We start from the raw sequence: 142,748 nt of genomic DNA, 5'->3' as shown, positions 1-142,748 counted from the left end.
ATATAATTTCCAACTGAGGGGAAAGGTCCCCAAAAACCACAACAAGGAAATTCCATCTTCTAGACTGTTTGTCTACCCTGTTCTCTCTCCTTCTTTCCCTTTATGTAAATAGATCATATACTTCTAGATAAATATATATGTGCATAACAGACTACACTGTATACACTTAGAGACACATTCTTTTCTCAGAACCCTTGAGACTACACAAGGCAAAGGACACTGCGGACTTCCTCAGCAATCAGTACTTGTTTCCTAGAAAAAGAACATTCTCTTATACAAATATAGTCCAAATTTGTTTAATGGTCCAATGACAACCATTTGAAATGCAGACGTTCTTCCAGACCCAGAGTTCCACATTGCTTTTAGTCTTATAATCTCGCCAGTCTTTTTAAATCTGGAACAACTCTGTTGCCTTTTGTTTATTTTGTTTTGGGGGCCATACCAGGGGCTACTCCTGGCTCTGTGCTCAGAAATCGCTTCTGGCTTGGGGAGGGGGGACCATATGGGATGCTGGGAATAGAACCAAGGTCTGTCCTGGGTCAGCCATGTACAAGGCAAATGCCCTACCGCTGTGCTATTGCTCTGATTCCTCTGCTGCTTTTTATTCCTTTTTGACTTTAGTATGTCTCAAGAGCAGGGCAACTATTTGCGGCCACTTTACCAGCTTTCCTAATGCTTCCTGAGAAGCTGATACCAGCAGTACCTATTGGGGCAGAAAGGCCCTAGGCTGATGCCCCACTTCTCATGCTCTGCAGTGGAAGACACATGTGCATGTTTTAGTGGGTCACACTAACTTGGGTAGTTGTATAAGGCTGTTCTTGCCAGCTTTTCCCACTGAAGACATTCTCCACCTGGCAATTCATAAGTCCTTTTGCTTGTTCAAAGAGGTACCAACTTTCTGTTTCTCGAATTCCACTCACACATTTTCACCTGCAAAGGTAACTTTCTTACTACCTCTGGCCTTTTATTGTTACTCATTGGCATTCTACTCAAGGCAGTTATCCCTTTTCTCTCACTTATTTACACGATTGTTTTTGATAGTGTGATGAATTTATTTTTGTAAAAACAAGGGAAACAGACCTTGGGATATGGGGCATCTCTAATTTTTAATAAAGATATGCCAAGAAGGTTTTGCCTTAAGAAAGTTGAATATAGGTAGAAACTGAGCCTAAGTGTAGAACTCTTTTTTTTTTTTTTTTTTTTTTTGGTTTTTGGGCCACACACGGCGATGCTCAGGGGTTACTCCTGGCTGTCTGCTCAGAAATAGCTCCTGGCAGGCACGGGGGACCATATGGGACACCGGGATTCGAACCAACCACCTTTGGTCCTGGATCGGCTGCTTGCAAGGCAAACACCGCTGTGCTATCTCACCAGGCCCCTAAGTGTAGAACTCTAATATAAGTACTTTGTACAGTTAAAATGATTGAGATGATCCCATGTTTTTAAAATCAATTCCATCCTTTATATAAAATACACACTTGCAAGGCTCTGAATGCATTAATTGTGTTACAATTTTGTTGTTGTTCTTCAAGAAAATTATGGGTTATTTCACGACCACATGAGAATAACACCATCCCACTAAGAAGAATGGAAAATTTGAGAGCTGAAGAGATAGTTCAACAGACACATGCTTATAGAAGGCTCAAATTCTATCCAGTACTTAAGACACCCTGAGCATAGCTGAGCACAGCTAGGAGTGACCCCAGAGCACAGAGCCAGGAGTAGCCCCACTTCCCCTTTCCCAGCCTTGAAGAAAATTAATGAATAACAAATAATTGGAGAATTCCAGTGAAAGGGCAGAAAAACTAGCGGGCAAAGTTCCCTGCTAAGGTACAACCTGAAATCAATTCTACAGCACAGACAAAGTCTCCCTGGCTCCAACCTGGCTTGTCAAAGAGACACATATATGGATGTCTGAGTGCTCATGAAGGCAGCACAGATGACTATGGGAGTGATGGACCTACCTGTAACCTGATCACAGAATACAACATTATATACAGCTACTATCTCTGAGGGCAACTGGGACATGGCCAGTGGAGGGAAGAGACTGCAGGAATAACATTTACCTTGTCCTTAGGGATGGATGAAGGCAATAGGAACCAAACCCTGAATAAAAAGAAAAATAGAACTGAGTTCTGGTGTTTCAGGCCAGCATTAGCTAGCCTTGCTGCATGCCCTGCCTGATTCATCCAGGGACCAGCACAGATATTGAGTCACAGTTCCAGAAGCAGAGACAGGAGAGAGAGACTGTGAGGGGAACTGTTGACATGACTGGAATACAGGAGCAGTCACAGAAGCCAAGAGCATGGCATTCTTGCCTCTAGGCTGCTGTTCCTCCCACTAACACACTGATCAACTAGTCACCTGACATCTGTTTTCCTCCTCACCAGGCCCCACCTTCCCATAACCAGCATCAAAACTAAAGAACATTCCAATGCAAAAGCTGTAGTCACCTGCAGGCCAGCAAAACACAAATCAAGCTAGGAAAATTTTGCAAGTAACCATTACATAAATAAGATGGAAACAAAATCTCCAGAGGTCAAACTTAAAGAATTAGAGGCAAGGGCTAGAGACATAGTCAGCAGGTAAGACATGCCTTGCATGTGGCTAGTCTGGGTTCAATCCCTGGCTCCAACCCCAGCATCCCATATGGTTCCTGGATCACCACGAGGTTTGATTCCTGAGTGCAGAGCCAGGAGTAGCCCTGAGCATTGCCTGGTAAAGTCCAAAAGCCCAAAGAAAACACAATAAAGGCAGTAATAAAGAACAGAGAAGAGCCAACCTAACAAATATTTTTTTCTTTTCTTTATCTTTCTTTTTTTTTCTTTTTTCTTTCTCTTTTGTAATTTTTGAGCCATACCCAGTTGCATTCATGACTTACCCCTTTCTGCACTCAGGGATCACTTTTTTTTTTTTTTTTTTGGTTTTTGGGCCACACCCTGTGACGCTCAGGGGTTACTCCTGGCTATGTGCTCAGAAGTTGCTCCTGGCTTCTTGGGGGACCATATGGGACGCCGGGGGATCGAACCGCGGTCTGTCCTAGGCTAGTGCAGGCAAGGCAGGCACCTTACCTCCAGCACCACCGCCCGGCCCCAGGGTTCACTTTTGAAGATATGGATTGCAGTGGTTGAAACCAGGTCAGTCAGGTAAAAGGCAAACATCCTACCTGCTGTACTAGCTTTCTGATCCCATCAAATCTTTTTTGTTTGTTTGTTTTGGGTCACACCCAGCAGCACTCCGGGGTTACTCTTGGCCCTGCACTCAGAAATCACTCCTGGCAAACATGGAGGACCATCTGGGGTGCTGAGATTTGAATCACCATATGTCCTGGATCGCCTGCATGCAAGGCAAATAATGTCCTACCAGTGTGCTCTCTTTCTGGCCCCCAACAAATCTTAATGAATTTAGGAAGTTAACTGAACACAGAGATGAAAGCACAAGATATTGCCAACATTCTTCGAACAGAGGTGCTGGGTATGAACTGCACATTGGAGGAGATGCAAGCTCCCATGAAAAGCAAGGAGAGAAATACTGATTCAATGAAAGAGGCGAAATAAGACTTAGCAAATATTAAGTCTATAAAAAAAATATCAGAACCCATTAGGAAGGAAAACATCAGAGGTAAGAGGAAGAAGGTGAAGAGAAATACTAGAGTCATGTTACAGTGGGTAAGGCATTTGCCTTGCATGCAGCCAACCCAGGTTCAATCCCGGGTATCACATATGGTCTCTGGAGCCCTGTCAGAAGTGATCCCTGAGCACTGAACCAGGAGTACATCCTTATCACCACCAGGTGTGGCTCAAAAACAAGCAAACAAGGAAGGTGAAGAGAGAAAAGGAGATGAGATCAGAGTTCAAGAAGTAATAACTAAGAACTTCCAAAATTTAGGAAAGAATGAACTATAGATATTCAAGAAATTGAGAGGATTTATGCAGCATTATTGAGGAGAGGAGACATGTGGCCATGCTCAGGGATGATTTCTAGCATTGCACTCAATATCATTATTGGTGGGCTTAGGGGACTAAAGTGGGATGTGAAGACTGGAACCACTGTTGGCTGCCTACAAGACAAGAACCCTGGGCCTGGAGAGATAGCACAGCGGCGTTTGCTTTGCAAGCAGCCGATCCAGGACCAAAGGTGGTTGGTTAGAATCCCGGTGTCCCATATGGTCCCCCGTGCCTGCCAGGAGCTATTTCTGAGCAGACAGCCAGGAGTAACCCCTGAGCACCGCCAGGTGTGGCCCAAAAACAAACAAACAAACAAAAGACAAGAACCCTACCTGCTATACTATTGCTCCAACCACCAACTCTAATTTTTGAATCCAAGGCAACCTAGATCAGATATATTCTTATTGAATTATAAGAAAGTCAATGATAGGGCCCAGAGAGATAGCACAGTGGCGTTTGCCTTGCAAGCAGCCGATCCAGGACCAAAGGTGGTTGGTTCAAATCCCGGTGTCCCATATGGTCCCCCGTGCCTGCCCGGAGCAATTTCTTTTTTTTTTTTTTTTTTTTTAATTTTTATTTTGATCATAATGGTTTACATAGTGTTGACAATAATATTTTAGGTACATATTTACATAAAATCAGGGGGGATTCCCATCACCAAATTGTCCTCCCTACACCTCCATTTCTGTCCTACCTCCCATTTCCTCTTCCCTCATCCCAGGTCGGCTTGAATATGTGGTCCCCTCTTTATCTAACCCACAACTTAGTAGTCTTGCACCTGTTTGGTCTTGATGCCTCCCTTAGTTCCCCCTCTAACTGGAGGCAGGACTAGCTAGTTCAAGTTGCGTGGTTTTGTTTGAAAAAGAGAAAAGTAATAAACTGGGGTAAGGATCTAATACCCCGAAACTGGGCGGAATCCTTCTAGAGGCTCTCATCATCGTTTTGAGAGATGGAGAAAAAGAAGGTGAAACACTCCACCAGTACCAAAAGAAGTGTCAAATATCTAGTGAGGGCTTGAGCTGTATCGATAAGCACCACAAAAAAAAAAAAACAGGCAAACAAACAAACAACAAAAAGCAAAACAAGCAAAAACAAACAAACAAAAAAAACACACCATGGTCTTGAAATGAGAAACATGGCATAGCACATAACGAAAGAAAAGAAAGGAAGAGAAAATATAAGTATGGTTGGGGACAGTTTCAATAATCACTCCCAAACAGAGAAATCGACCAAAATAGATAGGTGAATAAAAATAATAACAACAATAATAAATGGAGGTAAAAAATATATAGATAATAACCAAGGTTTTGTGCTTTTTGTATTTTTATTTTTTCCCTCCTGCCCTGGCACAGTAAATATTGGGGTCATTCGAAAAGGAATTCACTTGGCCTAAGAGATATGGGGTTTCTCCGTCCTTGGAGCATACTGTCATGGGATCAACACTAGACTTTGCTCAGGAGCCTTTACTCTCCCGGTGGTGGTTTTTTTTTTTTTTTTTTTTTTTTTGGTGTGTGGAAGACTTCTGTTCTGTGTTTAGAGGTCTCAGTATCTGCACAGCTCCTGAGGTGGGACTTATGATGAAGTCAGTCTTTGTGGTTCTAGAGGTTCTGTTACCTCCGTATCATTTTAAACCATCTTCTGTGGTTGGTGATCTTGGTCTTTGCCCTGATCCTAGGGTGGCACCTAGGATAGCATCTTTCTTTGTGCTTCCAAAAGCCCTGTTCCGTTACAATTTTCTCTGCCGGACCTTTGGGACTGGGGATCCTGGTTATTGTGCAGGTCATAGTTCAAACCCTAAACTAGGGCTTTTTTTTTTTTTTTTGGTCCCAAGATGTATACCGTCTGGTCGTAGTTCTAGCAGCCAGTCAACTATAAATCACGATCTTGGCTTTTGGACCTACCAAAGGGTGCCGAGACTTCTGGTTGTGTCTTGTCGTTAGCTGGTAAGGTAGGTTAATCTGCTCTGAGGTCAGGATGTTCAGATTTTCCTCATTGTCAGGAAATCATGTTAGAGTTGGCCCTTGTTGTTGACCCCGCAGTATTAAGGCAGTCCCGGCTGGGATTTGTTTCTTGCCACTGTTGTGAGGAACTGTGCCGTTTCTATGTCTGGGATCCAGGGTTCAAGGCTGGATGAATGGTATCTGATCACCTGAGGTCTAAGTTGATTCCACATGACATATTTTCAAGGTAGGAGATATCCCTGTTTTGTAAACAACTATGAGTTCCCATCTCTAGTAGACAAGAGCTCTTTTTTTTTATATGTAAGATTTCCCCTTTATTTGGTGTGCCTTTGCAGGGGGAAGTGGTGCTACATTATAATGTCTGTGTATTTGTGGGTGGACAGAGGGGATAACAGAAACAGGTCACATACCCAAAAGCGAGGAAAAGAAAAAAAAAAAAGGAAATAAAAATGTATGCGCTCACAAATGTATATGTAGGACAAACATTTAAAAAATAAATTAATTAATTAAAAAAAATAAAAAAATTAAAAAAAAATTTAAGGTGAGTTAGTGAGGTTTTTTAAGGGACCAAAGTGGTGCAAAAGACTACCTTACATTTGGGGGAGAGTAGGTAAAGAGGTGGTGTATTACCAGTCTTATGCCTATGTTGGAGGTACAGTTTTTCCCATTGTCTTTTGGGTGTTTCCTGTGGTGTGTGGGTTCCCAGGCATCTTCCTATCCCACCCCCTGACCTTCTTCAGATTGGTAAAAATTTGTGGCAGGGAGGTCTTGGAAGAGTTCTTGCGTTGGGGATACTTTTGGACCTAGATCCGGTTTCAAGAAACAGTCCACGTTAGGGGGAGTTGGTAGGGAAGGCCGCACAGCATGAGTCCGCAGGGAGTTGGCTGTCTTTTCTTGCAGGAGACGAGGTGTGGGTTTGACTGGGTGTCCCCTCGCCTGGGTGCTGGGTACTGTTTCGTTGGGTAGGAGGTCGGCCTTGATGCCTAATAGATTAAGGATTGAGGGTGAAGAGTTTTAATATGGTGGGAGATCTGGATGGAATTGAGGGGTGAAGGGATAGTTGGATTTCCAGAGGGGAGACAGGGGAAGGTATATGGGAGGGGTATGCAGTGAGAGGAAAGAGAAAATACCTTAGAAAGAAAAGGAGAAGAGAAAGGGGAAAAAGTAAAGAGAGGAATAGAATTAAAAAAAAAAAAAAGTAGTGAGAAGTGAGGGGAGAATAGCAAGGGAATGCTGGTTAGGTTGAATGTGTTCGAAGAATAGAGCCTGTAGTTTAAGTCTGTACATCACAGGCACTGCTTCGGTGGTCTGACTGGTCACTTGCTTCAATTCCTAAAAGAAGGAATAACCTAGAGATAAAGTATATGTTAGAGAGTTTTCTCGTGGCCCTCTCGTAGTGCATGCTATGTATGGTATCTCGTGTGGTATCCCGAGTTGCCATCTTAGTTTGTCCGCCCTTTGTATCCAAGGGCGCCTGTGGACAGAAAAGCTGAGAGGTTATTTAAAATATAGTAAGATAAAGGCATTAAAACATAGTGCTATGGTATGCTGCCATTGCAGTCGTGATTTCCCTTGGTGTTCTATACTTGTGTTCCTGTATATGAACTCTAAGGGATTATTGTGGGCCTTTGTTTTGGAAGTCTGATTACTTACCTGTTCTCTTAATGCTGTTGTTTCTGTTGTTGCTGCTTTCTTTGTGGTATAATGTGTTGTCAAGTGTTTGTGTTGCTCCTTTTTCATGAATTTTGGACACTGCTCCCACGTATATGTTGAGTATTACAGTGTTCGAAGTTTCTACCCTGTTAAACCCTGTTATTTGATTGTTAGGTATTAGTTGTGTTTAAACTATATGTTCTAGGTGTTTCAGAATAGTGCCACCATTCTGTGTTTATCTTTTGTCTTCTGACTTACTTCGTTTAACATAACATGATCTAAGTCCATCCATGTTGCTGCAAAGTCTGTGATTGTATCGTTTCTGACTGCCATGTAATATTCCATTGTGTATATGTACCACATCTTAATGATCCATTCATCTGTTGTTGGACATCGAGGTTGGTTCCACGATTTGGCTATTATACTGAGTGCTGCAATAAATAGTGGGGTGCATACGTATTTTGGAATGAATGCCCTTCCATCTTGGGGGTATATGCCTAGGAGAGCAATTGCTGGGTCAAATGGCAGCTCAATTCTGAGTTCTTTGAGCACTCTCCAGACTTTTCTCCATAGATGTTGGACTAGGGGGCATTCCCACCAGCAGTGAATGAGAGTTCCTTTCATACCGCATCCCCGCCAACAAAGGTTGTTTCCATTATTTTTGATGTGAGCCATCCTCACTGGTGTAAGGTGGTATCTCATTGTTGTCTTGATTTGGATCTCCCTGATGATGAGTGAAGGTGAGCATGTTTTCATGTTTGTTGGCCATCCTTCTGTCTTCCTCAGAGAAGTGTCTATTCATTTCATCTCCCCATTTTTTATGGCTTTATTTGGTTTTGAGGGTCTCAGCTTTCTGAGTGCTTTGTATGTTCTAGATATCAGGCCTTTATCTGATATGTCGAGTGAAAAGATTTTTTCCCATTCTGTTAGCTGTCTTCTTGCGTTAAGTAGGGTTTGTTTTGCCATGCAGAAGCTTTTTAGTTTGATGTAGTCCCATTTGTTTATATTACATGCTAAAGTTCTTGCCATTGGTGCTCCATTCTCAAAGACCTTTTTGATATATAGGTCTTCGAGTGTTCTGCCTATTTTATTCTCGATAAACTTTATAGATTCGGGTCTGATTTCAAGGTCTTTGATCCATTTTGAGTTGACTTTTGTATAAGGGGTGAGATATGGGTTGATTTTCACTTTCTTACATGTGGTTTTCCAGTTGTACCAACACCATTTGTTGAATAGGCTTTCTTTGTTCCATTTCAGATTCTTGCCTCTTTTATCAAATATTAGTTGGCTGTATATCTGGGGGTTTATGTCAGGGAATTCTGTTCTGACCCACTGGTCTGAGGTCCTGTCTCTGTTCCAGTACCATGCTGTTTTAATTACTATGGCTTTATAGTATAGTTTCAAGTTAGGTAAGGAGATGCCTCCCAGCTTCTTGTTTTTCAATATGTGTTTGGCTATCCTGGGTCTTTTGTGGTTCCAGATGAATTTTGTGATTGATTGTTCTATTTCTTTAAAGAATTGTGTCTGGATTTGGATAGGGATTGCATTAAATCTATATAAAAGTTTGGGTAAGATAGTCATTTTGACTATGTTAATTCTACCTATCCATGAGCATGGGATGTTCTTCCATTTCTTTAGATCGTCTTCAATTTCTTTCTGAAGTGTTTTGAAGTTTTCCTGGTATAGGTCTTTCACTTCTCTTGTAAGGTTGATTCCTAGATACTTGATATTTTTTGATACTATCTTGAATGGAATTGTATTTTTAATCTCTCTCTCCTCAACTTCATTGTTTGTATATAGAAACGCTACTGTCTTTTGTGTATTTACTTTGTATCCAGCCACTTTGCTGTATTGGTTGATTGTTTCTAGGAGTTTTACTGTGGACTCTTTAGGGTTTTTGATGTAGATCATCATATCGTCGGCAAATAGAGATAGCTTGTGTTCCTCTTTCCCTACTTGAATTCCTTTGATTCCCTTCTCTTGTCGGATTGCTATTGCTAGGACTTCTAAAGTTATATTGAATAAGAGTGGAGAGAGTGGACAGCCTTGTCTAGTTCCTGACCTTAGTGGGAATGCTTCTAGTTTCTCGCCGTTAAGTATAATGTTGGCTATAGGCTTTTCATATATAGCTGTAACTATCTTGAGGAAGGTTCCTTCTAATCCTATTTTGCTGAGTGTCTTTAGCATGAAAGGATGTTGGATTTTGTCAAACGCCTTCTCTGCGTCAATTGATATGATCATGTGGTTTTGGTCTTTCATGTTGTTGATGTGATGTATCATATTGATTGATTTGCGTATGTTGAACCAACCTTGCATTCCTGGTATGAATCCCACTTGGTCGTGATGAATGATCTTTTTGATGAAGTGTTGGATTCGGTTTGCTAAGATTTTGTTGAGAATTTTTGCATCTATGTTCATTAGTGAGATTGGTCTGTAGTTTTCTTTCTTAGTGGTGTCTTTGCCTTCTTTGGGAATGAGTGTGATATTAGCCTCATAAAAGGAGTTGGGGAGGATTCCTGTTTTTTCTATGGTTTGGAAAAGCCTATGGAAAAGTGGTAGTAAGTCTTCTTGAAATGTTTGATAGAATTCACCTGTAAATCCATCTGGGCCTGGGCTTTTGTTCTTAGGGAGTTTTTTAATTACATCTTCAATTTCCTCTGAGGTGATTGGACTGTTTAGACTTTCTAGATCTTCCTTTTCCAGCTTTGGAAGAGGGTGTTTGTCCAAGAATCTGTCGATTTCTACTGGGTTCTCTAGCCTAGTTGAGTATAGTTGTTCATAATATGATCTCATGATATGTTGTATTTCATGGGGTTCTGTTGTAATCTCACCCCTTTCATTTGTGATCCTACTGATTTGGGTGTTTTCCCTCTTTTTTTTGGTGAGTTTTGCCAATGGTTTGTCTATCTTGTTTATTTTTTCGAAAAACCAACTCCTGGTCTCATTGATTTTTTGTATTGTTTTCTTAGTTTCGATGTTGTTTATTTCTGCTCTGGTTTTTATTATTTCTTGCCTTCTGGTTGTGGTTGGATTTCTCTGTTGCTGTTGCTTCAATTCTTTGAGGTGATCTTTTAAACAGTTGGTTTTGTTATTTTCCTGTTTCTTGACATAGGCCTGTATTGCTATGAGTTTCCCCCTAATTACTGCTTTTGCTGTGTCCCATAAATTTTGACATGTTGTCTCTTCATTGTCATTTGTCTCAAGGAATCTTTTTATTTCTTCCTTGAGTTGTTCTTTGATCCAGGTGTTGTTGAGCAGCATGTTATTTAATCTCCAGGTATTAGTTTTTCTCCATTGCTTCTTCTTGATATCAATTTTAACCTCTGTTGCATAGTGATCTGAAAGGGTACTTCTAATGATCCTTACCTTTGTGGTCTTATATAGGTTGGCTTTGTATCCCAAGACATGGTCTATTCTGGAGAAGGTTCCATGTGGGCTTGAGAAGAATGTGTATTCTGCTTTCTGGGGATGGAGGGCTCTATATAAGTCTATCAGCCCTAAATCTTCTAATTTTTCATTTAGAGCTCTTATTTCTTTGCTATTTTTCTGTTTGGTGGATCTGTCCAGTGGTGATAGTGGAGTATTCAGGTCCCCTACTATTATCACATTTCCCTTCATGTGTTTCTCCAGGTTTGCCAGTAGTTGCCTCACATATTTTGCTGACTCTAGATTAGGTGCGTATATATTGACCAGGGTTAGTGTTTCTTGATCTAATGTTCCCCTGATCAGTAAGTAGTGACCCTCTTTGTCTCTGATCACTTTCTTGAGGTTGAATACAATTTGATCTGATATAAGAATTGCTGTCCCTGCTCTTTTTTGTTTTCCATTGGCCTGGATGATTACTTTCCATCCTTTTATTCTAAGCCTGTGCTTATCCTGTAACTGTAGGTGTGTTTCTTGTAGACAGCAGAAGTCCGGTTTATTTTTCCTAACCCAGTTCTCTACTATGTGTCTTTTGATTGGAGAGTTTAGTCCGTTTACATTTAGGGAAATTATTGATAGAGAGGACTGTTGTGCAGTTGTATTGTGTGGGGTGGTTGTTGTTACAATCGGGGGTTTGGATTGTGTAATTCGTCTCTGAGTAAATCGCTTAGTATCGGCTTAGTTTGCACAAATAGTTCAAGTTCGTTCATATTTGAGAATGTTTTTAGTCTGCCCTCCCATATGAATGATAGTTTTGCTGGGTATTGGACCCTGGGTTGGAAATTTCTTTCATTCAGTCATTTAAATATGTCATTCCACTGTCTTCTTGCTTGAATTATTTCAAATGGGAGATCTGGTTTGATTCTTATGTCTTTTCCTTTGTACTTGAGGTTTTTTTTCTCCCTTATTGCTTTCAGGAGTTCCTCTTTCTCTTTGTTTTTTGCCATTTGGATTATTATGTGTCTTGGTGTGGGTTTATTAGGGTCTATTTTATTAGGGACTCTCTTGACTTCCTGGATTTGTCCTGAATTGTCTTTCCAGAGGGTGGGAAAGTTCTCTGTTATTATCTCCCTGACTACCTGTTCTTCCCCCTTCCCTATTTCCTCCCCTTCTGGTATACCTACAATTCTTAGATTGTTTCTTTTGTCTTTATTCATTAGATATTGGACTTTTCCTTCCAGTGCTTTGCCTTTTATTTCTTTGTTGGTTTCTTGATCATTTTTTGATTGCAGTTTTCCTTCGAGTTCTTCGATGTGCTTCTCCAACTCTGTGTTTCTGCTTGTAAGGCTTGTTACTTTGTCTTTTAAATCCTTCACTTCTTTTTGTATGGAATCTCTCATGTTCTTTGACATTTCTTCTTTAATTTGGCTGATTCTTTCATCCATGGCTTTCTTATACTCGGTTGCTAGGGTTTCTTTCATCTGTTTTAGTAATTCTTGCATTTCCTTCCTCATGACCGCTTTTAGGTCTTCTTCCCATGGATCTGTGCGTTTTGGTGGACTTGGAAATTTAATAGGGTTTGTCATGTTGTCTCCAGATATTAGGGATTTCCTTGATTTACGCATAATTCTTTGTATTTAATGGTGTGTTTTGGAGTGCTGTGGCTTCTAATTTCGGCCTGCTTTGGTCCCCTTCCTGAAGGTGATTCTAGAGGATGCTGTTGGGTGGGCTTGTTGAACCTGGCTCTTTCTCCTCCCCTTTGCTACCTAGAGTTCGGCCCTCCTGCAGTGGGTATTATTGCTTTTCTACTCCTTATTTCTGTCGGCGGTGCAGTTCCACTCCTGGCCACACTGGTTGCTGGCGCTATTGAGCCTAGCTCCCAATCCCCCCTCCTTTCTCTGGGAGTCAATGGAGCTCTGCCCCCTCCAAGTTTCCCTTGAAGGAGTTCCCTCAGTCCGACCCTTCAGGCTCTGCCCTCGCCCTTGGGGAGTCCCTGGTCCACTCCAGGGTCCAGGGGGGTGGACTGCTCTAGGTCACCTGCGAGTCCAGAAGGGTGGCCCTATCTCCCCCCATCTATTTGGGTTGCTCAAGTTGCCGTTCCAGGTGCCCACCTGGGGGAAGGGACTTGCCCAAATCACTCTCGCAGGCGCTCGTGGTCCCTGGGATGTGCTGGGCTAGGCTCCCACGTGAGGCAGCAGGGACTCACCCAGGCCTCCCAGGCTGGCGTCTGGGGTCTCCGGGGGATGTGGCGGGCTAGGCGCCCGTGTAAAGGAGCAGGGACCCACGCAGGCCTCCCGGGCCGGCGTCTGGGGTCTCCGGGGGATGTGCCCAGCTAGGCTCCCGCGTGAGGCAGGAGGGACTCACCCAGGCCTCCCGGGCCGGCGTCTGGGGTCTCCGGGGGATGTGGCGGGCTAGGCGCCCGTGTGAGAGGGCAAGGACCCGCGCAGGCCTCTCGGGCCGGCGTCTGGGGTCTCCACGGGATGTGGCGGGCTAGGCGCCCGTGTGAAAGGGCAAGGACTCGCGCAGGCCTCCCGGGCCGGCGTCTGGAGTCTCCGCGGGATGTGGCGGGCTAGGCGCCCTTGTAAAGGAGCAGGGACCCGCGCAGGCCTCTTGGGCCGGCGTCTGGGGTCTCCGCGGGATGTGGCGGGCTAGGCGCCCGTGTAAAGGACAGGGACCCGCGCAGGCCTTTCGGGCCGGCGTCTGGGGTCTCCGGGGGATGTGCCCAGCTAGGCTCCCGCGTGAGGCAGGAGGGACTCACCCAGGCCTCCCGGGCCGGCGTCTGGGGTCTCCGGGGGATGTGGCGGGCTAGGCGCCCGTGTAAAGGAGCAGGGACCCGGGCCGGCGTCTGGGGTCTCCGCTGCCCGGAGCAATTTCTGAGCAGACAGCCAGGAGTAATGCCTGAGCACCGCCGGGTGTGGTTCCCCCCCCCCTAAAAAAAGGAAAGTCAATGATAAAAAAATATGGAAGGCAAGCAGGAAAAAGAAAAAAATTCTCATTAGATATTTCAGTGGAAGCCCTGCAGACAAGAGGCTAAAAAAAATGCCAGGCTCAGGGGCCAGGGAGGTAGAATACTCAGTAGGAGGGTGTTTGCCTTGCATGTGGCCAACTCAGGAGGGAGCCGGTTCGATTCCCCGCATCCCATATGAACCCCAGCCTTCCAGGGGCGATTTCTGAGCATATAGCGAGGAGTAGTCCCTGAGCATTACTGGGTGTGGCCCAAAAATAAAAACAAAACAAAACAAAAAAGGAGAAACAGGGGCTCACAAAATCTTGAATGAGATAAAAGTAGTATTTAGAAGAGAAATCAAAGCAAGAGCGAGGAGGAGGATAGCTGTAAAAAGCAAGTAGTAGTGACATAAGAAAATAACCAAAAAATAAAGAGAGGGGGAATAAAAGGATAGAGTATTTTATTACTATTCTTAAAAAAGTAAAAAGACATAAAGAGAAACTTCATGGTAGGCACCAAACAAAAATCTAGAGACACTTAGAAGAAGAAAACAAATAAATGGGATGAGAATTATCAGGGTAAAAATAAACATGAAAAGATAAAGAGAGGGGGTGGGGAGATAACACAGTGGGTAGGATGCCCTCCTCGCACAGGGACAACCCCGATTTCTATCCCCAGAAACCCATACGGTCCTCAGAGCACTCCCAGAAATGATCCCTGAGTTCAGAGCCAGGAGAAAGCTCTGAGCAACACTGGGTATGCCTCCTCCCCAAAAAACAAAAACAAAAGTCAAAAAGAAAATGGGAGAAAAAGAAACACAAAACAACCAAGAAATGAAAGATCAAACTGCAGCGAGTCCCATATATCAATGATCACACACAATATTAATAATTTTATTTATTTATTTATTTATTAGTTAGTTTGTTTGTTTTTGGGCCACACACAGTGATGCTCAGGAGTTACCTCTGGCTATGCACTCAGAAATAGCTCCTGGCTTGGGGAACCGTATGAGACACCGGGGATCAAACCGAAGTCTGTCCTGGATCAGCTGCGTGCAAGGCAAATGCCCTACGACTGCGCTATCGCTCCAGCCCCATAGTTTTATTTTTTTAACTTTTTTATTGATTGATTGATTGGTTTTCGGGCCACACCCAGCAGTGCTCAGGGATCACTCCTGGCTCTTCACTCAGAAATCAGAAACATGGTAAGCTGGAGGAATGCCGGGAACTGAACCAGGTCCCTCCCGGGTTGGCTGAATGCAAGACAAATGCTCTACTGCTGTGCTATCTCTCTAGCCCAATATGAATAGTTTTAACTCGCTGATCAAGACTCTGAATGGCTGGATAGACATGAAGCCCAGGATGTATCTAGGCTTGGCGTACCAGAGCTTTAAGTCAGATGTTCAGCAAACTCTGAGGGAAAGGCTGAAGCGTGTTGTTTCCAGGCAACAAAGCAGAGAACGGGGCAACACTGGCTATTCTCATTACTGGAAAAATAGACCGGCCACTGAAAATGATAAGAATACCCTAAGGTGGATATCAAGATTGCTCGGAGGTCAAATCAGCAAGAGGATATAATAGTCATCAGGATATATGTGCCCAACATGTGGTGCCAAAATAGAAAAAGCAATTATTGGGGAGGAGAGACAGTATGGCAGGTAAGACTTTTGCCTTGCCCATGGCTGATCTGGGTCTGATATCATGTTTGGCCCTCTGAGCGATGTCCAAGAGTGATTCTTTTGCAGCCTTTACATCCTGAACATCTCCAGGTATATCCTCAAAACAAAAACAAATAAAGTATTAATGGACCCCAAGGGCTGGAATGATAGCACAGCAGTAGGGCATTTGCCTTGCATGCAGCTGACCTGGGATGGACCTCGGTTTGACCTTTGGATCCCGTATGGTCCCCCAAGCCTGCCAGGCATTTGCCTTGTCTGAGGCTGACCTGGGATGGACCTCAGTTCGACCTCCAGATCCTATATGCTCCCCTGAGCCAGGAGTAACCCCTGAGCGCCGTTGAGTGTGGTCCACAACTCATAAATAAGTAGATAAATAAAGGACCCCAAAAGATATATGAACTTGTAGCACATCTCCACATACCACTAAGAGCAACAGATATATCATCCATACAGAAAATTACCTAAAATCATGTCAATAAGTGAAGCAATCAAAGAGATGAGCATGTGCATACACACACACACCCCACTGCCACTCAAATATTTTTTGGGGGGTCAGATCCGGGAGTGCTCAGGGGTTATGTCTGACTCTATGCTCAGAAATCACTCCTGGGAGGCTCGGGGGACCATATGGGATGCCGGGATTCGAACCACCGTCCTTCTGCATGCAAGGCAAACACACTACCTCCATGCTATCTCTCCGGCCCATGGATATGCATTTTCTTAGTGCACATGGAATTTTCTCAAGGATAGATCCTAGGTTGGAATACAAAAGAACTCAATAAACACACAAACACTGAAATGAGATCCAGCATCTTTCACTACCACAATGGTAAGAAACTAGAACTCAACAATAACATTAAAAAAAAAAAAACTGGGGAAAAAAACAAAACCCAAGCATGTGAAGACTAAACAACATGCTTGTGGATAACACTTGGATCCACAAAGAAACTAGAAAAAAATAAAAAATTATCTGGAGAAAAACTGAAAACAGACTTCAGTTGTCAGACCTTATCAGATGCAACATAAACAGGATAAAGGGGGAAATTTCATTGCCTACTAGCCCAAATCAATAAACAAGAAAAAAACTCAAACAATCTAACAATATACTTGAAGAGGAACAGAACTGAAAGTTAGCAGAGGGAAATGGAAATGAAAATTGTAGCAGAAGGCTGAGGAGATTGTAAGTACATTGGGTTAAGGTGCTTGCATGGCATCCTACCAACTCGAGTTTAACCCTTGGCACTACATATGGTCCCCCAAATGCCATCAAGAGTGATCCCTGAGCACAGTGCCAGGAAAAAGTTCAGACCACCAAGCCAAAAGTTAATTAACTAAATGTGTAAGTTAAAAAAAATCATAGCATGTACTAATGTACTAGAAACCAAGATGATACAAAAGATAAATGAAACAAAGAGCGGGTTCTTGAAAAGGATGAATAAAGTTTATAAGCCCCTTGCTAGATTCAACAAAAGAAAAAAATAAAGAAAGGGGCAAGAGTGTAGGGCATTTGCTTTGCATGAAGCCAACCTGGGATGGACCCAGTCCAATCTCTGGCATCCCATATGGTCCCCCGAGCCTGGCAGGAGTGGCTTCTGAGTGCAGAGCCAGGAGTAAACCTTGAGCACCTCTGGGTGTGGCCCCAAAACAAAGAAAAGCAAAAGAAAAAAAGGAAGAATAAAAATGCTGATTTAAAACATCAGAAATGTGGGGCCAGAGATAGCACAGCGGTAGGACATTTGCCTTGCACACAGCTGATCCAGGACAGATGGTGGTTCAAATTCCGGCATCCCACATCATCCCTAGCGCCTACCAGGAGTGATTTCTGAGTGCAGAGCCAGGAGTGATCTCTGTGCTGCTGGGTGTGACCCAAAAAGCCAAAAAAAAAAAAATCAGAAATGAAAGAGGTGAAGTGATAAGATAGAAATAAATACAAACTATATATTATAGGACACTGTATATGCTACATGCAGCACATATAGTATCCTAGGAGAAATAGGCACATTTTTTTAGAATCCTACAAGCCTTGAAGACAGACTCAGGAAGAAGCAGAAAGCTCAAAGAGACAAATGACAAGTTCAGAAATAGAAACAGAAACCCAAAGTGTCCCAAAGAATAAAAACCTTGGACCAGACTGCTCAGCAAAGAATACAGGGCCCAGAAATAAACGCACACACATAGAGACATCTAATCTATGAACAAGTTCATATAATGGAGAAAATATGAAAGTGGATCACTCTATAACATGGCTAAAAAAAAAAGGCAGCTCCTAGTGGATTAAAGACACAGAAGAAAGTAGGATATCTATTCCTGACAGCAATGTCAAAGTTAGATGTACTGGAGATGCAGACCCCAACAGCAAGGGAAAATAAAAAAGCAACATTAAACAAATGGGTTTGCATCCAAAACAAAAAAAATCTATACACAGCTAGAAAGATAGTGCAGTGGGTAGGGTGCATGCCTTGCCCACAGCCAGTCCTGGTTTAATTCTCAGCACTGGGTCTGGTCCCATAGCACCTGGGGGCCGGAGCCATAGTGCAGCGGTAGGGCATTTGTCTTGCAGGTGGTTGATCCAAGATGGACCTCGGTTAGATCCCCTGTGTCCCATATGGTCCCCCAAGCGAGGAGTGATTTCTGAGCGCATAGCCAGGAGTAACCCCTGAGCATCATTGGGTGTGGCCTCAAAAAACAAAAAACAAAACAACAACAACAACAACAAAAGGAGAGACCCTGAGCACTTCTGAGCACGCACCAAAGCTACCTCCCCTCCAAAAGAAAGTTTTTGCCCGGCAAAAGAAACAATCATTAAAAGAAAAAAAATAAATCAGCTGAGACATTTGGAAAAGGTAATTTGCACATCAAACATTTGACAAAGGGTTAATGTTCAAAATAGAGTACTCATATTACCCTACCACTAAAAAAGCAATGGCCCAATTTAAAAAAAATGGGCAAGTGCCATGAATAGATGCTTCTCCACAGAAGATACACAGATGGCCACAGACACATGGAAAAATGCTCCACCGCACTTATCCTTGGGGACATGCAAATCAGAACCATAGTGAGGTGCCAACTACTGCTGTTCTTGAGAAGGGCCTGTGACAAGGATGCAAGGGAGCTGGGGGAGGCACTCCGTGGCACATTGTCTGTGTGGCATGCACAGTGGTGTAGCCTCCATGGAAAAATGGCACAGAGGGACCGGAGTGATGGTACAGCTGAAAGGACTCTCGTCTTGCACTCTGCCAATCTGGGTACAATCTCCTTCAGCCAATATGGTCCCTTGAACTTTGCCTGGAGTAATTCCTGAGCTCAGCATCCTGAGCACTGCTGGATGTGGTCCCTAAACAAATCAAAACAAAATCCCTTACCTAGTGAAAACTAATCTCCAGCCCGTGCGTATCCCCAGGACAGAGAGCACTGCGCTGGAGATACCCACAAAATCCACAACAGTTCTCTCCATGGAAGTCAAATGCTAGATCTAACTGAGTGCTGGAAATGGGATGAGGCTGCAATGCACATGCCTGATGTAACATTACATTGAGTGAAAAAATCAAACTGCACATTGGGGCAAAATCCAGGAATCGAGATGAAATGAGAGAAGAAATTAATGAACCTGTGAGAGCCAGTTATGGGGCTTTCATTCAATGAATATGAATGATAAAAGAGAAGATAATGGGGCCTGAGTCATAGTATAATGGGCAAGGCACTTGCCTTGATGCAGCTAACCCAGGCTCAGTCCCCAGCATCCCACACGGTCCTCGGCATTACCAAAGTGATCCCTGAGCAGAGCCACCAGGAGTGGCCCCCCCAAACTATAAATCAAAAGCAAGGAACTGGGGGCTGGAGTGGTGGCACAAGCGGTAGGGTGTTTGCTTTGCACATGCTAACCTAGGACGGACCGTGGTTCAATTCCCTGGCGTCCCATGTGGTCCCCCAAGCCAGGAGCGATTTCTGAGCGCATAGTCTGAGCGTCACCGGGTGTGAGCCCCCCCCCCCAAAAAAAAAACACTAAACCAAAAGCAAGGAACTGATGAGAAAGAACAGCACTAGGTCCTCTGCTCAGGGACACTCAGGGGGCTACAGAGGGGAAGGTAGGAGGACTGGGGTGATGAGCAGGGAGCCATTTTGGTGATGGGAATGAGAGATAATCACACACAGAAGAATGAAAACCTAATTTCAGCTAACTACTCCCCCATCAGAAATTTCCTAACATTATAAGCCAGTGAAAAAAATAAATCAATGATAACATTAAGATAAATTTAAAATGATCAAAGTACTCAAGCCAGTATAGAAGAAAATAAACAACAAACATATTAAACTATTGAATGGGCAAACTGAGTCAAGCTATGTGGCTGACCCCAACTCTCTTTCAAAATCCAGAGTCCGGATTTAGCATGAGGTTCATAGGACAGTGTCCCTTAAGGCCACTCAAGAAAGCCAGGGTTCCTGGGACATGCAGCATGAGAGAGGCCAGTTGGAAGTTCTACGAGGCCCATCTGAACCCCGATGAGAGCTTGGAGATTTGGCTTATCTGCTCTCCCCCTTCCAGGCTATTGCACAAGATGAGTGAGCCGGGATTGGACAGGATTCTCATGACACAGTTCACAGTCTATTTTCATTCTGGCAGCCGGTCACCTTTCTTCTAGGAAATGGAAACAAAAACAAACCTGTTGCTGATATTTTGTTGTCCCGAGCAGGCACAGGCAAGGCCAGTGAGAGTCCCCAGGGTGATGGGAGCTGGGCAGGTGCAGCCCCCCTCCCCGTTCAAGGTCATTTTTAGCAACACTCCCAGCACTGATATTTTTCTGGGGACCTGTCACTCTTCCTGTCACCCTGCCACCAAGATGACCTGCCCTTTCCCTCGGTTATTTGAGCCCTGGGTTTTTCCTAGGCAGGAACTGACTGTGACATCACCGTCTCGTGATGCCTCAGGGTGACCTTGTTCTTCACTCATCTCTCTTGTCTCTCAGAGTTAAACTGAGAAAACATTTGCAGAAAACCCTGGGGAGGGCGGTGGTTGTGTGTATGCAATGGGGATTTTTGTGAAGAGATAAAGTCCCCCCTCCTCATTGGTCCACACCATCTGCTTTCCCAGTTTCTTGTCATGATGAGCTCTGGAGAGAGCCCCAAATCTAGTGAGCCTCAATCTAAAAAAAGTCAGAGAAAAAGCAATATCCATGAGAGGCCCAAGAGATTTGATTTTTTTTCCATGTACACTCAGTAAAGCAGGAATTCCTCCTGAACGGTGACTTTGATCCATGTTGTAAGTTCAGATCCACAGGGCTGGAGTGATAGCACAGCAGTAAGGCATTTGACTTGCATGCGGCCCATCCAGGATGGACCTTGGTTCGATCCTCGATGTCCTATATGGTCCCCTGAGCCAGGAGTGATTTCTGAGCGCAGAGCCAGGAGTAACCCCTGAGCGTCACAGGGTGTGGCCCCCAAAGCAAAATAAATAAATAAATAAATAAATAAATTCAGATCCATGTTTATAAGCAGACATTTCATACAAACAAAGGTCTGAAAAGACAATGAGGAGGAGAGAAGATATGTGAGGTGTGAAACACTATTGCCACAAATAAAAACAGATACTGTGCTCTGGCCACTTGCAGAGTCCAGCACGGATCCTTCTTGGAAGCCACTGAGCTCTCAGACCATTTGCAAGGAGGTAGGTGCTATTGCTGTTGATGGACAAAGAGACCGAGGACCAGAAGCTATTTTTCTGCTAGTCAGGAGAGATGCTGGCATCTGACCACGGGCTGTGAAATCCCAAATCTGTGATTTCTGTTCTTTTCCTACTGCACATAATTTTGCTGTTTTTGATAATGTAACCAGGAGCTTTTCACAAAAAATCCTCTTCCAATCTTTTCTTCCCTTTCATCCCTTCCTCTCTCCCTTCCTTTCTCCTCCCTTCCTTCTCAAGAAGGAAGTGAAGGGGTTTTCATTTTTCATCATTAACACTGTAATCCCAGCACGATCCCCAAAACACGTATTTAAACTGACAACATCTGGAGACATGAGGTGCCTACAAGGTAAAGGAGCTGCTCTCAAGACCAAGACAGAATCCAACCTAAAGTCGACAGGCAAATCTCACTCAAACCCCATCTGGCTCCATGCACAGTGCAAATGGCTGGCCAAGGTGACCTCGTTGGGAAGGTGGCTGGGTTGACCATCTTGTTTCACCCAGAGGGATGTGGGCACCGTGAAAGGGCACTTTACCTCCAGTTTGCTCCCTGGAGGGGAACGAGATAACATGTTGTTTTCTTTCCTTCTTTGCTCCTAGCAAGCAACATAGATGGTCGGGTTGGAACCCTACGAACCATTTGGATTAAAGGAAATACATCACACAGACTTTGGGGCCAACATGAGTAGATTGTGATTGCCAAGGATTTGATTTGAAAAAGCAAGGAGCACAGCTCCACCCGGTGTTCAGAAGGGAGATGCGCACGTGTGGGGAAGAGTGGGCAGTGGGGGAAGTTGTGATGGTGGGTTGCAGAGGCCCTAGGAATAAAGGATCTGAACCCAGAAAGCATAAGATATTTTGTCATAGATGACAGATCTGAGAGTTCAAGGTGCACTGAGAACGAGAGAGCTTCTCTGCAGGTAATGCCAACACCAGTGAGGGCCAGAGGGTCGCTGGCCCTTAGAAGGAGGAACTTTTCGTGCCCAAACCATGACCTCCCCATGAGACCACCATTGTTAGGAACCATCTCCTTACTCCTTTTCTTTTTTTAAGCTTTATTTATTTATTGATTCATTGATTTATGGATTGGTTTCTGGGCCACACCCTCTGCCTAGGCTCCAGTGACCAGGCTTTGCTAAACCACATAGGATTGCTTCCTCTTGCTTTCCAGGCACCTGTCTACCTGCCTGAGCTCCTCTCATGAACATCCCTCCTCTCCTCCACTCTGCATCTGGTGACAACTGGCACCAGGCACTCAGCATTGAGATGTGGGGCCATTATTTTTATTTTACTGAGTTTATTGGATTACCATGTATACAATAAAACCCCATGGTTTGTGAGATCACCCACACACCTTATTTCTACCCCCAGGCAGATGGGTCTAAAGAAGTAGGGTAGCATAGAAAGATTTAATAAACCAAGCCAGTCAGGAGCCAGTGTGCGCCTCAAGGTCTCTCTGAGCCAAAGACCAGAACTGCCTCTTTCTTTATTAAAATCAATATCCATACAACAGGAGAGGGAAGGTCCAGAGTAATCTAGGTGGGTTTTGATGTATCAAAAGAGATTTATAGGGGCTGGAGAGATAGCACAGCAGTGGGACATATGCCTTGCAGGCGGCCAACCCAGGAGGGACCTGGTTCGATGCCTGGCATCCCATATAGGCCCCCAGCCTGACAGGAGTGATTTTGGAGTGCAGAGCCAGAGTGTGCTCTGAGCACCGCTGGGTGTGGCCCAAAATCCAATCAATCAATCGTTTAAAAAAATAAAAGATTTATAGGAAAGAGGAAGACAGGGGAATGCCTTTGTTTTGGTTTGATAGCTGGGTGTCATCTTACAACCAGGAGTGACAAAAATCACAAACCTGTTCATAACTGAATTTTCAGCACACAACACCTGAGCACCCATCCCTTGACCAGTGTCCATTTCCCTCCACCAATGCCCCCAATTACCCTCCCATACCCCAGCCTGCCTCTATAGACACACTTTACCTTTTTTCTTTCTAGGCACTTTGGTTTGTAATACTGTGAGTGAGAGGGTAGCATGCACTTTACGTTCTTTTTGCACCCAGTTCTCTTCCAAAGTAACCATACACACCCCCATCATTGGCACAGTAGTCCCTTCCTATTCCCACTTTCCTCAATGTCATCAGTTCCTGCTAAGTACCAGTTGTCCTGTTCTTCATTTTTATTGTTTTTGGTCATAGTCATTCCCCCCAACATGAGTGAGATTATTTTGTGTCTGTTCTGCTCCCCAGGATCATTTTGTTTTGTTTTGTTATTTGGTTTTTAGGTCATACCCAGCGGCACTTAGGGGTTACTCCTGGCTCTGAGCTTAGAAATCGCTCCTGGCAGGCTTGGGGGACCATATGGGATGCTGGGGATCAAACCCGGGGTCCTTCCCAAGTCGTCGCATACAAGGCAAATGCCCTACCGCTGTGTTATCGCTCCGGCCTGCATGGGGTCATTGTGAAGACAGAGGAAGGACCTCAGTAAATAGTACTGGTCTCTCCACAGTTGCATCCACATCTGTCTGTAATGTCAGGAACATTCCAGGTGTTGTTCTAGATTTCTGCTGTAGATACTTTTTTTTCTTTCTGATTTTGGGCCACACCCTGTAACACTCAGGGGATACTCCTGGCTATGCGCTCAGAAATCACTCCTGGCTGGGGGACCATATAGGACACCAGGGGATTGAACCTCGGTTCGTCCTGGGTCAGCCGTGTGCAAGGCTAGTTCCCTACCACTTTGCCACCGCTCCGGCCCCTGGTGTAGACACTTTTTGTCCTTACCACGGACTTAAGGCCCCCAACTTATTTACCAGCCCAGATTTGGAACCAGGTTTTTGAGTCGGCCACATTTCAGTTGTTCGGCTTTCCAAGCCACCAAGGATACTCGGGGGACCCATCAATACTCAGCCCACACAGCATAAATGGCTGGGAGGAGTGCCAAGGGAAAAAAAATACCTCTGCAGTAATCGATATCAGAAATGAAAATGGGCAAATTGCTTCCGTAGCCAACAAACTCCCAGAAGCAGCCAAGAAAATAAGCATTGACATGTTCCAGGTATTAACGTTGAGCAATTGATCTAAAAAGAACGTAAGCTTCTTGGCCTTGTCTCGTGCATTTCTGGGTGCTAGTTTCCCTATGAAAGGATAATGAGTAACCACAGTTGGCATCTCCTGCCATTCTCGAGCTGGTAATGGGGCAAGATGACAAGGAAGGGAAAAATACCAGCAAGTAGGATGCGAGGGTGGGGAGGGAAGTGAGGCACAAAGTCCACCTCTGAAGGCCTTGTTGGAGTTGAATAAAAAAAAAATATGCCTGTCACGTGTGTGCGGTGGTACATGCACACACATGTTGGGTTATTATTCAGGTCACGAGGAAGAAAATGCAGCCACCAGCAATTGCCTCGTCGGCACCTGGCACTTAGGCTAAGCGAAATAACCTCTCGGAGAAAGACAAGTTCTGCACGGGGTCACATAGTTGGAGTCTGAGAGTCAATTTTTAGAAATGGAGAATGGAAAAGTGGTTGCTAGGGGCTGGCGTGGCAGAAATGGGAAGAAGTTGGGTGAATGGGAGTCCAAAAGCGTACCATTCTGGATGATGGTCTGGGTTGGGAGTGAGAATATTGAGTAAGTAGGGCACTTGCCTTGCATGCAGCAGATCCGGGTACCCATATGGTACCCCTGAGCTCTGTCAGGAGTAATTCCTGAGTGCAGAGCCAGGAGTGAACTCCTGAGCATTGCTAGGCATATCTTCAAAAGAAGAAAAAACAACATGAAGGAAGGTCTGAGGATCTAACATCCAGCACAGGACTTTAATTAACCAGCCTGCATCACACAAATGGACTGAGGTGTTGTTGTTTTTTTTTTGGGGGGGGGTGTCTTTGGATCACATCCAGAGGTGCTCAGGGGTTCCTTCTGGCTCTGCGCTCAGAAATCGCTCCTGGCAGGCTTTGGGAACCCTATGGGATGCTGGGATTCAAACCACTGTCTGCCCTGGATTGGCTGCGTGCAAGGCAAACACCTACCATTGTGCTATCTCTCTGGCCCCAGGATGGGCTGAGTTAATGTCAATGTTCACCTCCTCCCAAGACATAGGAATGTAGGTAGCAGTTGTGTTAAGCGGAGGATGGGGAGGGGGAGTCTTTCATGGCACATACATGTATTAAATCACTGGGACAGATAAACTTGAGTCCTGCAGCTTTGTCACACATGCTCCAATAAAGACATGGGGGGCTGGAGAGATAGCACAGAGGTAGGGCATTTGCCTTGCATACAGGACAGTGGTTCGAATCCCAGCATCCCATATGGTCCCCCAGAGCCTGCCAGGAGTGATTTCTGAGCATAGAGCCTGGAGTAACCCCTGAGCGCTGCCGGGTGTGTCCCGAAAACCAAAAAAAAAAAAAAAAAAAAAAAAGACATTTGGGAGGAGGAAAAAAAATACTGTCATCGAGTTGTGGCTGGTTTGGTTATCTAGTCACTAATCATTTATGAAGACAAACCTTTGAACAGGACTCTGCTCAAGCAGCAAGAATAAAGCCTCTGTTCATCAGAAGTAGCAGGTCTGGCAGGGTTTCGTGTTTGGTTTGCTGAGCCACACCTGGCTGGCAGTGCCCGGAGCCATTTATTCCCAGCCAGGTCCTGGTGGCAATAGGCAATGTGAGAGCTTAGCTCAAACCTGGAGCTTCGGTCTGCAAAACATGTTCTCTAGTGATCGGAGCCCTCTCCTTGGCTCCACAGTGACCTTCCCCACATCCTGCCTTCTTCAGAGCTTTGAGAACCCCAAACTTCCTTTCAGGATAATGGTACAGCTCCCCTACTCAGAAGCTCCGAGAGAAATCCAATTGCTTTCAGGCAAGGCTAAGTCCATCCATTCACATTCTCATTACGGGGCTCCAGACTAATTAAGGGCCGAAAAGATGCCTCATGGACATCTCCACTCTAATGTGTGCTCCAGAAAATCCGCTACTAATCGCAGAATCCCAAAGGGTCTATTTTCTGAATCATTAAGGGATAACATAGAACATACCGGCAGTCCTGGGCCCAACCACACCTCCCTCTGGTTGTTTGTAGACAATTTCATGCACACCACTTAGCTCAGGCGGGAGGATATGTTTGCACTTAGTTCCAGAATGGCAATGGGCTCATGAGGCCATGACTAGCCATGGACTGGCCCATGAGTCCAAGGCAAAGGACTCCTGATGCCTGCAGGTTGGGGACTTCCAAGCTGGGATCTGTCCCAGGGGAGGATGAGGCTTTATGCTTGAAACGCTTGGTTCTGCAGAGCCGAGCAATGGAAACATCAATCAGGCCTCTTCACAGGCTCATCTTCTCTATTTTTTTCTTTAATTTTTTTTTCTGGTACTAAAAATATTTTTTATTTTGGTCCCCTGAGCACTGCTAGGAGTGATTCCTGAGTGTAGTCAGGAGTAACCTCTGAGCACTGCTCACTAGGTGTGGCCCCCAAACAAAAAGGCTGTGAGCAATCAAGTGGGGTATGTAATGTATGTATGCATGAGACCAGTTTGCCTTAGTGTGCAAAAAACCTCTCGTTTGGGGCCGGAGAGATAGCATGGAGATACGGCATTTGTCTTGCATGCAGAAGGATGGTGGTTCAAATCCCCGCATCCCATGATTTCCCCTAGCCTGCCAGGAGTGATTTCTGAGCGTAGAGCCAGGAGGAACCCTTGAGCACTGCCAGGTATGACTCAAAAACCAAAACCAAAATCCCAAATCCTCTAGTTTAAACTGACTGCAGAAATTTATTTGTTTGTTTGTTTTGGGGGGGTCACACCGGGCAGTGCTCAGGATGTCGGGATTTGAACCACCGTCCTTCTGCATGAAAGGCAAACGCCTTACCTCCATGCTATCTCTCCGGCTTCCAGAAATTTATTTTTTATCATTTTAGTTCTTCATGTTTGGGCTACTTCTGGAAGTTGGGGCTTACTCCTGCCTCAGGAATCATTCCTGGTGGGGCTCAGGGGATTGTATGGCATGCTGGGGAGTTGAACTCAGATTGGCTGCAAACAAGGTAAGTGCCCAACCCGCTGTACTATTGCTCTGGCCTCAGAGCGTCAGAGATTACTTGAAAGGTGTGAAAGTTATCCTTGTCACTATATTCATCAAATATGGATTCTTAAGTTATGAATTCTTAAGTTACCAGGTTCCCACACAGGCACAATTCAGCATATACATTAGAATATATCGTTTTGGTCCATCTTTCTTTTCTTTTCTTTTTTTTTTTTTTTTTTGGTTTTTGGGTCACACCTGGCGGTGTTCAGGGGTTCCTCCTGGCTGTCTGCTCAGAAATATCTCCTGGCAGGCACGGGGGACCATATGGGATACCGGGATTCGAACCAACCACCTTTGGTCCTGGATCGGCTGCTTGCAAGGCAAATGCCACTGTGCTATCTCTCCGGGCCCGGTCCATCTTTCTTTTGCAGAAAAATCTCTTTTAGGAGAGCCACTAAAATAGAGATTCAGGTCTGGCAACTGCTCCAGAGGCTGGACTTCCAAGAAAATGAAGTGTCCACTGGGCCTCTGACAACAGAAACTACCAGTCACTAGCTCCACTGACCACGAACCAGCCAGCTGGAGTGTCACAAGAGGGAGAATCAATGGCCTTGAGGTGGTAGGCTGTGGCAGTACATATGAATGGCTCCTTCTGGACCCAGTCCCCAACCTTCTGAGGAGGTAACTTGAGCTTCTCTAGGCCTTCCTAAAAATCTCACCAGAAACGCATGAATTGTGACCCTACATTCACCTTGCTTTGTTTCCTTCTCACCTTCCTCCAGCCTTATTTTCCCAGAGGATCTTTGTATAAGAGGATCATTCGGCCGGAGAGATAGCATGGAGGTAAGGTGTTTGCCTTTCATGCAGGAGGTCATCGGTTCTAATCCTGGTGTCCCATATGGTCCCCCGTGCCTGCCAGGAGCAATTTCTGAGCCTGGAGCCAGGAATAACCCCTGAGCACTGCTGGGTGTGACCCAAAAACCACACACACACACACACACACACACACAAAGAGGATCATTCAATGTTGCTGGGTTTTGTGTGTGTGAAGGTAACCAATTTTGGGGGGGATGGGCCCGGAGAGATAGCACAGCGGTGTTTGCCTTGCAAGCAGCTGATCCAGGACCAAAGGTGGTTGGTTCAAATCCCGGTGTCCCATATGGTCCCCCGTGCCTGCCAGGAGCTATTTCTGAGCAGACAGCCAGGAGTAACCCCTGAGCACCACTGGGTGTGACCCAAAAAGCTGAAAAAAAAAAAATTTGGGGGGGGGGGGTTAGGTCACACCTGGCCGCGCTCAGGGTTTCCTCCTCGTTCTATGCTCAGAAATCACTCCTGGCAGGCTTGGGGGATCATGTGGGATGCCGGGATTCGAACCACCGTCATTCTGCATGCGAGGCAAATGCCCTACCCCTCTGCTATCTCTCTGGCCACGAAGGAAACTGATTTTAAGATTCAGTCTTTAGAAAAGCTACGTGTAGTGGATTGGTTCTAGGAGAAAAAGGAAAAAAGATGGAAAGACTGGAGTTGTATAATAGTCAAATAGTGCTGGAAAGAGATAGAGCATGTGGTAGAGACAGACCAGATGGATACACAAGCCCTGCCAGAGGTGGACATTAAGAGCTGTTGACTTGGGTTGGAGAGACAGCAGTGGTAGGGCGTTTGCCTCGTATGCAGAAGGTGGTTCAAATCCTGGCATCCCATATGGTCCCCTGAGCCTGCCAGGGGTGATTTCTGAGCGTAGAGCCAGGAATAGCCCCTGAGCGCTGTCGGGTGTGACCCCCACCGAACAAAAGAGCTGTTGTCTAGGACTAGAGTGACAAGACAGTGGGTACGGCATTTGCCTTGCACACAACTGGATGGGTTCTATCATTGGCACCCCATATGGTCTCAAGCACTGCCAGGAGTGATCCCTGAATGCGGGGCCAGGAGTAACACTGAGCATCACCAGATATGAGCCCCCCTCCCCCAAAAAACAAAATAAAGCAAAACATCCCCCACCAACAGAGCTGTATACTAGGGCCAGGCAGTCCAAGGGTGAAGGTGTTTGCCTTGCATGCAGCCAATCAATCCTAGTTTGATATCCAGCGCTGCATATGGGCCTTGACTACCACCATCTTTAGCCCAATGGCCCTCTCCCCGTGAAAAGCAAAGCTGTCTGTAGTGACCCACCCTGCAAGCTGACACATGAGGGAGTCCAGCAGGCATGTGACAGGCACCACAGCTCATCTTGAAAGGCTACGGTGGAGGTGAGAGATGTCCTGGTCTCAAGAACCTATGTTGCTTTGGTCAGGGTCACATGGATCAACTCATAATATTTGGGTTGTGTATTAGCAGATAGGCAAGGGTGAACCGAAGGCCCCAACTCCAGCTCCCACCAACACACCGGGCCCTTTTCTCCAACCCAGTAGTTGCTGTAAATAGGTGACCTCCTGGGAGTCCCAGAACTTAAGGGAGAAGAGCAGGGGCAGAAGTCAAGGGAATTCTCTCCTGCCCGCGCAGGTAAGACGAAACCTCAGTTTGCCCACACTTGTTTTTTCCTTCCGCATTACGTTGCAGGGCCAGGTATGCTCAACAATGGAAAGAAATCCTTTTATGTAATGCCTCCCCGCTGGCCCTTCTGGCCCAGGCTTTTCTGCAAGTATTAGCATCTCCTGACAGAATGGATTCATAAACAGGCATTCAGCATATTTACACAGAAGCCCAGCACATATCAGATTTCCTGTTTTTGAAGTCCAAACAAATATATTCAAGATCATCACACATGCAGAGATGTGATCCAAGTATGGAAACACAGGTCTGCCTGGGGCGCTTCGATGGAACTGGTTGACAGCTAGCTGACAGTGACTGCTTTCTTCTTCATATCCCAGCGTGACTGACCCCCAAGGTTCCCACTTACCCGACAGGCACTAGTATGCTGTTCTGCACCCCTCCAGCCTCATACATGTGTTCTTTCGTCAGCACGATTATCCTGTCTTTTAAACTGCCGCCCAGAAGATTGGAAGTAAGATCCACGAAACAGTTGTTCTCAGGACTGGAGCTATATAGCACAGCAGATAGGACATTGTCTTGCATGCAGCTGACCGGGGACCAACCCAAGTTTGATCCCCAGCATCTCATATGGTTCTGAGCCTGCCTGGAATGATTTCTGAATACAGAGCCAAGAGTAACCCGAGGGCCCGGAGAGATAGCACAGCGGTGTTTGCCCTACAAGCAGCCGATCCAGGACCAAAGGTGGTTGGTTTGAATCCCGGTGTCCATATGGTCCCCCATGCCTGCCAGGAGCTATTTCTGAGCAGACAGCCAGGAGTCACCCCTGAGCACCGCCGGGTGTGGCCCAAAAACAAAACAAAACAAAACAAAAAAAAAAAGAATAACCCCTGAGTACTATCAGGTGTGGCCCCAAAACAAAATAAAATAAACACAACCTCCCCTCCCCCAAAATACCCTAGTTCCGAACTCAAAACTGATGTTTTCAATGTTAGGTGCATTACAACCATAAATAAAAAGGGAAATACAAGATGTGTGCTTACTTTAAAAAATTCACGAGACAGGAGACCAGTTTTTGTTTGTTTTTTTTTTTTGTAAAAAGGGAACATCTTTAATTTAAGAAAAAGAAATAAAAAATGAAAAAGGAACTGGAGCATATCAACTCCTGAAAACAGAATTTCTCATCTTGGTGAGCACAATCATTGCTAGGGCTTGGAGAAAAATTAAAATGCCATTTAGCTTAAGAATTTAAAGGACAGAAGCAGCCGTGGCCATTTCTTCATATGAAAATTCACACCATTTTCTCTTTTGCATATCTTCTACATCTATGGAGGCAACCAACCGTACAGGGAACACACAGTCTCAGCCAACTCTCAACGGAGGAGCCACGAGAACCACACCATCTCCCCGGACAAAGAGCATCGGGATATTCCGTTTCGTTGACTAGAAGGGAGAAAACACACACATAAATAGAACACCTTTAGATTCGTATGTAGTATTCCTTGTATGAAAGAAACCTAAAAGTATATAACAAACATGAGTTCCTTGTAACTCTAGTGGACTGAAAGCCCCATCACTTACTGCTGTCATAGAAAGAACTGATCTAGGAACTGTTTTCCTGGGTATCAAGGATGAGTACAGAGCCTACAGCTATTCATTAGAATCAATTTTCTAGGCCGAAGAGATAGCAAGCGATAGGGTGTTCGCCTTGCATGCGGCTGATCCGGGAGGGACCTGCTTCGATTCCTAGCACCCATATGGTCCCCCAAACTGCTAGGGGTGATTTCAGAGTGCAGAGCCAGGAGTAACCCCTGAACACCAATGGGTGTGGCCCAACCAACCAACCAATAAATAAAAGTTAAAAATAAAAAAAGAATCATTTTTTTCCTTTTCCAGGTCCTCACCTTGACTAGGCTCTGTGCCTCTGTGTAAGCAGAGCCCCAGGGCTGTGTCTGAACACTTCCTGTGTCAGGAAGGCCTGAAATGATCTAAGTCCATGACTGCCCCTCAGGGTGGCCCCTACCCCAATGGACACCAGGGGGAAAACACAAGCTAGAAGCAACATCTGACTGGAACCTGGAGAAAGCTACCACGCTGACCTGTGTGAAAGAATTTCCATCTAATGCGGAACTGGAGGGTGTGAAGCAGTAAATCGCACATACATATGCACCCTTAAAGCAAACAAACCAGGAGCCGGATTTCCTGCAAATTCCCAATTTACAGAAAACTGAAACTTATCCCCCCACCAACAGACTCTTGCCAAAACATCCTTGAGCCCAACCGAGTGTGCGTGGACTTGTCAAAAGGGCAGAAATAGGCAAAGCAAAAGTAATGACTTATCCACACAGTAGCTGGTAGTTTATTATATACACCCACCAAAGGAACGCTTTGCAAACCCAAAGCAAGGGTGTGTTATTACAAAACAGCTTATAGAAGGAGAAAACAGTGGTTGTTTATTCTTAGAGAGATTAGTTGCAGTGTTGGAATTTTTGTGGACTGCAGTACGGTGATCACAGGTTGCTTTCTACCATCTCTTGAGAGGCCCTGTCTAGTCAGGGTTCCAGAGAAACAAACCAGAGGAGTATACTGTATTGGAGAGCACTGGGTTCCTGCCATGTAGTTCAGGTGCTTTTGTCCACTCCAGCACATGTTCTGGGTTCCCTGTTTGGACTGCAACACTCTAGGTAAGTCAAATCTCCTCTCTCCCGAAGCCCTTAGCCCACCTGAATCCTTAAGGAAACTTGCTACAGTTTCTATGTTCAAGATGAGGAATAAGTCTCTGCTATTTGCAAAGAAACTCATTCTTTTATTTTTGGTTTTGGGGTTGCAACCGATTGGCGTTCAGGGGTTACTCCTGGCAGGCTTGGGAGACTATATATGGGATGCCAGGGATTGAACCCAGGTAGGCCACATGCAGGACAAACACCTTACCCACTGTGCTATCGTTCCAGCCCTTCCAGGGAGTTCTTGATAATACCAGAGGATTGAATGAATTTTAAGCCTGCCTATTTACACCCAGCACATGACACACTGCAGAACTGTTATGTGGGTGAGGCATCCTACAAGCCACGACGACAGAGGGGCAAGGGACAGACACTGAATTTTAGTGAAGCTCCTGCATGTGAAGGACAAGGACAGCCAACCAAACCAAATCCATAGGCACTGGGAAGACTTCAGAAAAAGCAGGTGTCAGGAATTTTCACGTTCATTTGGTTTCTTTAGCAGGGCAGTCTAAGCTCAGGCAAGAGTAAGCTGGTTCCCAGGCAGAAATTATAAGAATTCACAGGGTTAGGAAAGCCCAGTGTTTATTATGGCACCAAACTGCTGACAAGACAGTAGGGAAGAAATGCTGGAGAAACACACCAGAAAGATTAGATTAAAAGCCACATTTGGCTGGCCCCTTCCCAGCCAAAATTTTAGAAACTGGCCTCGAGGTAGGTGGGATTGACTGAAGTGAAGAAGGTGAGTTAATGCCCAAGGCAGCGGAAGAGACGACTGGTCCAAATTAATGAATTCCTAAGAAAAACAAATGTGTGTAGCTAAAGAAGCCTCAGCTGAGCTACCAGCTCCGTGGAGGATTGAAATCTTCTAAACAATTAGAAGCAATTAGAAGGCCCTAATTTCAGCAGTCCCCTTTAGAGTCGTGAGATGTAGCAAACACAGGTCAAATTTGAATTCCAGATAATGACAATGTTCTAGCATGACCTCAAACACTGCATGGGGTATGTCTGATCTAGGGTCAGCCATGCAATCCATGTTTTTTTTGGGCCACACCTGAGCTGCGGTGCTCAGGGGTTACTCCTGGCTATCTGCTCAGAAATAGCTCCTGGCAGGCATGGGGGACCATCTGGGATGCCGGGATTCGAACCAACCACCTTAGGTTTTGGGTCAGCTGCTTGCAAGGCAAACACCGCTGTGCTATCTCTCCGGCCCCTCTCAATCATTTTTCTAAAAGGGAGTTTCTGTGGACACAAGCTCCCTTGCACTCAGCTTCAGTAGAGGCTGAGAGAAAGTCCTGTTCCTTCACTGAAGTGAGGGATCACTGAAGTGGTGATCCCTGTAAAAGAGTCACCCGTACAGAGTGCCGGGTCCTTTGAGCACCTCGGCTGAGCATTGGGTCTGTAGGCTCCTCAGCCTGAAGGTGTTCTGGGAGTGACACTTTTGTTGTTTATCACAGCAATCAGGTGACAGAAAAAAAAAAATCGCACTGAGCCAGAGTCCACAGCTTTGCAGGCCAACACAGGAATTTCTCAGTGGGAGAGCTCGCAGAATGCCAAGGTCTTTTCTCTAGTGAAAGCTAACTCAGCTCCGGGCCCCCATCACATTCACTCACCAGAGCCCCATCCATTGGCCCCCAGTATTATACACAAGCACCAGGGCACCCTTTGCATTCTATCTAATATCATACCCACTCACCGGGACCCCATCTTCTATTCTACCAGCCCAGTGTCAAACCCACTCACTAGGGCCCCAGCTGAGAGCACTTGGCCCTCTGGCCCTCCTTCACTTCATGAAAAGCTCCCAGTTCCCCTCCCGGGGCCATTTGCACCAGAAATCATTATCCAGTGAAACAGCTGCCACTCCACCTTATCAGGTATCCAGGGAAAGGACTAAGTTTACCCTGGAGATTTTTTCCCTGGAGATAGAATTTTTTTTTAAACCATCAGCTTACAAGCACCCAGGACTATCTGAAGGCCAGAGCAGACTGCAATGGACTCTGTCACCTGTTATGGGAATCCCTTCTCTTCTTTCCTCTGTACACCCCAAACTGCTATCTATCTTACAGGCTCCCTAGAAACTGGCTATGCTGCTATCACCCTAAAAATCTGAGTTCAAGGGACATGTTCAGGCCTGGTTCCCGAGCACTTCCTGCCTTTCTCTCCCACTCACTGGCATGAGCAGAGAAAGATGTAGAGCCACCCAAGAGCAGGCTTGGGCTCTGCAGGGCTGTGTCTACAGATGAGCAGGCATGAGAAATGCCATCCGCCCTCCAAGAAATACTTTTCAGAATCTCTCACTCCCACTTGGCCTGTCCTGTCTCCAAATATGAAGAATGTTCTTGTACATGATGTTCTTAGAGGGAAATGAGATAGAATCACAGACAGATGGGAGGAAACAACTAATACCAGGCCCTTTGGAAAGATTTCCTACAGATAGTACAGGAGTAAGGCACTTGCTTTGTATATGGCCAACTTGGGTTCATTCGGTCTTTGTTGAGAACTATATTGGTCCCCCCAGCCCTGCCAGGACTGATCCCTGAACATGGCTGGGTTTGGTCCAATAACAAACAAAATCCCTCAAGACTGTCATGGAGACACCCACCGCCTGACAAATGTTGCTTACCCTGGTACCTCCAAGTTTTACAAGGTCCCGATCATCCTCTGTACAATGCCTCTCAGACTGTCCCCTTCTCTCTCCATGACTCTTTTCTCATGTTCTTTACTTTTTTTTCTTTTTGATTTCTGAGCAACATCCTGACGTGCTCAGGGCTTACTGTGCTCAGAAATCACTTCTGGTAGGTTGAGGGGACCATATGGCCAAGGATCAAATCCCAGGTCAGCAGATCATGTGCCCTACCTGTTGTGCTATAGCTCTGGCCCACCATTTTCTGATTTTCTAACTCAATTTCCTAGCAGCCCAAAAGAAGTCCTTAGCCCCAACTAGAGTGAGATGGTGTTGGGGATTAGTGACCCACCTCTCAGGTCCAAACACCTGGAATAAACCGCAAGCAGTCAGACCCCAGATCCGACTTCAGGGAAAACATCTTTAGAAACAGATTTGGTGGCAAGTCACTCCTGTTAACATGATCTTACTGACATGAGCTAGTCTGTCTGTCTGTTAAGGGTGGACTTTCAGTTCTTCAACATATGAGTGTTGTCTCTCCTACCTCCCCACCCCTCTTCATAGATCAAACTGTAACTATGTAGTGGACCAGGCTACAAATCATTTCCCCAGAGAAGGGCTCACGGCAATACTATCTTCAAGACAGAATTTCTTGAGCAATACCGCCCCCTAGAGGGCACTGAAATAATCGGGGGTAGGTGGGAACCTTGCTTGCAAATAAGGAGCTATGTTAGCTGAAGATTTCCAGGGGAGCAATGAGTGATGCCTTGATACTTTTTATAGAAAGGGCAGGTCAATCTGGGAACCTATGTTGTAAAAATTTTGCCTCATGCTTCAAATTCAAGGTACCTGGAATTTTTCTGTGTACTAGGAACTTTTCCAAATGAAAATTTAAAAGCCCTTAATCATAGGAGCCTTGATTCTATGACATTCTCTTAAAATCAGTCTACCACCAACTTTCTAGAAGACTGCTACATGATCCTACTAACTTTTAAGCTTCCACTACCTACCAATTCTGTTATCAACTGCTCTGAGTCCACCAGTGCCGATAAAGAATTCCTAAGAAACCCAATTAAACCAGGGATTGAAATTCCTTCCATATTTCTTCCTCACTGTACTAGACTTCCTCAGCTAGAAAATAGCAATAATACTAATGACACTATTATTGGAGGTTGAGTTTTGTTATTGTTGTCCTGTTTTGGGGCCACACTGGAAATACTTCAGGCTTATTACTCCTGCCTCTGTACTCAGGACTTATTTCTGGAGGTGCTCAGGGGACCATATGCAATATTGGGGACCAAACCAGGGTAAGCCTCATGCAGGACAAGCACCCTACTTGTTGACTTATCACTCCAGGTCCTGAAGGCTGACTGATAGAAAATCATGCTAGTCGCTGGAGCCTCGTAGCTAGCAGGTATTTGGTTCCTTTTCTTCCTGGGTAAGTAATTTTCTCCTAACATTATTTCTTTTTCTTTTATCCTAGGACAAACTATTCCCTCTAAGATGAAATTTACAGTTATGTTCTACTAAAAAGATAATTTAGTGTAGGCTTCAGGATGTTTTGAACAGTATCTAAGAGCTTCTTCTCTTTATTCAACTAAGAGAGCCAACCGATCGACTTACACACCACATATATGATCTGTGATATATGTTAGTTACATAGATCTATGATTTATGTAATAAGTCATATTATATTATGAAAGCTAGGAAAACGCATATTCTCAAATAAATAAAAAGGCTAAATATTAACAGCCCAACAAAACCATCTAGCAAGTTATACAGCAGAAGCTGAAACTGGGCAGTAACAAATTCTTAGAATGTGATGAGTTTTTGTGTTGTATTTTGGACACACTCAGTGGTGCTCAGGAGTTAACTCTTCGTTCTGCATTCACCGATCATTCCTGACAAAGGTGGGAGAACTGTATGGGGGTACTAGGGATCAAATCCCAGTTAGTCACGGGTGAGGTAAGCACCCTGCTCGCTGAACTATCTATCCAACCCCAGAATGTTACAATTGTTTATCCATGCTTATTTTCAAACTAACAATATTCACCTTCCCTGCCCCATATTCTAACACCCCAAGCGCTTATAGATAATAAAGCACCATAGAAAATAGATTATTCTCATAGCTTCTGCCATCAACTAATTCATAAGATGAAAAGGAACAGACAGGGCCAGAGAGATAGTACAGTGGAGAGGGCATTTAATTTGCATGCAGCCATTCTACAATGAGTCTTCCAGGAGTGATTACTGAGCATAAAACAAAAAGCAAGCCCTGAGCACTGCTGGGTATAAAAGGGAGCAAAACAAACAAAATACCCCAGAAAACCCCAAAACCTTATGACCACAGGCAACAGCAGAGCAGGTAGGGTTTTTGCCTTGCACACAGCTAACCCAGGTTCTATCCCCAGCATCCTACATAGTCCCCCAAGTCTGCCAATAATTTCTGAGTGCAGTGACAGAAGTAACCCCTGACCCCACCAGGTGTGCCCCCAAAACAAAAACCAAAAAAGCAAGAAAGAAAATGAGCAAACGAATAAGGAAATGACTAGAGAAGAGTCAGGGTACAGCAGAAGCACAAAGGCAATGGCTCATACACAAATGCTTGTTATGTGCTGTAACTAACCTGAGACGTGCATTCCTTCCTTTTTCTTTTTGGGTCACAATCAACAGTGCTCTGGGCTTACTCCTATGCTCAGGAATCACTTCTGCCAGGGCTCAGGGAACCATATGGGAGGCTGGGGATTGAACCCAGTTCGGCCATGTACAAGGCAAGTTCCCTACCCACTGTATTATCTCTCCAGGTTCCTTGCAGGCTTTTGACATACCCTCTGAATAAGCTCCCATGGCTGTATGAAGCAGATCCACTCTCCTTCTTTCATAGACAAGCAAATGTAGTTGCTGACAGGTTAGGCAATGTGCTGAACTACATACTGGCAAACAAGGGAATCAAGACAGATTCTGGCAGCTCGGACCCCTGAGCCCACAATTCAAACCCAGATGCTCAAGAAGGGTGTGACTAGCTTCTCAAGGCTTCAGACTCTTGAATGAGATCACTGGGGATACTAATGGAAATGATTAAAAAAAAAAAAAAAAACACAAAATAGGGGTTGGAGTAATAGTACGACAGATAGGGCATTTTCTTGTACACACCAGAACTGAATTTCAATCCTCTGTCTAAGCCTGCCAGGATTTTTTACTTCTGAGCCAGTGTAGAGCCAGTAGTAACCTGAGCACTGTTGGGTGTACCCCACCCAAATAAAACAAACAATAAACAACAACAACAACAAAATGAACAAAAAAGCTGAGTGATTATTCTGAAGAACCAGCACTTGATATTACAAAGTCTTACATACATTAAAAAAAAACATCTGAATTGCAAGAAATACTAGTGAGTTTTCAACTAACAAGATTTGGCACTGCATTAACAAACCATTACTTGGGGCCGGAGCGACAGAACAGTGACTAGGGCATTTGCCTTGCGTGTGGCCAACCTGGGTTTGATCCCTGGACAGACAGACAGACAGACAGACAGACAGACAGACAGACACAAAACCACCACTTATTGAGTTTGGCATCAAAGGAGGTTTTTCACACACAAAAATACTCCTTTTTCCAACTATCTATCTCCTCTCTGTGAGGCATATTTTCTTCAAAAATATCTTCAAAAACTAATTAGATGCCCTCAATAAATGCAAATATTGAAGCAAGGATAACTCTAAATTTCTTGTTTTAGAAAACAGAAAGGTATAATTTATAAAAATATACTGACGCCGGAGCCATAGCACAGCGGTAGGGCATTTGCCTTGCACATGGCTGACCTAGGATGGACCTCAGGTTGGATACCTGGCATCCCATATGGCCCCCCAAAGCCAGGGGCAATTTCTGAGCACACAGCCAGGAAGGAGTAGCCCCTGAGCGTCACTGGGTGTGGCCCAAAAAACAAAAACAAAAAAATAATTTAAAATATATAAACACTGATGTTTTTATTATTAAAAAATTTTAAGATTCTATTAAATATTAAAAGATTAAATTCACATAAAGAGAACACTAGAACCACAGAAAGAATTCAGCAGGTGGGGTGCTTGTCTTGCATGAGGCTGATCTGGATTTAATCCCTGGCATCCCATATGGTCCCCCAAGCCTGTCAGGAGTAATTCCTGAGTGTAGAGCCAGGACTGATCCCTGAACACTCCTAGCTATGACCCACTCCGCTGCCCAACAAAAAGAAAAAGAACATAGGGTCAAAGGGATAGGACAGGGGCTATTGTGCTTGCTTTTCATGCTACTGACCCGTTTGATCCCTACATCTTTTTTTTTTTTTTTTTTTTTTTTTTGGTTTTTGGGCCACACCCGTTTGATGCTCAGGGGTTACTCCTGGCTATGTGCTCAGAAATTGCCCCTGGCTTGGGGGGACCATATGGGACGCCGGGGGATCAAACCGCGGTCCGTTCCTTGGTAGCGCTTACAAGGCAGACACCTTATCTCCAGCGCCACCTTCCCGGCCCTGATCCCTACATCTTATATAGTGCCCCAAACATAGCCAAAAGTGATCCCTGGCCAAAGAGTGAGAAGTCCTGAGCACCACCAAAATCAAAGCAAAAAAGAAAAGAGCCTGGTCCAAATTTGCCCAAAGTGCCTAGTCTTTGTGTTACTCTCTACTGAGTCCAGAATAATTATCAAATAAGAAGAGTGCCATGATAAAAACTTTACTGGTTTTCCATTAATAAGCATTAAGCTGATGATGGATGCTGAGAAGGGATGTAATGACTTACTTTATAGATCTCTTCATACGTTTCTTCATCAATTTCTATAGTGGTCACAGTTTCTTCCACATCTCCCAAAATCATATTCAAATGCTGATCATATGCCTGAAGGAGGATGGTGAGGGACCAAGATATTTAATAATCAAATGTAGAAAGCAATAAAACAAGCCCTGTAATAAGCAAAAATGGCTCTGTTATAAAATATATTATTTAGGACACAATATGTAAGCCAAAAACTTGTACATGTAAATGAAAATTATGCTGCATAAATTAATGCTCAACATTTCTTTTATCTACTTCAGAGTAGGTTTAGTAACTTCAGGGCAAATAACAATAATGCACACAGAAGAGAAGAAACAAACAGCATTTCTGTATTTATGACTAAATAGAACTTTAAGGGACCAATTTATAGAAATATTTACAAGTATATGCAAAGTAACATACAAAGAAATAGTATATATAAAGGGCCAATATATAGCACCTAGGGCACTGGCCTTGCATAAAGTCAACCCAGGTTTGATCACCCAGGTTTGGCATTCCACTGATCTCCTGTGCCCAGCCCAGTGAAAAGTAGAAAATAATCTACACACCTTTATTATGACTAGTTGTATATGGCACACTCAGAATTGTGTATAATCTGTACCAAGAAAAATTAAAATTGGGGGCCAGAGAGATGGCACAGAGGTGTAGGGCGTTTGTCTTGCATGCAGAAGGATGGTGGTTCAAATTCCAGCAATTTCTGAGTGTAGAGCCAGGAGTTAACTCCTGAGCACTTCTGGGTATGACCCAAAAAAAAAAACCAAAACAAAACAATATTTACATGCACTCATATCAATGATTTTTATTAAAAGTGAAAAAGTGGGGTTGGAGATAGCACAGCGGTAGGGCGTTTGCCTTGTAAGCAGCTGACCCAGGACCAAAGGTGGTTTGAATCCCAGCATCCCATATGGTCCCCTGTGCCTGCCTGGAGCAATTTCTGAGCACAGAGCCAGGAATAACCCAAGTGTGGCTGGTTGTGCCCCTCCACCAAAAAAAAAAATAAAGTGAAAAAGAAAGGTATTTAAAAAAGATATCAGTATCTCATTTATCCTTCATAGATGCATACTGTACGGTACATAGACTATGCAAATGTGGATTTGCATAAACCACACAAAAGGAATATACAGAAAAGATCTGAGACCTCATTTTAACTGTTATCCAGAAAAGAAAGAGGTCTCCCATTTTATTTCATGTAGCTGTGTTGTTTAGTTTTTTCCACAGAAGAACATTCATATATGCATTTGAAAAGAATAGGGGAGGGGCTGGAGCAGTGGCACAAGCGGTAGGGCGTTTGCCTTGCACGCGCTAACCTAGGACAGACTGTGGTTCGACCCCAAGCATCTCATATGGTCCCCCAAGCCAGGAGCAATTTCTGAGTGCATAGCCAGGAAAAATCCCCGAGTGTCACCAGGTGTGACCCGAAAACAAAACCAAAAAAAAGGAAAAAGAACAAAAAAGAAAAAAAGTGGGGGAAGGGCCAGAGTGAATGCATAGCTTAACAGATCAGGGTTTGATCCCCAGTATCCCATATGGTCCCCTGAGCCTGCCAAGAGCAACTTCTGGGCACAGAGCCATGAGTAACTCCTGAACACCGCCAGCTGTGGCCAAAACAAAACAAAAAGAATGGGAGAAATATACACAAATGAACAGAAGAAAAATATTTTCATAAGCAATTTGTTAAATGAGAAAAAAAATTTTTTTTTTTTTTTTTGTGGTTTTTGGGTCACACCCGGCAGCGCTCAGGGGTTATTCCTGGCTCCATGCTCAGAAATTGCTCCTGGCAGGCACGGGGGACCATATGGGACACCGGGATTCGAACTGATGACCTCCTGCATGAAAGGCAAACACCTTACCTCCATGCTATCTCTTCGGGCCCGAGAAAAAAAATTTTAAAAAATTAGAATGAGGAGCCAGAGAGGTAGCATGGAGGTAAGGCGTTTGCCTTTCACGCAGAAGGTCATCGGTTCGAATCCCGGCGTCCCATATGGTCCCCCATGCCTGCCAGGAGCAATTTCTGAGTATGGAGCCAGGAGTAACCCCTTAGCACTGCCGGGTGTGACCCAAAAAACACAAAATAAAAATTAGAATGTAATTGTAGTTGGCTTATAGAAGTGGAGATGACTTTCTAGTGCCCTATATTTATATTCAAAATAGTCCTCCACATTTGTATATTTGTACATGGGGTAAGGGAAAAATGAAAAGGAGATATTCTGATTTACTATAGTTTTATATAATTACTTACATGCAGTCTGCCTCGAAGCTCTCGGTCGTTTCTCATTTTCACATAAATCCTCTCGTCTAGGCTCAGCCTAATAAGATCCAAGGGTTCTTCCACAGTATTGGTAGTTTGTTGCTGATAAAAGACACTGATTTAGTAATATAGTGTTAGGGACAAAATTGTGCTTGTATCACTGTTACTCAGTGGACAAGTTACTCGGCCAAGAATTGCATCTGCCTAATTCTGTGGTAAGAAGGCTGACATCTGTGTTGGCTTAGAACACTTCCCAGCAAATAGAAAAGTTCTGAAGCACAGACATACCACATTATACACTGAAACAATGGTGGTGTAATTGGTTTCCCAGAAAAAAGCTACCACACTCTGATCCAATTTCAGGGTACTAAGGGCCATTCTAAAGGTCACTATATAAAGCCTCTTACCTGAGCATCATCTCAGCATTTGAGAAGCGTTTCATTGGTATCTTTACCATACACTAGTTGGAATGCTAACGGTTAATGTTTGATTATGAGTTGAGCACAGGATAAGTTGAGTATAAAGTGCTCACCCATATGATTATATATTAGCAGATCACAAAGAAGGCCGATTGAAGAGCTGGAGAGATAATGAATAAGGCACTTCCCTTGCACTTGGCTGACTAGATTCAATCCCCAGCACACGCCATATAGAACCCTGCCAGGTGTGATCCCTTAGCACAGAGCCAGGAATAAATCAAGCACAACCAGGTGTGGCCCAGAAACAAATAAAAACTAGATGGAAAAAAATAAAATAAACCCTGACTTCAAGGGGACTCCATCTGGAAGCTGTGGTTTAGCAGAACTAACCAGAGATGAAAGACTGGAGACAGAAGTTGCCCCTTCCTTCCAGGAGCATTCTGTAGTCAGAGTGAGACACATACTATTACAAACCTCTAAGGATATACACAAGCAGCACAACTACTTCTTCTGCCTCAATCTGGGATATCCAGTTCAGACTTTCCGTTCTGTGTTTATTTTATTTTATTTGGCCACACCCGATTATGCTCAGGGATTACTCCTGGCTATGTGCTCAGAAATTGTTCCTGGCTTGGGCGACCACATGGGACACCAGGGATTGAACCCAGGTCAGTCCCGGGGTCAGCAGCATGCAATGCAAACACTGTACCGCTGTGCTATCGTTCTGGCACCTCATCCTGTGGTATTTATTTAAAAAAAAAATCTCCCCATTATCCAACTCATTCATTCAATAAACATTGCACTATACTCCTCCTCCAGAGCAAAATAGGAAACAAAACTCCTGCTCTTCAAGAATTTGCACTCTACTTGGGGGGAAGAAAAGTACTAAACAAAGCAGCATGTATGTTATATGAACAGATAACATTCTATGGGAAAAAACTTAGCAAGGTAAGACGACTTTAGAACTTGATTTGAAGGGATAGGAAGGGGAAGGGGGTAATGTTACACTGGTGAAGGGGAGTGTTCTGGTTATGACTGTAACCCAAATATGATGTTACTTAAATCCAAAAAAACAAAAATAAACTTGATTTTTGGGGGGTGGGGGAGATCTGTTTTGTTTGTTGGACACACAGGGTGCTCAGGGGACCTCATAATGCCCCAAACTCGCACCCCAACATGCAAAGCAAGTGCTCCATCCAGGGATCAAAATTTTGGGGAGACATTGGTGATGGGAAAGTTGCATTGAAGGCGGGTGTTATCTAAATCTTTTAGGGGGCCAGAAGCAAAAAAATCTGAAAACAAAAGCAAAAAAATCTGAAATTCAAAAAAAATCTAAAAAAAAAAAAATGGGGGGAGGCAATGGAAGGCCCATAGAAAGACCTAGAGAGCAGACACAGGTAGGCTCGGTGCTCACGTCCAGGAAAGAAGCCAGACTTTGATTTGCAAAACCCAACAGGGCCAAGTTTGGGGGAAAAACAGAAGCTGAACTGTACCCCAATTCCTTGTACAAGACACTCACCTGGTCCACGTCGTCCGCCATGTTTCAAATCCTTGCGCCCTTTTCCAGCGTCTCGGGAAAAGCGCGGGAACTCCTTCCGGGTCACTTCCGGGATCTCGGGGCGCGGACACCGGAAGTGAAACAAAGAACGATTCTCATTGGCTCTTTGGGATGGGTGGAATTTTATCCGGGGGCGTGACCCCGGATGTGATAAATGGCAAGACCAATCAGCGCCGCCTTAGGGCGGGACCTATGCGCTGACTTGTTCCCGCCACTTGCTGCGTAGTTGCCCGGGCAAGATGGCAGGCAAAGGTGCAACAGCGACAATAGGAGCATCCCGGCAGCAGGGCCGGCGTCCAGCGCGCGGTGGAAAGAGCAAAGGAAAGAAGTTGGCCCAGCTTGAGAAGAAGGAGGAGGAGGGTGAGATACCAAGCATGGGCCTAGTAGAGGGAGATGTAAGTGGAAGGACTAAGGTAGCAGAGAAAGCAACTCGCAACTTGCATCTCCTGTGCAAGGAGATGACCTATTGTGCTTGGCCTCCCATGATGTCTCCTTGTCTCTGTCCTCCTCCAGGTGTGATGCATGCCTAAGCTTCACCTGGCTGCAAGCCCCCTTCTCAGCTGCTTTGTTGACAGGAGAAAGTCCAGCTTATTTCTTGTCCCTCCCAGTAGTGACTTCAGCCTGGGGGTCAGATCTCCCCTTAACCTTATGGGCCATGCAAAATTTATAGTCGCCCCCGCCTTTAAATTTAATGCTTGCCCAGTGTTTTCCATCTCAAATGAACCTCCGCCTATTAACTTCACCCCTTCCCATCTTATTTCTATGAGCTCATTCTCCAGCCCATCTGCAAATCTTGCTCGTTTTCAATATCAGAACTTTTTGTGTGTGTGTGTGTTGTTCGTTTTGTTGTGGGGTCACACCCGGCAGCGCTCAGGGATTACTCTTGGCTCTACACTCAGAAATCGCTCCTGGCAGGCTCGGGGACCATATGGGATACTGGGATTTGAACCACCGTCCTTCTGCGTGCAAGACAAACGCCCTACCTCCATGCTATCCCTCCGGCCCCATTTTTTTGTTTGTTTGCTTTTGTTTTGCAATATCAGAACTTTTGACTCAACTCTCTCCACTTGTTTTGGGCTGGAGAGACAAGTCAGAGGATAGGAGACTGGCCTTGAATCTGGCTGATCCGGGTTCCATCCTTAGCACCCCAGGGAGTCGGTCCCTGGTGGAGTAAGCACTGCCAGGTGTGGCCCCAAACCAAAACAAACTAATCAGATTGTTATTACGCAAGGCCCCACAGCTGGCTAAGCCACCGCTGCTTTTTAGTTGAACAGCTGTGCACTATTTTTTGCCACTTTACTCAAAACCTCTCTCTTTCCCTTTGCCCCCCTTTATGCCCAAGAGGCCATACCTTGCTCCTATTTAAGAGCCTGCACCTCCTTGTGCTTTCATCATAAAATCCAAATTCTTCACTGTGGCCTCCAGGCCTTGGTGATTTGACTGTTGTTGCTCCAGTCATCTCTTGCCAGCTCCTTCCATATTGGCCCAAACATGCCCAGTTGTTGATCACCTTGAGCAAAGGCCTTTGATACTGCTTCTGCTTTGTTCTCTGTGGCTCTTGCCCTAAGTGATTTCTTTAGTTCCTTAGCTCTCCACTCAGGTGCTCCGTGAGCTTCCTGGAACTTAAACAGAGTCCCCGTGCCCATCACCATCTGTTATTATTTTATTAATGTGTAAGCTGGCTTTGCTTTGTTTGGGGGCCACACCTGCCAGTGCTCAGGGATTACTCCTGGTTCTGCACATAGGGATCATTCCTGGTGAGCTGGGGACAGCTAGGATGCTGGGGTTTGAATTCACAACAAGCTCTTTACCTGCTGCACGATGGTTCCAGTACATATACTTGCTTTGGGTTCATCTTTCTTTCCAGCTTCTCAGAAGCATGTTTTTTATTTTCCCCCATCTATCCTCTCTTGTCCAAATTGCCACCCCAGTCCTCTGTGTGTGTGTGTGTGTGTGTATGTATGTGTGTGTGTGTGTGTGTGTGAAGCACATACCATTGAGCCACATCCCTGGCGCCCAGTACATTGTTTTAATATTGTAAAAGGCATACAATAGAAGATTATTCTGGGGTCTCCAAAGCAAATGGGCAATAGAATAGGTAACCTGTAACTTAGAATCCACATTTTTGTGATATACATATTTATTATAAGTTTACTGGCCATTAGGAAATTGTTGCTAGGAACAGTTTTCTAAGCTTAGAAGGTGTTTTACCCTATAGTTAATAGTCTGAGTTCCACTTTAACCTATTTTCTCATTCAGATAACATATATTGAATTCTTGCTATATGGTGTCTACCCACCTGGTGTCAGGAGAGAGAGATTCTTGGCAGAACTTAAGAGTAAAGTAGTGTTAATGTGACATTTATAGAAAACATCCAAGACCCAGTAGAGAGAGTGGGAAAAGATAGAAGCTTTGTGGCATTGTCAGTTTTGCAAAGAATTTGGGGAGTGATGTGTGAAGGACTTGTTTGTTCCTTCAGGATGGGGGATAGAGGCCAGATCTAAAATACAGCTGGTAGGGCTTTTACCTTGCATACGGCCCACCTGAATTCATTCCCTGTCATCCCATGTACTTCCCTGAGCCCCGCAGAAGTGATTCCTGAGTGCAGAGTCAGGAATAAACCCGAGCACCACCTGATGTGTCTATGAAACAAAAATCCAAAGAAATGAGAGGATGGGAATATTTCAGTTGGCAGCACTATGTAGATCCCTTGTAAGTGATCTAGGGCTAGTTCTTATCAGTTTAGCCTACACAGAGATAGGGTTGCCCCTAAACTTTATTCAAACTGCTCACCAGAGGAGCAAGCAGTTTCTGGAAAGTGTTAAGACCTTTGCTGTGGTTTCTGGGAGGAGCTTGTTTGTAGTAGGATGAGCTGCAAGTGAGACTTCTTTGAAGATTGTTCAGTATAGTTTTAGTTTCTAGAGACAACATGAGCATGTGCATTTTATTCACTTCATTTCTTCACTTTATTGTGCTGGGGGTCAAGCATAGGCCTCACACTGGTGCTCCACATCCTCTACATTCGTGGGCCACATCCCTGGCCCCAAGAACATACATGTGAAAAGCACTTCCTTGTATACAAGTAAGTGTGATACTGGGCTGTTTGTACCCGTTAGCAACAAAACAGTCTTTCACCTTATTTCCTGGTTTCTATTTTTATAGTTGTTGTTTTTTTCTGCTTCTCAATGCCTTCACGGTGTGATTTGTTTATTCTTTCAACACATATTTATCAGACACTTATTTCTAGCTGGTTCTCATTACTGGATTTGTATTGATTGACGAGATGGGCAAAGCCTCTCCTTTTTCCCTGTTCTTGAGATGGTACTTTGATTCTTTTTTGTTTGTTTGTTTGTTTTTTGTGTTTTGGGTCACACCTGGCGGCGTCCAGGGGTTACTCAGAAATCGCTCCTGGCAGGCTCAGGGGGCCATATTGTATGCTGGGAATCGAACTGGGGTTGGTTCTAGGTTGGCTTTGTGCAAGGGAAATACCCTACTGCTGTGCTATCTCTCCAGCCCCCAGTACTTTGATTCTTTAGGAAGGGATTAGTATGGCAAATGGGAAAAAGTTAAGGTAAATGTGTGGGGAGGTGAGAGTCAGGAAGATGGTAGAGCAGTTTCCTTAGTACAGCAAGTATGTGTGGGAAAGTAGCAGCTTAAAATCTGTCAGTCGGAGAAGGTCCCCAATTCATGCAAAGTTCTATAGCAGGGGTGAATTCTAGAGACAGTAAACACTGAGTGACTTGGAGGTCAGCAAGGTAGTACAGCAGGCAGGACCTTCCCCTTGTATGCCCCCGACCTGGCATGCTGTATGTCCCTGGAATTCTTCCAGGAGTGATCCCCAAACACTGCTGGGTGTGGCCCCAAAACCAAAAAAAGAAAAAAAGTAAAACACAGTAAAGATTTCTTAAATATAGTCAAGTCACCTCCACTGTCCCTGTCTCTAACCTCTCTGCCTTGTGCTCCTCAGATGCCTTTGAAGACGAGAAACCAGCCAAGAAGCGCCTACGTTCCAGGGTTTCTCAAGAAAAGAGGAAAAGGGACTGCAGTGAGCCTCGGGGCCCAGCAGATGGCCCCACACGAAAGAAAGTGGCTCAGAAGACTGCCAAGTCTGGGAAGCCCCAGGTGGCCAAGGAAGCCAACACCCTCAGTGATGGGGACGATTTCAGGTGAGTCAGCAGCAAACTCTTGAGACAGATGCCCATGTTCCTGCCCTTTGCTTCTCCCCGGGAATGTGGGAAACCTGGGGATCTGTAAACCCAGCCAGCTAGAGATCTTTCAGGGAGCATTTGCAGAGAACCTTAGGCCCACAGAGTTTCCCTCCCACGCTTGCCAGGTCAGAAGCATTGACTGGCAGAAACTGATTTGTGGCTCCACAAATAAAGAGTGGCCCAGGGTGACGCTTTTCCGCAGCAGGGACATCAGTGTCCCGAGTATTTCCCTGCCCTTCCAGCTCTGCCTGGAGCAACTCTCATGCTCAAAGCTCCCTATCATTCACTCCACATCAGCTTCCACTCTAACCTCTGAGGTGTGCTCATGTCTTTTCTTTTCCTGAGGAGCTTATTTGCACCCTGAAGTGCAAATCCTGAGCTTTGTACCTTTTACTGCTGCTTCTCCTTTGCACCTCTGGCCTCTGACAGTTTTTCCTAAGGGGGTCTCCTGCCTACCTTGTGCTAGGTTGATTTGTGTTTATGCCTTGTAGCCCCATATTTTTGCCAAGGGCCTGGCTCAGGCTTAAGGTTGTTTTGTGGTGATGGTAGTGGGTACATACCAGGCTATGCTCAGGGGTTTCTCCTGGCTCTGCATCCAGAAATTACTCTAGTGGGATACCAGGAATTGAACCCAGGTAAGCTGCATGCAAGGCAATTGTCTTACCCCTGTATAGACCACTCAGGCCCAACGGTTCTTTTTTTTTTTTTTAATGCCCTATGTTCCTTTGCTATCCCTGATGAGGGACCCCCGACCCTCGTGGGTGTGGGAATGAAGGTCGCTAGTAATTTGTGGGTTCCCTCGAGCAGAGCTGATCTGTGAAGTAAACTTGAGAGGTTAGTAAGGAGAGAGCTTAAGACAACTCACGCTGTTCAAAAGGATTTATTGCTCGGGGAGACTGGCATTTAAAGGCAAAATACGTCACTCAATTTTCCACCAATTACAGCTTGCACTCAACTTTCCACCAATTACAGCTTGCAAGCGCTTATCAGCATAAGCTAGGGGCAGGAAATAGGGAGGGGTAAAGAAGTAGACCTGAGCACATGTAAAACATCTTGTTTGTACTGAAAGCACAAGTCATGTAAAACGTTACCAAACAGGGTCTTATACATTTTACTCAGCAAGCATAAATAAAACATCAGCTGTAAACACATTAATCTTTTGCTAACACAAAGGCAAGTTGTTCTATATGGGTAACTTGTCTCTGGCTGGGTGTTTGGGCTGTTCTGAATTTCCTTTGTCCTCGGGGCATGAGTGCCTCTAGTAACAAGGTCAGGGACTTCTGAGACACCTTTTTGTTCTAGGTTCTATTTTTTGGGGGGCAGAAATGGCTAATTTTGCAGTGACTGAGTGCTGAAGACTGAAGAAGCAGTCTGATGACCTAAGACTGGCAACACTTGCTCCTCTGCCTCTTTGGAGAATGTGGGTGTGGGGGAACAGCAGGGCAGAGAGATGGTACATGGGGAATCATATAGGATCCTGGGGATTGAGCTCGAGTTAGCCTCATACAAGGCAAGTGCCCTCCCCGCTGTGCTTTCGCTATGACCCCTGCCCTTTTCTTTCTGATTGTGTCACAGGAATTGCACAGTTGTTCTTCCTGGAAACCACAGTAAGATGGTGTGTCACTTTTCCTATACTGGCTTCACAGTATATAGAACAGCACAGTTCTGCATTGCCAGTTATTAATGTCCAGTCTGTTTTGACAGAATGTCTAGGATCAGGGGCCGGAGAGATAGCATGGAGGTAGGGCGTTTGTCTTGCATGCAGAAGGACTATGGTTCGAATCCCAGCATCCCCTAGGGTCCCCTGAGTCTGCCAGGAGCGATTTCTGAGCGTAGAGCCAGGAGGAACCCCTGAGCACTGCCCGGTGTGATCCAAAAACCAAAAAAAAAAGAATGTCTAGGATCAAACTGATTGATGGTCAGAGCTGTGCTGGGAAAGAAATGAGACAATTACTCTTTATCCTTATCTAATTGCACCCCACGAGCACTTTGGGGTGCAGCCATGGGGATCCCCAAGCGCTGCCTCATGATCCCTTGGCACAGAGGACCTGGGCAGCACCACATGCTTATGCTCCAGCATCAAAACACCGAGGCTGACATCCCTGAGAAGGGCCTCTGGATATTGCTTGGAGATGGGGGGTTTTCCCTTCTCCCCAAATAAATGAAACAGTTAAATAAAGAATTACACCAGGTCTTTGGGCAGTTAGGGGAGCTTAAATTCCCGTGTCACTATGGCATAGCATGAGGATCGATCGTGAGGCTTCTTTATCTTCCTTTCTGATCTTTACACAGGGATTCTCCAAGCCCTCCCCAGAAGGTGCAGCGCCCCAAGAGTGAGATGCCTGCGCACAAAGGCAGCCTGGAAGAAGAGGACGAGGAAGAGAGTGAAGATGACTGGGAAGAGGTGGAAGGTAAAGTGCCTTTCACTGTTCGGTGCCTTTGATTTTTCTCTGCTTGAATCTGTTCAGCTCACTGGTCCACTCCTGTGCTTTGTTTCTCTGTACACTGGTAAGGTCAGGGGCTGGAGTGATAGCACAGAAGTAGGGCATTTGCTTTGCACATGGCTGACTCGGGACAGGCCTGGGTTCGATCCCGGCATCCCATATGGTCCCCTGAGCCTTCCAGGAGCGATTTCTGAGTGCAGAGCCAGGAGTAACTTCCTGCCTTGGGTGCGCCAGCCTAGGACGGACCACAGTTTGTTCCCCTGGCATCCCATATGATCCCCTAAGCCAGGAGCGATTTCTGAGTGCATAGCCAGGAGTAACCCCTGAGCGTCACTGGGTGTGGCCCAGAAAAACAAAACAATACAAAAAAAAAAAAAGAATTAGTAAAATATCAGAGAAAGTAAGCATATGATGTTGGGGGAATGACCAACAGGACTGTCCCAACCTGTAGTTTCTATAAAAACAAACCAGTGTTTGGATATCAGTAAAGAAGGGATGATGGCTTCTCCATGAGTACTGTTCAATGTATTCTTAGATCTGCTGTGTGAGATCTCTTGAAAGTGAGTGGCAGGCATGGGAACCCTTCAGTTTTGAATGCTTCCCCAAAATAAGGCATCCTTGGGTTGGAGGGATAGTATAAGGGTTAAGGAGTTTACCTTGACTCTGGCTGAACTAGTACACCTTATGGACTCGAGTACATACTGCCAGGAGTGATCCCAGAGTCAGCCCCGAGCATCATTGAGTGTGCCTCCCCCCAAACCCAACAATAACGAAAACAAGGTTAAGGCGTTCTCCTGTGAATGTTCCCCCTTTTCAGAGAATCACTTAGCATCCCACTGGAAATCTACCTCTTCTGGGTGAATAAACTGAAAAGGATCCTACCGCCGCATTGTGTGTGCGTGCACACGTCACGTCACATCACGTCACTTCTACTCTCCCACTCCCATCATTGTTCCAGAGAACCCCCCAGAGGGTAGATTGCCAAACACTGTCCTATCTGATAAAAATGGCATCTTCATAGTCAAAAAACTAAAAAGACTCCTCCCTCTCCTCCTGTTAATATACTTCAGGGGCCAGAGAGATAGCATGGAGGAAGGGCGTTGGCCTTGCATGCAGAAGGATGGTGGTTCGAAGCACAGCATCCCATATGGTCCCCCAAGCTTGTCAGGAGTGATTTCTGAGTGCAGAGTCAGGAGGAACCACCTGAGAGCAGCCTGGTTTGATCCAAAACCCAAAATAAATAAATATACTTTAGAGCCATTTTTTTTTTTTTACTTTCCCAAATTGAGACCCAATCTGCCTTGTTTTTGTTACATCTCTAGTTCCTTTGCATCAAGAACATTGTCCCTACCACCATGGCCTTTGGTCTTTTTCCCATTGCACCCCAGTTGTTTGTGCTATTTTATTTAGTCACTGTGAAATTATGAAGTTATTTATGTTGGATTTTAGGCACACACACACACACACACACACACACAGTCACTGTGAAATTACGAAGTTATTTATGTTGGATTTTAGACACACACACACACACACACACACAGAGTCCCCATTAGCCCCCCACTTACCAATCTGCTTCTACAAGAGACCCTTTTTAAAAGCACACACACACACACACACACACACACACACACACACACACACACACACACACACACACACACAGAGTCCCCATTAGCCTCCCACTTACCAATCTGCTTCTACAAGAGACCCTTTTTAAAAGTAGATGCATAAGTTTTTGCACTGTGGTTTACCATACTTTGCCGATAGGGTTTCATACATAAATTTATACCACCTTTCAGCATCAATTCCTCCATGTAACATGTTTTTTCCTAATATCAATTTTCATGTTCTTTTTTTTTTTTTTTTTTTTGGTTTTTGGGCCACACCCGTTTGACGCTCAGGGGTTACTTCTGGCTATGTGTTCAGAAAGCGCCCCTGGCTTGGGGGGACCATATGGGATGCCGGGGGATCGAACCACTGTCCGTCCTATGCTAGCGCTTGCAAGGCAGACACCTTACCTCTAGCACCACCTTCCCGGCCCAATTTTCATGTTCTTGGCATCCACTGGTTTTGCACGATCCCCCCTCCTTTTAAGGAGTCTCTTTCACTCTTTTGTTGAATGTCTCATGTTCTGTTTGTGCTTATCCCACATCCTGTGCTCTTCATAGTTCTTGTAAACTGTAAATTCAAAGATATGACTGAGTTTATTTATTTAAGGTGGCCACCAAGTCTACATACACCACGTGTTGCTCAATAGACCTTGCTCTGCTGAGGTTCAAACATGGGGTCTTGTGTACACTAAGCATCACTGAAGCCCCTTAAGCTGATCACCCTGGTCATGAATATAAATGAAACTAGTTTGAGGGGTGGAGAGATAGCATGGAGGTAAGGGGAGTGATTTCCTTGGTGATATTTTCAGGATCTGGGACTACTCCTGGCCATCATTCGCTATTCGGGCCAGATGGTTCAGCTCCTCCTTGTGCTTTCCATGCTCCACACTTGGAATCAATTTTTCCTGCAAGAAATTCTGCTTTGAAAAATAGAGCAATAGCACAGATGGTAGGGCACTTACCCGCATGTGGCAGACCCAGGCTTGCTCCCGAGCATTGAACCTGGTTTCCCAAGCCCACCAGGAGTAATTTCTGAGCGCAGAGCCAAGAACAACTCCTAAGTATGGGTTTGGCCCCACCCAACACAATAAAATAAGTCCTGTTCTGATTCATATAGGGCTGGTATTTGGAAGCCCAGGTTTTGCCATGAGGCCTGACCATTGCCAGGAGGGTGATTTGCAGGCCCAAAACTTCTTTAAGGGTCTTTGTTAATGAAGTTCATGGTTAGGTTTAGCTCACTTTTTTTTGGATCTTTAATAAAAGCACCATTTTTTGACCTTTAATAAAAGGTACAAGGTATATGCCTTGTAGTTTATAACTCTGTGACTTAGCTTGAAGTCACACTTCAAGTCTATAGACGTTCACACCTAAATCATGGTACTGGATAGATAGTATAATGGAGAAGGTGCTTGCCTGATATGCAGTTTCCTGGGTTTGCTCCCTATCACTACAGTTGGTCTCTAGACCCACCAGAAGTGATTCCTGAGAGCTGAGAATAAGCCCTGAGCACTGCCAGTGTGGTCCCAAGACCCCCCCAAAAAAGGGGAAAAAAATAGAAAAATATCTGTTGAAAACCCATGAGTTTCCCACTCAACTGGTTTTAGGGCCTGTCTCAGCTTCAGGTCAATACCTCTCAAGCTCTGTCAAGACTTTCTGTGATGACTTTCCATCCTTCCTTCCTGGCAGAACCTCGGTTTTGTTCTGTACTGTGATGGTAATAATCACTATCAATTTTCATTTGCTGTTGCCAGAACTTAACGAGCCTGCACCCGAGCATGTGGGAGAGAGCACAGCTTTGGCCAAGATACTGGAGCCCGTGGAGATAGAGATTGAGACGCCGGAGCAGCTGAAGGCGAGAGAGAGGAGGTAAGACTGGGTCCCTGTTGGTCTCTCTGGCCACATAACCAGGACTGAGCTTCTAAGTGATCAGGGACTTTAGGGGTGAGTGTTGTGGGCTTCTCCCAGATTTGGAAGAAAAACCAATGCCCTGAAAGCCCTTACCCTTCCACTCCACCCATGCTGTGGTGGGTGCTGGCATCAGAGAGGGCCAGTGGTTTACTCCATCTCTAGACTGCTGGGAGAGGTTGAGGATGTCTTGGGGATGTACCCAGCTCTTCAGGGACTGAGCCTAAATTTGAGACACTCTAGTTGGCTTAGCACCTTCATGCTGTGAGTGCTGAGGCTGTGTTCCCAGCCAAGGGAGCTCCCCCTCATTCCATTTAGTCTCCCCAGTACTGTAGTCTTCTGGTGGCCAGGGAAATGAAGATAGACTCCTGCAAAGCCAGCAATGGGTGAGGGGAGCATTGCCTTCTGAATTGGTGTGATTTTAGCCACACTTGGGGAGATTGGAGATGCCCAGAGAGGACCGGGTTTTTTGATGCGACCAGGCATGGCTGTGAAAGGAGCACCATGGCCACAGATGTTCAGGGTCATCTCGTGAAGGTGGGACGATTTCAGAAAGAAGAGAATCAGTCAGAGGAGACTGCAGGTGGGAGAGGAAGGGGACTCAGTTTGAGACGGCTGGGTTCCCCATTCATTGCCCGGGTGTCTCTGTGCCTTACAGTGAGAAGATGAAGACAGAGTTTGAGACCTACATCCGGCGGGTGATGAAGCGTTTCAACAAAGAGGTCCATGAGAACACACACAAGGCAAGCAGAAGCATGGCGGGTGGGTACCAGGGGCCTGCCCCTTCTCTGTCACGCCCACCATGGGTTGATACCCGATCTTTGACTCCCTGTGTGATCCTGGCAGGATTATTTTTTGTTTGTTTCTGGGTCAAACCCAGTGGCACTCAGAAGTTGCTCAGGGGACCATATGGGATGCTGGGAATCGAACTTGGGTCCATCCTGGATTGGCCACCTGCAAGGCAAACAACTCTACCACTGTGCTATCTCTCTAGCCCCAGTTGACAGTTTCTTTAAGGAACTGGGTCTGGAGCATAGAAGAATATATGTGAAGCACCAAGCTGGGGTCTGGGTCCTGGAGCCCTTTTATTTTCCGTGTACAAATATGGTGCAAGTACTTTCTTTCAGTATGAACAAGTCTTTCATTCATTCAAGGCGGGTCCCCTACATCCCCGGCACCGGTTTGTGCAGAATCTATCACCTCCTGGGATACCCAGGCCTGTCCCAGTGCTCAACTCTTCTGTGTCTCCCACTCCCAGGTCCACCTTCTGTGCCTGCTCGCCCACGGCCTCCAACACAACTATATTTGCAGCCAGCCTGACCTACAAGCCATCGGCCTGTCCATCTTGCCTGCCAGTTTCACCAAAGTGCCTCCCGAGAATGTGGACAGCTACTTCCTGTCCAATCTGGTGAAGTGGTGAGTGCCCCATGCCTGGGTTTGCTCCTCGGTGCCTGGCAAAGACAAGCAATGTTGATAGAGAAGTCACAGGCATGATTTTGGTCTGTTGGGAGACAGAATTAGTGCGTGGAATGTTCTGAAAAAGGACAGCCGAGGTCCTGGGCATTGTGTCTCAGTGAGTGGTTGTTTCTGGAAGGTTCTCTGGGAGGCAGAATCTGAATTGGAACTTCAGCTATAAGTAGGAGTTGGATAAAAGTTGGAAAGGCAGTTGAAGTCCCCCTTCTGATACCCTTTGGTTTCCCTGCTGTAAAGAAAGTGTCCCCTGTCCCTTGCTCTCCAAAACAGGCCACAGTGGTCTCTCCCTTCAGGTTCATTGGCACTTTTACTCTGAACTCGGACCTTTTCACTGATGAGCATCACAGCCTGCAGACCACCCTGGAGAGGAGATTTGCCATTTACTCTGCCCGCACTGAGGAAGAATTGGTCCATGTGAGTATTCTGTGACAGGATTGGCTGCTTCACCCCTTCCTAGTGGGTGCTGGAGTCCCCTGAGATGACAGTGCTCCATGACTTGCCCCTTGGTGGGAACCTCAGGTTCCCCTTTCTGCTTCTTGTCTCCCATCTGTAACTTGGTTGATTTTTGGTTTGGGGACCATATCTTGCATTGCTCAAGGCTCACTCCTGGCTCTGCACTCAGGGATCACTCCTGGAGCTGGAGTAGACCATATAGGATGTCGGGGATCAAACCCAGGTTGGCTGTGTGCAAGGCATGCAGCTCCTCTCTGCTGTCTCTCCAGCTCCTTGTTTTTTGTTTAATTTTAATTTTTTTGTTTGTTTGCTTTTGGGTCACACCCAGCAGCACTCAGGGGTTACTTCTGGCCCTGCGCTCAGAAATCACTTCTGGCACGTTCGAGGGACCATATAGGATGCCAGGATTCGAACCACCATCCTAGATTGGCTGCGTGCAAGGCAAAAACCCTACTGCTGTGCTATCTCTCCGGCCAAATTGTTTAACTTTTTTAAGAGAGGGCTTTGGTGACTTGGTGCTTTTTAATGTGGTGCAACCAACTCCTAGATTCTCAAAACTTCTTTCTCACCTCACCAGGAAACCCCGTAGCCATTAAATACTTCCCATTCCCCCTCCTTGTACCTCTGAGAACCCCAGACCCTTCCACTCTGCATTCAGGCCCAGTAGACAGGTGTGCAAAAAACCCCACATTGTGCCAGCATCTTTGTTTGCTTCTGTTCAGTGTAACATTCGCACGGCTGATCTGCATTTATGGCATGCAGCTGTGCTTAGCTCTTTTTATTGACTCAGTCATTTTTTGGGGGGTGGGGGTCACACCTGGCAGCACTCAGGGGTTAGTCCTGGCTCTACACTCAGAAATCGCTCCTGGCAGGCTCAGGGGACCATCTAGGATGCTGGGATTTGAACCACCAACTTTCTGTATGCAAGGCAAATGCCTTACCTCCATGCTATCTCTCTGGCCCAACTCAGTCATTTTCTGAAACATGGACCGACTTACATGGTCATTGGGTCAAGTTGCCTTTGTCCTTTAGATCTTCTAAAGATCTGAACTTGTGCGCATGTGTTTATCCATGCCCGAGTGTTCTGGGCAGTAGAGTTGTTGAGTCATAGCTGATTTTATTTTTTGAATCACCATATCCAGCAGTGTTTACGGCTTACTCCTGGCTCTGCACTCAGGGATTGACTGCAAGCAGGAACCTCCCTGCTGTTCTATCTCTCCAGACCTCTATGTGATTCTGCGTCAGACAATTGACTACAGCTCCTACCTCATTTTACATTCCCAGCTGTGGGGTCTGGGGTCTCTCCTTGCTCTCCTATTGTTTCTTGTTGGTGCTGAGGGATTCTGTGTTCTGTGTAACAAATAACCCTTACTGCAGACGCTGCTGAAAAAACTAAGTCCTTGACTTCGGGACTGGAGTGATAGCACAGTGGGTAGGGTGTTTGCTTTGCATGCAGCTAGACCCTGGTTCAATCCCTGGCATCTAGTATGGTCCCTGAGCCTGCGAGGATCGATTTCTGAGCACAGAGCCAAGGGTAGTAACCCCTGAGCACTGCCGGGTCTGGGCCAAAAATAAAACAAGGGAACAAATCCTTGATTTCCCCCAATCACAGACACACATACATATTCACTCAAGGGGTGTTTATCTCAAGGATAAACATGATACTCTCTCTTTCCTGTTTGCAGATTTTTCTGCTCATTCTCCGGGCCCTGCAGCTCATGAGCCGGCTGGTCTTATCTCTGCAGCCCATCCCTCTGAAGTTCACAGCTGCAAAGGTGAGATGCTGGCAGCTGAAAGGGGTATATGGGAAAAGGACTATATGGGGTATGGAGTTCAAATCCAGGTTGGTTACGTGCCAGGCAAGTATCCTGTCTGTTGTTACTATTGCTCCGGCCCCTCCAATGAAGTTTTTAGGCTAATCCTCAACTCACAGTCCAGAACTCAATACTGTCCCTTTCCGTGTCATTCTACTTTTACTCTGTCATTGGTTGTGGCTTGCTAGCATTTTGCTGTGGCTATTATATTTGCATCTCTCTATGTTCATAAGAGAGGAGGCCACACAGTCTTCTTGTGAATCCTCGCCAATAAAGTACTGGCAAATCTTGGTGCCACCCACAAAGGACAGCCCTGCTTCGTGGGGTGCCAGTATTGTCTTGAAAGTTAGTGATCCAGAAGGAGCCATTTCTGTATTTTTCACTCACCAGTGATTGTGCCTCAGCAGCCGCCCCCCTTTTTTTGTTTGTTTGTTTTTGGGTCACACGCAACAGCGCTTCTGGGGTTAGTCCTGGCTCCTGGCAGGTTCAGGGGAACCATATGGGATGCCAGGGTTCGAACCACCTGCCGTCCTGGATTGGCTGCGTGCGAGGCAAACACCCTGCTGCTGCGCTATCTCTTTGGCACCGGAACTACAATTTAATGCAGTCTACAGGCACTATTTGTAGTCTGCACCCTGGCCTGGGCATGGTATGGTTGAGGAAACAGGAAGTCAGGGCCATTTATTTACTTGCATAGTGTGTCACATAGGTGGGAGGCAGAAGCCTCTGGAGCCCAATTTTCTTGGTTCCCCTTTATGTGCCCCCCCCCCCCAGCTGTACTTAAGTGTGGCTTCATGCAAGGTGTCCTAATCTTCATAGGCACCTGCTGATGATCCTGAAGGACACCTCTGTGTAAGCAGTGGAGGGGTGGAAGGGCCCTTTTAAGGACCTTGGTTCTCTAGGCTGTGAATTATCTCTGTTTGACAACATTCTCTGGCCCTGTGAGCACCAGAGCAGAAGCTGACTGTCCCATTCTGTTCAAGGAAAACAAACCTCCCCAGGAGAGGTCCACCAACGATGCCAGAGGCTCTCCAGAAACTTCTAGCCCCAGAGCAAAACCCAAGCTCAAAGCCAAGGCTGCCCGTCAGGCCCATGCCAAAGGGAAGCAGAGTAAGGCCAGGAGAAGACGGAGCCCAGCCTCCTCCTCCAGCGGGGAGGACGACGACGAGGAGGCAGAACAGGAGGGAACCCCCAGACGCCGGGTCCCCCAGAAGCGACGGGTGGCTGCTAGGGTGTCTTACAAAGAGGAGAGCGGGAGTGATGAAGCTGCCCCCGACTCTGACCCCGAGTTTTCCAGTGAGGAGGCCCAGCCCAGCCGATCACAGAAGCAGAAGACTGAGGTGACATCGCCCAGTGACTCCAGTACTCCACATGGAAGCCCCGCTGCACCCCGGGGCTTGCCCGCAGCCTCCACAGGCCCTGTGAGCAGTAGAAAAGGCAGGAAAGTCCCCATAGCGGTGAAGGCGGCCGGCATGGACCAGTGGCTGGAGGTATTCTGCCAGCGGGAGGAGAAGTGGCTGTGTGTTGACTGTGTGCATGGCGTGGTGGACCAGCCCCTCACCTGCTACCAGTACGCCACCAAGCCCCTGACCTACGTGGTGGGCATCGACAGTGACGGCCGCGTCCGGGACGTCACCCAGAGGTACGACCCCGCCTGGATGACGGCAACCCGAAAGTGCCGGGTGGACGCCGAGTGGTGGGCCGAGACCTTGCGGCCTTACCAGAGCCCCCCGATTGAGAGGGAGAAGAAAGAGGACCTGGAGGTGAGGCCTTGCTGTCGTCCATTCAGAGACTTGTCCGGGATTAAGTTCGTCCTGGGCTTCCCCGTCCTCTTTCCCATACATACACACTCCATTTGGTGCCCACCCTGGCCAGAAATCTCAGCTCAGTCCTGTGTCCCCATCCTGTCACTCCAGGGTTCTCAGTGCCTTGGCTACAGGCCAGACAGAGAGTTAGAGAGTTGCACTTATCTGGTTTGACCCTTAACCTCTAAGTACTTTTTCTTTTGTTTGGTTTTTGGGCCACACCTGGCTCTGCACTCAGAAGTTGCTCTTGGAAGGCTCAGGGGACCATATGGGATGCCGGGGATCGAACTCAGTTGGGCCGTGTACAAGGCAAATGCCCTACCAACAGTGCTATTACTCTGGCCCCAACCTTTTTTTTGGGGGGAGGGCTATACCCGGTGGCACTCAGGGTTTACGCCTGGCTGTGCACTCAGAAATCGCTCCTGGCTTGGGGGACCATATGGGATGTCAGGGATCAAACCCAGGTCCATCCTGGATCAGCTGCGTGCAAGGCAAATGCCTTACTGCTGCGCTATCGCTCTGTCCCCTGGCCCCAACTTCTGAATACTTTGGCTCCAGGTTTCATTTGAAGATTCCAGGTAGTTCTTTTTTTTTGTTGTTGTTGTTGTTATTAGTTTGCTTTGACCACACCTGCAATGTTCTAGGGTTACTCCTGTCACTGCACTTAGGAATTCCTCCTGGAAATGCTTGGGGAACCATATTGGGATGCCAAAAATTGAACAAGTTGTAGCCCTACCCACTGTACTGTTAATCAGCTCATTTCACATATGCTTTTGGTAGTAGCATGTTTTTTTTTGGATGGGGTGACACCTGGTGATGCTCAGGTGTTACTCCTGGCTTTGCATTTAGGAAATTTTGTTTGTTTTTTGGGGGGCTCACACCCGGCAGCGCTCAGGGGTTCCTCCTGGCTCTTTGCTCAGAAATCGCTCCTGGCAGGCTCGGGGGACCATATGGGATGCCACGGTTCAAACTACCGTCTTTCTGGATGCAAGGCAAACGCCTTACCTCCATGCTATCTCTCCAGCCCCATGTCTGTTTTTGGTTTTTGGGCCACACCAGCAGTGCTTAGGGCTTAACTTCTGCTCTAAATTACTCCTTTCCGGTCCATATAGGATACTGGATTCTGGCAGTACTTGTGAGTGAAAGGAGGAAAACATTCCCCGTGGAATTGATTTGGGTGGAGGGGTTGAGCTACACCTGGTGACGATCAGTGGTTTCTCCTGGTCAGGGATTACTCCTGGCCCTGTGTTTAGAAATTGCTCCTGGCAGACTCGGGGGACCCTATGGGATGCTGGGGATCAAACCCAGGTTGGCCACGTGCAAGGCAGAAAGCGCTACCTGCTGGCTATCGCTCTGGTCTCTCCCCGTGGAACCTTGTCCTCTCCTCAGCCTGCTTATTTATATGAGCACACAGACTCATACCTAAACACACATTCAGCCTGTGCATTCACATGAACACTCATACAACTAGAATCCTAGAACACTTTAGTACTTGCTGTGCACATACACCCTAGAACTCGTGTCCTGCACGTGCAGCACACACACACACACACACACACACACACACACACACACACACACACACACACACAGTCACTCAGGAGGGAAATGAGCTGGAGTTAGCCCACACAACCCCACTTGTTGCTAGTAGATTGCTTCACAAGCACCGCAGTGTGGCTGGGTCTGAGGACTGGCTGTTGACCTGTAGGGTCCTGGAGCTACTGAAGCTTTTCCCCCAGCTATTTCCAGGGCTTGAGAGAGAGTCCCTCGGCTGTTCAGGTAACCCTGAGCATTGGGAGGGGTTCCTGAATCCATGGTGGTGTTTGCAGTGCCAGGGATCATGCCTAGTCCTAAGACACACAAACCAGAGCTCTGCTGCCAAGCTTTCCCCATCCTAGATCCATTTCCTTTGCAGCCATGGGGCACTTATGCAGAGGGCAGTGTCACCTCCCCAGTGAGGGATATGCAGCGTACCCCAGCTACTCAGTTAACTCTCCCAGAGATTGAAGGTTAAGGAAAGTACTAGAGAAGTTAGTAAGCAATCCAAAGAAGGACACAGTGTCCTCCCTGCTGTGCTCTGAGAACTCAGTGTTGATCCAGCAAGTCCCAGAGGAATTGGTGAGACCGTAAACTCACTATGCAGAGTCAGGCAGCTCAGCCTTTTGGGAGAGAAAGATTTTCTTCTCTGGTCTCCAGTAGAGACCCGTAGATCCACTGCAGATGCAGTGATTTTGTGGCACACATCAGTGGGGACCCATGGAGGGCCACAGCCTTCTGCCCAGATGCAACAGGAAACTCCCAGGCCTTAGGCTTCTTTCCCCTTTAACGGTAGATGTGAGGTGCAGACGATGATGCTCCTTCCTGCTCATGCCTGTCTCTCTCTTCTCTAGTTCCAGGCAAAACACCTGGACCAGCCTTTACCCACCTCCATTGGCACCTACAAGAACCACCCCCTGTATGCTCTAAAAAGGCACCTGCTGAAATACGAGGCGATCTACCCAGAGTCAGCTGCCATCCTTGGCTATTGCCGCGGAGAGGCCGTCTACTCCAGGTGCTTGCAGCCCCACCAGCAGCCCTCTCCCAGGCTGGGCCCAGAACCCCACTTGTTGGCCTCATTGCTGAAGAAACATGATGGAATGTGTGCTGATTATGTGGTTCTGTGCAGATTAAATGTGTGCCAGTTGTGTTTGATTATGTGCATTTGTGCTGATGGTATGATTTGGGGTGTTTGTTTTTGTTTGTAGGCCATACCCCATGATACTCAGGAGTTACTCCTGGCTCTGCACTCAGGGTCACTCCTGGCAGGCTTGGGGGACCTTATGGGATGCCAGAGATTGAACCCAAGTCAGCCACAGGCAAGGCAAAAGCCCTTCCTATTGTACGATTGCTCCAGCCAATGCCGTCTTGATTGTGTTGTGTGCATGTTAAATGATTATGCATGTGCAATTTTGGGCATATGCATTAATTATGTGTATGCGTGCTGGTTATGTGCATACTGATTTTGTGCATGTTTGTGCTGATGTGTTTGTCAGTTGTGTGTGTGTGTGTGCTGTTCGTGTGTATACTGACACATGTGAGGGTGTGGGGCACCGATGCAGGCCCAAGTGTCCTCCGTATGCCGTCACCCCCTTCTCCACTCACTCAGCCCCGAAAACCTCAACCCTCTAGAGAGCAACAGATGTGAGTCCGTGCTGTAGTGGGGAGTTTAGGCGCTGGCTTCTTTTTAGGTATAGGTATCCCTGGCTTCTACCTGCCCCAGGGTGCAAGAGGGCTCATGCTAGGGATAGTGGTGGGGACAGCGACAAAGCCAAGGGCCAAGATAGAACGACTCTTAAGTGAGAATTTGCAAGTGGACACAGCCCCAAAGACAGCATGGGCCCTCATTTCCCATGGGAGCAGGACCTGCCTGCATGTAGCTGTGGAGCTGGCTGGACCCTCACTCATCAGTCTGGCCAGGTATAAGTGACCTCTGCCCTTATCCCATCTCCCTCAGGGATTGCGTGCATACACTGCACTCCAGGGACACATGGCTGAAGCAGGCAAGAGTGGTGCGGCTGGGAGAATTGCCCTACAAGGTAAGTAGCTCCAGGTGGCAGTGTCCAGAGGGCCTGGCTTTTCCAATGGAGAGGAAAGCATTGGAGGAGAGTCTGGAAGTGCCAGTGCTAAAGAGGGCAAGAGATCCCAGAGGAAGGTGCCCTTGGACCACTGTTGGTGTTCAGATTTTTCTAATGGTGGAGCAGAGTGATAGCACAGTGAATAGGGTGTTTGCCTTGCACATGGCCGGTCCAGGTTTGATCCCCGGGATCTCATATGATCCACTTAGTCTACCAGGAGAAATTTTTGTTGTTGTTGTTTTGGGGCCACACCCATTGACACTCGGGTTACACCTGGCTAGGCGCTCGAAATCGCTCCTGGCTTGGAGGACCATATGGGACCCCTGGGGATTGAACCGCAGTCCATCCTAGGCTATCACTTGCAAAGCAGACGCCTTACCTCTAGCTCCACATCGCTCCAGCCCATACCAGGAGTGATTTCTGAGTTCAAAGCCAGGAGTAACCCCTGAGCGCCCACCATTGTGGCTCAAAAAAACAAAAGTGGGAACCAGGCTCTTGCCCATTCCTTGGATCTGAGTGTGAGTGTCTGGTGTGGGGTGGTCTTCATTGGATCTGACCAGCCCCTCCATCCCATTGTCCATCTGATGAAGGCAGAGGACGGAACCTATGTCCACACTGTCACTGAGGTTCTATTAAACACGTGACCAAACCCCTGTTCTTGTGTGAGCAGCTGAAATCGCTGCCCAGGAGTCAGTGATGGACTTGGCCCATAGCGGTGGTGCTAGAGCAGCTGGAGCCATGGGTAGGGGGGAAGTTGGTGGTGACCCAGAGTTCCAATCTTAGTGGTGGCAGGCGCTGGGCACTCAGGACTATCTGGCCTTGGTTGTGCCTCTGGACAGATGGTGAAGGGCTATTCAAACCGAATCCGGAAGGCACGTCTCGCCGAGCCCCTGCTGCGTGACCAAAACGACCTGGGCCTGTTTGGCCGGTGGCAGACAGAGGAGTACCAGCCGCCTGTGGCTGTGGATGGCAAGGTGAGGGCCTACAGGGCAACGGGCAGGGAGCCATGGCTGTGCAGTGTCACTGACCTGGCATGTCTGGCCCCCCCCCCCCCACTTCCCCAGGTGCCCCGGAATGAGTTCGGGAACGTGTACCTCTTCAAGCCTAGCATGATGCCCATTGGCTGCGTCCAGCTGCATCTGCCCAATCTGCAGCGCGTGGCCCGCAAGCTGGACATCGACTGTGTCCCAGCCATCACCGGCTTCGACTTCCACGGAGGCTACTCCCACCCTGTGTGCGTGCGTGTGGGTGGGTGGGAAAGCATGTGCCCGTGGGCCATGTGGATAGGGGTATGTGCATGCCAGTGTGTCCATGTGCGTACAGGTGGAGCCCCAGTGGCTCACCTCTCCCCCAGCTCATCTCTCCCCTCTGCTTGCCAGCCAGAAACAGCCACAATAAAAGCTGTGCAAGAGTGCTTTACCGTCTTATGGAACTGTTTGTGGGTATATATTCCCCACCCTACCAATTCTGTTCGGTGTTGGGTTCCCAGTGACCCGTGTAGACTGTTTCCGATCTAACTTGTGCCTTCTGTCGGGGTGGCTTCTGTCCAGGAAACCCCAGGGTACCCAAGTACTGAGGCCCACCCAGCTCCATCCCAGGCAGAGCTGAGGTCAAGACAAGTAGGGACTCCCAGAGCACTGGTGCTGTGTTCCCCACAGATCGGAGGGGTACATAGTATGTGAGGAGCATAAGGACGTGCTGCTGACCGCCTGGGAAAACGAGCAGGCACTCCTGGAAAAGAAGGAGCAGGAGGTGAGGGGACCCCGGTGTCCTGGAGGGGTCCTGACACCTGCACCTGGAGGCCCTGGAGGAGCCTGGGAGATCATGATATAAACACCCCAACCCTACCCCACTCCAGCCCCTGGGGCTCCTGAGAAGGTGGTCCTGAACTCCGGGTGCTCTGTTTCTTTTGCTGCAGAAGAGGGAGAAGCGGGCTCTGGGGAACTGGAAGCTGCTGGTCAGGGGACTGCTGATCCGGGAGCGGCTGCGGCTGCGCTACGGGGCCAAGGTCAGTGGGGCATGCTGGCCACCATGGTTGTGTGCATCGTCCTCGTACGGGCTGTGTTGTCTCCTGAGGAAGAAGTGAGGTGATGCAACTTCTGTTGCCTCCTGCCCAAGGCCTCTCCACTGTCCACTCCGGGGAGCTGATGGAGGACATAGCCCTGGGAGGGACGAGCATCTGGCTAGGCATCATAGGCTTTCCTGCCGAAGCCTTGGCAGCTGTTGGCTCCCATATGTTCCCTTCAGCCCGACCCTGCACTGCCCTCTTGAGGCCCAAACTCAAGCCACAGGCTCATAGCCTTGTACAGGCACTTGCATCTCTCACTGTTGGCTGCCGGGACTGTCCTGCCAGGTCACCACTGTGTGCCCCAGCACTAAACACACTGAGCAAGCACCTAGCCCCTAAGCCCCACCCAAGGACATTCCCCCCACTGGTTCAGTACAGGCTGTTGCCAGGAGCCCTGATGCCCCCTGTATGGTGTCTCAATGCTGACTGGGGCTCTCTTCTCTCTCTTGTTGTGTGTCTGTCTAGAATGAGCCTATGGCTTCCCACTCAGGGGCTGGAGAGGGCCTCTCGTCTGACGAGGAAGAAGGAACCAGCTCTCAAGCGGCAGCCAAGATCCTGGCGGCCTCCTGGCCCCAGAACCGCAAAACTGAAGAGGAGCAAAAGCCCGAGCACCCCAAGAAGACCAAGAAGGGAAAGAAGGAGGCGGATTCCCACCTCTTCCCCTTTGAGAAACTGTGATGGCCGCCACACCCACCAGGCATCCAGCTCTGGGGTCCCCATGGTCTTCTGCAGGAAGCCACAGGGCTGGGGACAGCTTAGCTGGTGCCCCTAGGGGGAGGACTGAACTGTGTTGTGATCCTATGTCGCACCTCCCAAGGGACCAAATAGTACAGTGGGTAGGGCACTTGCCTTGTGTGTGGCCAACCTGGTTCAATCCTCAGTATACCAGGTGGTCCCGAGTGCAGATCCAGGACCCCTGTGCTTCGCTGGATATGCCCCCCCAAAAATGAAAAGACAGGCCACAGCTCCCTAGTCTCTTGCCCCTAGACTTCGACCCCCAATCTTGGGAATGGGGCTCTGCTCTCCTGGAGAGAATATTGGGGCCTCTCCAGGCCTTTCCTCAATGTCTCTTGCAGCTTTACCCCTTTCTCTGCTACCCCTCAGACTCAGGTTCATTAGCGCTACTCTGGGGTCCGGTGGGGAGCACATGGAAGAATAGGGCCTGCAGGGTTCCCTGATATAGGGGGATGGTTATCGATTTCTCCCAAGATCAAAGCTGAAATCATGAAAGTGAAACAGGAAGAAAATGTCAGTGCTCAATGAGATCCGCTTCATAGATGCCTCTTAAGCTCTATGCACTGTAGATATTCAAGAAAAAAAAACTTTATATAACAGTAAAGAAAAAAATAAAGCATTTATCTAAAAAGACTCAACTCATTTTTGTTGTTTGGGGTAACACCCACTCCTGGCTCTGCACTCAGGAATTACTCCTGGTATGCTTGAGAACTATTTGGGATGGTAGGGATTGAACCCGAGTCAGCAGCATGCGAGACAAGCACCTTTCCTGTTGTACTATCACTCAGCCCCCCCCCCCCCCCAACTCAATACAAAACTCTTGTTTTTTTTGAAGATTTGACACAGGAAGGCAGAGGTAAAGGATTCCTAAGCATGCTGAGGGTGTTTGCTGGCTGGGCCTGCCGGGAACACCTCCTTTTCTGGCCTGAAGAGCCCTGAGCTCTCTGAGTCAGTTATATCCAAGGGAAACAAAACAAAATGCTTGGGGCCTGACTCACCACTAGGCAAGCCTGGCCTCTGGCCAGAAAGCTCTTGTTGAGAAACTCAGCTATAGAAACCACAGTCCCCTATTCTGGAGGTGAAACCACTTTCTCTGCAGAAGGAACTTGACTTTTGGGCCCATAGCTCCCAGGTGACATTCTAGAAAGGAGACAGGGGTGAGAAATTTAAAAAGGTTCAGGGAAGTTCCAACACCTGTCTCAGATGAATAGAGTCCTTAAACTGTTAGCAGCCAAGGGAACAGGAAGCAGCCTTAGGAAGCAAAAAGTAAAATCCCACAGGCCGTGTTCAAGTGCCTTATGGCTCTCTCACATCTTCATGACCAAGGTGAGAGTTTCAATTTACGGGTGAGAGAAGGGTAGAGATCAGTTACATCCTATAGGCATGCAGCCAACAGGTGCAGGCAGGCATGGCGCTTCAATTCCACGGCTTCATGCCCCTGTTGCCCATTCTAAAGACAGAAGTTTGAATCATTCACTTTAAATCAATATGAAATGAAATACACTAAGTATGAAAGGCTAGGAATATTCAAGTGCCCTTTAAAATATTTTATTTACAACAGGAAAAGTCCAGTGAGATCTCAAAGGGCTGAACATGTCTGACCAGGTTTGATTCCCAGAAACACATGGCTCCTCAGCACCCTTGGGATCAACTCCTGAGTATTACCAGTTGTAACCCCAAACTGGAAGAAAAATAAAACCTATTTTAACTATATAAGCAACCTAAACAAATACACAATTCTTTGTTTTGGGCTATACCCAGTGGCACTCGGGTTACTCCTGGCTCTGAGCTCAGAAATCGCTCCTGGCAGGCTTGGGGGACCTTATCGGATGCCAAGTATTGAACCCAGGTCCATCTGGGTCATCTATGTGCAAGGCAAACAGCCTACTGCTGTGCTATTGCTCTGGCCCCAAATACACAATTCTTCACAAAGTTTGTGGTAGAATTCTTTTAAAGATAGAAATTTCACTAGAAGAGGGGGTAAGAGGGTAGAGGAGGTAAGGCGCTTTCAATTCTCGACATCCCATATGGTCCCGGGCACCTCCAACAGCAACTAATTCCTTAATACAGAGCCAGCAGTAATCCCTGAACATCACCAGGTGTGGCCCCAAAACCAAAACAAATTGCACTAAAAGAATATAAAAGGCAAGAGGAAGAATGGCCCAGTTTTATAACAAGTCTGGATTTTATTTTGAATTTTTATCCAAAGTACAAAGATAACACAAATGTCAACTATCATTTTCCAAATACCTGTAAGAAATCTTTCAAATATTCCAAAATATTTCTTGACATAATTTGCTCTATAAGAGCACTTTGGAAATTGGCAGCTGTTTAAAATCTGTCCTAGAAATTCATATGAATTCAAAATTAGTTGAGTTTTTTTTTTCTTCATTTATTTCCCAGAGATTTGTATTCAGCTGCATTCTAATACTGTTTTTCCAAAAGCTTCTAGGAAGATCTGAATTTGTGCAACTGCACCTACTAGATAGCGTGAATCCAACTCTTCCCACTTGACCTGATCAATTCTCATCTCTGGGTCTGGTAGCTAGGACAAGATTCCCCATGCAAAGAAAGACCTTGCTTCAGAAGTTCTGACCAATCCTTTCCACTACCAAATGACCCACTTGCGAAAGCACCAGTCCCAGCTAAGCAAAAACCACTTCTAACACTGAGAAGAGAAGGGCCAGGCAGAGAGCCCTTTCAGACACCAAGGTGAAAGTTGGAGTACAGGAACCCCTTGAATGCAGCATTTTTTTAGGAGCAGAGGCTGTGGGCTCGGGCAGCTGAGTCCCTCAGAAGCAAGTCTAGATGCGCATGTTGAGCTGTTGAAGATGTTTAGGGGGCCACACGTGGGCTACTCAAGATGTCCTGGGCCTTTGGGTCTTGACAATTCAATGCGGAAGTCACCATGCTAGAGTTCAGGTGGGAGAATAAAGCTCCTCATGTTCTCCTTTCATAGTTAACTAGTCAAGGCATGTTCCTCTCATGGAGTCATTTCTCAAGCCCAAGGAAGGAAAGGTTTCACCAATGCTGCAATTTCAAGTGCCAGTAAATCTCACTGATTCTGGAAGCTTCCAGGGACTAGAGATCCACAGAGGTGATGCTCAAGTGTCTGTTCCAACCCCACATGGCTCCCCTCAAGGCTCTGGTCTCACCTCAAAGCACAGGGTTTTCTCCTTGGAGCCCACGGTTCAGATGGGGTTTGAACCATAAAGGCATGAAGTGGGGGGGGGCCACAGGAAGCACTCCTACCCACCAGCCCCTGACTGTAAGGTTTGGCATCTTATGGGATGGGGCAGGGAAGGGGTGGGAGTCCCATGCTGGCTGGTTTATCTTGGTACTCTTGTCCTGTTTCGAGGGGCCCCCAGGTTTCAGGGGCACAGGCAGTGGAAGGAACAGAGACCCTGGTGCCTGTTTCAAGGATGGGGCACTGAGTGATATAGCAGCAAGCAGGCCTGTGGGAGTGAGTGAAAACCAGGAAAGGCCACAGGGGAAGGAAAGGTTAAAGGAAGTGCCATTTTCTGCCCACCAAAGCTGCCCAGGAAGAGAAAGAGGAGGTGGGAAGATGCAGCTGCAGAACATCAAACACTGCTCCAGATTCATACGTTGGTGAAGATAGGGTCAGAGGTGGAGAGGGCCACGTGAGTCTCCTGTGGCCGCAGGGCCTATTTCACTCCAGCTTTTTGGCCGTCACCCTGGTCCGAGCAATGATGAGGGGCACCAGGGCTAATGAGCTGAAGAAGAGGGCCCAGAGGGGCCGGTAGAAGAGCCAGCCAGCAGCCACGGTCAGCAGCGTTAGCGAGGTAGCCATGCATACGGCAAAGGCCTTCAGGCCGATGTTGACCAGGTCTCGGAAGATGGGGAACCAGTCCACTGTGGGGAAAACAAAGGTCGTGAGTTTCCAGGGGCCCAAGCAGAGCTGAGAGCTGGACAGCACCCTGGAGAAGTGTATCCACTCTGAGAGAGGGTCCAGGGTCAGTCAGATCTTTCAAACTTGTGCAGCTCACAAAGCTGACAGAGCAGGGCCTGCCAGGACCTTAGCTGGAGGCATCTGTTCATTTACCCTCTAAGGAAAATGCATGAGCCTCTTGGGGCCATAACAACAACACAGCAGGTAGGATATTTGCTTTGCATATGGCCGGCGTGGGTTCAATCCCTGGCATCCCATATTTCTGAACCTGGCAGAAATAATTTCTGAGCATAGAGCCAGGACTAATCCCTGAATACTACCGGATGTGGCCGAAAAACCAAACCAAAACAAACAAAATAACCAAAAAAATGAGCCTCAGGGCTCATTCCCACCCAGCTACCAGCTCACTACTATCCAGTCTAGGACCCATCCTAGATCCAGCAGGACTCCTCTCAGCATCCATGACCCCAGAATCCCTAGCCCTGCAAGTTGTATTGGCTCCAAGTGGCCTCCTGGGACTACATAAAACAAGCCAAGTCATACTAAGGGGGGGGGGGGGGCAGATACTCATCAAGCCATCATGGCTACAGGGAAAGGTGGGGCTATGGGTAACTTCTTTGTACCCCAAAGGTCCCGAGGCCAAGGACTTCCATGCACATGAAGCTCTACCACTACCAGAATGAAGACTCCAGGGCCCTGGGCTGGAGTTTTCTGTTGGGACCTATAGCAATGGTCTAGTTGGGATCACCACTGGGGTAATGGCTCTGAAGGCCAGACCACCATGGCAGCAGGGAACTCAGGCCAGCACCAGGCAGGGCCACATAGGTAAGACCAGGCTCCTTGTTGCCAACCTTGGCAGGAACACTCTCCCAACTCCACCTGCTATCCACACTTACCCAGGGTGTAGATGATACGGGTCATGAGATTGATGCCCATAAACATGGCCATCCAGCCAGCTGCCCGCAGGCCCCACGTCTTTAAAGAGTTGCTCTTTTGTTCTCGACGGAACACCTCCTACAGTGGAGGAGAAAGAAGGTCATCGTGCTGTCTGGGTAAGGGTCAGGGGGCCAGAGGCCTACCCAGGAGCTGACAATCTATCTGAAGGGACTGGATGGACTTAAGGGCACATCTGCCCCCAGCTCAGCATGTGCCCAGCACCAAGAGCTTTTTGGAAGGTCGGCCCTTGTCAAAGCAGAGCCAGCTTTACCAAGAACTCTGAGGTCGCAGCCTAATGAGAAACAAGCCCTGTCCCCTCCAAACGTGACCACATGTAACAGTGTTGGCAGGGCCTATGGCCAATGCATGCATGCATATGTGTGTGTATGTTCAATTTTGTGGGCCACATCTAGCAATGCTCAGGGTCTATTCCTCGTCCATTGGGACCATCTTTGGGTCCCCCATCACTACACCACTACTAGCCAATTATTTGCTCCCCAGAACAAACCTACCTTCTTTCCTTCCTCTCTCCCTCCCTTCCTTCTTCTGCCCTCTCTTTCTATCATGGGCCACCCCCAGCAGCCCTCAGAGCTTACTCCTGGCTCTGCACTCAGGAATCATTCCTGTAGGCTCATGGGGACCATATGGGATACAGGGTATCAAATCTGGGTTGGGAGAGTGCAAAGCAAGCACCCTTCCTGCTGCGCTATCTTCCAGTCTCAGGGTTCTGCTGTAACCCTTTGGTCCCCATTTTCCTTGAACCCCTGGGTCTCCCACCACCACTGACAGTGCCATTTTATGGCCCTGCCCCAGCTGAAACTGAGGTGTCAAATTGACTTGCTCACCCTGACCCTGGCCACTGGAAAACCTTACAATACCATCCACATCTACCAGTATCCTCTCCACACTGTCCTCCCCTCCAGGGTCCCATTTCCAGAGGCCACTGCAGTGGCTGGCTCGCCACATGGCCCATGCCAAGACCTGTCCTGTGCCCCCACATCCACTCCCGTCCTTAGGGATGGATCCTGTCTGGGGGAGATGCAGTACCCCCTAATGGGGTCTTATGCCACAGCCACTTTGCTCGGCCTGTCCCATACAAAGCTTCCAGTCCTGGCTCCAAGACCCCTTATGCCCAGAGCCCTGGATCATGGCAGGCCCATCCACTACTGTCCACACTGGCAGCTTATTATTTCTCAGGTGTGTCTTTCACTGTGGTGCCCAAAGGGGAAGCTGAGGCTCTTACCCATAGGCCAGCAGCTGTGGACCCCAGGTCAGGACCTACTGGGGTGCAGCTTTGAGGCCTGTGTTTCACCTGCTGGGAGTGGCAGCTCAGGGTGGGGTCATGGTTAAAAAGCCAGGCCTAGGCAGGGCTTCTAATTTTAGAATTGTCCCACAGGGCTGGGAGCTGCCAGGGGAAGGAAAGTATGACTCAGGGACATCAGACTGGGGAGGCAGTTGGGAAATGGGGCCCCTGGCCTGGCACATGAAGGAGAACCCCAGGGGTTCATTGGGCCACACTCTGGGTTCTGGAGAGCTGCAGAGACCTCTGCCAGAAGCTTGGCCATGGGGAGGTTTTCCCAGCCACTGTGGAACTGGGAAAGGCTGCAGGGAGCCCCAGTGCAGAACACTGGGAACAAGATACTCTCTGTATCAGGTTCAACCCTGCGAGAGCCACATGCAGGTTCATAGCCAGGCCACTGGGATAAGCTACCAACACTTTCATGGCACCCTCTTGGACCTCAAAAGGCATGGCCCCAGGTCTAGGGGTCCTCACCCTCACTCCATTTCCACATTTTGCATCCTTCTCTTCACCCACCCCTGCCAAGTGTTCCCAAGGCAGGGACACCCCTCCCAAAGGGCTCTGTCCTCTCCCCAGCCCCACTGAAGTGGCCACATGGGGACAAGATGTCCATGTTCTATGCAACAAGTCATGCTTGGCCATAGTCCCACTGGCCTGATCCTTGCAGTATTTTCCTCACTATTGCCTGGAGACCCAACATAGAGGGCTCTGATATCTCTGCATCTCTAGATGTCCCCTGGGGTGCCACTCCTGTGTAAGCCAGCACAGAAGTCTACATGTGTCTGCCCTGGTAGTGGCCCCAACACAGATGCTTCTAACTTGGCTCATCTTTATCTCACCTCCTTGGGCTGCTCATGGGGTGGGTAGGTTTGGGGGCCCTGCATGCACAGGAGGGCCCAGATATGTGTGTGTGTGTGTGTGTGTGTGTGTGTGTGTGTGTGTGTGTGTGTGTGTGTGAGAGAGAGAGAGAGAGAGAGAGAGAGAGAGACAGAGAGAGAGAGAGACAGAGAGAGACTGAGAGAGAGACACAGAGAGAGACAGAGAGACAGAGAAAGGAGAACAACTCACCTCCGCTGAGAAGTCACCATGGTGCAACAGCAGCAAAGTGTCCCCAGATTTGGTGGAATAAGGGCCGAGCTGGTCACCCCGCTGCCGGGCAATCACAGTCACCTGTCAGTGAGGTCAGAGGTCAGAAGTCAGAGGTCAGAGTAGAAACTGAAGGGCAGCCCTGTCCCAGGTGCAACTCAAGGAGGATGATGAGGCAATCCTAGAGCTGAACTCTCTGGGTTCTGAGCCCAGTGAGCATCCAGGGCTGGGGAAGTGAGTTTGTAGGGGGCCAAAATGAGACCTAGCATAGACCCAGATGTAGAAAGAATCTTCCTGAGGCGCAGCAAGAACCCACAGGGCCGCGGTTCGCCAGCTGCCAGGCACAGATGCCTTAGATTCTATATGTGAGGATATTATTGAGTTTGAGGGTTTCCAAGTTCCCTCAGCCCCAAAGCACCTTGCAGTGTCTCTGAGCCCTGCAGTGGAGGTCAGGGAAAGGACTTACCACATGGGCCGGACCCAGGTCAGGGTGGTCGCCACTCAGCCCTGCGTAGGAAAAGGAAACACGCAGGTCCCCAACCTGCAGTGAAGAGACAGTCAGCAGGGTCAACACACTCCAAACTCCCACCCCCATTCCCACCTGCCTGCACCCCCTACTTCTCTTTTCCATACACTTGACTGTGGGTCCCTGTGCCTCAGCAATGCCCAGGCAAGTCTGGGGCAGAAGGGTGTCCTGAGGTATGGGGGTCCAGGCCCAAGGTATCCCCAGACCCATGTGTACCTCCGGATACTTGGGGTTTTCACTGTGGTAGAAATAGTCCCCCCGGCGAATGATGTCCACATGCGGGTCTTCCAGCTTGGACAGGCTCAGGGGCTTGAAGTTGTCGACTTTTTCAATAAGGCCTGGGAAAAGGGGGAAAGGGGAAGGTGTGGGAGGTCAGACACCACCATGGGGTGTCTTGAGGCCCTTGGGCAAGGTCCCTGACCTCAAAGTCACCCCCAAATGGCCAGCCCCAGGTCGCCATCCACCAAGAGGCACCACAGTTCTGGGAATAACTTCAGTCCTGTCCCCTTCCATCATGGACTGGTCAGCCATATACAGAGCAGACAGCAGCTTGGGCTCTTCAGGCTCCTCCCTGGACTTGCTACGAGAACACACTATGAAGACAAAGTCTTCTTTGTCACCCTCCCTTGCCAGGTACAGGGACAGAGCTTAGAACTCCTCAAGAGAGCTGGTAATGAATCTACATCAAAGCACCATGTTGGATGCCCCCAAGGACTCCGGGACAGCCGGTGCCAAGGTCTCACTCAGGGGCTCTGCCCAGCAGTGACCAAGACTTGGTGTCCCATCATGCCCCCGGGCTTCATTCTGCCCTCTCCTGAGCGATGCTAGGAAAGGTGTCAACTTAGCCCACAGTTCGGGGTCAATCTTGCTCATAACACCCATTCCTGGTGTGGCCAGAGGTGGACCGGGTATGTTTAGCTGTTTAGCCCAGCTCCCTGCAGGGGCCCAAGACATACCGGCTGAGAGGAAGAACCTGCCGATCTGGACAAAAGGAGCTGTTGCTGTGAAGGACTCCACTGCCATGGCACTAAGGAGAGGGCAAGGGGCTGTCAGGGAGCTGGCAGCAGAACTGTCGGTCCCCCCTCTGCAGCAGTTGCTGCAGAACCACCAGCTCCACCAGATTTCCCTCACTCACCATTGGGTCCAGTACCCGTCCTGTCTGCAGGGTCCCAGAGTAAGGAGCCCCTTGGCCCACCTGCCTGGCTGTCCCACCCTCTCTCTGCCCCATGTCCCCTGCATCCTTTGGTGCCCATTACCACCATAAGCCTGAGCATAAGCCATCATGACCTAGGTTTCCATGCTCCCAACCAGAAGACTGTGCACAGTCATTGGATTGGAGGCAGCCTGTGGGGCAGCGAGTCAGTACCCATCTGGGCATCCCAATGCCCAGTACAGGTGCAGCTCTGCAACATTCCCAAGAGGATACAGATGTTGCTGGGTGGGATTCAGCTAGATTTGCCCCAGCTAGTGCCCAGCTAGGCTGACCCCAGCATGCAATCAAGGCTGACCCTGGCTAATACCAAAGGCTGAACCCAGTTGTTGACCGATGAGGTTGACCTTGGCACACACCTAGCCCTTACCTGGGGTTTTTGTGGCCAATCTCTCGGTCAAAGTTTCTGCTACTGACGAGCTCTGACCTCCACTCAGTGTCTGCATGGGAGAAACAATGACTCAGAGAGCAGGGAAGGAGCAGCAGCAGGTCTCAATGGTCTAGCCCAGGGGCTCCTGATAGATGGGGGGGGGGGCCCTATCTAATGGAGGGAGGTTCCTATCTGATAGGGGAAGTACCAATCTGATGAAGGGGGTACTCCTATCTGATAGGGTGGCTCCTATCTGATAGGGGAGGGACTCCTATCTGATGAAGGAGGTACTGATGGGGGGCTGTCTGTCTGATGGGGACTCAGAGGTGAGCCTTAGGGAGTAGATGCATAAATGTGGGGTTTCCCGCTACCAGCCTCGGGCCTGGGACACTCACTGTAGGAATACTTCCTCTCCGTCTTCACCTGCCCATCTTCGGTGTACTCCCTGCAGGGCAAAAAGAATCTCAGTAGGTGCTGGAGAAATTGGGGGCAACTGAGGTGGTAGGGAGAACACCGGAGCGGGAGGACCATGTCCTCCCAGAGAGAGACCCTGGTCTAGTCCCCTCCATATCACACCAGGCCATACCCTGCTCCTGGGCAGAAGAGGCCACATTCTCACCCCCAAGATTCCCTGAACGCCCCCATCCACATAGCTCAGTGTAGCTGTCCAAGCCCATTCCAAGTGATCCCAGTGCAGCTAGGGAGTCCTATCTTGGGATTCTGGTTACTCCTGCCCCATGGGGAGTTTGGCAAAAACCTTGCTAGAGGAAAGTTTTGTTTTTTTTTTTTGTTTTTGGGCCACACCCGTTTGATGCTCAGGGGTTACTCCTGGCTATGCACTCAGAAATCGCCCCTGGCTTGGGGGGACCATATGGGACACCGGGGGATCGAACCGCGGTCCGTCCTACGCTAGCGCTTGCAAGGCAAACACCTTACCTCTAGCGCCACCTTCCCGGCCCCTTTTTTCTTTTTTAATTTTGTTTTTGGGTCACACCTGGTGATGCTCAGGAGTTACTCCTGGCTATGCGCTCAGAAATTGCTCCTATCGCTTCTCAGCCTTTTGGCTAAGATCAAGTGTAGTATCTGTTCTTATCAGTTTAATATCTGATAAGTCGTCTATCGATGACAATATATCAAATGGAATTGGTCATTGGGAAGCTGCTGTGACTCACCACTGCACCCCTGTCCCCCTGAAGATTCTCCATTCCCCGGGCCTCACCTGGACTCCTCGCTTTCTACCCACTGGTACATCTCCACTTGCCGGCGCAGCTTCACCGCTGGCAGGTGGACTCCGTAGTTGGGATCTGACAAGAGCTTCAGAAAGAATCAGAGGGTAAGAAATAGAAAAGAGCAGTCAGAAGAGATGGGATTCAACACCCCCACCTAGGGCATAGGGAAAGCTTAACTGCAGGGATCAGAGCACCAGGGCAGGAAGGACATTTCTAGAGTTGCTTTATGTGGGAGGGTCCTTGGATGCCTCGCAGGGCAGACTCAAGCTGCAGGGCTTAGGGACATGGCAGGAAAGACAAAGGATCTGGAGTCACACAGGAGAGAATTTTCATCACCTTTCCACAGCCATCATCCCGGAAAACACCTACTGTATGTACTCAAGTATAAGCCGAGTTTTTCCAACACAAAATTTGTTCCAAAAAACCTGAACTTGGCTTATACTCAGGTCATACAGGTTATTAAATACACGAAATCTCCAGTCTGCTGGAGGGACACCTCAGTGCTTCAGTTCAGTCCACAAGTCATGGCTGAGGTGAAGAGGTAGGCCGCTAAACTTAACTGGATGCCACCGAACTATTTAACCCACAATATTTAATGGCACAGTTCATTAAGTGGAAAAACCCATCGAGGGCAGTAAAGTCATGTAAATAAATGTTTATAAATCCTGAATCCTTATAATCAGGGGTTTGGGAATATAAAGATTCAGGATTTTTAACTATTTATTTACAATGCTTTACTGTCTAAAATGGTCTACTCACTTTATTAAAGTTGCCATTAAATACTATATATATATTTTATATTTATTTCTCTCTTTTTTTTTTTTTGTTTTTTGTTTTTTGGGTCACACCTGGCAACACTCAGGGGTTACTCTTGGCTTTATGCTCAGAAATCGCTCCTGGCAGGCTCGGGGGACCATATGGGATGCCGGGATTATCTGCATACAAGGCAAATGCATTACCTCCATGCTATCTCTCCGGCCCCTATATTAATTTATTTCTAAAACTTACCAGAGGCTGCTGCATTCTCCACCTCGGCTTATATTTGAGTCACTAAGTTTTCTCAGTTTTTAGGGTAAAATTATGGGGGGTCGACTTATACACGGGCCAGCTTATACTTGAGTATCTATGGTGTTTGTCAAGTTTGTGCCTCTGCCTGGCTCAGTCTCCAGGCTGGTCCTCATGAGCACACATGGGTTCTCCCTGCTTTATAACTGATAATGTAGCACCCTTGGGCATACTGGGTCTCTGGGTTTTGAGTGGCAGAGGTGGGACTCGTGGGTACATGTGTCTACCCTCAGGGCCCTGATGTCCCAAATCTTTGCCTGTGCCATCCCAGCCAGACACCTTGGGTCTCTGTCTGTTCAGTGACCACTGCCAGCTCACCTTGGACGTCCGAAGAGCCCCAATGATGTGTATGAGTCGCCCCTCATTCTCTGGTGCCACAGTGTGGATGCTGTCTGGGGATACGACGAGTGAGAGCCCCTCGTCCAAAGAGGTGGCAGTCTTCAGTGCGCGGCCCTGGGAGGATAGAGGGAAGGTTTCAGTCACGTGGTGCAGGCCCCTGGGCTGTGTGTACCCTGGATGTTTTGGAGAACATTAGAAATGACCTACCCACTCTGCAGTTGGAAAACAAACAAGGGCCCATGAGGGGTACAGCTGCAATTTGCCAGGCTGACCTCTTCCCACTGCCATCCACTCATATTGGCATTGTTCCATGTTTGGGCATATGGCTCCCGGTCTTCTCACCTCTTTTTTGTTGTTTGTTTGTTTTGGGGGGGGAGGCCACACCCGTTAACGCTCAGGGGTTACTCCTGGCTAAGTGCTCAGAAATCACTCCTGGCTTGGGGGACCATATGGGAGCCGGGGGATCGAACCAAGTTCCGTCCTAGGCTAGCGTATGCAAAGTAGACGCCTTACCACTTGCGCCACTACTCCGGCCCCCTCACTTATTTAAAGAAAATTCAAAACACTTTTTACTTGAGGAACCATGATTTACAAAATTACTGATAGATGAGTTTGGGGCATATAAAATTTCAACATCTTGGCAGGCAATTAAAGTTCGGTGGTTTCAGTTGAGATCTCACATTTCCAGTGTTGTTGAGTCTATGCTTTGAATGTATAGTATAGTTTTACCACTCTCCCTCACCCCCAATATAACTGAATTTCAGGTGCCTGTCCCTCCAATAATTCCCTTTCATCTTCTTTCCCTCCTTGATATCTTTCCATCTCTGTCCTTTTCCTTCCTAGACTCTGGGGTTCAGAGTAATCTAGGTATCCTCCCCATTACTACATTACATTTCATTACATTTTCTTTTTCTTTTTTTTTTTTTTTTTTAATTTTTTTTTTTATTTATTTATTTATTTTTTTTTGTGTCACACCCGGCAGTGCTCAGGGGTTATTCCTGGCTCCAGGCTCAGAAATTGCTCCTGGCAGGCACGGGAGGACCATATATGGGACGCCGGGATTCGAACCGATGACCTCCTGCATGAGAGGCACACACCTTACCTCCATGCTATCTCTCCGGCCCCCTACATTTTCTTTTTTTTGGGGGGACACACTTGGCGGCCCTCGGGGGTTACTCCTGGCTCTCTGCTCAGAAATCGCTCCTGGCAAGCACAGGGGACCATATGGGATGCCAGAATTCAAACCACAGTTAGTCCTGGGTCGGCTACTTGCAAGGCAAACACCCTACCACTGTGCAATCTCTCTGGTCCCTACATTACATTTTCTTTTTTTTTCCTCACCCCTACATGGTATTTTCTAATCAATTATTTTATATAGCACAGGTGAGATCATCCTGTGTTTATCTTTTTTTCTTCTGGCTGACTTCACTCAACAGGATGTCTTCCAGTTTCAACCAGGTTGCAGTAAATTGCATGATTTCATTGTTCCTTACAACTATATGCCACATCTTCATAATCCATTCATTTGTCATTGTACAACTATGTTGATTCCATATTGTCTTCTCCCCTTCTCCAGAGGAGGGTGTAGGGCTCATTCAATCTGAAAAGAATGAGCTGCTCACCATATCATGTGACCCAGAGTAACCAATCAGAAGTGTCCACTAGCCACAGGGAGTGGCTGGGTGACAGAACCAAAGTTCCTGCAACTTCTGCCCAAGTTATTTAGAAAGAGATGGTTCCTCTTTCCTTGGGAGTTGCTAGATTGGTTAGATGTGGCTCTGGAATTTTGCTAGGACAAAGGAAAAGAAGAAAATCTCACAGCAGAGATAAAGAAGAAAGGAAGAAATGGAGAGGCCTGGAAACCTCACATGAGAATTTAGATCCAGTCATTCAGTACCCTCCCTTCTCTCTTTCTAAATCTGAGGCCTTATTATCGAACCCAGTTTCTCAGGCTCCACAGAGGGCTTCCAGCATTTTACCTCATTGGTGAAGATTAAGTAGAAGGAGATCAAGAAGGTCATGAGTCCCACAAACATGCCGCCCGATGTCTCACTCAGTCGCTCCAGGAAGCCCGGCTGTGGGTTAGTTGTAATTTTGACATGTTCTCGCCTGTTACTTGTACTGGAAGACTGGAGGGAAAGCACAGTGGAAAAAATAGAATGAAAGGTAGTTGATGCCCCAGCATGGCAGTCAGGAGTGGAGTGTCTGCGATCCCCAATCATTACAATATCTATGCATCAATTCCATCACATTAGCAAAGGGAAGGGCAGGGGGAGATAAACGAAATAAAACATTGAAACCAGGCTGAGTCATCCGAGGATGTGGCTTAGTGGAAGGGCATTTGCCTTTCCTAAGGGGAGGCCCTCGGTTCAAGCTCTAGAACCAAAATAAGAAGCAGAACTTTGGTATTTATTATGCTGTACAAGTGAGGCTTTCATTACTATTATTTGCAAACAACATATATAGATACTAAGCTTGATGAAGACTGACAAATGCATATCCCATCAACTGACAATCCTTTTTTTTTTTTTTTTTTTTTTTTAGTTTTTGGGCCACACCTGGCGGTGCTCAGGGGTTACTCCTGGCTGTCTGCTCAGAAATAGCTCCTGGCAGGCACGGGGGGCCATATGGGACACCAGGATTCTAACCAACCACCTTTGGTCCTGGATCGGCTGCTTGTAAGGAAAACGCTGCTGTGCTATCTCTCTGGGCCCTGACAATCCTTTTTTTAAAAAAAATTATTTTGCTTTTAGTCACCATGAAATTATCAAGTCATGTATAATTTGGCTTCAGGTATATAATGTTTCAACATCAATTCCCCCACCAGTGTCCTCTTCCCTCCACTGTGTCTCTCCATCCTCATCTGCCTCCCAAATACCTCCTACAAGAAACACTTTTATATATATTTGCTGATAACTGCCACCCTGATGAAGAAACAGAACACCTTCTTCACCCCAAGAAGTTCCCTAGTAGCCCTTTCCTGACAGGCTAGAGGTAGCAACATCACTATGGACCCACCTAGCTGCTTCTAGAATTTAGTGCCACTTCTCCAATTCCTTGTTTCATTATATATTTTTTTGAATCCTCTATTTTTATTTTATTTATGTATTTATTTTAATAAATATTTAAGCACCATGATTACAAGCCTGTTTGTAGTTGGGTTTCAGTCATAAACAGAATACCCCCCTTCACCAATGCAACATTCCCACCACCAATAACCCCTTCTCCCCCACATACTAAAATTATTATGATTATTATTTTTTTTTTTGCCTTGGGGACACACCTGGCAGTACTCAGGAGGCTACTCCTGGTTTGGTGCTTGGGATTGTTCCCTGGGTGCTCAAGGACAATATGGTGTCAGAAGTGGAATCAGAGTCTCATGCATGCAAGACAAGTCAGTGTTCTTTTTTTATTTATTTATTTATATTTTTTATTTTTTTGGTTTTTGGGTCACACTCAGCAGTGCTCAGGGGTTACTCCTGGCTGTCTGCTCAGAAATAGCTCCTGGCAGGCACGGGGGACCATATGGGACACCAGGATTCTAACCAACCACCTTTGGTCCTGGATCGGCTGCTTGCAAGGCAAACACCGCTGTGCTATCTCGCCGGGCCCACAAGTCAGTGTTCTACTACCAAGCCACATCTATGGCTGGGAGATGTAGTTTTACATTCATTCATTTTACTTTTTTTAGTTTGTTTTTTTGTTTTGGGGGCCGCATCCAGCAATGCTCATGGGTTATTCCTCGCTCTGCACTCAGGAATCATTCCTGGCAGTGTTCAAGGGACAATACAATTTGTCAGGGATCAAACCCAGGTTGGCCATATGCAAGGTAAGTGCCTTGCCCACTGTACTATCTCTCCTGCTCCTTTATTTACTGAATTGTTTGGGGGCCGATCTGGTGGTATTCAAGGCTTACTACTGGGATCCTTATTTGGGGATTGCTCCAAGAAAGCTCAAGGGGCACCAGGATATGAATCTGGGTTGGCCACATGCAAATCAAGTGCCCTCCCTGCTGTACTATGTCTGGGAAGACGTCATATTTTTGTTTGTGTTTGGGCCACACCTGGTGACGCTCATGGGTTCCTCCTGGCTACGCACTCAGAAATCACTCCTGGTTTGGGGGACCATATGAGACACTGGGGATCAAACACAGATCTGTCCTGGGTAGTCCTGGGTTCAAAAGCCCTACCGTATGCTATTGCTCCGGCCCAAGATGTCATTTTTTATCACTTTATTTATTTTTGGTTTGGGGGCCACATTCAGTGATATTCAGGAGTTACTTTTGAATCTAAACTCAGGAATTAATCCTGGCAGTGCTTAGCGGACCTTAAGGAGTGTCAGGGGTAGAACATGCGTCAGGCCCACACAAGGCAAGAGAGCCCTCCCTGCTGTACTCTGGCCCCAGATATATACTTTTTAATTTTTTTTTTTTGTTTTTCGGGCCACACCCGTTTGATGCTCAGGGGTTACTCCTGGCTACGTGCTCAGAAATCGCCCCTGGCTTGGGGGGACCATATGGGACGCCGGGGGATCGAACCGTGGTCCTTTCCTTGGCTAGCGCTTGCAAGGCAGACACCTTACCTCTAGCGCCACCTCGCCGGCCCCATTTTTTAGTTTTTTAAAGTTGCTAAAATGATTTACAAAAGAGACTATTGGAGATAATATTTTAAATTAAACTTGCAAATAATGGCTGAGCTTTTGTTTTTTTTCTTGTTGGTTTTGCACCATACTCAGTAATTCTATGCTTACTCTTGCCTCAGGGATCAGTTCTAGTGGAATCATAATATATTGAAAATGGGCAGATTATATGCAAGGCAAGCATCTTACCCCCTGTACTATTTCTCTGATCCATGGCAGAGCTTTCTGAGTGCTAAATTGGGTCTTAAGGGATAAGAGGCAAGCATTAAGAATACTAGTGATAGGGCCCAATAGATAGCACAGAGATAAGGAGTTTGCCTTGCGTGCAGAAGGACAGTGGTTCAAATCCCGGCATCCCATATGGAAAAAAAAAAAAAAAAAGAAGAATACTAGTGATAGGGCTCGAACAATGCACAGTGGTAAGGCGTTTGCCTTGTATATGGCCAACATAGGATGAACTCCAGTTCGAATCCCGGCATCCAATATGGTCCCTCGAGCCTGCCCGAACCAACTTCTGAGTGCAGAGCCAGGAGTAACCAGGTTGCTGCCAGGTATAACCCCAAAACAAAACAAAAACAAGAAGAATATTAGTGACAACCACAGACCATCCTAGGCCATGCTGATTGCCTGAAGCATGGGACAGATCAAATACTAAAGAATATCTCCTTTTAGCCTGGGGAATAAAGGCAGGCTTCCTGGAAGAGGGAACACTGGAGTAGAAGGATCTGGGGAGAAAGGAATCACAGGTCAGTGAGATACACCCAAGTGAGTTCACAGCAGACCTGCAACTCCATGCTGAGAATTTATGTAGTTGTAAGAGAGACAAGGCTGGGTGTGTGTCCACTGCCACTCAGGGAATGTAGCCAACCAGGGCTGGACTTCGCAGACAGGGCTGGGCAGAAGAAATCTAGGCCAAGGGCTCCTATACAACCCTCAAGTTTCAGGGAACCAGGCTCAGAACAGGAGCTGAGAGTATCACCTCCCTAGAGGGTGGCCCCCTATTCACTTTCTCCCCAAGGCCACCTTTGAGCCACTTATCTTGGCCTGGACTCTTATCACACACAAGACAAAGGCAGCTCCATGGATTAGGAATGGCAGTGAGGGGTAAGAGAGAGTGGCTGGGCTGGTGGGAGAGTGGTTAGGAATTCTGTTGCCTCCCTACTCCACCTCACTATCTTTAGATCTTCACCCCACCTTTGGCGCCCACAGATGTCCACCCAGCTATGGGATGAATCAACAAAGGCTTAGCAACAGAGGATACCCAAATTCACCCACATCTTTCAGGCAACATCAGGTCCCAACAAACCCAAGGCAGTGGCTCTCACTCTGCCTCCCAGTTCTATTATACCAGACTTCAGTGAAGAGACTTTTTTCCTGGATTATGTACCTTCTATGCACCTGGTACTGTGTTTAGTAGACACCCTCAAACGTGAGAGTAACCAATTTCACAAGGATCCAGAAGCCCTGGGAGATGAAGGCCCCATAAGCATGCAGAGGAAGAATATGGACTTGCCCCCTGGCCAAACACTGCCCAGCAAAGCCAGTTAAGGGAAGCTGGCAAGGGGGAAACTGGCCTTGGATATGGAGTGGAGTAGTGAGATTTTGCTTGCAGGAGGCAGCAAGGTTCCTCCTACCTGATTCTCCAGAGTTACTTAGAAACTCCCAACAATTCTCAACAGAGGATATGGTTGCTGTGGGTGACCCCAGTCTGGCTTCTCAGAGAAGATGAGGTGTGGGTTGGATGGGCTGGGAAATGGGTGCATGGGGCCAAGAAGGGAGTTGGGTAGCTAGGACAGCAGCAGAGCAGGGAGGGAAGGAGGGAGGGTGTGTCTGCCACTGGCAGGGCTCCCGGGCTGGCTCCCCAGGCACTTGCAGAGCAGTGGAGTCATGAGTCACACCAGCTTGTCCCACACCCAGCACCCCGGGTGGGAGGTGTGTGGGCTTAAATAGAAAAGCCCCATAGAAAAGGGGGGGGGGGGGCTGCAGGGAGAAGGGAAAGCACCAGCCAGGACCTTTCTAAACAAATCCATGCTGGAATGCTTCTCTTGCACTCCCTCCACTACTCCCCATGAAACCTCTAAGGCCCAACCCCAACCCTGCCCTACCCCAGCACCAGATTTGGGGACAGCTTGTGTCTGTCCTGTGCAAGGCCAGCTCCCCCTGGGTTGGACCAGTTGCACTGGGTCCTTTTGAGGCTCCAAAGGTCCTCAAATTCAGCAAATTTGAGCATCCCCGGGATGAGGGATGGACCAGATAGACAAGCAGAGGTTGACAGGGTCCCATCTGCACAGCTCAGACAAGCAAAAGCAAGGAAAGGAAATGGAAACGTCAGGGTAGATGGAGCCCAGCAGGCCGCAAGGATACTCACATTCCTGTCCATGATGGGAGTCAACTCGCCTCTGCACCTCACTTAACTCGGCTAGCAAAAGGGCCCGCCACTGCCAGATTGCGGAGTCCAAGGACTGTTTGCACGATGGCGAAAGATGCAGAACCCGGGAAGACTAGATACAAAAGTGACCGCCCCGAGGGAGGGGCAAGGCTTTTCTGCGCAAGCGCGCCGCAATGCCCCTTGGGAAACGTAGTCCAGATAAAAGTTGCCCCCCGTGCGTAGGAGAAAAGGCTTTCTGCGCACGCGTGCCCCAAGACCTCCTCTTAGTGCCCACGTGCGCAGCAAGGCCCCCTGGGAAACGCAGTCCAGATGAAGTCAGCTTTCGGCGCACGCGCACCGCAAGGCCCTCTGGGAAACAGTCCAGATGAGGAAAAAGCGTCCTTTCTGCGCACGCGTGCCGCAAGGCACGCTGGGAAACGTAGTCCAAAGCTTGACCGCCTGGCCGCTAAAGTTGCGTCTGGCCCCTGCGAGTCCTTGATGCGCACGCGCGAGCCGCAAAGTATTCTGGGGAAGTGTAGTTTTCTCGCTTGGCGGAAGTCCCGATCGGCGCGGGATCTGCTAGGAAGTGTAGTTCCTGGCTGGAGGCGGGGGACGGGCTCAAACTTGGGGAGGCGGGTCCGCGCGTGGCCCTCCCTGTCGCCCGCCTCCCCGAGGAGGAGAGAGGTCACTGCGTGAAGCCGTCGCTGTCGCCCCGGTTTCTGAGCTCTTCGCGCCGCGGGCTGCAGCCATGGCCTACTGCCGGCAAGAAGGTAAGGCGGACTGGCTGCCCTGGAGACCGGCCTACGGGGGGCCGCGAGGGACAAACAGCTGCAAGGCTTGCTAGGCCCCAGCTCCCTTGCAACCCCAAAATGGGTGGTTGCAACCCCTGGAGACCACCTGAGGGTGCCCAGGTTGGCACCTTAACCTCGAGGTCTCCACCTGAGTATTGCAGAGGGAAAAAAATCCCCAGTCTGGGAGGAATGAGGCTTGCCCAAGGTCATAGGGAGCTCGAACCTGCATCTCCCAGGGACCTGCACATGGGAGGGTTGCTTAGGTAGGCCCAGGGCAACATGTTTTAGCTGCCCCCGGAAAGTGTTGTCGTTTCCCCCACCCCCAGGTGCCCCCTTGCACTGAGCCCCTCCCTCCAACCTGTCTGGCATTTTCTCAGTCCTGACCCAGAGACACCCCCCATAAGTCAGATCTGGCACCATGTGCATTTCATGGAGGTTAAGTAAGCTAGAAAAGAACTCAGAGCTGGGACTGGGGTGACTTGGCTTGGCTTAGCTAAAACCACGTGGAGGGAAAGCAGGAGCCCTGGCTCTGTCCAAAATTGCCCTTAGGAACTTCCTTCTCTCCACCCTGAAATCGGACCCTGCCTCCTGTGTCCTCCCCTAATGCCTCTACTAAAGGGTGTCTCAAAAGGTCTGGAGTTGGAGTGCACACGGCAGCTTACTTATTCCAGAACTGCTGTTTCCTGTCTGAAAAACGTTTTCATTCATTCCAAGTCCTCCTCCCTCCCTCCCTTCCCCTTCCCCTTCCCCTTCCCCTTCTTCTCTCTCTCTCTCTCTCTCTCTCTCTCTCTCTCTCTCTCTCTCTCTCTCTCTCTCTCCCCTCTCTCTCCTCTCTCTCTCTCCTCTCTCTCTCTCTCCTCTCTCTCTCTCTCTCTCTCTCTCTCTCTCTCTCTCTCTCTCTCTCTCTCTCTCTCTCTCTCTCTCTCTCTCTCTCTCTCTCTCTCTCTCTTCTCTCCTCTCCTCTCCTCTCTCTCCTCCCTCTCCTCCCTCTCGATCACTCCCCACAGTCCCTAAGATTATATGAGATGCTGGGAGTCCACCCGGATCTGCTGTGTGCAAGGCAAAAAGTGCCTTGTTCTGTCTCAGGCCAAGTACTTTCCCTGTGCCAGATAAATAGGAATGATAGACTCACTATCTGGATCTTCCATCTCCCTTGCTTTAATTTGCGTTTTTGAAGGCAGAGAAAGGGGAGAGAGAACCATGTCTAGAGCTGCAGGTCAGTCTAAAGTGAAGTTTTGTGGGCCCGGAGAGATAGCACAGCGGCGTTTGCCTTGCAAGCAGCTGATCCAGGACCTAAGGTGGTTGGTTCGAATCCCGGTGTCCCATATGGTCCCCCGAGCCTGCCAGGAGCTATTTCTGAGCAGATAGCCAGAAGTAACCCCTGAGCACCTCCGGGTGTGGCCCAAAACCAAAAAAAAAAAGTGAAGTTTTGTTTCGTGGATTAGTTTGTTTTATTTTGTTTTGGGGTCACACCCAATGGTGCTCAGAGGTTACTCCTGGTTCTGTGCTCAGAAATCACTCCTGGCAGGATCTGGGACCATATGGGATGCTGGAAATTGAACCCAGGACCTTCCTGGATCAGCCATATGCAAGTCAAACATATGCTGTGCTATTTCTCCAGCCCGGATTAGCTCTTCTGTGCAAGGAACTGAGTCCTTTCACCACTTATTTCATTTTCCCCTAGGCTCTGATTTATGTTCCAAATTTTTGGTACCTTTTTTATATAATGAGATTGTACAGATAAATGAGGGAGGGTCTTCCTTGCCCTCAAGGTGTTTTAGGAATACCCTGGAGTGAAAGGAGAAGCCTTTTAACTCTGTCAGGAATGCCCAGGATCTTATCTTTTCCTGGGGCAAAGATCTTGCACCTTTAGGGCTGGAAGGGTAACAACAAGGGCTATGCCTTGCACACTGCCAACAGGGTTGATAAGGGCAAGAGAGATAGTACAGGGGTAGAGCATTTGCCTTGCACATGGCCAACCTGGGGGCAGACCCAGGTTCAATTTCTGTCATTCTATATAGTCGCCCAAGAGCTGCCAGATGTGGCCCTAAAACTAACCCAGTTTGATCCCTGACATCCCATATGACTCCCCCCAAGCACAGCCAGGGTGACCCTGAGCACCATTGGGAGTGGCCCCCAAACCAAAAATAAATAAATAAATAAATAAAAGATCTTTACCTTTAATTTGGAGGTGAAAAGTAAAAGCACTTGCTTTCAGACTTCCTAGTTTTGCTCTTAGAAAACTTGCCCCCAACTTTTTTTGTTTGTTTGTTTTTTTGTTTTTTGGGCCACACCCGGAGGTGCTCAGGGGTTACTCCTGGCTGTCTGCTCAGAAATAGCTACTGGCAGGCACGGGGGATCATTTGGGACACGGGGATTCGAACCAACCACCTTTGGTTCTGGATCGGCTGCTTGCAAGGCAAATGCCGCTGTGCTATCTCTCCGGGCCCAACCAACTTTTATGTTTTCAGTCCCAACCATTCTTCATGTGTCCCTGAGAAGGGATGGCAACTGTGTTTGGGCTGTGGAGTCTGGCTGCTTTCTGGCTTCTGCTGTCTGTGGCCTCCATCTCTTCATGGCTTCTTCCTCATCCTTTTTAAGATTCAGCTCAAATATTTTCTCTAGAGCCTTTTTACCTCCTATTCCAAGTGTTCTGAGATTACCTTGTTTTGGGGAATTTGAATAGGTTATGGGGGATAGTCAGCTGATCCACAAGAGGTTCAGGTGTTCCATTTATGAGTCTCAGTTTAGTGCAAAGACCAGAACATGTGGCCTGCTTGGGTCCTGTAGTGTCAGAGATACTCCAATCCTTGTTTGGAGGGTTGGGGGACTTGAGGAGTGAGTCTCCAGGGCTATGTTTAGTGTTAGCTTGGGGGAACATGTGGTAACTGGTAATTGAATATAGGTTGGGCCCCTGCTGGGATATACCCTAACTACTGTACTATCTCCTGTTCCTGTAATTTCCTTCTTTGTTTTTTCATTTTGCTTCCAGTCTGGCCCCACTCAGCTGAGAGATCCCCAGCATCTCGCCCTGGTGTATAAATAGGTGCCATGGGGCCAGTAAAATATTATAGTGGGGAGGTGCTTGTCTTGAACAAGGCATACTGGGGTTTGATTTCTGCTATCTCATATGGTCCCTGAGCACACGGCCAGGAGTAAGCCCCAAGCATTGTTTATTGAGGCCCCTCTCCCCAAAACACCCCAAGTAGGTGCCCATATTTTGACCCAGCAAACCCCTACCTATACATAGCTGCCCCTGCTTCTTAGGGACCTATCAGCCAGCCTGCAGATGAAAGGCTTTGGCTGAACCCTCGGAGCATCTGCAGTATGGACAAGTCCTAGATTCCTGCTCTTGGGCCATAGCACTTTTCTCTGCAGACTCTACACCCCTCTTTCCCTTGGATCCTACTACTCTCCTTAGCCCTAGCTTGCCTGCCCCATTCATTAGCACAACCCTTTGCACCACAATATGCCAGTCTAAAGTGCGAAAGAGATAGACACGGGCACATTTCCCAAATCCAGTAGCTGGAAGATTCTCAGGCGGAAACTTCCATATGTATCCCGTTTCACCTTTCTCTGCCTAGCCAGGGTTTTCAAACAAATAGTTAACTACCCATTGCATCCTGGGCACTGCCCAGCAACTTGGAGATACTAATCGAGGACTGAAGACATGCAGAGACGAGAGCCAGGCAACAAGCAAATAGATAGGAGATGAGGGAACCATTTTTGAGAAAAGCAAATAAGCACACATGAGATGCCCAGTGAAGGTTGGAGTCATCCAGGCAGGAAGTCAGGAGCGTAGGGCTGTGAGGAAGGCACTTTGGGGACAGGTAGGAACAACCTGTGCATAGGAACAGGAGTCATTCAAGTGAGCAAAGAGGCTTGGCCAGAGGCTCTGGGTGGTGGGGAGATGACAGGGCTACCTGGATGTGCCTAAGCATGGTGCTGGACCAGCGTATCTAGGTGGGAGAGAAAGAAAGGGTGTAGTGAGTGTCCCTGGTTAACATGGGGGACCACTCACCTATTTGATGTTAGCCGTTGCTCTGTGGGGCAGCAACCTGGACAGGAACTGTCCCCCTAGATGTTTCCTCATACTCCTGCATTCTCCCACCATCTTCTCTCCTCCCCATGGTCAGGGCTGAAAGCCTTAAGGGGTCCTGATGGTGACTCTCTCTGTCTCCTGTGTCCTTCACTTTTTAGAGCTATGACTAAGTGGCCACATTAGTGGCTGTAGCAGCTGTTGGTTCTAGGCCTGCCTCCCCCCCCCCAATTTGCCTTTGCTGTGGTCTGCACCTGGGTGAACCCCAGAACAGCTGCTATGAGCCCACCAAGCTCTGGGCATCGCTGGGACAATGCTGCCCACTGAAGCTGTGGCTGGTGGCAGTAGTGACACAGGCGCTGGGGACAGGCAGGATGAGAGATGCACTTGATCTGGAGACCAGTGAGGATGGCTCTGAGAGGGACTGCCCTATTATTACAGGGTCCTTGGCAAAGTAGGACTAAGAGTAGCAAGTGGGGTGTCAGGAGGCTGCCTGTGATGGCCACTCTCACACAAAAACCCTTCTTCCGATACCGGTGTGGTGGCACAGTGGTAAGGCGTTTGCCTTGCACGTGCCTGACCTAGGGGGAATCAGACCCTCGGTGTTCGATCCCCCAGCGTCCCATATGGTCCCCCAAGCCAGGAGGAACAATTTCTGAGCTCATAGCAAGGAGTAACCCCTAAGCTTCACAGAGTGTGGCCCAAAATCAAAACCAAAACAAACAAAAACGAACCCCCAAAACACTTCCTTTTCTCCTAAATCTAGGGAAGGATCGAATCATATTCGTGACCAAAGAAGACCATGAGACGCCAAGCAGTGCTGAGCTGGTGGCTGATGACCCCAACGATCCATATGAGGAGCACGGTGAGCAGTCTGGGTCTCTGGGGTGCGGTGTCCTGCCCTCCACCATGTTTCTAGCCTGGAAGCATATTCCTGCCTTTGTTCAGACCCCCACTGACCACCTCTGCCTCTTCCCCTCTGTGTGTAAACTAGTGTTTTTCCCAGGGTCTGTTGGATGTGACTGTCCCAGAGCACAGAAAGCACCCTTTGGGAAGTGACAATTGGGGCTCTTAGCAGCAGAAGTGGACTGACCTGGCCAGAGCTGTTCACGACGGCCAGTGGTCACTTGGATCATGGGTGCCACTGCAAAGGTTTTTAAATCACTGGACTCTGGATTCATGGATATTTCCTCAGTCTCTGTGGACGAAGGAACAGCCTTACTGTTCCTGCCTTTCCTGCACCCTGGGGTGGTGACCCATGTCAAGGCTGAGGCAGCATTTCCCAGGTGCCTGTCTGCCCTGGGGCCAAGAACCAATTACACAGGCAGTTTGGGGCGCTTTTGTTTGTTTACTTAAACAAGATTGATGGGGGTACAGGTATGCATTAATGCCTTTCCTGAAAAGGGAGGATAGTGTGGGGGCTCTAGGCTGGAGCAAGTGCTTGCAGCTGGAAAATCAAAGGCCAACTAAAGTGTATATTCTTAGCAGAAGGGATTTCTTTTACCTGTTGCCTGTGATGTCAGTGAAACTGGGGTGGTCACCCCATTAGGGATAATGGGCCATGCATACAGTGTACCGAGTTTAGGAAAGGGACACATTCAGGAGTCCTCTTTTTGAGGGGGATTGGGCGGAATCATACCCAGCAATGCTCAAGGCTTAACTTCTAGCTCTGCACTAAGGAAGCACTCCTGGTGGACAAGGGGGAATCCAATGATGGGGTGTTGAAGATCCTACCCTGATTGATGGATGCATGCATTCACTTTTAGGGGTTCGAGTGACAGCATCTAACAAGAAAAAAGCATATGTGGTAGTCTGTACTGGCTAGGCTTTTAGTCCTTGCTGCTAGGCTTCTGGTGAGCGATGGACCAGGCCTTCCTTGTGACATGTAGGCCCTGAGATCAGCTGGTCCCCAGCATTTCCTGTCCCTCCCTAACATCCTTCTTGTTTTCTGGCTTCTCTTCTATCATGTATGATTTTTTTTTCCTTTGTTCTATCAACTTTTGCCTCTGCAGCCCCTTTTAGAGAAGAATTGTATGAAGTGGCAAGTAAATCAAAGAACCTGGGACCCAGGTCATAACCAGGCTAAAACACAACCAGACTAAGAAAGGCCACTTGTTTATCCCGCCTCTGACCCCTGCCCCATAGGAAAGCCAAGGTCTGGGAAGAGCTGAATAAGCAAGGAAGAGAGAAGGCCTGACCTTCTTTGAGGGTTTGTTTGAAAACACTGTCTCTCGACTTAACTTTTTAGGCCTAAGCTATGGTGGGCTTTTATATTGGGAAGCTTGGCTTTATGTCCCTATGAACCCAAATATTGCTGTTTGTGTTCTATATTCTACCTTCTAGCTTGCCTTCCCCTGGGAAATAATGAAACTGGGAGGCCAGAGAGATAGTACAACAAGTAAGGCGCTTACTACCTTACATGCAGCCGACTGAGGTTCCATCATTGATACCTTAATACGGTCCTGAGAAAGTCCTGCCAGGAGTGATCCCTGAACACTACCAGGTTTGACCCAAACACAAAGAAATGCAGAGTTGGCTATGGTTTTTGTTTGGTTGGTTTGGTTTGGATTTTGAACCACACTTGACTGTGCTTAGGGATCACTCTTGGCTGTGCTCAGGGAAGCATCGATAGGGAGTTGTGGTGATCAAAGCCAAGTTGACTGTGTATAAGGGAGACCTCTACCAGGTATACTACAGCTCTGGCCTAAGGATATAGCTTTTATTAGAAAGAATTAGTGTTCACGGGGGCCGAAGAGATATCATGGAGGTAAGGCGTTTACCTTGCATGCAGAAAGTCGGTGGTTTTAATCCTGGCTTCCCATATGGTTCCCTAAGCCTGCCAGGAGCAATTTCTGAGCATAGAGCCAGGAGTAACCCCTGAGCGCTGCCGGGTGTGACCCAAAAACCAAAAAAAGGAATTGGTGTTAGAGGGGCCAGAGCAATAGCACAGTGGTAAGGCATTTGCTTTGCACACAGCTGACCCAGGGAGGGCCTAGGTTCGATTCCCAGCATCTCATGTGGTCTCCGATCCTGCCAAGAGCAATTTCTGAGCACAGAGCCAGGAGTAACCTGAGTGCTGCTAGGTGTGGCCCCAACTCTCCCCCCCACAAAAAAAAGAGTAAAATGATTGGTGTTAGGACTTCTTGATTCTAGGGAACCTGCTGGTTCTATTTCTTACTGTGGGAGTGTCCATGGGGCAGCACTGAGATGGCTTGTGACACTGGGAGAGGTGGAGATGGGGTTAAGGGACTCCTACTCAGCATTCTAGACCTTCTTGACTTTGGATCCCACCATCCCCCCAGAAATCTCACTTACTCATTGACAGAAACATTCATGACTTTAGTGTGATGGCTGAGAACACAGGAGATACTACAGCTACAGGTGGTAGCCTGCCAGGGGTAGTGCCCAACCATGCCCTCCTGTAGTCCCTTTACAGGTCAATACCTGGGAGTACAAGTCTGTCCCTCATAGAAGCTTCTGGAGCTAGAACTCAAGGTAGCCCCGGGTTGAGACTTTGGACTCTAGCTGGGGTACACGCCTGGGTGCATTCCTGGAAGGACATTCACCCGAAACCTACTGGTCACTCTAGTCCTCCTTAGCATTCACTCAGCCGCTGTGAAACTTGTATAAAAAACTGTCTTTATGGGCCAGAGAGATGGTGCAACAGTAGGGCCTTTGCCTTGCACGCAGCTGACCCAGGACAGACCGCAGTTCAATCCCCCGGTGTCCCATATGGTCCACCAAGCCAGGAGAGATTTGTGAGTACATAGCCAGGAGTAACCCCTGAGCGTCACTGGGTGTGGCCCCAAAATCCCCCCTCCAAAAAAAAAGAAATGTCTTTATGAATCATCTTTTTGAATCCCTCCAAAGCTAAAAGTGGTGCATCATCTATAAGGTTTTCAGAAATTCAGAAAGTGCTATTCAGATGCAAACAGATTCAAAGCTAAGAAAAAGGCCCAGGATTTATAAGTATGGAGCCAGTTATGCTATAGAAAATAAACCTGCTGCCCTCTCTCTCCCCACATTTAGTGATAATTGGGCAGTTTGGTTCCTGTTGTTAGTGTCCAGGAGAGGGGACATCATAGCTGCATGGTCACAGGCCTTTCTTGGGCCCAGACTTGGCTTACATGAAACATCTTGGCTGTCTCCCCTGCCAGTATGTGACGCCCACCTCTGTATCCTGATTATTCTTTTTTTTTTTTTTTTTTTTTTTTTTTTTTTTTTGGTTTTTGGGCCACACCCGGTGACGCTCAGGGGTTACTCCTGGCTATGCGCTCAGAAGTCGCTCCTGGCTTGGGGGACCATATGGGACGCCGGGGGATCGAACCGCGGTCCGTCCTAGGCTAGCGCAGGCAAGGCAGGCACCTTACCTCCAGCGCCACCATCCTGATTATTCTTCACCTGCTGAGCTGCTGGCTTCAGGCGCAGGGGTGGGGAGTGGGGAGCAGGCAGGGGAGAGTTGGCAGGCTTGTTGGACCTCATCCATCCCTCAGAGGGGAGAGAGGCAGAGATCAGGAGGAGGGGGATTGAACCTCGACCCATCACAGTATTCAGGCTTTGCAAAGGCTTTTCTGGCCTTCGATGGCGGCTTCTGCTTTGGATGAAACAGATTTGTTCTTGGGGCACAGTCATGGCCACAACCCATTGGGTGGATCTGAAAATGAACCCACATTACCCATGGAGACAAATGCTGGTGGCTCTTCTCCACCTAAGCCATGAGTGCTGGGTCTTTGCAGGCATTGAACCTGGCCCACCTCAGCAGTACCTGCTGGGCAGGAGCTCTTACCCTTCCCAGCCACTTGTTACCATGAGGTTCTGGATTTTTGTTTGTTTTATTGTTTTTGGGGGGGGGCCACACTCAGTGATGCTCAGGGGTTACTCCTGGCTATGCTCTCAGAAATCGCTCCTGGCTTGGGGGACCATATGGGATGCTGGGGGATCGAACCACAGTCCATCCTAGGTTAGTGCGCAAGGCAAACATCTTACCACTTACCACACTGCTCCAAACCTAAGGTTCTAGATTTTGACTTCTGCGTCTTGTGTTCTGAGCCCTCCATGAATGTCTCACATTTCCTTTGTCCATTCTTTTTCCTGTTCCAGGATTGATTCTGCCCAACGGAGATATCAACTGGAACTGCCCGTGTCTTGGGGGGATGGCCAGCGGGCCCTGCGGAGAGCAGTTCAAGTCAGCCTTTTCCTGCTTCCACTACAGCACAGAAGACATCAAGGGTTCGGACTGTGTGGACCAATTCCGGGCCATGCAGGAATGCATGCAGAAATACCCAGATCTCTATCCCCAGGAGGAAGAGGAGGAGGAGGAAGAGAAGCCAGAACAGGACACAGCTGCCACTGAGCCCCCTGGAAACAAAGAAAAGGTGGAGTCCAGCTAAGGAGGTCTTGAGGCCTGGCCCCTGACTTTCCACTTCTGGGTGGCATGAACTTTTTTGCAAAATGCCTTTTCAGTCACTCTCCAGGAAAGTGTCTTTTCCCTCATTTGTTCTCTGTACTCGAATGTACAACATTAACTTATTTTTATCATCAGGGATGTCAGCCCCTTGGCGTACACTGGAAAAAGAAGCATGGGTTGTTGTAGGTGGGTGTGTCTGACATAAAACCTCCGGTAAAGGTAGCTAGCTGTCACTCAAATTCTCCTCAAATTTTCCTGGATTTTTTTTGTCACTTTGAATAGTGTACTGATCAGTCAAGCAGAAACCAGTATCCAGGAGTGATTCTTGCAAGTGAGTTAAGTCCTAATGCTTAATCACTTGGAGTGGATTTTATACTCCTTTGGGAAAGGAAATAGAAACCAAAACTATTTCCCTTTAAGTACACTGGAGTGGGGCCATTCCTGTTACAATGGTCAGACCATCAGAAATTTTTTTCTCAGAAGCCACTGTAACTTTGAGCGTAGGAGCAGATACTGTCATTACTGATGCATTTGCATTTCCATGTTAGCGTTGAGGTCCAGGTTTTTCAGTATTGGGAAAGCCGAGCCTTGGACCCTCAGTTTCACAAACCCTTTCTCACTGAAGAGAGAGGCTGGTTTTCACTGTTAATACAACACCCTGTATTCACACTGGCTCCATCTTGGCCTACTATTCAGATACCATGTTCTGGGGAGAAGGGGTTGGAATATTACAAAAGAGTAGCCAAGGGGAGAGACAGTGTGAATTAAGTATTCAGTAAAAAGGAAAACATGATTTTTCCTGATTGGGTATATGTTCTCTGTTTTGATTAATCAAAAATATGTTTTTAATAAAAGGAAATATGTTATAAGACATTTTATTGTGATTTCTCTTTGAAATAGACTGCTATATAGGTATCTGAGTCTTAATTTTCTGTGCTCTCATATATGAACTCCTTTGAGCAAATGACCCAAGGATGCTCGGGGCTTACTCCTAGCTCTGCACTCAGGAATTGTTGCTGGCGATGCTCAGGGGACCATATGGGATGCTGAAGATTGAACCTGGGTTGACCATATGTAGTAGAACACGGTCCATATCCATTGTGCCATTACTCTGAAGCTCCCAGGAAGTTCTAGCAGCAAGACATAAAGGCAGAGAACCTATTGGTCAGCCACTTCCTAATGTCCACTGTCGCGTTGCCACATTGTCCAAAGGGAGGGAGTGGTTAGGACAGAGCAGGAGGTTGCCTGCCCTGCCAGAGGACACAGTGGTGCATTAAAATTAACTTAGTTATGTCTGCTGTTCTGACAGAACTGCAGAACTTCTGGCCACAACTTCTAGATAATTATTAGGAGCTAGGCACTACATGCATTTTGCTCAAGCCTTCCATGTTTAACAAGCTTCCTGTGGAGTTGGATAACTACATTTTTTGGGGGGGATGAGTAGGGTGGAGGGATAGAGTACACTTGAAAATACTTAGGACTTATTCCTAGTTGCACCCAGCACAGTTTGCTCAGGAGACTATATGGAGTGCTGGGGACTGAACCCAACTTGACGGTACAAGGCAAACATCTTATCTGCTGTACTATTGCTACAGCCCCAGATAACTCACTTTTTAATTTTTTCTTTTATTAAATCACCATGAAATAATTGTCGATAGTTGAGTTTCCTTCATACAACATTCTAACACTCATCCCTTCACCAGTGTTCATTTCCCACCACCAGGGTCCCCAGTTTTCTTTTGATGGCCTATTCCCAGCCTACCTCAATGGCAAATAACACCCCATTCTCCCTCTCTCTCTTCTTTCTGTGTCTCTCTTCCTCTTTTTCTCCATTTAGCTTCATTATAATTCTTTTTGGTTTGCTTTCTGGGCCATACCTGGTGGTGCGCTGGGGTTATTCCTGGCTCTGCACTCAGGAATCACTCCTAGCAATCTCTGGAAAACCCTATGGATGCCAAGGATTGAACCTAGGTTGGCTTCATGCAAAGGGAAACTCCTTACTGACTGTACTTTTGCTCCATCCTTATAACTCACTTTTTTTTGGAGTGGGGGGTTTGGGTCACACCCGGCAGTGCTCAGGGGTTACTACTGGCTCTATGTGCAGAAATTGCTCCTGGCATAGGATACCGGGATTCAAACCACCGTCCTTCTGCATGCAAGGCAAACACCCTGCCTCCATGCCATCTCCAGCCCCGATAACTCACTTCTTTTTTTTTTTTTTTTTGGTTTTTGGGCCACACCCTGTGACGCTCAGGGGTTACTCCTGGCTATGCGCTCAGAAGTTGCTCCTGGCTTGGGGGACCATATGGGACGCCGGGGGATCGAACCGCGGTCTGTCCTAGGCTAGCGCAGGTAAGGCAGGCACCTTACCTTTAGCGCCACCGCCCGGCCCCGATAACTCACTTCTTAACTCATGTCTTTTTTTTGGGGGGGGGGAGGGGCACACCTGGTTAAGCTCAGGGGTTACTCCTGGCTATGTGCTCAGAAATTGCTCCTGGCTTGGGGAACCATATGGGACGCTGGGGGATCAAAACACAGTTCGACCTAGGCTAACATGGGCAAGGCAGACGCCGTACCGCTTGGGCCACCGCTCTGGCCCCAACTCATGTCTTTTTTTTTTTTTTAAGCATAAAGCCTCCCACAGGGTAATGTGGTAAAGATAATTATACAAGTGCTGACTTACTCATTTTCTATATGCAATAGATCTCGGTTCAGTAAACCAGGAGTAAATTGAAAATGAATTTAGGGGGCCGGCGAGGTGGCGCTAGAGGTAAGGTGTCTGCCTTGCAAGCGCTAGCCAAGGAAGGACTGCGGTTCGATCCCCCAACTTCCCATATGGTCCCCCCCAAGCCAGGGGCAATTTCTGAGCACTTAGCCAGGAGTAACCCCTGAGCATCAAACGGGTGTGGCCTGAAAAACCAAAAAAAAAAAGAAAAAGAAAATGAATTTAGTGCATTAAACATCCCAACTTCTTTTTTTCAGGAGGTTAGAGTAAGGGAGTAATATCCAGTAGTGCTCAGGGCTTACTCCTATCTCTGTGCTCAAGGATCACTCTGGTCATGAGTAAGGACCAAACATGGTACTGGGGATCCAACCCTGTTCAACCATGTACAAAGCAAGTGTCTTGCTTACAGTTCTTTCTCCAACTGAGTCCTGACCTTACAGGCACAATCATTTTATTATTTTACTAATAAAGTTTTGCCAGGCCCTGTGTAATGTATTAAACATTATACATGAATGCACATGAAGGCACAATAAAATGCACAATAAAACAAGAATGCACTCAATTAGTACTAGGCTCAGAGCTTGTTGCAAGTCAACCCCTGAAGAGGTTGACTGATGGAGGAATGGAGGATGAGGTCTTTCCCCTCCAGCTCGGAGCACACGTCTGCCACCCTGTCCAGCCTACGGTTCTGAGGTGAAGCGGCGGGTAAACAGCTCGCAGACAGTCAGGCTTGTGGAAATATTAGCTTTATTCGGTGGACAAGACTGAAGTCCAAAGACAGCCTCAGTTCCAGCAAAAAACCCCTCGCCCTTCCACAGACCTTTATTTTTACCCCCCAGAATCAGGTACCACCCAATGGTGGGATCAGATACCAACCAATGGTGGAAGCAGAATCAGGTCCTACCCTAGGGTGGGGGCAGAATGCCAGGTCACACCCTAGGGTAGGGCACAATCACCAATCAGATTAGGGTCAGTAACATAATAATCCCCTAAAATATTTACATACACAACAAGAGCTCATTAGGTCTTGATTCTAAGAAGGTCACTCGGAACTAAAATTAACTGTGGAGCTTGAGGAATCCAAAGAGGTGGAAGGATCTTTGAGGTTGCCGGGATGCCTGGAGATGGGATATCAACTGCTTGCACAACATCGGTGTCACTGTAATGAGTTTGGAAATGGAGGAGTTGTACAATGTGAAGTTACTCTAGGCTGTTGGTTTTCTTCACCCACTTGCTGGCACAAAGCTCCTCAAATGATTGAAGTTTCCTAAGCAAGAGGCATCATTTCCATGTTAACCAAGTGACTTTTGGAGCACCAGAGCCAAAGAGATAGCATGGAGGTAGGGCACTTGCCTTGCATGCAGAGGACGGTGGTTCAAATCTTGGCATCCCATATGGTCCCCTGAGCCTGCCAGGAGCGATTTTTGAGCGTGGAGCCAGGAGTAACCCCTGAGCACTGTCTGGTATGATCCAAAATCAAAACAAACAAACAGAACTTTCAGTCAAATCACCAAATACAAGGATTTCCTCAGTTATAGCTGTACTAAAGTGTGGAAAGAACAACCAAGAGGAAGACTATAGAGTTTGTGTACTTGTGTGGTGGTGCTGGGGATGAAACTCAGGGCCTAAGGTGAGGTGAGGGCTCCACTGCTGAGCCCCAGCCCCAACCCAGTTTGTTGAGATTTTTTGTTTTGTTTGGGTGAGTAAGTTGGGGATACACAATCAGCTTTGTTCAAGGACTTACTCCTGGCTTTGCTCAGGAGTCACTGCTAGACCATGTGTTTTGTTTTGTTTTTTTTGGCCACACCCGGCGTTGCTCAGGGGTTACTCCTGGCTATCTGCTCAGAAATAGCTCCTGGTAGGCACGGGGGACCATGTGGGACACCGGGATTCGAACCAACCACCTTTGGTCCTGGATCAGCTTGCTTGCAAGGCAAACGCCACTGTGCTATCTCTCCGGGCCCTAGACCATGTGTTGGCAGGATTGTGCCAGGCCGTATGCATGCCAAGTTGGCTCTCAGCCCACTGAGCCATCTCTACCCCATTGCAGTGTTTTAGAAAGTGAAATAATTATTTACTTCGTGACCCCAACATTTCACAACTACTAGCTTTCCCAAGAGCACAAAGCCACAACAAAATCTTTTCTGTGAGTGTTCAGTTTTTGGTAAGAACTAAAAGCTGAAAAGAAAACCTTAAAAAGTCTGTTAACAAAAATTGCTCTTATACAATGGCATCTAACACAAATGAAATATTGATACAATAATTAATACCGTAATGTGCATGAATCTCAGCGGAGGTAAGAAAACCTAGTGCTTTTCATTTACAAAAAAAAATATTCAAGGAAACCTCAGATGACACGAAAGAGAATTTACTTCTGAGTCGGGGGCAATTTGCTGGCATGGGGAGTTGGCCCAGCACCCTTCCTACAGTAGAGTCTCTTCTACTGTTTTTTTTTTTGTTTTTTGTTTTGTTTTGTTTTGTTTTGTTTTGTTTTTTTGGTTTTTGGGCCATACCCGGTGGTGCTCAGGGGTTACTCCTGGCTGTCTGCTCAGAAATAGCTCCTGGCAGGCACGGGGGACCATATGGGACACCGAGATTCGAACCAACCACCTTTGGTCAACCACCTTTGGTCCTGATCGGCTGCTTGCAAGGCAAACACCGCTGTGCTATCTCTCCGGGCCCTCTTCTACTGTTTTTGTGGCCCTTCCACTTTCCTATCATCCTATGGGATGAGATATTAGGGACCTGCCAACACACCAATCTCGCCAGAACCCATGAGGGCTTGCTGGTGTTATGAGACTTCCATGAAGAAGTCAGCAAACCTCAGTGTCCATAAGCTTCACTCAGGCTGCTAAGGACTGACCAGGTGACAGTGGAGAATCAATGACAAAAGTCACTGTCAGTCTAGTCCTGGGCAATGTCTTTGTGGCTGTGATCTGAGAGAACCCTGGTGTGTGCTTCCCCTGTGGAAGATGCTCTCCATGACTATCCATGAAATCATCTGTCTATGGCAAAGATCATAGTCTGTTCTCTTGCCCTCAGGCTTATCCATTCCCTTCTGCTCTTGGAGTCTGCAGGGACCCTGACTATATGTCTGTGCTCTATTCAAGCCACCATACAGGTGGCTTCTGGTGAGTGGACACCAAGAAGCCCTGTTGGGGTCTTGTGACATGTACCCAAAAAAGGAGGAGGTGTGGGTTCAAATTCAGTGCATCTTCAAGACAGTGGGAGCCCCTGAGAGGAGCAATGCAAGTTGTAGGTATAGTTACTCTGGAGATGGCTGCATATAAGGACAGAGGTGTTATCCTCTGGGTCTATGGGGGTTGGCGAGGACCCAGGTTTCACTGCAGGACCTGCAGTGCTGTTGTTGTATTGACCAGGCACCTACATGTTACCAGCATAGCACAGGGCTCAGTCAGAAAGGGTTTTGCAACTTGAGCAAGTGCCCCTTGCTCTGGATTCTGAGCACCAGCAAAAAATAAGTTCACACTGCAGCCTACAAAGAGCCACACCCTGAAATCATTTGGGTGCTGAATGAAGAACTCACTCCTCTCTCTCTCTCTCTCTCTCTGTCTCTCTCTGTCTCTCTGTCTCTGTCTCTCTCTGTCTCTCTCTCTGTCTCTCTGTCTCTGTCTCTGTCTCTGTCTCTGTCTCTCTCTCTCTCTCTCTCTCTCTCACTGCCCTCCCGCCCACTTTCTGGAAACATTGGACATACAGCACCCCCCTAATCAGGGATCAACAAGTGAACTGAACTTATTTTGAACAGGGCCTCTTGTGATCCACAGAACCACAGAGTAGCCTGTCAGAGCAAACATATAAGTCAACAGGAAATAAACAAGTCTGAATTCTGGTCATGTGAGAAAAACATCAATAAGTGTCATGGAGGGGTTAGAGCAATAGGACAGTGGGTAGGATGCTTGCCTGGCACTTAGACAACCCAGGTTTGATCTCTGGCATCCCATATGGTTCCCTGAACACTGCCAGAAGTAATTCTAGTGTGTAGAGCCAGGAGTAAACCCTGAGCATCTCCAGGTGTGGCTCACTCTTTAACCCCAAAATGTCAGGAACTGGGATGGGAGTAACAGTTGGCTTTCATTCTATTCAGGATAACTCTTCTTTGTTGGTGTTTGTCACTCACGGACTAGAAGGACTGGAAGACTTGTGGTGGAAATCTCCTGAACCTGTTCTATTCCTTTCAATCTGTGTGGATTATTTCCTATATTGGCATTTGCTCCCAAACCCATGTCTTCCCAGTTCCTTGGGATTGGTACATGAGGCTTCCACTTCACCTGGTGCCTGAACAAACCCAAGGACCTGAGAAGACCCCCAACAATGATGAGTGACTTGCCCCTCTGATGGATAATTGCCATGAAGGCCCCCTCGAGCTGGACTGAGTATGCAGCACCCTTCACCAGAACTGGGCGCATAGTTCCCACTACCAATGTCCCCCTGATGCAAAGTTGTTTGTCAACCAAGTTTTTCAGCACCTCTAATTTTGTGGGGTTTTTTTTCAGGACTACTAGCAAATTCAAATTTGGCCATTTGTGCCTTGGCGCTCAGACAGTCATGATCCTCTCTGATAGTTTGACCTTCTCCCTCTATATAGTTTTCTGGGAGAAAATTCAGAGCCTGAATTATGAATCAGTTACAGTTATTTTTTTTTCTGTTTCATTCTTTTTTATTATGGACACCCAGTGATGCTCAGGCATTCCTCCTGGCTTTATACTTAGGAAGCATTCCTAGCAGTACTTGGGGACCATATGGGATGCTGGGGATTGAAAGCAGGTCAGTAGCATGCAAGGTAAGCACCCTACCCAATGTGTTATCTTTTTTTTTGTTTGTTTGTGGCCAGACCCAGTGACCACAGAGGTTATCAGTGACACTCAGGGGTTACTCCTGGCTATGCGCTCAGAAATGGCTCCTGGCTTGGGGGACCATATGAGACGTAGGGGATCGAACCAAGGTCCATCCTGGGTCAGCCGCATACAAGGCAAACACCCTAACGCTGCGCTATCACTTTGGACCCCCAATGTGTTATCTTTACAGACCCTTTATTATTTTTTTTGAAATTTTATTTTGTTCTCTTTATTATTTTTTAATTTGTATTTTGTGGGAACTTCAAATCTATGATCAAAGGGTCCACCCCTCTCATTTCCCAGGATTCTTAGCCCAGTTGTGGGTGTGGGGAAATTTTCTTGGAGACAAAGTTTTGTTGTAAAGATACTGGGACTGTTCTTATGTCTGTTGATAGGAATTAATATGTACCTGTGGGGGAAAAAAAACAACCATGATCCCCCAACTCAAGAACACATCTGAATGTCATCCTTGGGGAGAAATGGATTTCATAGCTGTATGTAGTTCATGAGACCACCCTCAAATCCATGTTTATCAGGAGCAGCAGATCTCCCTGATGTGGAGGGAGTCAGAGAAACAGTCCGAGAGAGAAGCAGGCTGCATAGGTGGTGGACATGTTCCAGATACAAAAATAAGCAAGTTAAACGCAATCTGGCACATGAAGTAAGAATTTAGGAAACAGCCAAGATGCCCTTCAACAGATGAGTGGCTAAAGAAACTGTGGTACATATACATAATGGAATATTATGCAGCCGTCAGGAGAGATGAAGTCATGAAATTTTCCTAAACATGGATGTACATGGAATCTATTATGCTGAGTGAAATAAGTCAGAGAGAGAGAGAGAGAGAGAGAGAGAGAGAGAGAGATGCAGAATGGTCTCACTCATCTATGGGTTTTAAGAAAAATGAAAGACATTCTTGCAATAATAACTTTCAGACACAAAGGAGAAAAGAGCTGGAAGTTACAACTCACCACAAACAAGGATGAGTTTAGTTAGAGAAATAACTACATTTTGAACTATCCTAATAAAGAGAATGTATGAGGGAAATAGAAAGCCTGTCTAGCGTACAGGCAGGGGTTGGGTGAGGAGGAGGGAGATTTGGGACATTGGTAATGGGAATGTTGCACTGGTGATGGGTGGTGTTCTTTACATGACTGAAACCCAAACACAAACACAATCATGTATGTAATAAAGTTGTTTATAATAATAATAATAATAATAATAATAATAAAAGAATTTAGCAGACCAGGAACTACTAAGACCAGCGTCCTGAGGCACAGTTAAGGGACAGACTATGAAGAGCGTCGCCTCAGTGTCCTGTTGTGGAAGATAGCCACTGAGCACTCGAGGTCACTCTGGATAGCAGGCACTCCCAAAGGTTAGTTGGGCTTGGGAACTGCTTGGGGAATAGCTTTATTCATCATCTGCACAAAGTAATGATCAGCTTATGCCTCTGTACTACAAGAAAAACTGACTGTGGAGAAAAGAGGGTGCTTTCTTAGTCCCCCTCTACACACACCGTATCCACATTTTGAATTTGATTTTTAATTACCAGTGGTATTCAGGGGTCACTCCTGGCTCCGCACTCAGGAATCACTCCTTACGGTTCTGGGGTGCCAGAGATTGAATCTACATCAACCTCATGCAAAGCAAGTTCTCAACCCACTGTACTATCTCTCTGCTCCAATAAAGCACATTTTGAAATGGCATTTTGAAATGGAATGTTTGCTCCTATCTCAGGAAATGGTAAAGTGAATAAAATATTTCTGGAAAGAAAAAATAAGAGGGCTTCTCAGAAGCAAGCTTATGTTGACATGCTTCCAATCATCACACTATATAGATTTTAAATCATGTTGGCAAAGATAATTTTAGGCCAATATGACTCGTTCTTAATCAGCATGAAGTTTACTCATTCCTCAAACCCCAAGATTTTGTGTATGTACCTCTTTTGGCCTGAAGGGGGCGCTGACACTACATCAGCAAAGCGATTCAATAGTTCAGGGGCTATTGAATGTAAGCTTTGATTCCTACTGGCCCTGGAATTTTCTCAACAGAAGTACTATCTTACTTATTTTTGCTTCCACAGTATTGAGGACAGCACTGATTCCTTACCTATTTTTCACAAACAAAAAAAAAACACAAAAAAAAATTTTGTAAATAAATTTCTCAATGATAACAGAATTTGACATTTTAGAAGGAAGAAGTGAGAAAAGACATTGGAAAATAAAATATTGATCATAAGATAAAATATTTTCCTCCAAATTATTATAAATGCCTTTGTATTATTGAAAAGTTAACTACCACAAAGAAATTTTTTGTCTGTGTTAGAGGCCTTAGTAAATTTGATGTGATAAACAAGTATTTTAAAATAAGATCAGGAATTAAATTCTATATTAATTTCTTTTTTTCTTCTTTTTTTGGTTTTTGGGCCACACCCGGCGGTGCTCAGGGGTTACTTCTGGCTATCTGCTCAGAAATAGCTCCTGGCAGGCACAGGGACCATATGGGACACCGGGATTCGAACCAACCACCTTTGGTCCTGGATCAGCTGCTTGCAAGGCAAACACCGCTGTGTTATCTCTCTGGGGCCCGAATTCTATATTAATTTTTTAATTGTTATCATTAAGAATAAATTTAAGGGCCCGGAGAGATAGCACAGCGGCATTTGCCTTGCAAGCAGCCGACCCAGGACCAAAGGTGGTTGGTTCGAATCCCGGTGTCCCCTATGGTCCCCCGTGCCTGCCAGGAGCTATTTCTGAGCAGACAGCCAGGAGTAACCCCTGAGCACCGCCGGGTATGGCCCCCCCCCCAAAAAAAAAAGAATAAATTTAAGGGGACAGAGAGATAACATGGAGGCAGGGTGCTTGGTTCAAATCCCGGCATCCCATATGGTCCCCGAGCCTGCCAAGAGTGATTTCTGAGCGTAGAGCCAGGAGTAACCCCTGAGCACTGCCAGGCGTGACCCAAAAAAAAAAACAAAAAAAGAATAAATTTAAAATTAATAGATGAATTGAAGAGACGAAAGTGATTCAAGATATTTACTAGTTACCTGGGGAAAAGTGTCATCTCACATAGGAGATATGTTTGTAGACAGACACACAAATGACTCCTATGCTAATAATATTATTCTAAACTATAAAAATGATCTATAATTTTATCAAAATAAAATTTATTCTCTATTTTATTGATTTTTTTAGCCCTAGCCACTGTACTATATCTCTGACCCCTAGTGATACATATTATAATCCAAGGACCATAGTTTATACTAGGGTTCACACTTAATTTTTCCATTCTATGGAGGAGTTGATTGTTTTTGAGTAATATCTGGTGCCACTCAGGAGTTTCTCCTAGCCTTGCACTCAGGGATCACTCCTGTTGTTGCTCAGAGGACTTTTTGGGATACTAGAAATTGAACTTTATCTGCCTCATGCAAAGAAAGTGCCTTATCTTTTGTGCTATCTTTCCTGCCCCACCTTGGACAAATAAATAATTATGGACAAATGAATAATTTAGTCTGACAACTCATAATTTCTGTTACAAGAGGGTGAAAATGTGCTACCCCAAAATATGTCTTTGGTTAGGAGGATTTCTGAAGACGGACTGGGTGCATCTTGCCTTTGAAAAATAACACTCTTCGGGCCCGAAGAGATAGCACAGCAGCATTTGCCTTGCAAGCAGCCGATCCAGGACCAAAGGTGGTTGGTTCGAATCCCGATGTCCCATATGGTCCCCCGTGCCTGCCAGGAGCTATTTCTGAGCAGACAGCCAGGAGTGACCCCTGAGCAATGCCGGGTGTGGCCCAAAAATCAAAAAAAAAAAAAAAAAAAAAGAAAAGAAAAATGCACTCTTCTCTGTAACTTGTTACAGAAAGTAAGTTATGCAATAACTAAAACTTGACTTACCGTATTCTTCAGTTACTTTACAGAAAGTAACTCTTCTCTGTAGGGGTACCTTCCTCCTTGTTCCCAGAAAACTTACTTCTCTTCATTTCTTTTTGATGGAATATATGAACTTAACCCTGGATAATTTTATTTTCTGTGCTTCCTCTGATCACCCCCTTAGAGGTCCTTCCTAGTTGTCTTCTGTCTTAGCTGAGCTGTTTAAATATGATACTTGAAGCCAGATTGCAATAACTGGGTCTTCTGGTTCTCTTTGTGTATATGGAATTATACACATTAGTATCAAATGTCTCCTTTCACTTTTTCTCTTGCCAATTCATCGGATGCTTGTTTGATGTTGGATTAACCCAATGCCACCCTACTCAGTAGACAGTAAATTTTGCAGCCTAAGACCTAAGATCTAGAGAGGTGTCTATCCCATCCTGAATTTTTTTTGTGTTAGAGGGACAATCTCCCACATTTGGCGCTTTGGATAAAACTCATAGCTTCAGGGGCTGAAATGATGGCATTTGCCTTGCACATGGCTGATCCAGGATGGACCATGGAAGAACCCCCAGCGTCCCATATGGTCCCTCAAACCAGGAGTGATTTCTGAGCGCATAGCCAGGAGTAAACCCCTGAGCATCACTGTATGTTTCCCCCGAAAACAAACAAACAAACAAACAAACAAACAAGAAAACACAAACAAAAAAACCCTCATAGCTTCATGTCTACGAAAGTATGTTATTGAAACTTTTTTCTCTCTACTTCACCTCAATTCTAACAATTACAGAAACAGCGCATGCAAATTAAGACTTGTTACAATAATGAATTATTCCTGGTCTGTTTGGCTTACAGTTTTATTCAAGTCTCGTATTTCCTTCGGTGTTATTGTTGAACATTTTGAAAGCATGATACTAAGGTTTGGAGCAATAGTACAGCAGGTAGGGTGTTGCCTTGCATACAGCTGACCTGGGTTTCAGCCTCAGCATCCCATAATGTCCTCGGAGCACCACCTGGAGTGACCACTGAGTGCCGAGCCAGAAGTAACCTCTAAATACCACTGGGTGTGGTCCCCCCAAAAGAAAATATGTTACTAAAATTTCTCCCCTCTTATTCTGTAGAATTGAGAGAATGGTTTCTTTGTTCTTTTAATTCTGTCAAAGTTTACTAAGTATATTTTGGGGTCTGCTCTTTGGTGCATATATAAATGTTATATTTTTTATTAGTGGATTCTTTTTATAAATATATAATTCCCCCTTTCCCTTATTAGCACTTTTAAAATGAAAGACTAGTTTTCCTGTTATTATATACCCACCCCATATCTTTAATGATTATCTTTTGTATAAATACATTTTTTCCACTCTTAACTTATTTGTGTTTCTGGTTCTGAGTATAACCACTATAAACAGCATGCGGTTGGATTATGTTTTAAAAGTCTATTATTCTAACCTTTACCTTTTGATTGAAGACTTCAATCTATTTATTTTTGAGATAATTACTGATAAGAAGTGACTTATCTATCATTTTCTATGGTTTTCTGTATGCTTTACATCACCTTTATTGCTCATTTTCTCCACTATTGCCTATTTTGTTTAATAGAGGTTTTAGGGTACAGTTTAAATTATATTATCGTTTCCTTTCTGTCTTAAAAAAATTATTTTCTTAGTGACTACTATGAGAATCATACCTAGTATTCTAAGTTTAGAACAGTCTAGTTTGAACAGACCACAACTTAACCTCAATATCATTGTAAAAATATCTCTCTATAAAACTTTACCTTCTTATTTTATGTCGTTATTATAACAAGTTTTGCTTTTTTTCCCTTGGTATTTTTGTGGGGACCTCACTTGGAGGTGCTTTGAGAGCCATTTAGTCTGGGGGAATGTCACTCTGATTTACTTTAAAAAATTTTTATTTAAACTATTGTGATTTATAGTTATTTATAGTTGGGTTTTAGACAGTTGAGTTTCAGGTCCAATCCCACCATCAGTGTCAGCCTCCTTTCACCAATATTCCCAGAGTGCATTTCATGCCATCACCCACCTCAGCCTGCCAGTATAACAGGTTCGTTTTAATTTTGGTTGTTAAAGTTTGGGTCCAATTTTCTTTTATCACTTGAGAAGTAGTGAGATTCCTAGTCCTTTTGGCACAACTTTTAACCTTTGTATGTTGTACATCCATGTAGGTAGCTTTATAATGCTTAGATCTTTAAAGTCATAAGGAAATAATAAGAGGATTCATAAGCCAATTTACTTCTGTATTATCTTTTACTGGAGGCCTGCAGTTATAAACCTTTAGTAAACAAAGTTAAGATTGAGCTGATTCTAGCTTTCCCAAGAAGTACTGTCCCCCCCCCCCTTTTAAAATCATTTTTGCTATTGTTTACCTACTTTTTTCTTCTTTTTTTTCTTTAGTTTTTAGGTCATACCTGGCAGTGCTCAGCGGTTACTCGTGGCTCTGTGTTTAGAAATTGCTCCTGGCAGGCACAGGGGACCACATGGGATGCCAGGATTTGAACCACCATCCATCCTGGATCAGCTGTGTGCAAGGCAAACGCCCTACTGCTGTGCTATCTCTATGGCCCCATCTTTTACCATTACTTGATTGCACTGTCTTGGTTGAATCGTAAGAGTTTTTTGTTGTTCTGATCTCAAGTCCTTTGTTAGTTAAACTGTTAAGCAGCTTAACAACTGTTTTTCTTTTCTTATCTTTTCGTTTCTTTCTTTCCTTCCTTCCTTCCTTCCTTCCTTCCTTCCTTCCTTCCTTCCTTCCTTCCTTCCTTCCTTCCTTCCTTCCTTCCTTCCTTCCTTCCTTCCTTCCTTCCTTCCTTCCTTCCTTCCTTCCTTCCTTCCTTCCTTCCTTCCTTCCTTCCTTCCTTCCTTTCTTTCTTTCTTTCTTTCTTTCTTTCTTTCTTTCTTTCTTTCTTTCTTTCTTTCTTTCTTTCTTTCTTTCTTTCTTTTGGTTTTTGGGTCACACCCAGCAATGCTCAGGGGTTCCTCCTGGCTCTACACTGAGAAATCGCTCCTGGCAGGCTCGGGGGACCACATGGGTTGTCGGGATTCGAACCACTGTCCTTCTGCATGCAAAGCAAATGCCCTACCTCCATGCTATCTCTCCGGCCCCAACAACTGGTTTTCTTATTTGTGGCTTGTCTCTTTATTCTCTGAGTAGTGTTTTTTGGTTGTTGTTGTTGTTTGTATTTTTTTCAGAGCACGTTCTTGTAATTAGGGAAAAGTTTGCTTCTCAATTTCTTTTTACCCTGCTCTGGCTTTTGGTGTGGCAGCAAAAAACTCAACTCCGCCCCATTGAGCTTAATTTTAGAATCTCAGAGCTCAGAAATTGTGGACTATACAACCAGTAGTCCCCAGACCTGTTTCATCTGAGAATCCTAGGGAGCAGGTACCCCTTCACATCCCTGTGGGAAGAGACACAGGGCCACAAGCACTTCCTCAGGACCAAGACCCTCCCCTAGAACAGGATGATGGGTGCTGGTGAGATATCATTGATAGAATTTCAGCATCCACATGGGACCCTGGCTGTTTACTGTGGGGAGAACCCAGCAAATCCCAATTAGGTGTGCCAAGAATGGATGGAAAGTTCTGAGTACAGCACATCCCAACTTATTATTTCCGAGATAGAATCCAAACGAGACAAGTAAAATGCTCTCACTAGGAGATCAGAATTCTGGTTCCCTGGTTTTGGGGTCACACCCGGCAGCGCTCAGGGATTTCTCCTGGCTCTCAGCTCAGAAATCACTCCTGGCAGGCTTGGGGGACCATATAGGAGGCCGGGATTCGAATCACCATTTTCTGCACGCAAGGCAAATGCCCTACCTCCATGCTATCTCTCAGAATTTCAAGTTGAAATTCTTCAGAAGAATATGAATTTATGTATTCACAATATGGTTTGTAAAGAGAATTTAAACCCACATTCTTCCAAAATCTCTAACACTGGGATCTGAGCAATAGTACAGTGGTTAGGGCTCTTGCCTTGCAAGGATCCTATCCAGTTTCACTTCCTGGCATCCAATATGGTCCCTTGAAAATGCCAGGAGAGATCTCTGAGTTCAGAACCAGGAGTAACCTCGGAGCACAGCTAGGTGTGACCCTCCACAAAAACCACCACAACCACCATCCCCACCAAAACCCAAAAATAATACCCAAAACACAAAATATCTAACAGTTTCTCATGAAAGAGAAATCCACTTTATTTTATTTTTTGGTTTTTGGTTTTTGGGCCATACCTGATGACGCTCAGGGATTACTCCTGTCTATGTGTTCAGAAATCACTCCTGGCTTGGGGGACCATATGGAACACCAAAGGATCGAACTGCGGTCTGTCCTTGGTCAGCAGCATGCAAGGCAAATATCCTATCGCTGTGCCATCACTACAGCCCCAAGAAATTCATTTTGTTGTTGGCACTTGAGCATATGATCTGGCAGACAGGATATTCTAAGGTAGAGGCAGTGACTATAAAGCTGAAAACAAGGCTAGGGAGACCATTTTATGTGTGACAAGGAGCATTGAAGGACTCTGGCAAAAATCCCTTTTCTTCTCTTATTTTTCTCAATGAAGATTTAGAAATGTTGATGGGTTAAATGTCCTGGCTTTAAGGATGTTCCCTTCAATGTCCTTTACAATTCTTTCCATTTGCAAAAATTATGGCTAATTTTTTTTTTTTTGGTTTTTGGGCCACACCCTGTGCCGCTCAGGGGTTACTCCTGGCTATGCGCTCAGAAGTTGCTCCTGGCTTCTTGGGGGACCATATGGGACACCGGGGGATCGAACCGCGGTCCGTCCTAGGCTAGCGCAGGCAAAGCAGGCACCTTACCTCCAGCGCCACCGCCCGGCCCAATTATGGCTAATTTTGAGTGGTATTTTTTAGATATGCTGGTATTCATTTACCCCAATCTTTTGCAGCTTCATCTTTATTCTCCTGGAGTTCCTGCAGTTCACATCTCTGAACTTAAGTCTATTATTGATTGCACCACTTTGCCTTTCCTGACAGTTCGAGTTCTTCCTCTTGTTCTTGCTCTTGACAGCTCTGAAACTGGGCCCCAAAGCAGAGCATATTGACCCCAGACACATTGATTCATTCATGAGATATTTTACTGTCAAGTTACTTTTCATTTTCATCTTTTTTCACTTGATTTGATGACAATCAGGCACAGTAGAGCCATCTGAGAATGACAAAACCAAATGTACTTCTTTATGAATATCTAAGAGTTGATGTGTAAACTAACACTGGCAAGTGTTGAATGGAAATCATGTGACTTACCCAACACACAACTATTATGCTTGTGTTCTTATTGCTCCAATGCCATCCTCCTTCTCTTCCACCTGTACCCCTCATCTTTGAGGGGACACACACACACACACACACACACCACACACACACACCCTGCTCCACTCTCATCACTTAGCCCTAGTTAGTAATGATGTTAAGTAGGACATTAATGGCTGTATAGATTTTGGGATGATTTCAGAAGATCATCATGAGCAAATTGGTTGTTGCTATGAACAGAGAGTTGAGGGGCTGTGTCTCACCCTGCTGGGCCTTCAGAATCCTCTTCTCCTGCTTCAAAGGTTCTTTTTAGGATAAGCTCCAGCAGCCATTCCTATCTCCAGCCCCAATTCCTCTTTTCCTGTGGCCTTTGGTTTTCCCTTAAGTGCCCCCTTCTTAGTCTCTGCTGTGGCTTGCATTCTTGCCACCAAATCTTGCTCCCTTCCAGCTCTCTTCAGCCCAGCTCTTCCCTTTGCAACTATATTATATCCTGGCAACCTTCTGGGGTTTCTCTCTATTTGGATTTGTGTGCCTCTGCAGTGGGCATGTAGCCATTCACTTGTCTAGACCAGGAAAGCTGTGCCAACACATCCATGGTGCCAGCTTGACTCCCAAAGCTACCCCAAAGAAATGGCCACCAAGAGCCTTCTACTCCCCACCACCTTCTCCTTGGTCATGTACTGTGTGACTTTCATTATTTACTCCAACTGTTAGTTTATCCATGTGTCCAGATGCACATGACAAATGGCTTTGTTGTCCTCAGTCCTCAGATGCCAACCAGCACTGTGAAAAGAACCATTAAGGTCTTCAACTTTTGAGGGGCAAGACAGCACATGTCTGATTATAAAGTGACAGGTAGCTTTCTCTCTGTTTAATCCTTTAATTTCTGATTTTGTGAGCATTTGCTCTTGTGAAAAAAAGTAATTGTAAAGGAGTTGGAATATATTTTTTCCTCTTTGGATAGCTGCTAAGTTGCAGATTTACTGTTCTATTATCATCCATCACAAAACAGTTAACTTTCCATCTTTACTCGTTCACAAAATGCATTTAGTCTTAGCAGGGAAAATGATACCTAGCTCCAAAGTATCTTGGAAGAATTAATTGAACCAGAAGAAAAGAAAAGCTTGCATAAGTATAATTGACACAATTAATATTAGGTATTATTCCCTTTATGACTTATTTTCATATCAATGCAATAAATAGACCCAGTGAGAATACAATTCCATTTCTCCCATAATCAAGAACTTATCTAATAATAATGATTGCATGTTTCATTTTTCCATTTATCTCATATCTCTTTTCTCTCAGATCCTTCTCCGAAGTATTTTATTTTCATCTGAATAAAATTGATTCTTAAATGATGAAAAGGAGCATATCACCCCTTTAGTAACAGTAACCACAAATTCTGAGAGAGGGAGAGAGAGGGATGGAGGGAGAGAGGGAGAGGGAGAGACAGGGAGAGAGAGGGAGAGAGAGAGAGAGAGAGAGAGAGAGAGAGAGAGAGAGAGAGAGAGAGAAGAAAACTGTCTGCCACAGAGGCAAGCAGAGGGAGAGCAAGGGTTGGGTGGGAGGAAATCTGCGAACACTGTGGTGGGAATTGTGCACTAGTGAGGGGATGGGTGTTGGACATTGTGTGACTGAGACTCAATCATGAACAACTTTGTGATTGTGTACCTCATGCTAAGTAAAAAATTTACTTCAAAAATAGAAAATAAAAAAGAATAAAGAAAAAATGTACTTCAATAAAAACCAAATAAACAAAATAAGAATGTACTGTGGAACAAATAAGCTCTAAAATATTTATTCTTTTTTGTTTGTTTGTTTGTTTTTTGGGGTTTTTTTGGGGGTCACACCTGGCAAAGATCAGTGGTCATTCCTGGCTCTACACTCAGAGATCGCTCCTGACAGGCTTGGGGGACCATATGGAATGCCGGAATTCGAACCACTGACTATCTGCATGCAAGGCAAATGCCTTACCTCCATGATATCTCTCCGGCCCCTAAAATATTTATTCTAAAGAAAAAGTAGGATATATCAGGATTCAGTCACATATTTGACAATGGCAGCAATGGACTTTGACACTGATGAGGGTGGTATTTGTGGAAAAGATCATTTTTTTTTCTCACTCTCTTCAACTTTTGCTCTTTTAAGCATCATGGTTTGCAATATTATTACTGAAGGGGTATCATGTATATCACATTACCTCCTTTTAATTCAACTCAATTTTTGTTCAGAGTTATCATTTATAACTATTATTGTCATTGTGATCTCTCTCTGTCCTAACCTTCCCCATTACACCCTTTTTGTCTTTATGTCTAGGTTGTTGTGGGCAGTAACTATGCCACCTTGAGTCCTTTCGTGCTGATAAGCATTGAAATATTTTGGTTTGGATGAGAAAAATGGTGATGGATCAGCTAATTAGTGATGGACAACTTCCTGTATGGTGACTCCTCTTATGATGATGAGCTCCTGGCTTCCAAGTTAATCTTTTCCAATTTTTTTTACAAGTAGATCTTCATGGTATACCCAACATGATGTCACTAAGTGATGAAGGCTCTGGTTTTCCTCTTAAATATATATCCTCTGACGATGTGTTGACAAAGTCAGTAACAAACTCACCCTTCCCTGGGGTAACCCAAGTGTTTTATATTTCCAACAAATGGCAATGGGCAAGTCTATAAAATAGTGCTCACTTGTCATGGCCTGGGTTAGTCAGACTACTAATACTACTGTTATTATCAATTATACCAATACAAGTGATGCTACCAATGCTTCTAATTCTACCAATATTTCTAGTACTATCTCTATTTGGGACCAGAGACATAGTACAGCAGGTAAGACACTCACCTTGCGTGTGGCCCACCTAGGTTCAGTTCCCAGTACCCCATAGGGTCCTGCCAGCACTGCTAGGAGTTTTTCCCGAATGCAGAGCCAGGAATTACCACTGAGAATTGCTGAAGATGACCCCAAAACAACAACAACAACAACAAAATACTACCCCTACATTAATTCTATTAGTACTGACAATTCTACTAATGCTACCAATACTGCTAATGCAACTGCTAATGGCTTATGATACTTTTCCTTCTTTCTTCTTTCATTCATTCACTTATTCTTTCTTTTTTTGTTGTTTTTTTGGGTTCAGGATTTTGCACTCAATGCTCACTCCTGGCAGGGCTCAGGAAGGGGACATATGAGGTGCTGGGAATACAACCTGGGATAGCAGTGTGAAAGGTAAATACTCTACCCACTGTACTACCTCTCAGGCCCCTTATGCTACTTTCTATTTTCTATTTTCATACCCAGTGATGGGTATGTAGTCTAAGAAATAATATAAATGTTGGTTTTCCTGGGCATATTTACTAGGTAATTAATGCTGCATTTTAAATGGCTTATTTTTTTTGTCTTCCTTTCTAGTGAACATGTTTATAAAAATTGGATAAGGGAAGTTGAGTTGTTCAAAACGACATTTCTATGATTTTCATATTTGCACAGTGTTTGCCATTTGGGATAGTTTCCTGTCATTGGACTTGGGTCCACCATTGCTTGTCAGGCTCCTTTGTCTGAGTGGCTATGTTAGACTTCACACTTTGAAGTCTGTGTGCAAGGACCCTGTCACATTTGAGTAACACACATAGACACAAGGAGGCTAATCTTGTAGAAAAGGACAAAGATGTGGACAGGACCACAGTTTCTCTTGAGAGCAGAGAATCATATGGGACACAGCAGAGATCTCAGTTAGCTTGGGACCCTTTTTTTGTGTGTAAATGAGAATTCTTAGACATATTAAATCATTGCTTTAGGGAACTGTACCTGGAACAAATTGAGAAACAACATGAACAATGATAGTTTTTGGTTATTCCCATAGATTTAAACAAATAGCTGCAAGCCAAAGGTGATAGAGATAAATAAATTAATTTGTGAAAACGGAATGAGGAGAATGGAAAATCACGGTCAGATAAGCATCACCATATTATGGTCACAGGCAGGAACCATTGATGGGTGTTAAGGCATGAAGGTGAAATTATGATGAGAAACAGGATATATAAAAATAGATTTGAGGGCCGGGCGGTGGCGCTAAAGGTAAAGGTGCCTGCCTTGCCTGCGCTAGCCTTGGACGGACCACGGTTCGATCCCCCGGTGTCCCATATGGTCCCCCAAGCCAGGAGCAACTTCTGAGCACATAGCCAGGAGTAACCCCTGAGCATTAATGGGTGTGGCCCAAAAACCAAAAAAAATAGATTTGACTAACCTATTATGGTTATTATATCACTTATACATTATCCCTTTTTATTTATGATCCAATTAAAAAATGTTAAAAAAATAGATTTGGGGGCAGAGAGATAGTACAGCAGGTAAGGTGTTTACCTTGCAAGCAGCCAACCTGGGTTCAATCCCTGGCATCACATATGGTCTCCAGAGCACTGCCAGGAGTAATTTCTGAGCACAGAGCAAGGAGTGAGCCCTGAGTGCCACCGAGTATGGCCCAAAACAAAACAAAAGATTTGGGGTTTTACTCAGTGCTGAAGGGTTGATACCAGCCGTGCTTAGAGGGCCATGTGATGTCAGGGATAGAACCCAGGGCCTCTTACATGCAAGGTAAATATCTTTTACTGACTGAAAGGCAGCTTCTCACCAGATGCTTATTCATTATGAAAGGTGAATGTTACAGTGGTGAAGACTTTCAGCTATAGCACAGGAATAAATATAATCTCAGGGCTGGGGAAGTAGCTCAAGAGATAGAGCTTATACATATCAGAAGCTCTGAAGCTTCATCCCTGCCACGACATGCACCACTTCCCCCCTACATACTATGGGGTATGGTTCCATTGGCCAAGATCCTGCCCATATATCCCCTCTCTCTGCCCAGCACTGCTGGGTTTAGCTATCATAAAAAAATCATCATTGGTGCAAAAGTAATTTATTGGAAGTAATAAAAACAGCCTTGAATGGGGTCCTGGTTCCACCCTGGCACTATATGAAAAGAAAAGAACAGAAGAAGTAATAAAATATACCGACATCATATCCTATCTGAAAGAAATATCATTTTTCTGGGATTCTTGCCCAACCTGTCTAACCCTAACCTAATCATGAGAAAAAAACCTCATCTAGAGGTTATTGTTCAGTGAGCGAAGGTGACTCAGTAAGTGACTATGATGAAGATGACAAATAAAATGTGTATTTTTGGTACACCGGCCCAGTGGGGCCCAACTGTGAAAAACTGTGAGTGTGACCTGTCTATGTCTGTCTACTGTCCTCTTGCGTGAAACTCTTGCGAGTGCGGCAAAAAGAGGCTCCAGAAACCTCGCTCGCCCAGACGCCATTTTCAGGGAGGGACTACAGAGCATGAAAACCGGCTAAGCTTTGCAAAAGTCGGCTCCCTGTGTGTGACACCAGGCGGGGAAAATCCGCGAAAGTACACTGGCCCAGTGGGGCCCAACTGTGAAAAACTGTGAGTGTGACCTGTCTATGTCTGTCTACTGTCCTCTTGCGTGAAACTCTTGCGAGTGCGGCAAAAAGAGGCTCCAGAAACCTCGCTCGCCCAGACGCCATTTTCAGGGAGGGACTATAGAGCATGAAAACCGGCTAAGCTTTGCAAAAGCCGGCTCCCTGTGTGTGACACCAGGCGGGGAAAATCCGCGAAAGTACACTGGCCCAGTGGGGCCCAAATGTGAAAAACTGTGAGTGTGACCTGTCTATGTCTGTCTACTGTCCTCTTGCATGAAACTCTTGCGAGTGGGGCAAAAAGAGGCTCCAGCGGAGCACGGCCACTCCGATTCGCTACGCGGCCATGCACTCTTTCTAAGGAAAGAACTCCATTGCAACAACAAGGAAAAATCACACTAAGAACGGCGCTATATCACAGAAGCAAACATTTCTCTCCAGTCTGTCTTCTCTGTTGCATGCTCGGGCCTAAGATTTGACCCAGTGTAAGGCTTCATCCACGGAGGACTCCCCTCCCTTAGAGGCAAGTCAGCCCATCCAGAAAGGGAGGAGCCAGAGGAGTGTGCTGCCTGCATCATATAGACAATGAATACCACCACAACACGTAGAAAAACCCACAATACAAGTGTGACAATGGGGAAACAACACAGGCCAGCATCAGACATAGAGAATGAAGATGACAATTCTGAGGACCAGATAATGACCAACCAACTAATCAACCTCTCAGATAAGGACTTTAGACTAGCAATATGGAAGATGCTCAACGGACTCCAAGAAACCATGGATCGAGTTGAACAGAACACTAATAAGAACCAAGAAAATATGAAGACAGAAATCACAAAACTCCAAACTGAAATAACATGTCAACTAACAGGACTCAAAAAGTCAGTAAACGAAGTGAATGACAAAATGGATAAGCTCTGGGACAGGGTATCAGAAGCTGAGAATAGACTTGGTGCTGTGGAAGATGAGATATATAACAATTCCATACAGCAGGAGAGATTGGACAAAAAACTTAAAGCAAATGAGCAGACAATGGAAAAATTAGTCAAAGAATGGGAACAGATGAAAATAGAAGTCTATGATAAGATCAACAGAAACAACTTAAGAATCATTGGAGTCCCAGAGACCCAGGAAGAAAATTTCCAGGAAGAATCAATGGTCAAGAACATCATTAAAGAGAAACTTCCATAGCTAAAGAATATATGTGATCAAATCCTGCATGACCGAAGAGTACCAACCAAAAGAGACCCCAGAAAAACCACCCCAAGACACATCCTAGTCACAATGACAAATCCCACAGATAGAGACAGAATTCTGAAAACAGCAAGATCAAAAGGGGAAATCACATTCAAGCAAGCTTCCCTGAGATTTACAGCAGACCTGTCACCAGAAACACTCAATGCCAGAAAGCAGTGGTGGGATATTGTGACAAGACTGAATGAAATGAATGCTTCACCCAGAATACTATACCCAGCAAAACTCACTTTCCGATTTGACGGAAGAATACATGGCTTCACAGACAAAAAACAGCTCAGAAACTTCACAGACACAAAACCAGTCTTAAGAGAAAAACTGAAAGACCTAATCTAAGACAAGACTTCCCAAAAGACACACCAAATTTTGAAATAAAGATGGCGTTAAATCCCAGGACAATTCTTTCTCTCAACGTCAATGGACTAAATGCACCAGTTAAGAGACACAGAGTGGCTAAATGGATCAAAAAACTCAATCCAACCTTCTGCTGCCTACAAGAAACGCACCTGAATAGTCAGAACAAACATAGACTCAAAATAAAAGGCTGGAGAAAAATTATCCAAGCAAACAACACCCATAAAAAAGCTGGAGTGGCCATACTAATATCAGATAATGCAAACTTTATACTCAGGAAGGTTGTAAAGGACAAAGATGGACATTATATATTAATCAAGGGGTATGTAGAGCAGGAAGAATTCACTCTCCTAAACATATATGCACCGAATGAGGGGCCAGCAAAATATTTAATACAACTGTTGACAAATCTGAAAAATAATATCAACAACAACACAATAATTGTGAGGGACCTTAACACGGCTTTGTCAACACTGGATAGATCAACCAGACTGAAACCCAACAAGAATATACTAGACCTGAGGAGAGAAATGGAAGAAAGAGGCCTAGTGGATATATATAGGACACTCCATCCCCAGAAACCTGGATACACATTCTTCTCCAATGTACATGGGACATTCTCCAGGATAGACTACATGCTAGCACATAAAACATACCTCCATAAGATCAAGAGGATAGAAATTTTGCAGACTACCTTCGCTGACCACAAGGCTCTGAAATTATTTGTGAACTCCAAAGGGACTCAGAAGAAACACTTTAACACCTGGAAGTTAAACAGCCTCATGCCCAATAACCAGTGGGTCCGAGATGAAATCAAGGAGGAAATCAAAAGGTTCCTGGAAACAAATGATAATAAAGACACAAACTATCAGAACTTATGGGACACAGCAAAAGCAGTACTGAGAGGAAAATTTATAGCTTTGCAAGCACACATCAAGAAGGAAGAAGGAGCTTACCTGAGTAGCTTAATGACACAGCTAATAGAACTAGAAAATGCTCAACAAAAGGACCCAAGAATAGGAAGACAGAAGGAAATAACAAAGCTGAGAGCAGAAATCAACGAAGTGGAAACTCAAAAAACAATCCGAAAGATCAACGAAAGCAGAAGTTGGTTCTTTGAAAAAATAAACAAGATTGATAGACCACTGGCAAACCTAACAAAGAAAGAGAGAGAGAGAAACTTGATAACTCGTATCAGGAATGAAAAAGGAGAGATCACTACTGATATGACAGAGATTCAAAGGGTAATCAGAAACTATTTTGAAAAACTCTATGCCACTAAAAATGAGAACCTGGAAGAAATGGATAAATTCTTGGACTCTTATAATCTTCCACGGTTGAAGGAAGAGGATGTAGCATATCTAAACACCTCCATCACCATTGATGAAATTAAAACAGTAATCAAATGTCTGCCGAAAAACAAAAGCCCAGGTCCAGATGGATTCACTAATGAATTCTTTCAAACTTTCCAAGAGGAACTACTGCCAATCTTGGCAAGACTCTTTCATGAAATTGAACAAACATAAACACTTCCAAATAGCTTTTATGAAGCCAACATCACCTTGATACCTAAACCAGACAGAGATGCTACCAAAAAAGAAAATTACAGACCAATATCACTGATGAATGCAGATGCAAAGATCCTCAACAAAATCCTGGCAAATAGGATTCAATGCCTCGTTAAAAAGATCATCCACTACGATCAAGTAGGTTTCATCCCAGGAATGCAAGGCTGGTTTAACATCCGTAAATCTATCAACATAATACACAACATCAATAACAAGAAAAATAAAAACCACATGATCATATCAATAGATGCAGAGAAAGCATTTGATAAGGTCCAACACCCATTCTTGATCAAAACTCTTAGCAAGATGGGAATGGAGGGAACCTTTCTTAATATAGTGAAGGCCATCTACCACAAGCCAGTGGCAAATATTATCCTCAATGGAGAAAAACTGAAAGCCTTCCCTCTAAATTCTGGCACAAGACAAGGCTGTCCTCTCTCACCACTCCTATTCAACATAGCACTGGAAGTACTTGCTATAGCGATTAGGCAAGAAAAGGATATCAAGGGAATCCAGATAGGAAAGGAAGAAGTCAAGCTCTCACTTTTTGCAGATGACATGATACTCTACTTAGAAAACCCTAAAGACTCTATCAAAAAGCTTCTAGAAACAATAGACTCATATAGCAAGGTGGCAGGCTACAAAATTAACACACAAAAATCAATGGCCTTTCTATACACCAATAGTAATAAGGATGAAATGGACATTAAGAAAACAACCCCATTCACAATAGTGCCACACAAACTCAAATATCTGGGAATCAACTTGACTAAATATGTGAAGGACCTATACAAAGAAAACTATAAAACTCTGCTCCAAGAAATAAGAGAGGACACACGGAAATGGAAACGCATACCCTGCTCATGGATTGGCAGGATTAACATCATCAAAATGGCAATACTCCCCAAGGCATTATACAGATTTAATGCCATCCCTCTAAAAATACCCATGACATTCTTCAAAGAAGTGGATCAGACACTTTTGAAATTCATTTGGAACAATAAACACCCTCGAATAGCTTAAGCAATCATTGGGAAAAAGAATATGGGAGGAATTACTTTCCCCAACTTTAAACTGTACTACAAAGCAACAGTTATCAAAACAGCATGGTATTGGAATAAGGATAGGTCCTCAGATCAGTGGAATAGGCTTGAATACTCAGAAAATGTTCCCCACACATACAACCACCTAATTTTTGATAAAGGAGCAGGAAATCCTAAATGGAGCAGGGAAAGCCTCTTCAACAAGTGGTGTTGGCACAATTGGATAGCCACTTGCAAAAAATTGAACTTAGACCCCCAGCTAACATCATGTACGAAGGTTAAATCCAAATGGATTAAAGACCTCGATATCAGCCCCAAAACCATAAGATATATAGAACAGCACATAGGCAAAACACTCCAGGACATTACAGGCATCTTCAAGGAGGAAACTGCACTCTCCAAGCAAGTGAAAGCAGAGATTAACAGATGGGAATATATTAAGCTGAGAAGCTTCTGCACCTCAAAGGAAATAGTGCCCATGATACAAGAGCCACCCAGTGAGTGGGAGAAACTATTCACCCAATACCCATCAGATAAGGGGCTAATCTCCAAAATATACAAGGCACTGACAGAACTTTACAAGAAAAAACATCTAACCCCATCAAAAAATGGGGAGAAGAAATGAACAGACACTTTGACAAAGAAGAAATACACATGGCCAAAAGACACATGAAAAAATGTTCCACATCACTAATCATCAGGGAGATGCAAATCAAAACAACGATGAGATACCACCTCACACCACAGAGAATGGCACACAAAGAATGAGAATAAACAGTGTTGGCGGGGATGTGGAGAGAAAGGAACTCTTATCCACTGCTGGTGGGAATGCCGTCTAGTCCAACCTTTATGGAAAGTGATATGGAGATTCCTCCAAAAACTGGAAATCGAGCTCCCCTACGATCCAGCTATACCGCTCCTAGGAATATACCCTAGGAACACAAAAATACAATACAAAAACCCCTTCCTTACACCTATATTCATTGCAGCACAATTTACCGTAGCAAGACTCTGGAAACAACCAAGATGCCCTTCAACAGACGAATGGCTAAAGAAACTGTGGTACATATACACAATGGAATATTATGCAGCTGTCAGGAGAGATGAAGTCATGAAATTTTCCTATACATGGATGTACACGGAATCTATTATGCTGAGTGAAATAAGTCAGAGAGAGAGAGAAAAACGCAGAATAGTCTCACTCATCTATGGGTTTTAAGAAAAATGAAAGACACCCTTGTAATAATAATTTTCAGACACAAAAGAGAAAAGAGCTGGAAGTTCCAGCTCACCTCAGGAAGCTCACCACAAAGAGTGATGAGTTTAGTTAGGGAAATAACTACATTTTGAACTGTCCTAATAATGAGAATGTATGAGGAAAATGGAGAGCCTGTCTAGAGTACAGGCGGGGGTCGGGTGGGGCAAAGGGAGACTTGGGACATTGGTGATGAGAATGTTGCACTGGTGATGGGTGGTGTTCTTTACATGACTGAAACCCAAACACAATCATGTATGTAATTAAGGTGTTTAAATAAATTTAAAAAAAATTTAAAAAAATGTGTATTTTTGTACAATAGACAGGTTTTCACTGTATAATGGAACTAAAAAAATGACACAAGGAAAAATGGACCATGTCTGAATAGTCTGATTATTAATCATAATGAATAAATATTAGCATAAACATTAATTTATTGTTTTGATAATTAACAAGTTGCAGAAGATGTCAGCTTTAGAGGAAGCAAGATCAAATGTTTATGTTGACTCAAGACTAGATTGGCAATTTTTCAGGATCTGGATAATTTAAAGATACAAAAATATAAAGGGCCCAAATTAAACATCTTGAAACAAGAACTATGATATTTTACACTGTAATATGCTAGACAGATGGGCATTCCATGAGACATGAGATATTGCATCCATATGTTTCTTCTGCTTTTTTTTTTTATTACACCTTGTGATGCTCTGGAGTTATTCCTGGCTTTGAACTCAGGAATTACTTCTGGTGGTGCTCAGGAGATCAAATAGAGGACCTGGGATTGAACCTGGGTTGCTCACATGCAAGGCAAGTGCTCTGCCAGCTGTACTATTGCTATGACCCTATACACTTGTTTTTAAAAATAGCAGTAGAAACTCTATAGTATGGAGAGTAACAGGAAGCTAAGCAAGTCAGATGATTTTCCCAGAATTACAAAAGTTATATTCGTATTCAGGCAACAGAAATGTTCAAAGACATACTTTAAACACAAATGGGGCTGTTTTGGTTTAGGGATGTGTGTGGCCCTACCCCGTGGTTCTCAGGGGACACTATGTTCAGTGCTCAGAGGTCACTCCTGGCAATACTGCATGCAAAGACAATCTCCTGACTATTAAGAATTTCGCCAGTCCCAAATGGGGACATGCTGTCTCAGGTGGTATTCTGATATAGGCTTTATTTAATTTAGTTAAGTAATAAGAGTAATAATAACAACAATAAAATAAGGTCTTAAAAATGAGGAATTCTCACACACACCACACAAAAAGTTAACTCAAAATGTGTTAAGGACATAGGTGTAAGACCTGGATCAAGAAAATACACTAAAGAATCCAGAGTAATAACACAGCTGACCTCAGTTCGATCCCTGGCATCAGATAAGGTTCTCTGGTCTGCCAGGAGTGATTTCTGAGTGCAGAGCAAGGAGTAACCCCTGACCACCACTGGGTGTGGCACAAAAACAAAAAAAGGAAAGAAAAGAAAACACACTGAAGAGTATTAACTCGTTAAGAGATTCAACTCATTGGTAAGAAAAACAAAAATTAAACAAATGGAACTACACCAAACTATAAAGTTTTTGCACTGAAAAATACACTAAATAAACTGTCACTGGATCAGGGAGAGGGTTCAAAGAGCTTAATTTTGGAGCCCTAAATCCAATCCTGGGCACACATAGGACCCTCAATACTACCAGGGAGTGACCCCTGAGTACTTCCTGGTATGAATCCCCCAAAAAGGTTTTTAAGAAACTATCTCTAAAACCAGAACACATTTTCTGAATGAGAAGAATTGTTCACTTGGGCCGGGCGGTGGCGCTAAAGGTAAGGTGCCTGCCTTGCCTGCGCTAGCCTTGGACGGACCGCGGTTCGATTCCCCCGGTGTCCCATATGGTCCCCCAAGCCAGGAGCAACTTCTGAGCACATAGCCAGGAGTAACCCCTGAGCGTTACCGGGTGTGGCCCAAAAACCAAAAAAAAAAAAAAAAAAAGAATTGTTCACTTACTATACCTCTGACGAAGGGCTAATACCCCAAATACAAAAAGCATACAACATAAAATCAAACATCCCCCCTCAAAAATGGGAAGAATTGTTAAATAGACACCACCAAAAAAGACTTACTGGTGCCCACAGGCTTTTAGGAGGGTCACCCTTAAAGTCTCCAGAATGGAAGTAGGTACAAAGGAAAGAACTGGGGGGAAAGGGAGAAGGATTTGATGACAAGAAGAGACCAAATGAAGGGCGGCCAAGACAGAGACTATGTTGCATGCAGTAAGGGATGTAACGAAGGCCACATTACATCAAAGATGTACTGGGGGGTATATAGGAACAGCTTCTAGAGGTTGGCCCAAGAGGAGCCTGTGAGAGAGTGGGGGTCTAGGAGACAGTACAGTGAGTAAGGAGTTCCTTTGATTCAAGTGACCATCTGCAGTAATCAGCACTCTATAGGGTCTTCTGAGCCCTGTCAAGAGTGATTTCTGAATACGGAGCCAGGATTAAGTCCTGAACACTACTGGTGTATCCCCAACCCCTAAATAAAAAAGAAAAAGAAATCATAATGTATATGCACAACAGAACACAATTCAAATAAAGAAGAGGAATCCTGCAACCATAGCAGCATGGATGGAGTTGGAAGGGATCTCGTGGAGCAAACAGAATCCAAAGGACGACAAATCCCACATTGGCTCTCTCCTATGTGGAAATGAAAGAAACAAAGCAAAAGAGTAGCCGCTTTGATAGAACCTAAGAATCTGCCTATAGGATTGAGTTTGCTCAGTGGGACTGAGGTGAGAGAGGAACTAGGCCTGGGTGGGAGGATGCCAACTTCCTGTAACATGTATGTCAATGGTATTGCACATGTGAAGGAGTTGCCACATAACCACCTTCTCTTTGTTGATGTGTGGATAGGGGTCACACTTTTAGCTGCTCCTCAGGCATGTGTTCAGGGCTGTGTTTACCACGGTCCCACATTCTAGCTGTGGTGCTCTCACAGGCTTTGGATGGAATAGTCAGCAGAGACCACTAGGGAAGAAACTAGGAAGAAGCTCAGCCTTGGGGCAGGGGGCTAAATTCATCATCTATTAACTGAGCTAATGCCACTGCTAGATGACAGGATTAAATTTCTGTGACCAAAAAGAGGGATGAACACACACGGGCTGTGTACACTGAACAGGGTAGGGCAGTGTGCATGGAATCAACATGAGGTTGAGGCTATGTGCCACACGTGTGTGAAGCACACACCAGGCAGTGTACACACTTGCCACTGTGGGTGTGGAGGTTGAGGAATGACAAGAGCCTAACCCCTCACATCAGCCATCAGGAGTCTTGGCATTTTGTAAGGAGCCAAGCCCAAACTCAAAGGACAAACAGCTTCTCAGTGTTGAGGGGGGGGGGTGCCCCACACATGGGTCTGCCCTTTAGCTAACTCAGAGACATCGTTGTGCCATGCGCATTAAAGAAAACTTGTTTCCGAGAGTATAGTGGTTAAGGCCATGAAATGGGGACCATTTCGTAGCTGAAGAAGCATCCTGTGTGACAGTTTTGAGGAGGAGGAAAGGCAGTAGTGAGACAGAGAGAGACAGAACCTGGAACTGGTGCTCTGGACAAACACCACCCAACACTGCTCATGGCCTTTTGCCTTATAACTATCTCTTCTTCATCCTGAGAAAAAGCCCAAGGATTGCATGGAGATTAGATATGGTGCCACACAACCAGGAGAGGACTTGAGAAAGCAAAGGGACAAGAAGGACTTTGACATCCAAAACTTTCCCACTTGATGAGTCTGTCTTGAGAGAAAATTAATCTATAGAGCAAGAATACATGCTCAGGTGGCCTCCAACCAAGTCCCCGGCTATGATCAGCTTTGGACTCTAGATAAAAGTTGTGCGGCACCTCTTGGCATAAGGTGAGGCTATGTGCTATAGCAGGAAATCAAGAAAGCTCTATGGAGACAGTAGTGTGAGGAACTATCTAGAATTAACTCAGGTGGAATCTGAGAAGGATTGGGGACACTGTCTCCAGTGCAATCTGGTCTCCTGGATTGGGAACAGCAGAGCCAAAGACATAAAGGGTTTGTGTCAGATACCCTGACAAGGATGTTGGGAATTCTGAGTGAGTCCAGCCCCTCAGCTGGTTTCTGGAACAAGGATGCAACTGGCTTTTCCAGGCCAGGATCATGGACTGCATCCATAGACAGGCCAGTCCCCCTTCCTGTTTGTAGTTGGGAAACTCACCAGATACACCAAACCATGAAAGCCAAAACGAGAGAGGCTGCTTGGAAAACCAGGTAGAATAGAAGGGGCTTTCTTGGAGGCCCAACACTCAAACCTGTCCCAGACCAAATCCCCGGGGCCCTCCCATCACTGTGAATATTAACACTTGCAAAGCAGGAGTGGAGAAGATGGATTCTGAGGGGACAGGAGCCATGAGATCTGGCACCTGGAAGAAGGTGCGATTGGAGAGAGGCTGGAAGCAGCTCCTAAAATAAGGGGGAAACCTGGCTCTCACAGACCCAGGGGTGGGTGGCTAGGTCCTAAGGGATTAGGGTCAGAGGTGTGTTTGGCAGTAAGTGCACAGCCAATCTGCTGGGATCTGAGGCAAGAGACGCTGACTCTAAGGGAGAGGGATAGATAAAGTGATTACACTAGTTTGTGATATATATATATATATATATATATATATATATATATATATATATATATATATATATATCACATATATGGTAGTGGCAATAATATTCAAAAAACAATAGAGTCAAAGGCCAGGAGGACCAGTCCATGGCAGGAGACTTGTCACAAATAATTGGGAAGTACAACTAGAGCAGAGAGGGGACCGCTAGGACAATGAGAGTTGGAAATGATAGCTGTGGACAAGAACTGTGTGCTAAAAGGAGGTAAAGCAACATGCATGATATCCCTTCAAGCCACAGAGCCTACAAGGTGATGAGAGAGAAAGAGAGAGAAGAGAGAAAAGCCTGCTACAAAGGCAGGCTGAGGAGGAAGGGCAGGAAGCAAATTGGGACATTGGTGCCAGGAAATGTGCATTGGTGAAGGGTGTTGGACATTGTATGACTGAAGATCAACCATGAACACGTTTATAACTGTATCTCAGGGTAATTCAATGAGAATTTATTTACAAATTAATAAAAAATGATGCTGATTGCATGTGGTCCAGATTCTTGGCCTTGCCACAGCTCCCCCTGCTGCCCATGTCCAGGATGACCGGCTGCAGGCTCAGGGGACCATGTACCTTTGAGTCCTGGGTCCTCTCCATAAATGTCTTTATCATTAAAGGGAGCTTTTTCTATCTGAAAGGCCACATTACATTCTAGTAAAATGCAAAACCCACTCCCAGCCTCTCCCCAGTGTAGATAGAGTTCTTTGAATTAGTCCTCATATGTATCTTAATTGGTTTTCTTTGGTTTTGTTTCCCCACAGCTTTCTCATCTGACTTTTCCCCCTCCCCTTGGGGAGTGGGCTTTGTTTTGATCTCAATAAAGGCTACTCAGGAGGTCTGAGCTGGGAACTGTCATCTAGACTCATGGTTCTATGTGGTGGAGCAACTGACTAGTGGGCTATCATCAGCTTGTAATGTGAGACATAGGATGGTATTTTATATCTGTGTGGATTATTTATTATGGGGAATTGTTATCCAACCAGCGTCTCTTGTCCTACTCGGACAGAAGGCATGGAATTCCCTCTTCCCCTCTGGGGATTATGGAACACACAACCCACCATTCAACACTTCAGAACGTCTCTTGGAGAAGGAGCTTCAGTCCCCACAAAGTGGTCTTGCAGATCCACCGAGACCTGGGAGTGGGAAGCCCCTGGAAGGCCAGCATTCCTACCCACTTCTGTCCCTTTTAGACACAGGACTCACCAGCACAGGAACAGAGAGAACCTATGGGCTTGTCAGGAGGGGCCTGAGATATAGCAGGGAGGTAGGACATTTGCCTTGCATGCAGAAGGAGAGTGGTTCAAATCCCGGCATCCCACAGGGTCCCCCGAGCCTGCCAGGAGTGATTTCTGAGTGTAGAGCCAGGAGGAACCCCTGAGCACTGCCAGGTGTGACCCCAAATAAACAAACAAACAAACAAGAATCTTCAGGTGGTGGCTTTTCTCCTAACCTATCCCCAGGAGCCTACTGGGAGACAATTGTTCCCCAAAGTTGGAGCTTTTGAGAACTGTTTCCAGCACCTACTCATGTCAGGTACCTAATATTGACACACCATCAGCTTCTGGGGACACAGAGTCAGAAGTGTAGAAATGCTAGACAAGGGGATCTTCTGCTCCAGGGAAAACTGAGACCCTTAATGACAAAGATTTTCCTCAAGGTTGCCTGTTAGCAGTGTTTGTGGCACCACTTTAGCAGAGTCCCAGGCTACATCATCTCTATCTCCTGCAGACCCCATGCCTTCATCTCCTACCTGCCTCACTCCTTTCCCTGGCAGGTCTCCCTCAACCCCCATTTCCCTGTTAATCTGCCCAGCTCACTCAGTTCTCTTGACCCCACTTGTGCTCATGGGTAAAATGGGCAGATTCGCAGGCATACCCATGCACCTCCATATCTCTAACCCTAACCCTAACCCTAACCCAAACCCTAACATCTGCATGCAAGGCAAATGCCCTACTGCTGTGAGGAGCTACCATTTTACAAGTGCTTGGGGGGGTCCTCTGCTCACTCACTCAGTCTCTTGAGGGCCCCCTGTGCCCAGGTTTGCTCCAGGAAATCGCTCTAGTTCTGGCCACCAAGAACTAGCCTATCAGGGCCAAAGAGATAGCATGGAGGTGGGGTGCTTGCCTTGCATGCAGAGGGACAGTGGTTTGAATCCCGGCATCCCATATGGTCCCTCGGGCCTGCCAGGAGCTATTTCTGAGCATAAAGCCAAGAGTAGCCGAGTGCTGCAGGGCGTGACCCCCCATAAACCCCCTAAAACCAAAACAAAACAAACAAAAAAAGAATGAGTCTATCTCCCTGTCCCCCAACTCCCACAAAAGGTGAGTTTAGGAAGAGGCCCCTCCACATTACTAAGAGTCACCCTCAAACTTTTTTTTTTTTGTTTTTTGGGCAACACATGAAATGCTCAGGGGTTACTCCTGGCTAAGGCTCAGAAATTGCCCTACTTGGGGGGACCATATGGGACGCCGGGGGATCGAACCACGGTCCTGATCCTTGGCTAGCCCTTGCAAGGCAGACACCTTACCTCTAGCGCCATCTCGCTGGCCCCACCCTCAAACTTTTGCTGACTTCTCACTCAGGCCCACAACTGGGGGGTTGAGTTACAGGTACAGTTCCTGTCATGACAGATTTTTGGAAACGGGGTTTTGAGAGATGTGGGCAGAAGCACAGCCAGAGAAGCCTGGAGCCTAGCTGTTCTGGGGAATATCTTGGTACCCTAAAGTCATCTCTGGGCATTGTTGCTCTGTGACTGTGTCCCATCAGCTGTCTCTGGGTTTGGTAGGGTGTCACTGCTCTGCTGGGGTTCCTGGATGTGTGAACTCCCTCACATTCAGCAGATTTCGAGGCTGAGAGGGGTCAACTCAGAGGAGAATGCATCCTTGCAGATGGGAGTGAGGGAGTCTCAAATCTCAGGGCAAGAGCTCAGGGAACTCCCAAAATTCAATTGTCATTCGGGGGGTGTTGTGTATGTAAATATTTTAGGGGATTATTCTGTTACTGACCCTACCCTGATCGGTGATTGTGCCCTACCCTAGGGTGTGACCTGGCATTCTGCCTCACCCTAAGATGGTACCTGATTCTGCTTCCACCTTTGGGTGGTATCTGATCCCACCATTGGGTGGTACCTGATTCTGGGGGATAAAAACAAGGGTCTGTGAAAGGCAGGGGGCTTTTGGCTGGAACTTATGCTGAATCTTTGGACTTCAGTCTTGTCCACCGAATAAAGTTAATATTTCCACAAGCCTGACTGTCTGCGAGCTGTTTACCCGCCATTTCACCTCAGAACCATCGGCTGGACAGGGTGGCAGATGCGTGCTCCGCGAGCTGAAGGGGAAAGACCTCATCCTCCATCCCTCCATCAGTAAACCTCTTCAGGGGCTGAATTGCAACATGGGGGGACTTTTCCTGTTCTTCTTACCCAGCACCCACAAACCCAACAAAAATTGCCAGATGATTCGGAGAAATAACTCCTTCCTTTAGATGCTAACTGCTCTGGCAGGGGCTTCAAATTGTTCCCCCAAATGTGACAAATAGGTGAGTGCATTGTAAATCTGCATACCTTAGATCTCCAGGTTAGCAGCCACAGCAGTGCTCCCAGGCAGCATTTTTCCAAATATCTTTTCTGGCTTATGTAATGTGGTGCAAGCACCTTGGGTGGAAGAAAGGGAAGGAGAGTGGAGGAAAGATGGAAAACCATTCTATTTCTGAATGCAGAGCCAGGAGTAACCCCTGAATGTCACCGGGTGTGGCCCCAAAACCAAATAAAATAAAATAAAATAAAATGTAATCTGTGGATGTGAACAAAAGAGCTTATGTACTTTCAAACAAAAGGAATGGAAGGAAAAACACTGAAATGGAATCAAGGTGCCGATTAACTTTAGTGCTTTGTAATTTTCCTATTCCCTTCCCAGACTGGGAAGAACATCAAGAAATTGGGTTCATTTATTCACCTAAATCCAAAGATCCAGAAATTCATTCTTTTTATTTTTTGGAGGGAAGGGGTAGCCACAGCCCTTGGTGCTCAGGGCTTACTCCTGGCTCTGCACTCAGGATTACTCCTGGCGAGCTTGAGGGACCATAAGGGATGCTGGAGATTGAAACTTGGTTGGCTGTGTGCCAGGCAAAAACACCTTCCCCACTGCCTAACTCTCTGTCTTCTCTTTTGCTCTATTCTTCCTTAAGGATGAAGAAAATGGATTCCTAACGTTCTCCCTAGCCCACACCCAACATTCCACTGTTGTGTTGTTGCTTTGCTAATGCCAGGTCTGTGCCGCCCACACCCATGTCTGCTGTGGGGCTTGCTTGTTTCTCGCTCTGGGGGACCATCCCTCACTTCTGGTCCCCTTCCTGGACTTTCCCCTCTCTGCGTTCCTTAGCTGCTTTCACCTGCTTTGGCCCAGCCCACAGTCTAAAAAGAAACTTTTGGACGATGTCCGAGATGTGGCCACCTCAGTGCCCACATCACAGGGTCCCTCACTACCTTGGTCCAATTTCAGTTGATTTCTGGGCCACACAGTAATGCTCAGGGCTTATTCCTGGCTCTGCACTTAGGGATCACTCCAGGCAGTGTTCGAGGGATCCTATGGAATTCTGGAATCAAACCTAAGTTAGCCATGTACAAAGAACTGCCCACTGTACTTTGTGCCCCTATTTTCTTTCATTGTTTTTGGGCCACACTCAGAAATGCTCAGGGGTTACTCCTGGCTCTGCACTCAGAAATTGCTCCTGGCAGGCTCTGGGGACCATATGGGATGCCAGGGATCGAACCCTAGTAGGCCACGTACAAGGCAAACACCCTATTCTCTGGGCTATTGCTCTGGTCTCTAGCCCCTTCATTTTAATTTTGTTTGATTATTTGGGGGATTTGATGCCATATCTGGTGATACTCAGGGGTCACTCCTGAACTTCACTCAGAATTTACTTTTGCCAGTGCACTAGAGACCATTATGGGATGCCAAGATGGAACAGGGGTTAGCTATGTACAAGACAGAAACTTTACCTGCTATACTATTGCTCTGATACCTCATTCTCACAGTTTATTTTCTTCTTCTTCTTCTTCTTCTTCTTCTTCTTCTTCTTCTTCTTCTTCTTCTTCTTCTTCTTCTTCTTCTTCTTCTTCTTCTTCTTCTTCTTCTTCTTTGTCTTCTTCTTCGTCTTCTTCGTCTTTTTCTTTTCTTCTTCTTTTCTTCTCCTTCTCCTCCTCCTCCTCCTCCTCCTCCTCCTTCTTCTTCTTCTTCTTCTTCTTCTTATTATTATTATTATTATTATTATTGTTGTTGTTGTTGTTGTTATATTTTAAGTCACATCCAGCAGTGATCAGGGGTTACTACTGGCTCTGTCTCAGAAATTGTCCCTGGCAGGCACGGGGGACCATATGGGATGCTGGGATTTGAACCACTGTTTGTCCTGGATCGGCTGCATGCAAGGCAAATGCCCTACTGCTGTGTTATCTCTCATGCTCCACAGTTTATTTTTTTAACTTTACATTTATTTATTGATTGATTTTTGTTCCACATCCAGCTGCGCTCAGGGATTACTCCTGGCTCTGCATTCAGAAATTGCCTCTGACTTGGGGGCCCATATGGGATGTCAGGAATCGAACCGGGTCCCTCCTGGGTCTGCCACATGCAAGGCAAACGCCCCACCGCTGTGCTATCTCTCCAGCCCTCGTCCTTACAGTTCAACCTGTGATAAAAGTCAGTTCCCTGAGTCCAGGACATACCAACTTTAAGTAGAGGCCTGGGACTAACTGTCCAGTGTGGGGTTAAGACAGAGGATCCTCAGTGTGAACACAGACCTGACAGCTGCCCCAGGTTCTCACACCCCAGTGGAGAATTAGCATTGTGATCTCCATCTTAGGGACCAGGAAATGAGCTCCTGTAGGGTTTGCACTCTTTTTAGGACCCCAAGTCAGGCAGAGGTCCCAGTGTCCCTCCTGGACCCCCAGTGTTTTGCCCATAGCCTCAGGCCTGGCCCTTCCACATAGACATTCTGATTTAGTAACTGGTATGGGCCCAGACACCCACACACTTGCTTTTGCTTTGATAATCCATCCAGTCTAGTGGGGCACGTTCTCACTCTAAAACTGGCACATTAAGGCTGGAGAGATAAGGTGCCTGAGCACTGCTGAGTGTGACCCCAAACAAAGACAAGCACACAAACTAACAGAAGAAAAAATAGTGGAAAATAAGAGTCAGAGAGGCAGACACACCAGACCCTTTTATACAGCAAACCCCAGTCAGGGAAACCCCATCCACCAGTTGGAGGCAGGGGTGTAGCTGGGCAGGTGGGGCCGGACTCAGGGTGCAGTTTTTCCCCAGCACAAATCAGGCTGGGGTTTCCTCCTCCCCAGCTGAGCTGGGAATGACAGACCAGGTCCGGAATGGGGCCGTGGCAGGGCTGGGAGGGCTGGCAGGAGGGCTGGGCCCAGAGTCTGACACCGGGAGGAAGTCACAGGGCAGGGATCACAGGCCTGACCCAGGATTAGTGAAGGGAGGGAGATATTTTAGGCTTGAAAGGAAGGCCCAGCCCACGATATGAATCACCCGGGACACATTATCCCATGGAAGACCTTGGGGTGCAACTGAGATAAGAACCCTCATCCAGAGGGGCCTAGGCAAAGCCAGTGATGAGAGAGCACAGGGCTGGATGGAGGAAGGACAGGACTTCTCAGCGCCCCTTTCCTTGAGGACGAGCAACTGCATGTTAAAGTGAGAAGACAGTTTGGGGGGCTGAAGCATTGAGTGAGGGTCTTATGGCAGGGAGCTGAGCTGAAGCGGGAATCTGCTTACAGCTGCTGCTAACCTGCGTTCCTGACACACGTGTTAAGAGCTCCTCACCCCCCTTTCTAGATGGCTCCTGCATAGACCTGAAGTGCTTCAGAGGAAACCCATGGGGTCCGACTGTCAAGGCCAGCCCAGTGGGTCTTTTTATTCTCCTGGTAGCATGGGAGGGAGGAGGCCCAAGGACAAAAGACTTCTAGAGGCTTCTGAGAGCGTCAGGCCAGTCCTCTTCCTTCTGACTGCTGTTTCTATGCTGAGCTGAACACCCAGAAAGGGTTACTGCAGTTTCTGCTTGCTGACTTGTTCTGGGTCATCAGAGTAACCAGGTCATATGAGAGATACATGATTGAGAACCAGAGAATGAGCCAAGCATCTGCATTGCTATGAGAGGCCTCAGGCTCCATCCCTGGCATTGCATGGCCCCAGAGCAACGCTGGGAGCAAACTCTGAGCATGAACTCTGAGGTACTTGGCCTTCAGAAGTGCTGGGAATCGCCCAAACAACCTCAAGCCAGCATCAAACCCACTAAAAGGGAGAGATGCATGTTTGTGGGGTTAGGAGGCTGTTAGAACCTGAGGGTGGACAGTCCTATGAATCAACCCCCATGAGCACATCCCTTTCCTCAGTGATATAGCACAAAAGGACCCTGTGGTTGGAGCATCATTCCTAATTCACTTCATTTATCTGTTGGCTTGGATGTCAAGGGAACTACAGCCACTGAGTTTCCGGAATTTGAGGAAACAGCTCTCTCAGAGTGGGTAGCTGCTAGAATGCCACCCCCGCCAAGTGCCAGCTTAAACAGGTGGTTTGGCTAATTTTTATTATACCGTTGCTTAACTATATACCAGGAAACTAAGTACAGGCTTTTATGCAATTCCAAAATCAACAAGTTTCAGAGTAACTATAGACCAGCGCAGTCAACACTACAACAGCTAATTGTTTTTATTGTTGTGTGTGTGTGTGGGGGGGGGGGGGGAAACACCCAGTGATGACTGGGGATCCCTGTGTGGTACTGGACATTGAATCCAGGGCCTCATACAAGCAAGACCTGCCTTGGGCCACTTGCATTACAGTCCAGACCCAAAATATCTTAAATTTCCCATGAGTGACATGAACAGCTTGAAGTTGAGTTGGCTGAAGTCAATGGGCAAATGCAGCAGAACAAGGGGCGCTAGACATTGGATGAGCTTCATCTCCTGTGCCATGAGACAAATCAACTCTTCAGTCCCTTTTCTAGACTGTTGCTCCTGACCTCTGTCTCTATGCTGCCTCCTGGCTTCCTTTTCATTCACTGCACATCATAGCAGCTTCCACCTAAATGTCAGTTACCTGCAGCCATAAGCATCAGTAATCAGGGTGAAGAGCTTCCCTTCACATCACCCCCAACTGTCACCCTCCAGCTATGGAAGTAGAAACGACTCCAGGCCAATTTGGGGGAGAGCCACACCCAGTGACACTCTGAGGTTACTCCTGGCTATGCATTCAGAAGTTGATCCTGGCTTGGGGGACTATATGGGATGCTGGATCAGCCACATTCAAGGCAAACACCCTTAGAGACATACTGTCCCCCAGACCTGCAGGGCCTCATCCCATTCCTGAGCTGGGGGAATCAAGTCTTAAAAGCATGGGAGGAAGTTCTCTCCCATTTTTGGAACTCTGCCCCATGAATTCATTTTCTCCCAGTAGAAAGAAGTTGGTGCCAATTTTGGTTGTTCCCCCAAATGGAAGTGAGTTCTGCTCTACTCTTGATGGCTTGAGCATCGCCATTTAATTATCAGTAGGGATAGTTTGGGTGGGAATGCCACAGCAGGGGCAACACCCATCAAGTTGGACTCATCTGGTACTAGCAGAGCTGTTTCTAAGCAGAAATGCATAGCCACGTCAGCCAGGAAGTGCTGCCTGGGAAAGTGAGAGGGACCCTGGGCATCTGTATATACAGCAGTGACTCTCCAATGCCCTGGTATCTTGAGAAAAACTGAACCTAGATGACCTCAAAAATTCCTTCCAGGGGTCAGAGAGATAGCACAGTGGGTAGGATGCTTGCATGTGGCCAACCTGATTTTTGTCTCCAGCATCCCATATGGTCCCTTGAGTACCACCACGAGTAACTCCTGAGTGCAGATCCAGGATAACCCCTGAGCATCCATGGGCATAGCCCCAGAACAACAACAAAAAATCCCTTTCAGTCCCACAGTTTTTTGTTTGTTTGTTTTGGGGCCACACCTGGCAGTGCTCAGGGGTTATTCCTGGCTCTGTGCTCAGAAATCATCCCTGGCAGGCTCGGGGGACAACATGGGATGCCAGGAATTGAACCACCATTTGTCCTGGGTTGGCTACATGCAAGGCAAATGCACTACCGCTGTGCTATCTATCTGGCCCAGTCCTAAAGTCTTGATCCCAACGTTATTGCTGTGATTATCATGGTCATTGTCTTTTTTGGGGGGGTCACACCTGGCAGCACTCAGGGGTTACTCCTGGCTCTACGCTCAGAAATTGCTCCTGGCAGGCTCGGGGGGACCATATGAAATGCTGGGATTCAAACCACTGTCCTTCTGCATGCAAGGCAAACACCCTACCTCTATGCTATGTCTCCGGTCCAATGGTCATTGTCTTTTACCTCTGTTAAAGAGCATTCACAGCAGTGCTAGGGGCTGAACCTGGGGCCTCTCTTATACAAGGCAAGTTTTCTGCCACTGAGCTACACCTCCAGCTTTCAGTAGCATACAGACTGCCACATGGCTATTTCATTCCTGAGGATCACAATACTATTGTGCAGGCAGACTGTCTCACCTGCTTTGGGATCCAGTCTTCTTGTGTGATTGGGCAGCCTCTTGCACTGTCTGAGCTTGCTTCTTGCATCCTCTAGAAGACCAGAAGGTTTTCAGGGGTAAGACATCCACAGAACTGGAGTTGAAGTCATGAATCACATGCATAGTTTTCCAGTGTTCCATGCAGCAGTACCCCCAGATACATGCACCAGGACCCTGGGAATCTCCACACCTCCCTGTCTCTCTGCAGTAGTACAAAACTGATGGCTGGATTATGCTATAGAGCCAGGACCAGAAGAAAAAAAAGAAGCAAACACATATGTTGGGACCTTTTTCTCCCAACCCAGAGATTCTGCATGGCTTCCCTAGAGTTCACTGTTACAAGTGTCTGCGTGGTGGCATTTCCTCCATGCCAGATTCTGTGTATATGTGTGTGGGGGGGGGGGTAAAGAAAAGGGGGTTCAAATCTCACAGCACCTTTCTTACTTTACAGATGAGGGACCTGAGGTAAGGAGAGATTCTAGTAACTTCTCTGGGATCAAACTCTCCCTTCCCACCATCGTTGCTGCCCCTTCCTAGCGTTTCTGCCCACCTTCTCCTGCAGAGGGCACCAAAGCGGCTGGCCTGGAGCCTCTGCAGGTACAAAGCTGAGTCCTGTCCCCTCCAATCAGGCAGTGGCGACCAGAGCCTGGGCAACTGGGACAGCTCTGACAATGAGGAACTGGCTACAGTAGGTTCTACTGGGGCATGAAATAGCATCACCCTGGTCTCTGGTCAAACGAGAGGCGAAATAGCCTGGAAATTTTTCTCCCTGGAAAAAGGCCAAGTTTGCAAAGCATTGCCTCCATGGGGTCAGAGGTGATGTTCTGACCCAGAAGATCTTAACTGAGACTCAGGATGGGGGTCCCAAGGATGCTGGGGTGAAAGGCTACCAAGACAGGGTCCTGTTTCTGCATCGACGACGGATGGAGTGGAGTGAGCCTAGATGGCCAGTGCACAAGATGTGTCTGCAGAGTTCAGGGGAAGCAAAGGTGGCAGTGGAGGACAGAGCCCCTCTGTTGTGGTCACTGCTTTGACCTGTTCCTGTCCTCTAGAATCTTTATTTTCTTGGCAGGTCCTCAGGGTTCTCCTGCTATCTCCCTGGTGAAGGGGACTCATGCTTTCCAGACCCCTTCAGGCAGCCTTCCCAGACCCAGTTTGTTTTGAAGTCCCCTCCTCTTTTTTTCTACACTCTTTGCAATGCCTGTTGACATTGAAACACCTTCTTTTCCTAGTAGGAGGCTCATTGAAGGGCAAATGTCAAAACTGAAACACTTCAAGTTCAAAAACCCATGAGGCCAGCGACCCATCACAGGAGTTGGGACTTTGAGCTCATTTCTCTATGAGGCAGGGTTAGCTGCCCCATCTGTAAAAGCAGAAAGAAATGATGAGGAAGATCGGAGCAGAAGAGATGGAGCAGTGGTAGGGCGTTTGCCTTGCACGCTGCTGACCCAGGACAGACCACGGTTCGATCCCCCCGGCGTCCCATTTGGTCCCCCAAGCCAGAAGCAATTTCTGAGCGCATAGCCAGGATTAACCCCTGAGCATCACCAGGTGTGGCCCAAAATTAAAAAGAAAAGAAAAGAAAAGAAAGAAATGATGGGAATGATAACAGCAGCCATAAGTGCACCTTGCTTTTAGTGTAAGGGTTTTACATTTTATTAGAGGGCTTAGAACTAAGCAAAGGCCACCTGCATGAGGAACATTTCTGCACTGAGCAAGGGCTACTGTCATCTTCATGAGAAACATTAAGTTCCTCACAGCTGCAATGAGGCCCGCAGACTCTGGCATTGCCTCTGCCATTGCTATGCGCCAGCCATTGCCTCGACATCTCAGTCCTGAGTGTCCCCTAGTATTTGTGACCAGGATGTGTGGTTTGTCTGATGAAAGACAAGACCCAGGGGGAGAAGACCCTGGAGTGGTACTTTGGGATAACTAGATCCAAAGCTCAATTCTGCATTCATCTGTGGTGTGAGAGGAGGAGGAAGAGGAAGCAGGACCCTTAAATATCCCCAGTGCTCCAGGTCCCTCACTCAGCTTTCCCTCCATCTACACAGAGAAACCACTAACATGGGGGTTTGGCAAGTTTCTCAATATGTCAGCCTTTTTTTTTTTTTTTTTTTGGTTTTTGTGCCACACCCGGTGACGCTCAGGGGTTACTCCTTGCTATGCGCTCAGAAATCACTCCTGGCTTGGGAGACCATATGGGATGCTGGGGGATCGAACTGAGGTCTGTCCTAGGCTAGCATGCACAAGGCAGATACCTTACCATCACTTGTGCCACTGCTCCGACCCCAACATGTCAGCCTTTCTACACAAGGTCACAGCATTACTGCTGCTAGGAGAGACACCCTCCCCCAAACATAAGATAACATGCCTACATGTTAGGGAGAGTATTGATGATATGAGCCACTGGGCTTGGCTGAAAAAGTTGAAGGCTGGGAAGCTAGAGGTTGGGAAGGTGGAGGTTGCAGGTTGCAGGCTGAGAGGATGAGAGCTGGGGTCCTCTGGATGCTCCTGGGCAGAGGTCTTGCTAACACATCCCAATTGGGACTAAGCTACATACAGGCCTCTCCATAGTTTTGGACTCCTTCTGGCCCTGCACCGCAGGCACTTTATGTGGGAGCTGAAGGTTCCCAGGTTTTCTCCAGCTACTAGTCTTGCCTCTGAAGGCTTGACCTTTCAGGTCCTCAGCAGCCTCAGAAGCAGGAGGACCCCGAAAACCCAGCATCCATGCAAGGTGTCCTCAGAGAGTTGTCATAGAGTAGCATTTAAGGACCCCACTCGCTCCCTCATGGGAACCCCCAATTCCTGTCTGTGCCCCCTTTCTGTCTGCCTCCACCTGACCTTTTGCTCCCCCAGAAGGTATCCCTGAGCAGTTAGGGGCGCTTCTGTATTCAGGCACTCCTGCTTCCTTCCAGCCCCTTCAGTATCTTCCCAGAGAACCTGCCACTGACATCAAAGCTGCCCAGAATGTGCCCGTCTCAGTGGCTATGGAATATTCAGAAATAAGGGTCTCCATCCCCTTGAATCTCTGAAGAGCATCCCTCCTCTGCACCCAACTCCATCTCTGCATCCTCACAGCTCCCTTGACAGCTGAAATTACGTCTCAAGTCACTTCTGGTCCTGATGTCCACGCTGCCTACCATGGTGCCTGGCCCAGATATTCTGAGATGAGAAAAGACTCAGGAACAATGGATTTGGGCAAACTCCTAAGTCATTTGAAAAAGTAGTTCAGTGGGCTGGAGAGATAGTGTAGCGGTGTGTGTGTGTGGGGGGGGGGTTGCCTTGCATGCAACTGACCCAGGAGGGACTCTGTTAGATTCCCGGCATCCCATGTGGTCCCTCAGCCTGCCTGGAGGAGGGGGCGATTTCTGAGTGCAGAGTCAGGATTGACCCATGAGGGCAGCTGGTGTGGCCCCCAAACCAACCAACTAATCAATTAATCAAGTTTTAAAAAACGGGGAGGCCTGGGGACAGGGTGGGACCTTGTTCTCCCCAACCTCTGCCGTGCACTTGGTCCCTGATTGGAGCGAACCCCTTTCACGCCCTTGAACCTCAATTTCTCCATCTGTGACTTGATTCCAACAGAATCCTGATCACTGTACCTAGGGTGCCTTTCCTAGCCTGACAACCAAGCACTCTAGGCGATGTTTGGACACTGGCTGGAGAGGTCGAGCTGCACCACTCCTCCGTGTCCACCAAGTGTCGCCTCGAGCGCGCGGCACCCCCCAAAAAAACTCGGTTCAGCGCGGGCCGGTGAAACCTCATCTGGCTCGACTGGACTCGGACAGCGCGCAGGGGAGCGGGGACCCACCTGCCAGCACCCCCTTGAATGGACAGAGGGAGATGTGGAAAGAAGATGCTCCTCTTCATGCCTTTCCAGACGCACTGGGGAAAAGGGAGAGACCCTCCTAAACCCCCCAAAAGGGGAACCCGCTCGCAAGCATCCCCTGTACTTGGCAGAGGAACTCTCCAAGCGGAGTGGAGGCGAGAGGTGCTCCCATCTCATCCCTGAGTCTTCCAGCCTCCCACACCTTGATCCTTTGGCCCTAGAGACCCTAGAGACAGGGGGACGCCTCCGGGTCGTGGCCTTCCCCACTGCCCCGCACCCCAGAGCCGGGAGAGGGCGCCGAGGGAGCGCGTGGGGCCTCGGGGCGCGGGGCGGGGGCTCCGGGAGGAGGGCGGACCGGGGAGGAGCGGGGGCGGGCGGCTCCCGAGGCTCCGGAGGCTCCCCGCGCCTTTACGCATTTGCACCGGCCAGCTCCCTAGCGCGCAGCCCGGCCTCGCTCGCCCCTGCGCTCCGCGTTTCCACCCTCTGCGTGGCTCCCGAGGGTGCCCCCCCCGGGTGACATTCGATCCCGGGGACCCCCACACCCCGGTCCGTGCCTTCCAGGGGGAGCGGGCTATGGTGATTGCCCCAGCCGGGGCCGGCCCGCTGGAGCAGCACAGCCCCGGTGGCCAGCGGGGACTATGAACGCCAAAGCGCGGCGCTGCCTTGGCCACCTCTTTCTCAGCCTGGGCATGGTCTACCTCCGGATCGGGTAAGGGCCCTCGAACCCTGACCCTGCACCCTCGACCCTGCCAGGCCAAATGGGAGGGGTCCCGGGCATTTGGGACTGACCGCGCGGGTCCCCAACTTCTCCAGTGCGCGCTCGCTTGGAGAGGTCCCTTAGGCGCACAAAAGCCCCCTGTAAGTGGGCTCTTCAGGGGGTGCTCAGAGCTAGCTCCAAAGGCCACAGGGCATAAGGGGTCTCCCTCCTGAGGACATGGGAGTCCTGGGATCCCCAAAAGAGCCAAGGGGACATTTCAACTTTGGGGGACGCTGGGGAAGGAAAGAAGGTTTGCAGGCTGGGAAAGGAAGGAAGGAAGGAAGGTCAGTCTCTCCAAGGAATCCGTGGAGATGGGCACTAAGCCCCCCCCCCCAAACCATTGTGAATGGGGTCTGCAGCCTTTCTTTCTCTGGAGAGCTTCAGCCTCAGAAAAATTCTGTGCCCCTGAGCGCAGGCACAGCCGCTTCTAAGCCAGGGCGATGCCCAGAGGCGGGTGGGTTGGGTTGGGGAGGTAGGGAACAGGTACCCGGAGGAAAGAGGGAGGGATGTGCGCCCGCAAACGCGCACAGCCCTGCCACCCTGCCACCCTGGCACCCTGGCACCTTGGCACAGCCGGACGGAGCTAACCACAAAGCCCTCCAAAACTCACCCATCCACCCGCGCGCGCACACACACACGCACACAAAGGTAGCAAGAGATGACTAGTGATGGGGCACCCAGCTCCCTAAAACAGGGCATCGAGGCTGCCCTCCCCGCTTAGCTTCACCCCAGCTTTTCTGGCAGGTGGAGAGGGCTCTGGCTTCCAGGAGGAAATGGGGCG

The 142,748-nt window shown here is 46.8% G+C and overlaps 5 protein-coding genes and 1 pseudogene across 5 annotated transcripts in view; 4 read left to right on the top strand and 2 right to left on the bottom strand.

Annotated features, from left to right (window-relative positions):
• Positions 1-30,798: 30,798 nt before the first annotated feature.
• LSM3 (LSM3 homolog, U6 small nuclear RNA and mRNA degradation associated) lies at positions 30,799-44,121 on the bottom strand. Its single transcript, XM_049766559.1, has 4 exons — positions 44,064-44,121; positions 42,117-42,227; positions 39,845-39,940; positions 30,799-31,169 (listed from the first exon to the last, which is right to left on the bottom strand). The coding sequence occupies exons 1-4, from the start codon at positions 44,082-44,084 to the stop codon at positions 31,089-31,091; spliced, it is 309 nt and encodes a 102-aa protein (XP_049622516.1). The 5' UTR covers positions 44,085-44,121; the 3' UTR covers positions 30,799-31,088.
• Positions 44,122-44,343: 222 nt separating this feature from the next.
• Positions 44,344-66,215, top strand: XPC (XPC complex subunit, DNA damage recognition and repair factor). The gene is made up of 16 exons (XM_049766507.1): positions 44,344-44,462; positions 48,070-48,268; positions 50,603-50,721; positions 54,119-54,233; positions 54,931-55,015; positions 55,531-55,688; positions 56,039-56,159; positions 57,884-57,973; positions 58,996-59,775; positions 62,208-62,368; positions 63,311-63,392; positions 64,271-64,405; positions 64,496-64,665; positions 65,090-65,183; positions 65,350-65,439; positions 65,965-66,215. The coding sequence occupies exons 3-16, from the start codon at positions 50,649-50,651 to the stop codon at positions 66,175-66,177; spliced, it is 2,367 nt and encodes a 788-aa protein (XP_049622464.1). The 5' UTR covers positions 44,344-44,462; positions 48,070-48,268; positions 50,603-50,648; the 3' UTR covers positions 66,178-66,215.
• Positions 66,216-69,884: 3,669 nt separating this feature from the next.
• Positions 69,885-85,230, bottom strand: TMEM43 (transmembrane protein 43). Its single transcript, XM_049766535.1, has 12 exons — positions 85,212-85,230; positions 80,185-80,334; positions 78,185-78,319; positions 76,792-76,886; positions 75,968-76,017; positions 75,573-75,642; positions 74,949-75,019; positions 74,209-74,330; positions 73,933-74,007; positions 73,449-73,550; positions 71,041-71,158; positions 69,885-70,107 (listed from the first exon to the last, which is right to left on the bottom strand). The coding sequence occupies exons 1-12, from the start codon at positions 85,221-85,223 to the stop codon at positions 69,905-69,907; spliced, it is 1,203 nt and encodes a 400-aa protein (XP_049622492.1). The 5' UTR covers positions 85,224-85,230; the 3' UTR covers positions 69,885-69,904.
• Positions 76,617-76,745, top strand: LOC125998523 (uncharacterized; annotated as a pseudogene).
• Positions 85,231-85,816: 586 nt separating the features above from the next.
• Positions 85,817-95,719, top strand: CHCHD4 (coiled-coil-helix-coiled-coil-helix domain containing 4). Its single transcript, XM_049766558.1, has 3 exons — positions 85,817-85,981; positions 90,808-90,906; positions 95,142-95,719. Exons 1-3 carry the CDS (start codon positions 85,960-85,962, stop codon positions 95,429-95,431), a joined length of 411 nt encoding a protein of 136 aa, XP_049622515.1. The 5' UTR covers positions 85,817-85,959; the 3' UTR covers positions 95,432-95,719.
• Positions 95,720-141,644: 45,925 nt separating this feature from the next.
• Positions 141,645-142,748, top strand: part of WNT7A (Wnt family member 7A) — a 53,782-nt gene continuing 52,678 nt past the window's right edge. Inside the window, exon 1 of the mRNA XM_049766540.1 lies at positions 141,645-141,919. Within this exon, the coding sequence (XP_049622497.1) occupies positions 141,849-141,919 (71 nt within the window). The 5' untranslated portion in view covers positions 141,645-141,848. The remainder of the gene's footprint in view (positions 141,920-142,748) is intronic.

The sequence above is a fragment of the Suncus etruscus genome, chromosome 20 (assembly GCF_024139225.1).
Source record: "Suncus etruscus isolate mSunEtr1 chromosome 20, mSunEtr1.pri.cur, whole genome shotgun sequence".
NCBI lineage: Eukaryota > Metazoa > Chordata > Mammalia > Eulipotyphla > Soricidae > Suncus > Suncus etruscus.
This window is presented reverse-complemented; position numbering and strand designations above follow the sequence as displayed.

Coding starts and splice junctions, on each gene's coding strand:
- LSM3 (XM_049766559.1), bottom strand. CDS start 44,084: ATGGCGGACGACGTGGACCAG. Junction 42,228..44,063: donor TGGCGGACGACGTGGACCAG/GTGAGTGTCTTG, acceptor GTCTTTTATCAG/CAACAAACTACCAATACTGT. Junction 31,170..39,844: donor CGTATGAAGAGATCTATAAA/GTAAGTCATTAC, acceptor TCTCCCTTCTAG/TCAACGAAACGGAATATCCC.
- XPC (XM_049766507.1), top strand. CDS start 50,649: ATGCCTGCGCACAAAGGCAGCCTGGAAGAAGAGGACGAGGAAGAGAGT. Junction 57,974..58,995: donor TGAAGTTCACAGCTGCAAAG/GTGAGATGCTGG, acceptor ATTCTGTTCAAG/GAAAACAAACCTCCCCAGGA. Junction 62,369..63,310: donor GGAGAGGCCGTCTACTCCAG/GTGCTTGCAGCC, acceptor CATCTCCCTCAG/GGATTGCGTGCATACACTGC.
- CHCHD4 (XM_049766558.1), top strand. CDS start 85,960: ATGGCCTACTGCCGGCAAGAAG. Junction 85,982..90,807: donor GGCCTACTGCCGGCAAGAAG/GTAAGGCGGACT, acceptor TCCTAAATCTAG/GGAAGGATCGAATCATATTC. Junction 90,907..95,141: donor CGATCCATATGAGGAGCACG/GTGAGCAGTCTG, acceptor TTCCTGTTCCAG/GATTGATTCTGCCCAACGGA.
- TMEM43 (XM_049766535.1), bottom strand. Junction 71,159..73,448: donor ATGGTGACTTCTCAGCGGAG/GTGAGTTGTTCT, acceptor CCTCCACTGTAG/GAGGTGTTCCGTCGAGAACA. Junction 70,108..71,040: donor CCGTATCATCTACACCCTGG/GTAAGTGTGGAT, acceptor TTTTCCCCACAG/TGGACTGGTTCCCCATCTTC.